General features: G+C 40.0%; 4 protein-coding genes across 4 annotated transcripts; 3 read left to right on the top strand and 1 right to left on the bottom strand.

Annotated features, from left to right (window-relative positions):
• Positions 1 to 20,899: 20,899 nt before the first annotated feature.
• ALS2 (alsin Rho guanine nucleotide exchange factor ALS2) lies at positions 20,900 to 60,604 on the top strand. The gene is made up of 33 exons (XM_009479816.2): positions 20,900 to 20,922; positions 23,374 to 23,528; positions 24,877 to 25,793; positions 28,168 to 28,528; positions 29,403 to 29,571; positions 30,009 to 30,105; positions 30,508 to 30,594; positions 31,537 to 31,713; positions 33,420 to 33,591; positions 33,984 to 34,164; positions 35,958 to 36,023; positions 40,011 to 40,173; positions 40,952 to 41,083; positions 41,324 to 41,452; positions 41,825 to 41,895; positions 42,271 to 42,337; positions 42,701 to 42,903; positions 43,025 to 43,090; positions 44,942 to 45,040; positions 45,649 to 45,813; positions 48,134 to 48,245; positions 48,543 to 48,620; positions 48,733 to 48,866; positions 50,995 to 51,162; positions 51,445 to 51,562; positions 52,123 to 52,280; positions 52,996 to 53,118; positions 54,194 to 54,370; positions 54,782 to 54,827; positions 57,196 to 57,257; positions 57,867 to 58,016; positions 58,324 to 58,420; positions 59,849 to 60,604. Exons 1-33 carry the CDS (start codon positions 20,903 to 20,905, stop codon positions 59,885 to 59,887), a joined length of 4,959 nt encoding a protein of 1,652 aa, XP_009478091.1. The 5' UTR covers positions 20,900 to 20,902; the 3' UTR covers positions 59,888 to 60,604.
• An 8,456-nt stretch (positions 60,605 to 69,060) lies between these two features.
• Positions 69,061 to 92,604, top strand: MPP4 (MAGUK p55 scaffold protein 4). Its single transcript, XM_075710966.1, has 21 exons — positions 69,061 to 69,115; positions 71,209 to 71,330; positions 72,282 to 72,359; positions 73,054 to 73,134; positions 73,686 to 73,817; positions 74,468 to 74,549; positions 75,713 to 75,798; positions 76,812 to 76,883; positions 77,335 to 77,531; positions 78,666 to 78,730; positions 79,513 to 79,530; positions 80,575 to 80,613; positions 81,364 to 81,384; positions 83,798 to 83,812; positions 85,343 to 85,384; positions 86,212 to 86,382; positions 87,258 to 87,338; positions 88,298 to 88,391; positions 89,219 to 89,327; positions 91,264 to 91,398; positions 92,396 to 92,604. The coding sequence occupies exons 1-21, from the start codon at positions 69,082 to 69,084 to the stop codon at positions 92,585 to 92,587; spliced, it is 1,866 nt and encodes a 621-aa protein (XP_075567081.1). The 5' UTR covers positions 69,061 to 69,081; the 3' UTR covers positions 92,588 to 92,604.
• Positions 92,605 to 93,858: 1,254 nt separating this feature from the next.
• Positions 93,859 to 109,825, top strand: TMEM237 (transmembrane protein 237). Its single transcript, XM_075711364.1, has 13 exons — positions 93,859 to 93,888; positions 96,391 to 96,422; positions 97,398 to 97,408; positions 97,950 to 98,006; positions 100,160 to 100,273; positions 100,771 to 100,885; positions 101,648 to 101,808; positions 102,455 to 102,578; positions 103,639 to 103,830; positions 105,845 to 105,918; positions 106,410 to 106,503; positions 107,751 to 107,872; positions 109,758 to 109,825. Exons 1-13 carry the CDS (start codon positions 93,859 to 93,861, stop codon positions 109,823 to 109,825), a joined length of 1,194 nt encoding a protein of 397 aa, XP_075567479.1.
• Positions 109,826 to 126,881: 17,056 nt separating this feature from the next.
• STRADB (STE20 related adaptor beta) lies at positions 126,882 to 132,830 on the bottom strand. The gene is given in 11 exon segments (XM_009484266.2): positions 126,882 to 127,109; positions 127,589 to 127,631; positions 128,196 to 128,425; positions 128,651 to 128,755; positions 129,169 to 129,340; positions 129,904 to 130,027; positions 130,538 to 130,646; positions 131,120 to 131,241; positions 131,869 to 131,968; positions 132,368 to 132,448; positions 132,789 to 132,830. Coding segments are annotated over 11 exon segments (1,281 nt in total). The 3' UTR covers positions 126,882 to 126,956.
• Positions 132,831 to 133,584: the final 754 nt, after the last annotated feature.

Below are 133,584 nucleotides of genomic sequence, written 5' to 3' on the forward strand. Positions count from 1 at the left end.
CTCCTATTCTACATGAATCTACCTGGGAAGATTCCTGTGATTTTTTTTTTTTTTTTTTTTTAAATGGAAGATTATACAAGGAAAGCCTGACTGAAAAGAAGACATGACTTAAGGCACTCATGATGTTAGCAGCTACTAGTGCTGCACGTGCATAAAGCATTTGGTGTTTAAAAAAAAGTCTTTCTGATATGCAGTGTAATCTCCCTGAAACATTAGTCTCCCTGAAATCCTTTAATTGAATCTTCTAAAGTCCTGAACAGATAGTGAGGGAGAAAGAGAGAGAGAAAAGATAGAGCGAGATTAAAGCGGCTTTTCTAGTTAGTCCAAGAGCGAGTGAGTCTCCTTCTATCTCTTTCTTCATCTATTCAAGGCCTCATTCACTTCCCATGTGCCTCCCACTGACAGTATTGCTGCTCAAGCACACTATGCATGAATTGCCATAATGTTTTATTTTGTTATAATTGGTTTCTTTAAACCAAGGCTTTAACACCCACTGTCTCATGCCATTACCAAGGGCATTCTGACCTGCCTTCATGTAAATTGCAGCATCCAAAAGACATAGGGTTTTTTTTTCTTTCTTGCCAATAGACAAGTAACATCTGTGTGAATTCACATTATTTCCTAATAGACAAAAATTGAACTTAAATGCAGTGTACATCAAGATAATAAATGACTCTTGTTAGAGGAAGTTACTGAATAGAGCTCACTGAAGTACTCTCTATTCTCTCAGCGTGACATCTTTCTTTAGAGCAAACACTTTGAATGTTGTTATTATAAGGAGGTGTTATAACAAAGGTGCCTATAGTGTGAATGTAGTTCAGTGGGACTGAGAGTACTGTGCTGTTAGAGCTGGTCAGAGTGCTGGATGGGAACTTTGTATACCACTCCCATGTTGCTATTCATTACACTAGAGCAGAGTTATGTAGTGGGGATGTTGGTTTTGCACAGGCAGAAATGCCAGGCTTTCTGTGCATAGCTGGGGCTTTGGACAGGGGTCAACTTTTAGGAAAAAAACAACAGGCTTATACCAGCATCTGCCTAATACAAACCCTCCAATCTGCTAGGCAGGCATCTTCTTCAAACTCAGCAGACGTTCCTGAGAGACTGTCTGGAGGGGAGACGTGACAGGTAATGGGGGAGAGAAGACAGGACTATTTAGACTGGCTTAGCAGCTGGAAGCCATTAGAATTTAGCAAGGTTTTTCTCCTTGGAGAAACCTTTAAGCAATTAAATTAGCAGCAGGCCTAGGGAAGTGAAAAAACTACAAACTCCTGTTTCCCCGAACCACCCTCCAGACTTAGGCCACTGGAGTCTCTGATGAGCCACAGATCTCTGGAGGGGGATACAGCCTGAAAAGACTGGGAGCTTTGCTGTTTGTAAGCTTACCCAGCACTCTTCTTGCACTTTCTCCAGCCTGCTCCCCTTTCCCAGCCTTTCACTCTGCAAAGCAGTTAAGAAAAGTCCTGGTGTGACAGGCACGGGCAGAAAATCAACTGGTCTGAAGAAAGGGTGAAGCAGCAATACTATCTACAGATGTAAAATTGCCCAGAATAAGAGTGGTCTCCTGCAACTTCATGAGCTGCACATTGTCCGTAAGTCAGGACTGTGTTCCTGGAAATGGGCTCAGGCTGGTGCAGAAGTGAGCCAGAAGCAGATGAACCCTAGGGCCTAGCTACATATCCAGGCCAGCCCAAAAGGAGCAGTGGGACCCCTGTGAAGTCCTCATCCTCTGCTGCTTCCTGCCTGCTCTCAGAGACCCCTCTCCCTTCAGCTTTTCTAATATGCGGCTTGTTTCCTGTGATTCACAGACATATCAAGACTTTGGGATAGAGCTCATAAGATAAGTCTTTAAGAGAACACAGCCCTTCTGTATGAAATGCACAGAGGATCTGAGACATGTTCTTTGAGAAGAAGAACAAGGTATCACAGAAATAATGAAAATCTCAGACACATTTCTATCTCCAGACCCATTCAGAAACCCTTTAATGCTACTTTTTATATTACCAAGGCCAAAGTCATTGCTGGTGCAGTTGTGACTGGATCCATTGTTTCTTCACAAAGCTATTGCTGTAGAGAGCTACCACTGACTCAGCTGACCACATAGATACAAAACACTAAGTGCTTTAAACAAAACTGTTCTGTTGCAAGACCTGAAAATGCTTCATAAATGTAACCAAATGAGATGTACGTATCTCATAAATATTATCAGATGAGGTTTATATAAATCCATAGCTGAGATGTAGTGACATCATTCCCAAAACCTTCTATGAACCCAGCAGTACAAAACTCCCCAATGCTTACACATTTTCTGCTCACAGGTGTTAATTCCTCTACTTACAACTGTATCTACTCTAACTTGGTTGACTTAATTTAATTCAGATAAAGATTATTTTTCCCAAGGGACCCCAGATGCTTTGAAATTGGTCAGTACCAGATATCTAGATCAGAAGAATAATCTGTAGCTCCAAGAAACACATCAAGGGGACAGTACCAGAGTGTCACCATTTCAGAGGAGTATGTCTGTCTGGGCAGGGACTTGGCATGAGCAAGGCCTGCAAAAAAAGAAAAAAAGACTGCTATGTCAGGACAGTCCTTCTACCTGTACAAGGCATAGATGATAATAATTGGAAACAGGACATTCTTTTCTCTTGGACCTTTAAACACAAGCAATCCCAATGCAGTTTACAAGCAATTGACAAAGAAAGTGTGTCTGGAATATACCTCTGGGCAGATCAGATCAAGCAATATGATGTGTTTTGCAGGGCTTTACCATTTGTGACTGAAGCAGCCATCCCCAAACCAATGGGTTCAGCACATTGCTGTGGACTCTACATGTTACATTATCTTCTGAAGAGAGAGGGGTTGATTCTCAATTCTCTTGAACCAGTTTTAGGTGGCAGTAATTGCTCTGACTTAAATGAGGTTACTCCCTGCACCTATCAGTATAAAGGCAAGAAAGGGCTGGACTGACCACAGAAATAGTTTCCTGAAGTTCAGTAAGAGGTTATGCTTCTATGCCTTAATTGGCTGTGGATAAAGATCTGTATGCATGCTAAAGCTTCAGTTTGAGCAGATACATTAGCAGTATCTAAACTGTGACTCACCAAAGTCACCTAATTTGAGCTCACCAAGGCAACTGATGAGCAAGTTCTGGGGTTTCAGATCACGGTGAAGAATGTGTTGTTGTTGGATGTAAGCCAAGCCATGCAAAAGCTGGAACATGAAGAGCTAGAAAAAGCCAACAAAAAACTGAAATGATTTTGTGTGACTTTGCATTGATACATTAACTTTGAACTTCAGTAGAACTCCTGGAACAAAGCAGAGACAAAGCAAGTAAGAAACCAGTAAAAAATTCAAAAAAATTAGTAGAGCTGGCTGAGGAAGAGAAAACTGCAGTAGGGCATGACTGCCCTGCAGCTTTCTGAGGCTTTCAGGATGCAGTATTTGGCCATGAGGGCAGTTATAGTGCAGTCCCTAAGTGCACATTTTGGAAATTCACCTTTTCTTTAGAAATGGACTATTGATTGCAGGAGCAAGCACACTTGCCAAAACACAGACCTGGCTTTGAGAACAGCACATATTCTGATTTCAGTGTTCAAGACAAAGACATACAGCCAAACAGTGTTCAAGACAAAGACATACAGCCAAACAAAATGGACTTGGTAATGTTAGGTTAATGGTTGGACTGGATGATCTTAAAGGTCTTTTCCAACCTAAACGATTCTATGATTCTATGAAAATGAAGGTTTAAGGAGCTGGAAGTTTTGCCCATTTGAGCCAGCTGACACCAGCAGAGGGAGTTCTGCGGCCGCTGTACACACCAGCTCTTCCCAGTATAAGCTGGACCAGTGAAATGACTGACTTCACAATGTGAACTGTTATCTTCAAGCTGGGAGAAAACACAAGGACCTGATTTGAACAGATATAGAAAATAAGGTATGATGAATGAAGCAAGAAAACAAGAAAGCAGAAAACAAGCAAGAAAGAAATACCTAACTCCTACCACCATTGCAATGTAAATAAACCTGGGGTAAAATAAGTTGGGCTGAAACAAGATATGAAATTGGAGAGTGGACAGAAACAAAACACAGCAAAATAAATTAGACATCACCAGAGAAAAGATATTTTTCACCAGAAGCTTAATCTGAAGAGGAGGAAAAACAGTGACACCCATCGGTCATTTTTGTACCAGAAAAGTGTCCCTGTAATATTCTGCATACTTGCATTGTATTCAATAGGAACCACTCAGAGAAAAAAACAAACATTTGCTAGCAAAAATGAAGCAAGCTGGATGACGCTCCTAAAGGAGCAGAAAATCATTTTGCAGTTCAGTTCCTGCTGACAGTGAGGATTTCGGACAGGAAAGCAGAGCAGCTGGCTAGCGTTTACTCACAGAAATGCCAGTAAGTACATGTTACAGCCATGTACTCCATGGGCTTTACAAGCCTGCCTGGTAGCAGAGCCCTTGGGATCTGTGCCAAAACTACAAAACTGCATCTTGGACATATCTGAGCTTTAAGGATGTTTAAAATCTGGGGCCCCAAGAAACTTTATTAGAATTGGTGTTGCTTAACAACTATCTGGAAAAAGATGTGAACAAGGTGGCAACATTTGAAGATGACAGAAGTATTTAGATTAGCTGTGATAAGAAGTGACAGTGAGGAACTTCAGAGAGATCTGACAAAGTCAGATGAATAGGCAGTTTGATAAGATACAAAGTTATTGTTGACAGCTATAATATAAATTAACTGAAGCTGCTCAAGAAAAGGACCCAGACATTCACTGAGGACATCTGCACTGAAACCTTAAGTCAGTGGGCAGCAAAAATCTTGAAAGTTAATTAAATGTGAAGATGCATACAAAGGAGAGTAGAGGACTATTATAACATCAGTCTATAAAGTAAGGGTACATCTTTACCTATGCTCAGGTCCAGTCAACCAATCCCAAAAAGCTGTAGTAGAAACAAAAAGGATTTAAATGACTGTAAATATGAAGAGAGTTCCAGATGAGGAGAGAGCGAGATTGAGAGATTTTAATTCAAGAGACTAATAATGTATTCTAATGATAAGAGAATACAAATTTGTGTAGAGACAGATTTGCTTGCCACAAGATGTCATTGTTCACAAAAGCTGAATGTCCTTTTGCAGGCTTAGAAAATGGGAAGAGGGGCTAACAGAAAAAACGCTTGGAAACTGAGAGGGAGGTTGTTACATCTTTATCAAAGGCAGATTTTCTCCAGAGTGTTTGTCACATATGGAACAAATAAATATTAGCAAGCAATTTACAGTGACCATATATAGTGGAAAATAACACTTCCTGATGCTTTAAGGGATACTAGTCTTTTAAGGAACTCACCATAACATTGCATGAATGAAGTCCTTCAGGATGCTGGCCCATGTACTGTGCTAGATCTGTGTGCTAAATAAAAGAGGAGAACTTGAGGCAAAGCTACTACTGTAAAATGTTTCTACCAACAATGCCTCTTCTGTAAATGCAAAAAATATGCAACCACTACAAAGGTGTTGCTTTCACCTTGGTGAACATCTGATCTGATGCAGCACTCAAGGATGTGCTTAAGTACTAGGTCAAATCAGGGACCCTAGCAGTTTATGACCTGAAGCTGATAGATAACAGAATTCATACTTGTGCCAGAATTAATCATAAAGCTGCAGTAAGAAGACATAGCCCCTGTATTTTCCTTATAATTTGGTTGATAGCTACCAGCAAAAGCAACAGAAGTAGCAAGACTCATGCTGAGAACTTTTTTACTGGCCTCCTGCCCTCCCCATGTGTCGTGATTTAACCCCAGCTGGCAACTAAGCACCACACAGCCACTTGTTCACTTCCTCCCGGTGGGATGGGGAAGAGAACTGGAAGAGTAAAAGTGGGAAAACTCATGGGTTGACATAAAGACAGTTCAGTAAGTAAAGCAAAAGCTATGCATGCAAGCAAAGCAAAACAAGGAATTCATTCACTACTTCCCATCAGCATGCAGGTGTTCAGCCATCTCCAGGAATGCAGGGCTCCATCACACATAACGGTTACTTGGGAAGACAAAACGCCCTAAGTCTGAATGTTCCCCCTTTCCTTCTCCTTCCCCCAGCTTTATATGCTGAGTATGACGTCATACAGTATGGAATATCCCTTTGGTCAGTTGGGGTCAGCTGTCCCAGCTGTGCCACCCTTCCAACTTCTTGTGCACCCCCAGCCTACTCGCTGGTGGGGTGGCGTGAGGAGCAGAAAAGGCCTTGACTTTGTGTAAGCACTGCTCAGCAGTAATGAAAACATCCCTGTGTTATCAACGCTGTGTTCGGCACAAATGCAAAACATAGCCCCATACTAGCTACTATGAAGAAAATTAACTCTACCCCAGCCAAAACCAGCACATTCTAATGTTAAACCATGACACCATGAGAGCAACCCAGAGCTTGGTCATGGTGAGCTGCTAGGGTCAGTGCCAAATCTGACCCCATCTGGGATACGAGCTCATATCATTATTTCCTATCCTTGCTGTGTCTCAAGAACAGTACTTTTATTGTATTGTAAAGGCAGAAATGGAGGTAAATAGTGTCTGCCACCCTAGTGGAGACAAGATGTGGAATAATTTTTTGTGTACAGCTGTGCACATATACAGAAAGAAAAGAGTAAGGCTATGTGGCTGGAAAGCAGGAGATCAAGAAGGAAAATCAATCATTGCACTAAAGAATTACAACTTGTCTCTTTGTAGATGTTTCATAATGCAGTAAATTCATTATGCAGCCACTTCCCAGTACTTCCCAGTACTAGCTCCACAGGAAGCTAGGAAAAGATCAACTCACCATGTACTCAGAGACAAATGTTGGTGTCTCCTTGGTCTGGATAGTGTCCTGAAGCATGCTGGCATGTTTCAAAAGCTTGAGAAGCTGGGGAAACACAAAAGGAAGATCAACTTAACCACTGCTGCTGGAAGCGGAAGGAGACAGTGCACACAGCAAGGCAGTGAAAATAAAAAATTGGGGAGAAATAGTCCAAAGTTGGCAGCTCTATAAGAAGCAGCAGCTACTGAGTCTGGAGGAGGATGGAACGGCTCCTTAGAGAAGCAAGCTTCAATGCTGTGGACTTGGCAGGAACCCGTCCATCTCTCAGAGGTGGGATCTTGCCTCTGTCAGAAATAGCAGTTCGCAGTTCCCAGCTGTCAGCTTCTCAGCTGAGGAGAAATAATTTCTTCAAGGCAAATGCCGAGAGGCAGGGGCTGGGAGCTCCCAGAGCCAGAAAGCAGCAGCCCCTGGCCTGTCACTGAGCTTCTCACCCTTCTCCCATCCGCCTCCTGGCATGTGCCCTCAGCAGGGCCCTTAGGAGACTTCTGGGGAAAGCTGAGTTTCTATCAGCTTCCAGCTTCACAATATCAGGGTGTAAAAATTTGCCAAAAGAAATCACTGTAGATACTAAGCTGAATTTAGCTGTGTGCTTTTAGCTTGGAGAAAGCATATTGGTTACTTTCTCCAGTTTAAAATTCAAAGAGCAGAGATGATGAAGTTACTGAGTGAACAGTAACTTGTTTGTATTTATACAACTTTGGCACATTTTTTCTTTTGGCCTAACCATCTAAAAGCATTATTGCAACTGTGTGGCCCTGGTCCTTAGGTGCTGGCATGCCTTTGCCAAGCCTCAGCACATCTAGGGTGTGGTGATGGAGAGGGTAGCACATGGAAGCATCTCTGCCTCCATACAGACCACAGAGCACTGACTGATGCTAAGACAAAAGCTACAGCCTTCTGAGCCTTTCAGCCTTGCATTAGGTTTCTCATGATAGAGCGGGCTCCAGCTGACATACTCATGAAGGCAGCTTCTCAGCAGAAAGTCTCAAGGATAGTCTTTATGGGGGAAGAGCATGCACAGCTTCATCATTTGCTACCATAGGTTTGAGACAATAGTTGCTGTAGCTCTGTACAGAGGGATGTGGGGAAGTGGTGGAGCTGGTATCACTCTGCCTGTGGATCGATCCCTGGCACTACTGAAGAATCCGAGCCAGCTGTTACACTGAGACTATGCACAGACAGAAGCCCCAAAGCTCAACAAAAACAGGGGTCCCTGACTCCACATTTTAGTTCAGCTTCTGACATAGCAGAATAGCCTCAAAACTGCTCTAGATTCACCGTTCCCTACGGACTAAAACCAAATTAGTTTACTCTCAGACCACACGGTGCTACAAAATTCATTCAGATAAGGCATGGGCATACAATCTCGTTTCTGCTGAATTAGCCGAAGCACACAATACAGAGCTTGGGTCGGCCGTGGGAGGCCAAATGAGTTTTGGTCCTGGATAAAAGCTGCTTTTTGTTTTTCAAACAATCTGCAAAAGATATTTGAAGAGTTTTGTGCTGGCAAAGCAAATTTATACTGGATTAGCACTTTGCCTTTTGTGACCATAACATTTTCACCTGGTTCTAAAAGCCCTACAGCCAGATATACTGTATTACACAGCTGTGGCCTAAGCATATGTCAATACTGAGGCTACTGAGCAGTAAGGGGTGCCTGATGCAGCACAACTTCTGGAAACAGCACAGAATGTAAATTAGTTCTTGCACAGAGCTGGGTGCTGCTGCAGCTAAACTGCCTCTAGTACTGATTCTAGTCCATTAAGCTACCACCAGTACCTTCCCAGGGCACAGCAGTATGAACCATAAACACACTTCACAGTGCACTGAATTGCCTATGAACCCAGTAAAGATACTCTGGCTAGATCCCATCTGCTACAGAAAGGGGCTGCTAACATGGCTCTGTGATACCTCAAAAATCCTATATGACCAGAGCTGTTGTTCCAGAAGAGCAGTACAGAGGGTCCACAGTAATATGGAGAATTCAGCTCCTGTGCCTGTATCAGGTCTCTGGGAACTGCTCCTCACTTGGTTGCTTCTACAGCCCCCAGCTGGGGTGTCAGGTGCTACAGCCAGAACTGAGCTTTAAACGCATTTTGTCTCTGTGGGGCTTCCTGGAGTAAAGTGGCTCTTTGTCAGAGGAGTGCCATTCCTCTAGGGTAGCAGAGAATGCACCACGTTAATAAATCTTGCGCTTTGTTTGTGCTGCTGACTTACGTTGTAAATTTGAGGTGTCAGATGCTGCAAAGCTCAGCAGTACACAAAAGATCTATTTAAAGTAGACCCTTCCTATATAGGATCACACTTGTTTTCTCCCATAATGAATGAAGTTAAGGCTCTCAGCCTGTCCAGTAGAGCATGTTAAAGGGTTGCTGATCTTTAGAGCATCATTAGTTCTATGTAGATAAAGCTTTTAAGGCTATTTTACTGGTGGGCTACAAGTGTAAACGCAGAGCAAAAGCACCACAGCAAATGTGTATAAGAAGCTGTAACACAAGCTATTCTGTAAAGAGGCATATTTAGGCATCTCTCTGCTTTCACCCAGAGTTGGACTAAGGACTTTGTAAACTTTTGTATCTTAATTACACTGTTATAAACCTGGAGTGGGTCCACCGACCTCTCTCATTATTCTCAGTTGACTGGTATGAGAGTCCTTCTCTGCTAGGGCAGCTCTGTGAAAGCTGGCACACCTGGTCCCAGACATTCCATCCCTGCGATGACAAAATCAACCCTGGTCTTGATCCGCAGTAAGAAGTAGAAAACAAAATATGTGTGACCTCTTACATTGATAGCTCTCACTAATACCAGACAACAGACTGGCACAAAGGTTGCTTATTTCTGTGTAAGGAAGAAACCAGATTATGATTCCTCTTGGGATTGTAGAGATGAAAATAGAAGCCTTAATCAACCAGGCAGTTTGTGAGCTTGGTCTGTAGGGACATGTAAATACATTCAGCCAAAATCAAGCACTTAAACAAAAGCATTTCTTTCTCAAAGAAATTGGGTAAGCTGCAGACATTTTGCCCAGTGCTCTACAAAGTCGACCGATAGAAAGAATTTCTCACTGGGCTGAAATGATAGATGTCATTAAACACCAGTTTTATTGAAAGCGTTTCTCTTCAGGCTGGGGTCTGTGATGCTCCAGGTATCAGCTGCCATCACACAGGAAAGTGGCACCATTTGCGATAACAGCAAGCAGAGACCCTGGTGCAAAGGGCATTTCCAGTCCAGAACTGCCCAATGCAACAGCAGCAAAAACTGCTGTGCAGTGCTAGTGTATAGAAATGGGAGTGAGAAAGCAACTACAGGAGCAGGTAGCAGGCAGGAGGTGTAAGAGGGCCCTACACTGCTAGAAAGGGCACGCTCTGGCTGCAGGCAGCCCTTATCACAAGCTTGGATGCATCTGTCATGAGGGAATACACTGGCCAGCAGGTTCCCCCTCCATCCATCACATGCTCACCCAGCCCAGCACAAAGACCTCCTTCGTGAGGGGATAAGGAAACCGACAGTTTTGGGAGAAGGATAGCCGGCATGTTGAGTAGGCAAGAAAGGACTTAGGAAGCGTGCCCAGGTGGCCAAGAAGGCCAACAGCATCCAGGCTTGTATCAGGAATAGTGTGGCCAGCAGGAGCAGGGAGGCGATTGTTCCCCTGTACTCAGCACTGGTGAGGCTGCACCTCCAATACCGTGTTCAGTTTTGGGCCCCTCAATACAAGAAGGACATTGAGGTGCTGGAGCGTGTCCAGAAAAGGGCAACAAGGCTGGTGAAGGGTCTGGAGCACAGGCCTTATGAGGAGCGGGTGAGGGAACTGGGGTTGTTTAGCCTGGAGAAGAGGAGGCTGAGGGGAGACCTTATCGCTCTCTACAACTACCTGAAAGGAGGTTGTAGTGAGGAGGGTGTTGGTCTCTTCTCCCAAGTAGTTAGCGATAGGACAAGAGGAAATGGGCTCAAGCTGCGCCAGGGGAGGTTTAGATTGGATATTAGGAAAAATTTCTTCATGGAAAGGGTAGTCAAGCATTGGAACAGGCTGCCCAGAGAGGTGGTGGAGTCACCATCCCTGGAAGTGTTCAAAAAATGGGTAGACATGGCACTTGGGGACATGGTTTAGCAGGCATGGTGGTGTTGGGTTGATGGTTGGACTGATGATCTTAGAGATCCTTTCCAATCTTAATGATTCCTAGTTTTTACTTTCATTAAAAAATAATCCAGCCACCAAGCCAGGAAACATGAAATTGCTACTCTACCCTTAATTGGTTTAGTGGAGGACTTGGTAATGTTAGGTTAATGGTTGGACTGGAAGATCTTAAAGGTCTTTTCCAACCTAAACGATTCTATGATTCTATGATTCCAAGACGTCACATAGAGTTTTTTCAGGTTAGAACAAATGCTCTTCAAGAATGATGTCCCCCACTCTTCACTGATGTTTGAAGAAGCTCTTTATGTCTTACCTTCCCAAATGGCTGTAAAGGGCACTCGCTCCTCTGCCTCGAGCCTCATCACGTTTCAACGCCACCAACTGGCCTTTGATCCTGTCAGCTCAGAGTGGAAGATCACACAAAGCACCTCAGTGCTCGGCATGACAACAACATCAGCAGTCTCCTGGGGTGCTCCACACTTACTCAAGCAAAATGTCTAGGGCTCACTGCCTCACCCAGGCCAAGCTCAGAAAGGAACTATAAACCACCTCCATCTTGTCTTCATTAGCAGCGAAACAGGAGCCAGCCCAACTGGCTACAGCAGCACTGTTCTGCTGACCTGGTATTGCTAGGGAATGGCTTTGGGCAGTGTTCCCATTCTGCTCTCTCACAGCTTTCCTGCACCTGCGTGATGGCAGCATGGCCTCACCCCCAATTTTTCCATCATGCAGGGATCCCTCATTCCAAGGAAAACCCTCTCCCTCCCTGGTGCAGCCAGTCAATCTCCTGGCATGCTGCTGCAGAGCAAAGTGTCTTTGTGGAGCCTCCATGGCTGTAGTGGAGGAGTTCCCTGAAAAACTGGAATGGCGCTTTGCAAATATTCTCATTAAATGCAAAGCTGGACTTCTGATTTGCCTTTATCTTCCTGCAAGTACTCTGAATTCCCCAGCTTCAAGCTCATTCTTATGGATTCTCATAACAGGTGTTTTCAGCAGGCATTGGGAAGGCAATAATGGCACCAGTGGTCTTTGCTCACCTGCCAATCCCCTTGTACAGAGTTGCACAGCATCCTTCACGCAGCTTCTCTAGATGTACATAGTATGTGGCAGCTCCAAATGGGATGCCTTGTCTCTGCTTCATGAAGAAATTGATATGTGTTTTAGATTGCTGGGTAAAACAAGAAGCTACTAGCATGTCATTCAGTAATTAAATACTGATTCATGGCTTGAATAATCATAGGATGAAATATCTCCTGTCTGGCTGTATGGATGCTGCACAATCACCCGTCTGAACCTCTCCACAACATCCTGCTCCTGGAAAGGATCAGGGTAACTCCAAGGCCTCTGCATCCTGCACCTCCAACTCTGGAGGGTGTAGAGCTGAGGGGGCTGCAGTGAGGGTAGAAGAAGGGGTGCTCTTGTTACATCTGACAGCTGGCACAGGAAAAGGAGGCAAACTATATCACTGGCAAACCACCATTTTACTGATGTGATTCTTTCCTTTCTTCTTGACTGCACTGGCTTTGAGCACTTAACATCATTTTCATCTCCCTCCCCACAAGTCACGGATCTCCAGTACAGTTTCTCAGCTCCATCTGTAAGGGGAGCAACTGTCTGTATGTTCCTGTTGTGGTAAATGGTAGCACTCAGTCTGAGAACACACAAAGATAAAACTGCCTTAACTGCAGAGGACGCTTCTGCGAGTATCATTCTAAATGCATGTTATTCTCTCTTACCCTTGATTTATTCATCTCTAGATAGCAATCTGTTAGAGCTGGGACTAAAAACCAAATGCAGGAGTGAAATTTCAGGAAGTTTAAATTTATGTCTTTTTCTCCTCCTTACCCCCCTGCCTCCCCACCCTCCACCATGTCGAGCCTTTCTCACCACTGTATAATTTACACAGCCTGTTAATTTGGCCCATACAGCATAACAGTGCCATAAACTATAAAAATACAAAAATAGTGGTAATGAATGGCAGGCAGCCTGCAAGCTCCTCCTGAGCAGCTACATTGGATGGATGCCTGCATTATCATTTGACTCAAATATATCAGGATTTGTAATCTATGGCATGCTGCCTGCTCCAGAACTGTAGGTTGTTGGCTCCCTCCCTGTTTTACAATCCCTCATTGGCATAGAGCTCACTGGAGTGCAATCTTCTCCCTGTCCATCACATCAAAGGCATTTATTGTCATCTAAGGCACGGAGTCCTCTTTCAGGAGCTTCACAGCCTGAAGCCGCAAAGTTTGACGCTGTCTGGTTAGAAGCAAATGTGAGTGGTTTGCACTCCCACAACCAGTGCAAGAACCCAGGCTTAACCTATATCAATGCACAAGTATCATGGTGTGCTACTAAATACCTCTGCTGTAAATGCTGCTTCCATGTGCTTGGCCCTGGATATGTTGGGAGCCCCTTTTCTGTGAACAGCAGCTGCAGCATCCTGGTCTGACAGCACTTACACACAACATGTCTCCCATGTTGTTGTCCTGATGCAATTAAAATGTATCTCTTTTTTTATCCTTTGCTCCTCCTCATCCCTCCATCTGTAATAACAGTTCATATGACTTGCATAAGATCTCTGCCTCAAGCGGTCTTGTGATTTCTGCAGTTTTTCTTTGAAAACCCAACATGCAGTGATCCAAGTTCACCCCTGGAGCAGCTCCATTGATTTCAGCTCATTTGGCACGTGCCCTCTAAAAACAGCCAAGAGTTTTTCATAACCAAAGATGGAGAATTAAGCAATAAATCCAAACTCTCTGCTCATACAAAGTTCTTTCAGTTAAGCAACTCTCAGTGTAATATGTTAGGTAATGAAGTGATAGGTTTCATACAGGAACAGACCTTGACTTCCCTCCATGTCTATAGCAGTTACTATTCTAGATGCCATTAGGCTTTAAGTTGAGCTATCTGAGCAGCATGGCTGAGTTGTGCTTGCTGCAGGAGCTGTACATTGACTCTCCTTGCTTTGGTATTTACGTTCTTAGCCATGATGTGGTGGCGATGTCAGCATGGGGAGCTGTCTGTCCCTGTTGGATCACTTGTCTAAGGGATGCAATGAGTTGTAGCTGACAGACAATAGTCTTGTCCACAGGTCAAAGCCAGAGCAAACTGATGAATCCAGCCCAAAATACATTTCATCAATTATGTATCAAGTAGGCAACGCACGGTGGACTTACGTTGGATGCGGACAGATAAAAGTCCCCTTCTTTCAGTCCCCCATGAGTGGGACTTGCTGTGCAGCTTCCTAGGACTAACACCCAACCCATACTAGTGTAAAGGTGAAAGGACTGAGAAAAATGCTGGCAAGGGGTGAGGGAGCAAGCGTTGTAGTGTGGAATTCTTATGCTGATCCCTGAGGTCCTTCAGTTTTCATTTCAATGCATGACATGAAATTTTCCCTTTGCTTCACTGTTTTGGTGTCTAAGAATAATGCTCTTTCCTTGAGCAAAACGATTTTTTAAGCAAAAATTTACTGGGAAGGCAGGAACAATTTCTGTGTCTCATTGCAACCAAACTACCCAGCCTTTACGTGGCAAGAAGGAGCTAACATACCTGGAAGGCTTGATTTCTTTCACATGATTTTATTTTGCAGTCCCGAGTTAGCCATAATTTGCTAAATATCTATCATCCTGGACTTCAGTCTTCTATTTATTTTCCACATCTTCTTTGAGCCATTAGGACACAGCAGTAACTTGGATGTGCGGTCCAGCCATGAGAAAGGTTGTCTAGATGCAACATACTGAGTAATAAACTGGTTATGCAAGCATCATTGGCACATCTGTACAAAGTTTCTTATTCTGGAAAATATTTTTTGTCATTCTGACCGTATTTATACAAATGGACTTTTAAAATATATTTAAGCAAAATAGTACTTGCATTTTAAAGGAATGGAAAGATAAATGCACAAGAAGCAGACAAATTATCTGTTTTAATTCATATGAAGATTATTATCTTAGGTACATTCTGTGTCAAGCAGAGGGGAATTACTCTGTTACGAAGAAAAAACATCCAACTTTTGCTAGTTAGCGAGAGCTGGTAAATGAAGAAAGCACGGTAATAGCAGTTGGTTCTGGGTATTGAAAAAAAAATGGAATATTCATTTCAGTTCAGCAATGTTTAATACTTACCCTTAGAAAATGTAAGAGTTTATAAAGGAGAGCCTATACCTGCCTTCAGAACCATAGTTTTTAAAGGAAAGCTTCAGGCAATGTAAGAAAGTCTACTCAGTCTACTCGTTGCTGACATAAAAAGTACATTTGTTCAAGTAGAAACACATACCTATAGTATATATATACACATATAGGTGTATCTATGTCTACATATTTTAAACATATTTTGTACAATTTATGCACGTATAAAAACACACATAAATGCGCGCGCGCAGTTTGTACATACGCATGCATACATGTACATATACGTCACTATTTAGAGAAGGCTCGTCCCGTAGGAAGGCTCTAGATGAGTGTATCAGAGAAATGTGGTGCAGGCCTGGTCCCATTTAAACCAGTAGCTAAACTCGGGAGGGTTTACGGAGCACGAAAGGACGGCTGGGTGCTATTGCTAGTTATTGATCAGGTTTCCTGTGTAGGTTACAGCTTCGTTCTTTATTTGTGCCTCTAACATTTTAAAATGCACCTGCAGGTGTCCCTCCTGTACTCCTGGTGCCAACGCCGTAAGGACGGCCTTGCACAACCAGCCTCACCGCTCTCCTGGTCACCGCTCTAAACGCGCTGCCAACAGCAACGCCGGCCCAGCCTGCTTTCGCTTAGCGCTGGGGCCTGCAGGAGGCCGGGCCGGGCCGGGCCGGGCCGCTCCCTTCGGGCGGGTCTCGGCCTCTTTTGTCCCGGGGAGGGACCCGTCGGCGCGGGCAGCGGAGCCCGCCCCCGGCCCGCGGCCTCTTTACCCAACGCCCCTGCGCGCGCGCCGCTCGCCGCTGGGCTCCGCCCCCTGCCCGGCGGAGGCCCCGCCCCGCGCCCCCGCGTGAATCAGCTGATCGGCGCCCCGGGAGCCGGCGGCCGGGCCGGCGGTGGGAGCGAGCGCGGCGCCGGGTGAGGCGGCGGTTGGCGCGCGGCGGCCAGGCGGGAGGTGCGGGGGCCGCGCGCGCCCTGCCGTGGGGAGGAGCGGAGCCCGAGTCACGTGGGGCGCTGACCCGCGCGTGTGCGGGGACGTGCCCCGGCCCCCGGCGGCTCGGCGCTGCCGCTGGCCACCCGCGCGCTCCCTCAGCCCGCCGGCGGCCTCGCGCACCTGGCTGCCCCGCCGCTCGGGCCCTGCGCGCGGCGTCGCCCCCCCCCCCCCCCCCCCCCCCAGGCCTCTCCCCTGGGGGCCGCTCTGGCGGGGCAGGCGCAGCCCTGGCTACTGGGCAACAGGTGGGGAAAGTTTGGGGGGGTTACGAGGAGCCGCGGGGGAAACGGCTGCCCCCCTCTGAAGGGAAATGGGGAGTGCAGCGGTGTGGCGGGAACCGGGCTGGCCGAAGGGCCCCGGGCCGGCTCGCCGCGCTCCCTGCGCCTCCCGCACCCGAGCTTTAGGGCAGGAGGCGGTGTGCTGTTGTGCTGCGCTGGGGGGCAGGGAACGGCCCCCTTCCCCCCTGGGCCTGGGCTTGGGAAGCTGGGGGAGAGGCTGAAGCTCTGGCTGGAAATGCTGGCTGTCCAACTCGTCTCGCTCTCCGAGAGGCTGCCAGAGCAGAGGTGTTGAGCTTTATTTCTGTACGTTCCTAAAGGACTCCTCCTTTTTTAATGGGAGGACGCTACCTAAACTTTAAATAGTGTGCCCTTTATCTTCTTCCATTTCCGTTCCAAAGTCCTTTCTCTTTGCATGACTTGGTTGCTCAGGCGTAAATGCTGTTTCAACTTTCAGAGTCTATTGAGTGATAGTCCTAGCATGGCTGCAGTATCGTTTACAGATGACGTAGCATGCTGTCACTCTCACAGACCTCCTCTTCCAGCACAAAAATATTTTGATGAGATGCTGCAGAGCAACTAGAGTAGTTGTAGATGATTGGTAGTTGATATCTGCTGTCAAGACTTTGCCACTGCTGTTGTAGTGCAGCAACTTATAAAAACTAACAGTACTTATCATCTTTCATTTTCTGCAGAGTTAACTGTTTTCAGAAGGGGAAGCACCTGAACATGTGCTAAATTAAGAAGATGTAATTTCAAAAGAAAAAGAGGAGGAGGGGATATTGAGAAATTTTTGATAAATTTGGTAAATTTTAAATTATTAATTACATGCTATAGCAGATAAGTTTTCAGCTGTGTTCTTTTAGCTGATACTAGGCCCCTTCTTTGTTGTGGTTCTTTTTTCCTGACTCCTTTACTGTTGCCTCTTGTTTGCTAGCATCACTCATTTGCTGGAACTGGCATTAAGAGCTTTGAGCCCTCATCTGAAGGGATCACTGCTGTCTTTTAGTAGCAAGTTGTTTTGTTTTGCTCTAGGCACATCTTAATCACACAAAGTTAAAAACAGTGGTTGTACCTAGTCAGTGCTGACCAAACACAAGGGCTTCTTGAACTGGTAACGCATTGTATGTGAGCCACAGTTAGCAGTAATAAATGATGATATATATGTAGACAAGACTAATGTTGACAACTCTGTTTTGAATTAGGAAGCTTGGAGGTAACCTCCTTCAGAACCTAAGTAGATGATTTTGTATAACAAACTTGCAGTCTTGGTAGTGCAAGTTATTGCTAAATACAGTGCAACAAATTTATTCAAAATGTGTTTGTAAATATGTGAGTAAACGTGTCTGAAAGTTGTAGAAGTATTTGTAGTATTTTAACTGTAGCAGGTGAATAAGCACAAGAGGCTGATGGGAGTTCTAGTGTTTCTGAAAGTCAGGGGCATACCAGTTGTTCCTGTTCAGCATTGAATGTAAGATTACTTTTATACCTATGATGCTTATTACTGAGTGGTCAATGTCTACTGAAGGATGCAGTCCCATAGTAATGAAAGTAATGTTTACTCCACGTCATTCCTGGCCATAGCAGTTGTTAGAGTGTGGTAGTATTTGATTTCTGAAGAATTTGAATTAGCATCCTACTCTGTAAGTGGAAAGTATGACATCAGTGTCATGCTAGTGACCATCTGTCTGTAACACAAATCCATTTCATAATTTGGCACTATTTGGCACTCTGCTTTTTTCCTCTTGCAGTGTTGAAGCAAAAATGTAGGAAGTAAATGTATGGGCAGAGCAGTGCAGGTGCTGGTATCATACCGATCTTCCATACCATGGGAATGATGTACTGTGCCTGGCTGTTCACTTCTATGAACGTTAAACCTAGTAACAATTCAGGTAATCTTAGTGGAAAAGAAATAATGGATATGTAATGCTACAACGTAATATTATATAAATGTGAAATCAGGTGAAAATCAGCAAGGAAAATTGTATATTCCTACTGGGAGGAAGAAACTTTATAAGTACTTTGTAGCTGTGACCAAATGACTTGTATTTTATATTAGCTGTGAAATGGGAATAATATTGTGCTGTCCTAGGAGTGAATGAAAGCTTGCACTGAACTTGAAAATTATTTTAAAATGTCTTAAAGATGTCTCACTTATGGAAAGAAAACAGTTTGACTGTCCTTTTCCCTAATATGCATAAATGCTTAGCAATGTAACCTTAAGTGTGATTTTGTAAAGAAAACAAAATGCATCACCACCATCATATCATACTCTTAATTTCTAGTCCATCAGTATTGCACAAATCATTTTTAAATTGGGCCTTGAAGAGAGATCTTGCAAAACAGCTAATCAGATGCCTGGCTTTAACTTTTGTTATAATCAGAAGTTTTCATGAGAATTACAATAAATTTTTGTGCAGTTGAAGCTCATGAAAATGAAAGAAATTCTGTAATAAAAATAATTTTAAAAAAATCCCTAAATTATAGGAGCCAAGAATTTTAAGCCTCACTTCCCTAATCTTAAATAAGTATCTGTGATGTAAATGATACAATTGTTGATACTTTGATGACTCTATCAAAGCTCCTATCTCTTCGTCTGATTCACTGATCCATTGGACATTTGTATATGAAGTTACAGTTCTTGGCAGAGAAGTGCCATCATTTTCAAGAAAATGAATTGCAGGGTTAGGTGGTTTTGAGTAGGCTAAAAAAAAACCCCGCAAATATACTTACTCTGAGCAAGAATACATCACAAAGTTAGAAGTTCCAAAAATATGCTTCTGTTTTCCTTTTTCATCAACACCTCTGTTACTGAAGTGTTGGATGACAGATTCCTTATCTTTGTGAGACTTCCTCTCTTAATATTTTAAAAGTTAACTTTTACAGTTGTGGGAGGTTTTTTTGGTTGTGTGGGGTTTTTTTTTTTCCCTTTTTCAGTTGAGGAAGGAGAGACAGAAGTGTCTTGAAAGCAGTATCTTTCTGGTGACAAGTGTGTCTTAGTGTGTATCTGTTCCTAGAAAGTATGCTCTGATTTTTTTTTTAAGAGCAAGGTGCATATGACTTGTCACAATAATATTCTATCATATTAATTCAATTTCATATTTTCATGGCGCGCTCTCTTTTTGTGGTATGTTCTTTGCCAACCCTGAAGCCCAAACCACTATTTTTAGTTTCCTGTAATTGGAAAACAAAACATTTGGTATGATGTGTCGCTGTTTCTGTCTCTAAAGGTCTGCTTGGTGCTTCATTATTCAGAGAAGTCTAGTGAAAGTGTTGGAATTTGTGTTAGTTATTTCAGTTATTTACCAACTTGATGATTACTATTTGCAAGTGTGAACTGAAACTTCTGTATGCAATTTACAGGTTTGCATATATTGTCTCTTGTAATCAAGACTGGCCGTATTTTATTTCTGTTTTCTGTATATAAGAACTTCAGACTACTCATTCTGGATCTTTTCTTGGAGACATATAGTCTTAAAAGAGCACTATATTAAATAATTTATTTTCTGGTTTTATTACAGTGGATATCAGACAGCAATTATAATAAAGCAAAAGGGTCTAAAGAATTTATGTATGAAAGTTATTGTATTTGAATAAATATGATTACACACGTGCATTAATGTAACTAAAATTTTTAATACTTTATCTAGTAAGGCAGTAGATCAAGAAAAATTGCAGTTCTTTGAACATTAAAAAGCCAAACAGATTACAAGAAACAAAGATTAACTGTAGCTTTGTTTTATTACAAGAAAAGTAATACAAAGGTATCTTCATGAAGATGGAAAGGTGTGAGGGTGAACTTGCAAAATTCAAAATCTGAAAGGTTAAAAGCATGAATAGAGCAGCCACTCTTTTCCCCTTGGCTTCCGTGGTCTTACTGTATCTTCATAGATACTCTGTTACCTGTTTGCATGACAAAACATTTTGAACTCTTAATTTGCTTTCTGCATTTCTGCACAGGCTTTAATAGAACTGTACCTTTTAATGGTAGTATGTGCTTTGGTTCAGGAATAGAGTTATGAATTCAACTCAACCATTTTCTGCTCATACAAATCCATTTACATTATAAATTTAGCTTGAGCGTAGAATGCTATCTTATCTTAGACTGAAAATGGGTCAGTTATCTTGCTTTGATGTTTCTTGAGTGGTATACTGAGAATTAGAGCGAGATTGATGTTAATTTCTGCCTTTGAACTAGGTTTTGTTCATTCTGTCCTTACAATAGACCTATTGTGAGATGAGTAGGTAGGACAAGTCTGGCTGTTTAGCTTTTGTCTGCCAACTCAGTGTGAGTGAACTAAGTACTTCAACCATGCTAGTGTTGTGGAAGTGCTTATTTATTTAAAATGGGATCTAAAGCTTTGCTTCTTGTTTATTGTGTGGCATTTTTTTTAATAGGCTTAACATTATTTGCAATTAAATAGCTGGTTTTTATGTTTTACAGTTTGTGGAAATTACACTGTTCCTTTTGAAAGAGGAATGATTTGGTGGTGATGGAGTGCTGCCACTGACAGATGGACTCACAGGAAAGAAGGTGAGAATGAGCAGCTAGGTGAAACCACAGAGGCTCCCTGAAATATGCCAGCTCATGATCATCCTGTAAAATTATTCAGTGGTGCCTCAGCGGTGTCAGCATACTCTTTATGTAACTTACACTAAAGGGAAGAAAAGGAGTAATGTAGCTTTAGTCTCAGTTATGTCTGGAACATTTCACTTGTTACAGCAGCAACTTCTTTTTGTAGTTGATTGTTGAAACTTTTGAAGGGATAGCCATAGGCTGAAAACTTGAAGGTAACATTCTCCGGTGAACAGTAAATCATATCTGTTACCTGCACTTGTGAATTTTGATTCTGGACCAGTAACCCTGCAGTAGACTATTCTTTTGCTCCTTGTTTCTTCCACTAAGATACCTGACAGAGGTCAGGTGGTTTTGGGATGGAAAATTAGTGTCTTGTAATAAATCCTCGTGTGTGACTATCCAAATTTGTCTTACAGTGTTCTCTGAAGACTTATTAAATGGATAAAAGCCCAAATATCAGGCTTTGGACTGAATTTAATGCACAGTATTTTGATGAAAACTATGTTACTGTGTTGTGTTCTTTGGTGTGCTTTGCCCATCTGAGTAAAATTTTTATTTTAGCTAAATGTCCTAACTATGATGTTGGATTTTTCTAAGTGTGTGGTTTTTTTTTTTTTTTTTTTACCCTGGTCTATATATTACTCAGTTGGCTCCTTCTTAATTTACTTCTTAATTTACTTCTATTCTAATCACAAGTCCTATGTATTTAAAAATGCAAGATGGATTCTGCATTTTAATACTGTGTATGTTTGGATTAAATTACTTACGTAAATTTTAGAAGAGTTCTTGACTCTCACCTTTTTGTTGATTTTTTTCTTTTTTTTTCTTTTTTTCTGTTATGTGGAAAAAGAAGAGAGATTGGGGATAGGCACAGGAGCTGAGAGAGACATAGTTCTATCTCTTAGTTATTCTCATCTTGAATGTTTCAGAGGCAGATTATGCAAAGGTGTTGTTCATCCTATGCACTACAAGTAGCAACATTTTTAGTTTAAAAATTTTAATCAGTAGTCTGCATGAATAGGGCCTTATGGCTTTTGAATGTGCTATTTGCATAAGTTGTCCACAGTGCAGCCTATCAGACTAGCTTTTTCTGGGTCTGCTTCAGTATTGGAATACATTTGGGGTTTTGTGCCCTTTCTTGTAGACAAAAATTGCCATTTCATCAAAACCCTTCTCGCTACCTTATATATTTAATTTCACAAGTTCATGTAAAGCTGTGAGAACTGATTTATGTGGGGAGTAAATGACTTGATTGTTGGCAAATAAGGAGCTAAACCTACTTTTTCATGCAGGGTGGATAACAATTCTATATAAAGTTTTAAATTAATTTAAAGAAAACTGTTTAACTTGAAATGCTGTCAGTCTATATTCATGTTTAAAATGAGGTTTTGTGTTTGTTTAAATCTAGTGATTCCACAAATTGTTAAAACAGTTTGCTTGTTGTCAAAGTTCTGAGGAATTTCTTTCTGCTGAATGGGAGAAGTTGCTGACTGAGTGTTCAAACCAGAGTGTGTTGAAGTGTTAAACCAGCTTTGGATAGTTCCAGTTACTCTTGCAAGGCCAGATACTTTCATTGTGTTTCAGGATTTTATTTTTTCTTGGTTCAATTGATTTGAGCGAGTGGCTCATTTGAATCTGAGAAACCCATTAAGAATTAAAAAAGGATAAGCTCTTATAGGTGTAATGTTTTGAAGACACTGGGAATGGGAGCAATTGGTTCATGGTAAAATCTGCACACAATACATCCTTTGCTTAATTACTTACTCTTAAAGCAAATGTTATTTGAGGCATTTATGTGTATTTCCAGCATACCTGATGTTCCATGTAACTGATAAAAACATGGTTACAAGGCTGTTTTTCTTGCATTTTTGATTTCCAAAAGCTGAATAATACAAAAGATGAATAAAACCTAATAAACCAGAGATGTTCCTTCTGCTTTCTAACACAGGAAGAGTTAACATAAATCTCAGTGTTCACATAGGAGTGGAGTTTGCTTACATGTAGGTAGAACTGATGCAATGATCTCCCTCAGCATACAATGACAGAATTGTGTATTAATTTGATCTCCTTGCTGTGAGCAACGAGTACAATATATAATACAAAGGCTATATCAGTTGTGAATAAATGCATCTTTAAGTTTGCTAGTGACAAGATCAGCTGCTTTTCAGGCAGTAAAGTACAAGTGAAAAAGAAAGGTAATGATTTCAAATAGAAGATACTTGGGTTTTATTTAAATAACATTTAAATTAAGATTACTAAATTGTACATGAAATATGTTGAATTTCTGAAATTAAGATTAATGCCTGAACTACTAAGCCTTTTCTACATGTATGAAAAGCAAACTGTGCATTACTGAACCACAGAAAACTTCAAGCTGATTCTGTATTTCCTCCAATCTTTTTGTAGCTCAGAAGAGGCAGAAGGAGCCAAAGAGAGAGGCCTGGTCTATGTTTGGAAGGCTGGTTCCTGCTCTGTAACTCCAGAAAGGCTTCCAGGGCTCAGTGGAAAGACTGTATTACAGGCAGCCCTTGGAATACATCATGGGTTACTTCTAACAGAAGGTCATAAACATCTTGATTGTAAAGATTTGAGGCAATAACAAACTTTACTGTCAAGTTTTCTTCTTTTAGATTTTTTTTTCATTCTATCTGTCTCATACACAGCTTTTAAACAGCTAGATTTTTAACTTTGCCAGTATTTCCTTCTTAGTGATAAGTTACTTAAAACTGTGTTGGAATAGAAATTATATGCATAGTGTGTTCTTTCATACTCCTTTTTTTTTTTTTAACAATGACTCTGGATTTCCTCTTTAAAGATGATAATGTAATCTGAACTGTGTTAACTCAAAATAACATTTCTTGTGATGTCTTTCATTCAGAAAGGACAGTACAGCAAGAGGTTCTCTTGATGTATAAGAGCTTTGGTTTCTGTGTGCTTCTGGAAGAATGTGTGTCTAATAGATGCATTAGAGTGAGTCTTGGTTTGTGAGCAGTTTGGCACTTTTAGTATTTCTAAAAGTCAGTCCCTTTAAGTGTTTGTGTAGCTTGGCCCTTACTTCTACTGATCAATGGGCATAGAGTTGTAAAGACTAAACTGGAAGTTGCTTCTTTGATTTTTCTCTCATGTTTTTGGAGGAAAGATTCCAGGTTATTGGTGAGTCTGCTTTAAGCATCTCTCCTCTATTGGAGTTGTTACGGAGCTCCAGTGGTTTTTTTTAGAACATATTTATTTCATAATTAAAAGGACTTTTTGCATGTGTGTTCTTGCCCCATGAAGCATGTTGTTTGCAGATATGATTTAACATTTTTCTATCATTGTGAAAACAACTGTTCATTTTAAAAATAGACTTCTGCAATTTAGAATTAGCAAAGTAACTTGACGTGGCATTGCTGCAGTCTTTTCAGGTAAAGGTAATGAAATTTTGGAGAGGCTGCAGTACAACACCAAACCAGTCCCACCTGACGGGGCAATCCTATCTTACTGTAAAGTGGTAAAACAGTACGGTTTGGTGATGCTAGATCTCTGTATGGAAAGATGAGCTCTGTAACTTTGTCATGCCCTTCAAGCATGGTTATATGTCCTTAGTATGTTGTATGGTCTTAAAATAAAAAGGACCAATAAATACACTTAACTTGGGTATAGTAGGATTTTTAGCAGAAAAGCATTACTTAGTTCAACAGTGCATGCATGTACAGGGTAACGTCAGCATAAGGTACAGAACCTAACAGCAGCAATAGCAGAGAGCAGCCAGCAGTCTTCATATATCAATAGCCGTAGTTTTGCTGAGCCTGGAGTAAGTTAATCTGAATCTCGCCTCACTTTTTTGTATTGGTTTAACTTTGTGCTAGGTTTTTAACTTTAACTCATGCTAGTTTTTTGGGTTTGTGTTTTTTTTTTTTTTTCTCCCAGGTGGAGAGGTCTACAGTTTCGGAAAACTGCCCTGGAGATCAGGACCGGAGGAGTTATGTGCTAATAGTCCTATCCTAGAAAATACTTTGCTTGGGCATCATGTTATTACAGTGGCAGCTGGCAGCTTCCATAACGGAGCCGTGACAGAAAGTGGTGTGGTGTACATGTGGGGGAACAATTCTGCTGGCCAGTGTGCAGTTGCCAATCAGGCATGCGTACCAGAGCCCCAACCCATCAGTATTTCTGATTCTGAAACCAGTCCTCTGTTATCAGTAAGGATTTTGCAGCTAGCATGTGGAGAAGAACACACGCTGGCACTATCGCTAAGCAGAGAGATATGGGCTTGGGGGAGTGGCTGCCAGCTCGGTCTCATAACAACAACTTTCCCAGTGACAAAGCCACAGAAAGTAGAGCACCTGGCAGGACGTGTCGTGCTCCAGATTGCTTGTGGAGCCTACCACAGCCTGGCTCTGGTACAATGTCTCCCTGTGCAGGAAATGAAGCCTATCCCAGAGAGGTGCAATCATTGCAGTCAACTCCTCATTACCATGACAGACAAGGAAGATCATGTAATCATTTCAGATAGTCATTGTTGCCCACTGGGTGTAGCACTGTCTGATAACCAACCAGAAAACCGTGTCTTCTGTTCCTCATTGGAGACCCTAGAAGGAAAAAGTGTAACAGGTAGCCAAAGTGAAGACTGTCAGAAACCACTTGTGGAAGAACATATGCTTGTTGCTTTAGAATCTGATGGAGCAAGTATGCTTTCTGGCAACGATGGACAGGAAGACAGTGGAATTTCTAGTCCTGGAAATATTCTGTTCCCAGACAAAAAAGGAGTGAAAGAGTACTTAAGTTTATCAGATCGCTCATTAAATGAGAGCCTGCAGAAAAACATCTGCACAGAACCTGAGCAGGTTGGTACCTAGTCAGTAGCTCTTAATTTGCTACAACTTCTCTTGTATACATGACAATGTTACTTCTTTCACAAATGAAAAATTGTTTGTTTAATGTAGCTGTGGGGTTCCTGTAGTTTCAGAGTTTCTTCTCTGTGATGGTTCTCAACTTCTAAGTGGAAGAGGTTTTTTTTGTCCTCCACCCTTGTTCAATTGTAAGGCTTTATTGTGAGCAGCCTTGGCAGCGCTATAGTCTCTCCTCTTTGTGGTCCACAGTACTAGAACCACATAAGCCAGTTTCCCATTCTCTAGCTATTTTATGATGCATGGTTTTCCCATTTGTGTGGGGCTGTAAGCTGGTACTTGTCTAATTTATCTTTAAGGTAAAACTTTCTTTTCTGTATGTGGAATGAATCCCTCACAAATCTGTCTAATTTCTCAATCAGTTAAAAATTCAAGATTGCAAGTAAAGATTGTAAAGGTAATGTTAAAGCATTGACCAAAAGGCTTCTAATGTTAATCATGTAGGGGTGGCATAAACTTATAAACAGGGATGGGAGATACATAAGTACTAATCTGTTTTGTGTGATGTGGAAAATGGTTCAACAACACTCTCTTGATGCTATGGCAGAACAGTAAAGTAGTAATTTCTTAATAAGGATCAGAAAATGCTTGATATAAAGGTTCAAGAGCTGTTCACTGTTCCCAGGTCCCTGACAAAATTGTTTTCCATTATTTTGAAAAAAATCTTGGGGCAGGAGGGGGGAAGAAGATACAACCCAAAAGCTATTAGACAGAAAACTAATCCAAAATCTTGCAGTGCAGTCTGGCAGTCCCTACATAAGTACTGTCCTCCTGGATGGTTTACGGTAAAGGTAATGTCTGTTAGAAAAACTGCCACTCTGTGGCCCAATATGCAAAATTCATAGCAGAACTCTGAAAATTTCTTTTGTCATTTCAAGTGTTGTGTAGATACCAATTTCTTAATTTTTTTTTTTGTAGTTAGAGTAAAAAATTTTTCACAGTGGCTCTGGGAGATAAATTTCACAGTGCCTGATAAGTAGTTGATTTTTGTTATCACCTCTGATTGGAGGGGAAAAAAAAAAGTAGTATTAAAACCAAAACAAACTGTCCAGTAACTTGGTGATTCAGGAAGTTATATTATTTTCCTATTCTGAAGGAAACTTTTATTTCAGAGAAGTTAACATTGTGCAAACACAGTTATCCTTCCTTTTGGTTTTTGCTTATACGAATACATTCTGCCAGTGTGGGCCTCCCAGACTCATGCGAGAACTCCTGCCATTAGGAGATGACTGGAACGTACAGTTTCATGCTCCCTTTTTCAACTCCTTGTTCCTGGAATATTTCCAGAGTACTGTTTCCCTTGCACAGTTCCAGGAATAAACAAGCCTGGAGTTGATTCACTGAATCTTAACACAATTGAGCATACATGTGAAGAGCAGAGATGAGGACTCTAATGTAATATTTCAGCGCTAGCAAAATCCTTTGTTTCTCTTTGCTTTCCTACACAAATGGAGTTTGCTTTTCTGTGTTGCTAGGCGTGCCTTTTATAAATAGGAATGAAGTACAAGTAAATAGGACCAATTTCAATCCTTTAGCTTAATTTTTCACAAAAAAGAGAAGTCAAAGATTGTTTTCCTTCTGGCAGGATAAAATGAGCTCTAATATTTATATTAATATTATTTCCCACCATGTATTAGGAAAATGGGACTTTGCTGTCTTTGTTTTGACATTCAAACTGTTTGGCAAATATAATCTTGTGCATTATTTCTTATTTGGTGGGTAAATTGATTGCTATTATAGGTAATCGTGTGCTGGTACTAATAATTGCCTTCAGTCAGTTTGTCCCTAGTGTGACTTGATGATTGTTAACTAAGCTTTATATGGATACAACAGTAGCATGAGGGGACACATAGGCTAGAATGGTCTTAAGATAGACCTTGCAAAATGAATCCATGAATCACTGTTTCCTTTTAACATATCAAAGGGAGAACTTATCTCTCTGTAAATACAGCACACTCACTGATACACTTTAACTGGTGGCAAAGAAGTGGGTAAGAAGCCTAAAATTAAATCCCTTTTTATATTTCTTTGCAAAGATTTTTTTTTTATTTTAAAAAAAACAGGCCCCCAGTCTCTTATGGATGAGCTACAAGACAAGTGCAACAGACAAAGCCCAGTCCATGTAGAAATGGTGCTTGGTCCTACCTTAAAAAATGTGATTCTGAGGAATAGATGTACACCTAAGTATAAAAAGCTTCCTCATAATGTCTTGTTCAGTATAGCACATAGTTTGAATAGTGAATGTGTATATCATCATCCTACTGTTATGTGCTGTCTGGTATGATAGTCTTCAATTTTTCTTTGGTTTTAGCCTTCTCAAGAAGAGCAACTTGGTGCTTGTATCCCTGGCCCTCCAGGTACCAGCACATCTGCCTTGAACAGCTTGGTGGCCTCTTGTGCATCAGCAGTTGGTGTGAGAGTAGTTGCTACATATGAAGCTGGAGCATTGTCTCTGAAGAAAGTAATGAACTTCTATGGCACACCTTCCAGTGAACCAGGATCTCAATCTGGCGGCGGTTCCCCAGGGCCTGAAGCTCTGAAAGACAGTCGAGAAGAGCAGGTCAGACTGGAATCCATGCAGGGGAAGAAGAGTTCCAGTTTGGTAGATATTAGAGAGGAGGAATCTGAAGGAGGGAGTCGAAGACTTTCCCTGCCTGGCTTGTTGTCCCAAGGTAAAAAAGCACACTGGGAAAACCAAGAGACTGGAAAATATATGATAATGTGGATGTTTATAACTGAAAATAAAACATATTTATTGAACATGAATCTAATCCTCTACCAAAGGTGTTTATGAATTATAAACTGTATTTTAGGACTTGAAGGCAGTTGGGGGAGTGAAGGATAGCAGATACTGCATGCTAAGAAAACCAAAAGCATAGTGGGTTTAGGAATGTTCTTTGTTGGTGAAGTACGGTAAAGTGGGCACATTGTAGTAGTCTGGGCATCTTACTGCAAAATGATGGCAAACTATCTTTCATATAGTTTGCATAGCAGATAAAAAAATCTGTGTGGCCTGTAATCCCTACTGCACTGAGCTGGTTTTAGGCCAGGGGACCTAGAAATATTCCAATTCCCACTGCCAAACTTCAAAGTTAATGACTTTCTTCCTTCATAGATTTTAGTGTTGTTAATTTCTCTGGGTGGGTACATGGTTTAGTTCTATATTGATCTTGCATCTGAGGGGAGATTTTAGGAAGTACTGAAATCTGTTGTTTGCTGCAAGGATATATTTTCTTTCAAACTGTACTTTTTTTTAATGTATAGTTTGTTTTGCTTCAGTATAACTGTATAGTTCTCATATGCCTGTTATCCTTCAATAGCTGGTGAAAATTAGTTGGGATCTGTCTCCTTTTATCACATACGTTACTTCTTTGTATCAGTAACCTATCTTCTTATGTCAGCCTTTGTTCTCAATCTTAATTAAGATCTCTTTAAGAAGTCTTGATCAGTTATCTCAAATGGTACTGTTACTGTGTAACACATGGTCTGAGTGATATATTTACTTAAAATGATGCGCAATTTTTCTATCTCTTGGCCTATTTTCAGTTTCTCCTAGGCTCTTACGGAAGGTAGGGCGGGCAAAAATGCGGACTGTAGCTCTGACTCCAACCTACAGTGGTGAGGCTGATGCTCTCTTACCCTCCCTAAGAACGGAGGTATGGAGCTGGGGAAAGGGGAAGGAAGGACAGCTAGGACATGGTGATGTTCTGCCAAGGTGAGATTTCTTTGATAAATGCTTTTTAGTAGGTCACTAGGAAATCTTGAGTATCCAGCATTCTCAAATTCAGTCAACTACCTTGCATTGTGTTCTTGTTCTTTTGTGTTGTGACCTAAGTTCCTCCAAGTAACATGTTTTATGCTGTATTGTTACTGAATGTCAATCAGTTATGACTTTTCCCCTTGTAATCACTACGAGTTTTGGTGATATTTTGACTTTGCCCAAACTGGGGGGAGGCTTATCATCATCTTTTGCCCTTCATGATGTTTTTGACTAAGCTGGTTTATTGCCAAAAGACTCCATGTATGTTTGTTTTCTCTAATTTGTTTGGGGGAAAAAATAAAACTTGGAATTTATTTTTGTCTTAAGAATACCTCTGATAATCTCTTTTTAACTCCCCTTCCCCCCACCCCTGCGGTTCTGGGGATTGACAGGCTTCAGCCACTATGTGTGAAAAGCCTTGATGGTAAAGAAGTGATTCACCTCTCTGCTGGTGGCCATCATTCCTTAGCACTCACTGCCAAATCCCAGGTACAAGTGATTGTTATCATTTATTGCTTATCTATGACATAATTGTCATGTTTGGTGTTTTCTAGGTTTTTGTTTCTTTCACTTCTAAACTTTTGTTTCCGTTTGTGGGAGGCAACTTGGAAGCAGTGTGGAATTTTAATTCTATTTCTGCCAAAGTTCTGCATGTACCATCAACATTACATTTAAAGATTGCAATGACTTGATATGGTGCATTCCATTTCTGTATGTGAGAAGACAATTTGAGAATATAGGAAGACTGGAAATTAGGGAATTGCTTCTTGGTACATGAATCTTATACCCTTGACTCGTGTGTTTGCACACTTGGTGTGTTGTACTACTACAGTTTGGTATGTGTCCATGTATATAAACTTACATTCTCATGTTTAGCTATGTTTCTTACAGGTGTATTCATGGGGCAGTAATATCTCTGGCCAGCTTGGTCACTTGAACTCCCCAACAACAGTCCCTCGTCTTGCAAAGGTACTTTCTGTTTTCTGTATTTTCCTTCTTTCAGTTTAGGGTCTCTTCTTATACAAATGAGTGCAAAGTAATTTCTAAAAACTGACCTTGTTTATGTATCTGCGTGCTATACACTAGTAGAGCCCTTGATTTCTTTGGCTTATACTGTGAATATGATCATTAGATGAGCTTGTGTAAATGATTTCTTGGGTAGATTTTCACAGACTTCCACTGGTTGTTTTTTTGACCACATTGAAGTTCTAAAACTGAGAAATGTGACTGGTTGTATCTTCTTAACAAATTTCACTTTTACCTTATATTTGGCTTCTCTAATACCGATGTTGTAGTGCTGAAACTTTTAAATAACTTGGAATACTGTTTTTATTCTAAACATTCTTCTACCATTTTTAGCTTTGCTAGACCATGACCATATTTGTTCACATCTGTATTTCCAGAGCTGTTTTGGCAGTGGGTTTTCTATTTGTTTTGAACTTTTCATCAAATTGAGTGAATAGCCAAATAATGATTTTGGGTTAGACCAGACCCTTGCCTCTGTTTTCTGGCGCTTGTCTTAGCGGAAAACTAGTGGCAGAGTTTTCCTGCTTAGGCCTTATGCAAATTAATGTACAGCATGTTAACTGTCCCAAATTTATAGATTTCCCAGTTAAATGTAGAGGAGAGCATAGTGTCCCAACTTTAATGAAGCTCACCTGATGCCCATTTAAAAATAAAACTGATTTAAAGGCAAAAAATGAGCCATCAGAAAGAAGACTGGAAAGAGATAATTTTCAGTATACATGCAAGAAATGTATTTGTTACGAGACACTGAATTTGAAAAATTACCAGTTATTGCAATACTTTTTCTTGGCAGGTGTATTATATGCATGTGTGACTAGAACAGTTCAGTACTTTTCTCTCCTTCCAGCTTCAGGTGATGATTTCTAATGTCTTTTTCTTCCTCGTGAATTTCAGATGTGTGGTGATGGTGTTTGGAGTACAGCAGCAGGACTAGATTATTCCCTCTTCTTAGCAGATGAGGAAGACTTCCAACCTGGATTATATTATAGTGGCCAGGAGACAACAACAGAAAACAATTTGTATGAAAATAGCTGCACTAAGAGTCCAGTTCTGTTACTGTCCTGTAGTAAGGTGAGTGGTAGTTCCTTTAAGTTAGTGCAAATCATACTGATGATTTTTGGAAATAGCACAGTGTTGTTCAACTAGCTTTAATGGTGTCAAGTCAAGTAACTGGTTCCTAGCAGTCAAATCAGGAGCACAGCTTATGGAGGGCAGAGAGGAGGCCTAATTAGTATTGGTCTCCTCCCTGTCTGTTTCTTGCTCTTCCCTTCTGTTTGAAGGACAGGGAGGTGTTTCTAGTGTGTCTAATGGATTTCCTTCCGTGTGTGTGTTGCAGAAGTGTGCCCTTATATTGTGCTCTGTTTTCACCACAGTCTTCATTCTTCACTGCTACTGCTCTTCATTTTCCTATTGTTTCTCAAGTGATTGAGGGCGCTGCCTGCTCTATTCCATTCCGCTTCCTATGCATCTTGTTTGGCAGTGGGCAGAAGGTCCCCCGGAGTTCTGCACCATCTCCTTCCCTCCCCCTTCCTTTCTCATGGGGAACTGAGCAAAGGCACAAAAATGTGCATTTGCATGTTTATGGGAGAGAGGAGGTGACCCTATGCAATTTTCTTCATGAAGCTGAATCTCATATCTGCCTTGAAGTTGGCATGAGGTGGGGGAGAGTGTACTCTGACTGCAAATCCTCTTCCAAGTTGTTTGTATGATTTCAGACCGACCTGAGTTTAGGGTAACAAAAAGGTGAGGGTAGAAAGCAGTTCTTTGTCTCAGCTCTTCTGGGTCTCATTGCTGCTTCCTTAGATTGAGCAGAATAGCAGTTGGAGAGGGGTTTTGAGGAGGGACAGCAATTTAGACACTGGGTCCATGCATATGCACGTGCATGTGTGTGCGTGTATGTGCACACATGTATGTGGGTGCAGACACACACACACTTACATTCCTTCTATAAGATTGTTTTTAGCCATTTGCTTCCCTTGTAGGGTGACTTATAGGCTCTTGCATATCAGAATTGGCCCGTGGGTTGAATGACACACATGGAATGTTGAATGACTCTGGCTCAAAGTTTCTAAGGAATCCTCTATTTAATGACAAAGGAAATAAAAGTAGAGATCAAACACTGAATTACTATATGGTATTGCATGTGAACCAGAATTAGTGAGGAGCCGCAATGTGTCAGTGGCACTTGTGCTGACCTTAGAGAAGAATTTTGCTTCCAATTGCTGTGGAAAGCAAATACCTACTAATACCTGGACTGGTATTAGTCCTGTAATATTACTCTTATCAATAAATTGTCATCTTACAGGTCCAGAAAGGACTATAGTTCACAGCATAGTCATAATATTAAAACCTTGTTATTCTCACTTCCTAATTAATAGGAGAAATAGCTGATGTAATGATACTATTTAATACCAACATTGTTGATATAAGCATGAAGTATACTGCAATTCTAAAAGTGACTGAACTTAACGTCACTATCTCTTAACTGTGGAATTGTTGTATGAGTCACCTTAAAAGACGGTCGATTTATTGTCTTTTAGGATCTGTCAGTACCAGGAAAATGAACAACATCGATTATAAATGTTTCTTCTAGTTTTATCATTCTTGTATTAAGCCAGTATTGAATCAATTGTTTGTCACTGTAGGTAATTAATACTTATTGTCACTTAGTGCTCCTAAAGATGTGCTTTTTTGCTGCATTGCCCTATTTTTAAATTGGAGCGTAAAAAGAAAAATACTAAAGCTGCCTTTTTTCTTTTCTCTTTTTCGTCTTTCAGATAGGGTACATAAGCAATGTGATAGCTGGTGGTGACAACTGTTTGGTCTTAGTAGACAAAAACGTAATGGGATATATCGCCAGTTTGCATGAGTTGGCTTCTACTGAGAGGAGGTTTTATTTCAAACTGAGTGAGATCAAATCTCAGGTTCTTAGACCTCTTTTAGGTTTAGGTAAGAACTTATTTTAATGTTTGCTTTGATATTATTTCCCCTACGTTCCACAACGAATTTCTTTATGCAAAAATTAAAAATAATTATATATTTTTAAGATAAAGCTAAGGTCTTACTCTTCTCCCCTGTTCAGATGAACTGATGAAATACAGCTGCATTTCAACATCTGCATTATGTTATTAGTATGTGCACTTTTCCTGACTCTTTCATCTGAAATAACCTAATTATTTGAGCTGTGTTTAGTCTAAAATTGTTGAATTCCTGATTCTGGAAAATGTAGCCATGAGGTGAAATTGCCGATAAAACATCTAAACTGCACCTTCTGGTAATTCTCTTTATTAATGGGTGCTGCTCTTGTAAGGTAAGCTAAATTGCTTTCTGGTCTGTTACAGATAACTTGGGCAGTGCAAATACAATCCAGTTGTTGCAGGAAATGGCAAGCAGGTTCAGCAAGCTATGCTATCTCATCGGTCAACATGGAGCTTCTTTAAGTAGCTTTCTTCATGGAGTAAAAGAAGCCAGGAGCTTGGCCATCCTGAAGCATTCCGGTCTCTTTTTGGATAGTTACACTGAGCAAGTATTCAATTCCCTCTCATTTTGAGTCTCCACAGGCTGAATCTACTGACCACAACAAGCCCTGAGTTAGGGGAAAGCAGATCATAAGGAAAGCTACATAAGTAACTGTTGTGCAAATTGATTTCTTGCAATTTAAATGTGAATTAGTTTGTGTAAAACTCTCCATACTTTGTAGTGAGCTATACAGTTCAAAGTCTTCACCAGTGGAGCACACTGGACAGCTTCAGCTTCCCTAATATAAAACTCTACGTATAAAATCCTCTTTGGTTGCTGCATATATATCTGTAAAAAAGCAACATGTTCGTTACTTAATAGTAAGGACCTTATAATATAATGTAATAGTTACCATGGCTAGGCTACTAAGTAAAGCTACCTTTAGGGATTTACTGTAGTTACAAAATGCCTTTTCAGTAGTCATTAAATAAAAATTGTCTCCCAGAAGAACAATTCTTCTGTCCTGGTATCTGCTAAATAGCTAGCATTACACCTTTCACCCAAAAGACAGAGCTGCTTTAGTGCTCAGAATTAACCCTGAATTGTCCTGGTTGTTATGTTTATTACCTTAATGCTTTTGGGAGAGTAAGTCTATGCGGTCACTCTGCTGTCTTTCTCCTCAATAACTTTTGTAGTTGCTGGATAATTTCATCCAAATGTAGCAGAAGTCTCATCATACTTAATAGCTACAGGCTTTTGTGAAAAATACTGGCTTGACAGAGGCAAGAGTCTAAAAATGTCCTCCCTGAATGTAGTCTTGGTTACCAGACATCTGAAAATCTCTAAGGGAACAAAATTTCAAGATCAGCAGCTCAGTTGTTATGCAGTACCATTTTGAATGTGCAGCTAGTTGCACTTTTTTCTAACACAAGCACAACAGTTACCACTGTTACTGGGTCAGTGATAAACTTATGCCATCTCACCCTAAAAGAAGCTTTCTTCTCTGTTTATCAAATGGGTTGCTCATAATTGTAAATATGTATTTTCTCCCTTTCTTACTTAGTCTTTGACTTCGTTTTTTCTTGTAATCTGGATTTCCAGAATTGGTTCTCATTACTCAGATTAGAAGTGTGTCTTAATTTCTTCTTCCTCCCTCTCAGACTGAAATACCTGATTTCTGTTCTCACTGTTACTGCCTGTCTTCTGCTCTCTCCCTTTGCTTTCTAATGCTTTACACATTTTTCTGTGTATGGCATCAGAATCTATGCATGCTCCTCAGCATAGTTCCTTGAGCATCTTCCAAGGATCCATCAGGCAACATAAGTGTTACCTGTTAATTGGGCTAAGCTGAGACCTCTTCCCTCGGGGAAAGGTGTGTGGGTTTGGTTTGGTTTTGTTTAAAAAAAAAAAAATGGTTTTCTTTTTTGGTAGGGGAGAACTGAAAGGTTGAATGTTGAATAGCAGGAAAAGAGAAATTCCCATCTTCAATTTTTTACTTTGAATAGAATTAGAAGCTAGCAGTATTAAACTGTTGAAACAGATGGCCTATTCTGTACATGCCCAAATTTGGGGGAAACAGAAAAAGAATTCAAGTTCTGTTTGCAAAGTAAGCCCTCTGCATTGTGGTAATGGCAGCAGAAATGTGGAATAGTAATGCATGTTCTATCCTCCATGTGGAAAGTGAATACTAAGTGTTCCAGCAACATTGAGTGTTTCACTGTTTAATATTTCCTCAAGTACTTGTATAGTAAAAGATACTACAGATCTCACTGGTAAACTGTTGGAAATTACAACAGCTGCTATTTCCAGGGATGTTCTCATTTTGTAACTGAAGCTCTTTTTCTTCCCCGTTTTAGGTATTGTACTTCAGTAACAAACTTCCTTGTAATGGGAGGATTTATGCTCCTTGCAAAGCCAGCAATGTAAGCAAAAATTTACCATTTTCTGGAGTTTTTGATCAACTAGAAAAGAACTGTACTTTAAAGAATTGTGTGTGTGTATGTGTACTAATGAGCATGCAGACACTTGGTCTCAGCTTGCTTGAGTACACTAATTCCTTCCATCAGATGAAGAAAAAGTTACTTCCTCTCCATGGTCATAAAAAAATTAGGTTAAAATGCTGCTGAATTAGTTTGGTTACTTTATCTTGAAGGTGGAGAAAGGAGGGAAAAAACATAAACTTGTAAATATCTTGAAAGAAATGTAGATAGATTTCAGATAACAATTTTTTTGCAGGCTTAGTCTTGAGGTTAAATTTTCATCATCTATTCAGTGTTTGTTAGTATCTTATTCTTTCAGATGTTGCTGTCAAGAAAATACAGAACAGCAAACTTTTCTTTAAGAATTAATCAGAGTAGATAATGTGAATTCACTTTCGGTTCTTTAGCTTTATGGAAGCGCTTTAAAATGGTGCAAAAAACCCATTTCTGCGCATGTATCTTCTCTGCCTCTCAAGGTTGCTTTACTCTATTTCATGCATAGATGCTCTTAAATGTGAGGAAGGAATTGTACCTTAAGGCCTGAGGCAGTATATTTGAAATTTAAAGATCATAAAGTAAAGCTTTTTTCTCAGTTCAATAGTATTTTTGTCTAGGAAATAAAGTAATGATAGAATCATAGAATCGTTTACGTTGGAAAAGACCTTTAAGATCATCCAGTCCAACCATTAACCTAACATTACCAAGTCCACACTAAACCAGTCAAGGGTAGACTAGACTAAACCATGTCCCCAGGTGCCACGTATACCCGTTTTTTGAACACTTCCAGGCATGGTGACTCCACCACCTCTCTGGGCAGCCTGTTCCAATGCTTGACCACCCTTTCCGTGAAGAAATTTTTCCTAATATCCAACCTAAACCTCCCCTGGTGCAGCTTGAGCCCATTTCCTCTTGTCCTATCGCTAACTACTTGGGAGAAGAGACCAACACCCACCTCACTACAATCTCCTTTCAGGTAGTTGTAGAGAGCGATAAGGTCTCCCCTCAGCCTCCTCTTCTCCAGGCTAAACAACCCCAGTTCCCTCATCCGCTCCTCATAAGGCCTGTGCTCCAGACCCTTCACCAGCTTCGTTGCCCTTCTCTGGACACGCTCCAGCACCTCCATGTCTTTCTTGTATTGAGGGTCCCAAAACTGGACACAGTATTCCAGGTGTGGCCTCACCAGCGCCGAGTACAGGGGAACAACCACTTCCCTGCTCCTGCTGGCCACACTATTCCTGAAACAAGCCCGGATGCTGTTGGCCTTCTTGGCCACCTGGGCACACTGCTGGCTCATGTTCAGCCAGCTGTCTACCAACACCCCCAGGTCCTTTTTGGCCAGGCAGCTTTCCATCCACTGTTCCCCAAGCCCATAGCGTTGCATGGGGTTGTTGTGACCGAAGTGTGGGACCAGGCACTTGGCCTTGTTAAACCTCATACAATTGGCCTTGGCCCATCGATCCAGCCTGTCCAGGTCCCTCTGCAGGGCCATCCTACCCTCGAGCAGATCGACACTCCCACCCAGTTTGGTGTCATCTGCGAACTTACTGAGGGTGCACTCAATCTCCTCATCAAGATCGTTGATAAAGATATTAAACAAGACTGGCTCCAAAATGGAGCCCTGGGGAACACCACTTGTGACCGGTCACCAACTGGACTTAACACCATTCACCACTACTCTCTGGGCTCAGCCACCCAACCAGTTTTTTACCAAGTGAAGAGTACACCTGTCCAAGCCATGAGCTGCCAGCTTCCCAAGGAGAATGCTATGGGAGACTGTGTCAAAGGCTTTGCTGAAGTCCAAGTAGATGACGTCTACAGCCTTTCCTTCATCCACTAGGCAGGTCACCAGGTCATAAAAGGAGATCAGGTTGGTCAAGCAGGACTTGCCTTTCATGAACCCATGCTGGCTGGGCCTGATCCCCCGGTTGATCTGCGCTTGCCTGTTGAGTTCACTCAGTATGAACTGCTCCATAATCTTTCCCGGCACCGAGGTCAGGCTGACAGGCCTGTAGTTTCCCGGGTCCTCCTTCTGGCCCTTCTTGTAGATGACACTGCATCTTTCACTCTACTGCTGTGAAGAAGTTGTTGCTATGAGGGTATGTTTTAATTTGTCTGAGGAATTGCCAGCTTTCCTTTCCTCCTAGATTCTGTAATCTGGGAGTAATTTTGTTACAGCTCTTTATGGAGCACTTTGCATGTAGTGTAAATGATGGTATTGGAAGTTCTTTGAAACACCAGGGTACCTAATGGAAAGAATCTTCTGCACCTGAGGACCAGTGCCAAAGGCTAAATACAAAATCTTGCTGCAGAGAGACACTGAGAATCTTTCTGTATTGGTCAAGATTTTTAGGGTGACATACAGGAAATCTTAGTTCAAGTATAAGCGTATTTATAGTTAGTACTGAAAAGTTCTGGATGCTGAAATTACTCTTACTGAATTCTTCACATCAGTTGTCGCTGTCAGGTGTCACAGCTTCTCCTACTGCAACTAGGGTCTAATTAGGGAGAGTAATACTTTTTCAGGTTCTGAAACTTCAGGGACGAGATGTCTTAGAAGTTTTGTCCTGCTACTTGCAAAGGGAAGTCAAGAATATCTTTGATAATGATGGATTTCTCCATCCCCCACCCCTTCCCCGAGGCATACTGTCTTAAGTCAATGGTTAATGATGTCAGCCTGTCTTTTATGGATATTCTGCAATATGAATGCATTAGAAGTAGTCACAACTTTAAAAAAGTGCTGGCTTCAGTAGAAGTCTCCATTGTTGGCAGGTTTTTGAGCATTTACCCTGAAAGAGTAGATGAGCTATACTCAGTGTTATGAATCTGTTGTTATTTGACACTTTTCTACAGACCTCCATACGAGGATCTTGAAGCACTTCAAAAATGCAAGCCATCCAGATAATTTTAAATTTAAAATTAAGAATATGGTCTCTCTAAAGAAGACTTTATTCCTAAGGCTTGTTAAACAAGACAGTTCTTCAATATCATTAGCAGATCTAGACAAGGTACATTATTTTGATGTGTGAAATGGCATCTTCCTTCCTAATCATGTAGAATTCTTAGGGACCCTGCTGTGCAATTCTCTCATCTGTTTTGCTGTCCCTGGGGCCTGCTTTCTCAGCCTCACCTGATTCTTGCAGCTTGTGGTTTAAATACTTCCCAGCTGGATGTGTTTTAATGCAGATGTGTCATGTGTGCCAGCATCCATGTGCACACAGATATGGTGAAGGAGAGGGCAAAGTAGGTTTGTTTTCCTTGTAATGAAGAAATCCTGGGTTTGTGTGCATTGTCTTCAGAATCATTTCCCTCTTCTTCTCTGAACTAGATTAGTTCTCCCTCTTGGATATCAGACTGAGGATTGAACAGATTTCCTGCCTTTCTTTGAGGTAGGATGTAATTTTTCTAGTTAGGGGAAAAACTGATCAGTTGCCTTGAACAGCAGGGGTGGGGAAGAGATTATTTGGAAGTATTTAAGGAAGTGCACTGGAGGAAAGTTAAGATTCTTTCAGGCCTTCTTGTATGAATCAACAGTGTTAGAAATTTATTACTCTAAGAGTAATGGGAAAGTCATTCCACCTTGTTAGCTCTTTCACTAATGAAGTGTTAAAGGGGGGGAAAAGGCAATTAGTTACTCTCCAAGTGGGGCAACTTAGTCAACTTTCTTCAACCAGTTTAATGACTGAGCAGGTGAGAGTAGAAGTAAAAGAAGTCCTGTGCTGCAGTTGTTAGAGAGCTACATGTCTGTATTACTGTACTTCTTTAAACTAAATTTGGAATAGATTAATAAGCAGCATGCATTTGCCTTTATAATTTGTGTTGGTTTATGATAATCCAAAAAGGGGCATTCTGAGCTCATTTATATAAAGCATCACTGATGTCTTGCTGTCTTTCTTCTCTCCTCCCCCGTTCCCCAATGGTCCCATCATTTAGAGACTTCTTGAGTAAAAACCAGGAGCTGTTACAGAAACTGTCTGAGAAGAATGAGGAAAACCTCCAGCTAGTGGAAGTTCTGAATGCTTTGTTTTTCATGCCATTTGGACGACTTCATAATTATGCTAGAACTTTGCTAAAGCTTGCCACATGTTTTGAAGTGGTAAGCTGGCTTTGTTATCTGTATCTGAATAAATATACACATGAAACTTCTGGCTTGGAAGTAACTGTGTGAAGCAAATGCTAGGTAATTAGAGATAGCTTAGTCCTCAGAGAAGCTACCTCAGACTTGTATTTGCTGCAGGGAAGATCATGCATGTTTATTTGTGCAATCTTACACCACACCTGCACAGATCACATGACAGGTAGAAACTTGTTACCCTGCCAGAACTTGTTTGTGTGCCCGAGTGCTTAATTGCAGACATATATTTTGATGTTTGCCTGTTGCTTTTCAGTTCCATCTGGCATCATTACTGTAGCTATCCTTGGCTGTAATACTCTACTAAAAATACTACATCTATATTTGGTAGACTTTTACCACCCATTTAGATGTATATAATTGCATTATTTTGAAATGAAAGATGACTAAACAGGAACAATAACTACTTGTAAGTTTATCCCAAAATGGTCATTTAAAGTGTTAGTCCTGCAATTATTAGCACTACTTGTGCTACAGCTTGTTAAGCTGCAAGATCATGTAATTGTGTCATTCTCCTCTTAACATTTATGGAACTTCTGTGACTTTAAAAAGTCCCAGCATACCAACAGAACATGTGACCAAGAAAGTAACTTAGCCTCCACTGTTCCTTTATCAACCAGACCAACTGTCATGCATTTGGTGCTGATTTAATAAAATGAGCAGTTGCATTGCAGCTTGGTTAGTGGTGTTGGCACAGGTGGTCAGAAACACTCTCAGGTCTGTCTTACCTTGTGCCCTATAGGCATCTCCAGAATACCAGAAGCTACAGGATTCTAGTTCTTGTTATGAGAGCCTTGCTGTCCATCTTAGCAGAAAAAGGAAAGAAGCAGAATATACACTTGGCTTCTGGAAGACCTTTCCTGGGAAAATGACGGTATAATGACAATTGTCAGTCCATTAGCAGCTTGGATCTCTTGCTGTTAGCGTTATACCCTGTGTCTGTTACTGATGCTACTGTCCCAGTTGCACTTCCCATTTTTCTAATTTGTGTTGGTGTAGCACTCTTAACTTTAGAAAGGTTGGGCCTTCACTATGAAAGATAAATAGCACTGACCTTAAGTCACAGTCAGTGAGAAGTAAGCTTGTGTAATTTTGGTTTTAACCCTACGTGTAGGATTCCTTGCGGAAGCCAGAGCGTCGCTTAATCTGTGAAAGCAGCAATCGGGGGTTGTCCCTACAGCATGCTGGAAGATTCTCTGTAAACTGGTTCATCCTTTTTAACGATGCTCTGGTACATGCTCAGGTAAGCCAGCTTGTATCCAGGAACAAAACCTTTTCTCTGCTTCAGAATAACATGACATTTTTCATATACTGAATATAAGCTTTTTGCATGGTTCACTGCACTGTTGCTTGAACACTTAAAAGTGGTATTTTTTTTTTCATGTTTATAAATAAATTTGAAACTATGTACTTTTTTTAACATTTGATTGCTGTTGGTCTGCGGCTGGCATGGTTTCTGTTGGCTGTTTCTTGGAGCAAGGTGCATGTAAGGAGCCTGTAATGCTCAGTTTTCCCTAGTTCTTGAAGAAAGGAAAAAAAACTGTTCAGAAAAAGCATGGGGCAGGGGTAATGGATCAGCACCTGGTGAAGTTTCCCTTCTTCTCTTTGGCTACAGTTCTCAACGCACCATATTTTTCCCTTGTCCACACTGTGGGTAGAAGCTCTTTCAGAAGAAGCTGGTAATGTGTGAGTATTTTTGCTTGTGATGCTGAAATAGTCAGATATCTTGGGAGGGAGGAAGAGCATTTTGTAAACAATTACTGTAAACTGGGGGTGGCATAGGCTGGATGAAATCATGTCTACCCCTCTTTATTGTTTCAGAAAACTTACTGTATTTCTAGATCTTAAAAAAAAAAGTTGTATAAACATCAGAAAGAAGTAAGGTAGTCAAGAGGAAAGCGAGTAGTCTGTCCTGCTGCTTCTTTTCACTGCTAACTTTAATATTAAAGTGAATGCTAGCTGGGGTGGGGGTGGGGAAGATACAATATTCATGCTCTAAGAAAACTTGCCTTTTTCAGGATGAAATTTCACTTGATTAAAATACTTCTCTCCCCCATGTAGGAATGGATTGAAGATTACAACACCAGAAGAACAGTTTGTTCTTGTTTCTTCAACACCACAGGAAAAGGTAGGCATATCTACAGATTTTGCATGGCTTCAGTGGTATGAATGACTTTGTCTCTCCTACTGTGAAACCAAGTAGGGAGAAGTATTGCCTAAGCATTCCTAGTCTTCCTAGAACTTGATAAGCAGGTTGACTGTACACTGTGCTTGACTGTAGCAGTGCTCCAATTTTAGAGTAGATTAGACATCGAATGGAATAATTAAATAGAATAGACTGTTTCAGTTGGAAGGGACCTGCAACAATCATCTAGTCCAACTGCCTGTACTGAGTATTGCAAAGGAGATTATTGTAGTAGCTGTAAAGGTGAGATTCAATGCAAAGACAAATGCTAAGTAAATTCTGTGATGAAACACTTTTCTGTTTCAGACCAAGTGGCTGAGGTCAATAAGCCAAGCAGTAGATCAGGCCCTTAAAGGGACTTCTGACTTAATTCTATATGGAGCTGGTGGGAATGTGCCAAGACAGGAACCTCCTATTTCTCGCAGTGCCAAATACACTTTCTATAAGGACCCTCGATTTAAGGATGCTGTTTATGATGGGAGATGGCTTTCAGGAAAACCCCATGGCAGGTAAAAGCATTTGGACATAACAGTTGAAAACAAAATGCGGTGGTTGCTCACAGACGTTATTTGGGAAGTGTGAAGTGAACTGATTATCTTATACACATGTATGGCTTTGTATTTTTTCCAGAGGGATCCTAAAGTGGGCAGATGGAAGAATGTACTCTGGGACTTTCCGGACTGGGCTGGAGGATGGGTAAGATCCTCTCACTACTTGTGGAGCCAGAGGGCAAGAAATATCTTCTGTTGTAGGAGATAACAACAAAAACCTTTTAATTAAAGGTTTTGCAGTGAATCTTACTGACTCAGGGTTATGTATGTTAACAAGATATATCTGTATGTTGATACACAGGTAATCTCATTTATCCAGAGGTATGCTAGTTGTCTTCACAACAGACTCTGCAACTGCATTGATGAAAAACTTGGTCTTTCATAAAAACTGAAACTAATTGGGGTAGTCAGATGGAGGATGGAGGAAGGAAATGGTAAAACAGCTGAGCAGAAAGAATTGGGTGGGTGGGTGTAAACTCCTAAGCAGAGGAAGCCAACTGAAAAGTCTGCAGTCAACTTTCTGCTATATAGGTAACTTAACTTTTTGTGTTGCAATGTTCTTTCAAAAGTTCTGGTATTGTGTGCGGGATGTTTTTATCCTTCTAGAAAATGCACTGCCTTTCATACAATGTAGTGATGAATCTTCTCTAATGTTTTCCTTGCTGTATTTCTGGTAGATCAGGGGTTTAATAATTCAGGAAGGAGAAAGCAAAATCTTGAATTGAGACTTCGGGGTTTGGGTGACCAAAGCAAAACTAATGAGAGTATGTGATCGATCCTGATGATTAAGATAACTAGTACAGAGGATTTTGAAAATAGGATGAATAGAAGTCTGAGATGTTACCAAGTTATCTGGTGATACAAATAAGACCACTTGAAAGTAACTTAATAATTTATTACACAGCTTTGAATTAATCTGTGAATTTTATGGCTGAGAATCTGCTTAGGGCACTACTGAGGCTAAGAGTTTAACTTCTTTTCAAAGGCATTTTTATATAAATCTTGTGAGCAGACATGTCTGTACTGGGCAGCATAAAAATATATGAGGAGTCCTGTTGACTTCCAGATGTACTTTCAAAGTATTGAGTTGGAGGGGAAATTGAAACGTGGTCTGGCTGCAGACAGCTTTTTAAAATGCACCTTAGCTATTGGTATAATATCAAACTGTAAAACCAGATTAGAGCTTTGGGCATTTGTAACTAATAGTAATAACTAATAATAATAAACTAATAACTAACCCTGGTGATTTTAGGGTTGTTGGAAATACTGCAAATAAATCCCCACCAGAAATAAATGGATTGGTATTTAGCTGTAATTGCTAGGATTATCAAATGCATATATTTGTATTTCAGCATGCATGCTATAGTCTTAACACTTAACAATAATAATGTCATGTTGGGGTAGACATGCTCTCAGGAGATCCTTCATAACTGGATTTTAATCTCAGAAAATTGAAATCAATAAATAAGTTGTGTGTCTCATTCTTTTCAGGAATACTGAAATTGTGAACAATTCTGTGCCACTGTTTGAGCATAATTGGAAGCTAGCATCTTTGTTAAAATATTCTCTGTAGCAATATATGTTCTCATCTTTTCCTGGAATAAAGATGTGCTTGAATTATCAAGACCTGAAGAAGACAACAAAGGTAGAAGCAGTCTTAGGATCTGAGAAGACTTGTGGCCTTTAGAAAGCTGAGAAAAATGCTGCAGTGTGGTAGAGAGGGGAATATTTACAACATACCACAATCTAACAGGAGAAAAGCAGTAAGGACTAAATTGACCTAGTGATGCTGGAATTCCTGCTTTCTCTTTAAAAAAACGAACAAACAAACAAAACCCAAAAAAACCCTCTGTAACCGCTGTAGTTGAAGAGATGCACTAAAAATTATATAGAGCATTCTGATTTTAGAATGGGTCTGTTATATGTATCTGTTCCTGTTTTTAATGAAGTATGTTAGCATTATAGCTGCTTGTGTTCCATTTCCATGCATTGACAGGTATGGTGAATACAGAGCGCCAAACAAAGCATTGAATAAGGATGACCATTACGTGGGGTACTGGAAGGAAGGCAAAATGTGTGGGCATGGAGTCTACAGGTAACGTGTAGCACTTGTGTTGCTGTCATTCCAGAAGGGAGAGCAGGGCTGATGCTCTGGCACACTGCTTACCAAGCCTCTATATGCAGCTTTCTTGTTACATTTCAGACTTGTGATTATAGTTAGCTTGGCTTATTTTCTGCTTTGCTTTTGGTAGATTGCTCGCAATGCATACTTGTACAGTGTTCTGTTATTAATATCTATTCTAATGTTGCTACCACCTTGCAATAGTAGAGGATTCTTTCTTCTGAGAAATAAATATAACCTCTAATGGCCTTGCTTGTTGGGGAGAGAGTGGCTTTAAAACAACGTAGCTTCAAAAGACTTGTATTAAAGTCTTGCTTTTATCCCAAATATACTTTTACTATAGTTGCTGCTGGGTGTGGCTGTAATGTAATTCCTAGAAAGAAGAAGAGAGGGTTGATCTGTTGGGGACGGGGGGGGTGCGATGTCTGTGACAAAAAAAACCCAAAAAACAACAACAAAAGCACCCCACCTCAAAAAACCTCCCCAAAACCCATCAACCAAAAAACCCCAAACCAACCAAAAAAAACCCCAACCCACGACAGAAAAGTAGATTATAGGGATCTTACTCTTTCTCATTATAGCTATGCTACTGGTGAGGTGTATGAAGGGTGTTTTCAGGATAACATGCGTCATGGGCATGGTCTGCTACGCAGTGGGAAGCTGACCTCTTCCTCTCCCAGTATGTTCATTGGACAGTGGACAATGGATAAGAAGAGTGGTTATGGAGTTTTTGATGATATCACAAGGTAATGAATGCTTCATTTCCACAAATCCTTAAACCCTGGTATGATGTCCAGTTGCAAAAAGAGTAGGAAAGGATTTGATCTGTTAATAGCAGTAGTAGTGCATGTCTGTGTTTTCTTTTTCTTTATACTAGACTTTCTGGCTTGATGATCTAAAGAATTGGGTCTAGAGACTGCTTTTTGGTGCTGCTTCTGGAGTAATGTGGGGTGTTTTTTGTTTTGCTTTGGTTTTTTTCTGTCTTGCTTTCCTATCATACTCCTGCCTGAAAACTAGCAGTGAATATGGTATCTTACTGAGGTATCTTGCTGTGCGAGTGCTGAAAGTTTTATGAATGTCATGTGAGGAGTATTCTTTCATCTCAGGCCTATAAGACTGGGTTGTGCTGTGATGTGTGGATATACAGGACTAGGTAAATTTCAGTTTGTGCTCAGGTTTTCCATTTACTTTGTCAATGCTGAGGAAGGAAGATGCTTTCTCTCAGGGCAGGTTAGTGAAATGACAGTCTCAGAAACAGAATTGCATTAAATATCTGCACTAAATGAATCTGTCTGAGCACAGATCAATATAGTCTGTTTTTTCAGTCACCAATGCATGTTTTGTTTTCCTGAAAAGAGACCTTTTGGTGAGAGGCCAAGAAAACTTGTTTTGGTTTAACTGCTTAAAAAGCAGAATAATAAAAAGTGGGAGTGTGCATATGGACATTTTTCTGAAACAGCTATTGTAGCATCTCTAGGTGTTCCAGTGGTGGTGGTTGTTCTTATACTCTACTGTCAAGATGTCTCAAGATACTTTATTTAGTCATTTATTTACCTAGGACAAACTAAAGAGATGGCAACTTTCCTCACAGATCCTCTCACCTCCAAAATCTGTAAATGCAGTGGCAGTTCATGGTGAGGGAGGAATGTGGCATTTGCTTTCTATTCCAGAGTTACTCAGTTATGAATAAGCTGCCTTCATGGTGGTTTTCTTTCTGGTCTCATGGAAGGATATGTGCATATGTTTGTGGCCTAAGGATTCATTCTCTTCAACTCTTACTCTTCAGCCCAGACAAGTAGCTGCAGGCACTCTATAACTTGCTGTTGTTACTGCACACCAGTCATTTGAGCAAGTGGGGCGTCTACTGTATTATGTTTCCATCCTGGTAACTGGATATGCTGCATGTCTCTTTGAGAAGCCTTCACCCAACAGAGACCCCGGTAGCTGGCATGATGAATCAGGCCAGCATCCTGCTAGGTTATGGGTCCAATCAGCTGGAAGAAACCCCTGACTTTAGATTAATGGCTGGGCTTGCTCTCTTTACTGTGACCATAATTTTTCCTGGATACTAGAAGGAAAATACTCTGTAATAAGCGGAGTTCTATTAAATCAGTCACTAGTTTCCCTCTAAAAGCAAACAAAAAAGTCCTTGACAAGTTAACTTTTTTCTTTATTGTGTGGTGAAAACATCATGTTCTTTTTCAGAACAACGGGAAAAATAGATTGTTTCAAAATATTTGGGGCTTGCACTTAGTTTCAAACACTGTAGCCTAACCTCTGTGGACTTATACTCACAAAAAAGTATTTTAAATAGTAGTCTGAAAGAGGCTGATGTTTACTTGTGAGCAATCTTTAGTTGTCTAATAATTTTTTTATGGCATGACCTTTGTTAGGCTATTATCCAGAAACTTTCTACAATGTGATCTGTTTCCTTACAATTTTTGCACTCTTAATATTTTCAAAATGTCATGAAAGATTTTGTAGGTCTCCCTCCTATCCCCCAAATAGAACAGCTTGGTTTCTTTCATTTATTATCCTTTCAATTTGAGTCATCTGAGCTTAGGTAAAGAAATCAAAAGCTCTGGCAAAAAAAGTGCCTAAAATAAGATTCTTGCATCTTTTTTAAATAACTGTTAAATACATCAGGTAAATGCCTGATGAAGCTGAAGATCCCCTTTCATATGCAACTTAAATCTTAGATAAAGCTGATCCAGGTCAGCTAATAAGTTTCCCTGTTTCTTATGTGCTGTAGTTACTGTTCAGGTTCCTTTGCATAGGAATTGGGCTTAACTGGGCTTCAGCATTGTTTCAGATCATCAGGAACAGTTTGCTTGGATGTGGCCAATTTGTAATGTGAACTGTGAAAGGCAGTTCATTATGGTTTATTTCTATCAAAAAGAGTCTTTATTTCCATGAAGCTAGTGAAACTAGATTGACAGACTGGAAGCAAGTGCTGTAAGACTCTTTTCTAGTGGTTTCTGTAATGGTCAAATATCGCAGTAAAGCCAAAGAAAGGATATAAATGTGCTACTCAGACTGTATTCTTCCTATTTCATTTTCCTTCAGAGGAGAAAAGTATATGGGAATGTGGCAAGATGATCTTTGCCAAGGCAATGGTGTTGTGGTTACTCAGTTTGGGCTGTACTATGAAGGAGCCTTCAGCACCAACAAAATGATGGTGAGTTGAACACCAGATTCTGTGGTTTAGTGACTTTTCTTCTAAGTGTGGTAGCTTTCTCGAGTAGATGAGTGTATGTTGGGCTGTGTAAACCTTCTGTTCTTCTAACATTCTGTTGTCCTGGCTTTTTAAACTGTCTTTATAATCCCTGCTCTGTTTCATCTAGGACTACTTCAGAAACTGCTTTTAAAATTATAATTTGCTAAGAATTAGTAACGGAAGTTTTTCAGTGTATCTTTAGATCTGTGGTATGGCCTGTTATAATTACTGCTTTGTGTTTTATGATTCTCTTTATAGGGGACTGGAATCCTGCTTTCTGAAGATGATACAGTCTATGAGGGGGAATTTTCAGATAACTGGACTCTGAGTGGAAAGGTTGGTATTAGTTGTCACTTGCAAACTGTTGCTATCTAAAAAAAGAAGTCCCTTTCCTTGTAATTCAGTTCCTAATGCATTTCAGTTACATTTTTTATTATCTTCTCTCAAGGGAACACTGACCTTGCCAAATGGAGATTATATTGAAGGTCTCTTCAGTGGAGAATGGGGATCTGGGATAAAAATCACAGGAACCTACTTCAAGCCTAGCTTGTATGAGAATGACAAGGACAAACCTAAAGCATTGTGAGTATTGAATAAGAAATAATTTCTCAAATGGTTCATTAATACTTTGGAACATAACTTGTCGCCAGTTAAAAATATTTTTTCAAAGAAACAATGAGATTTTGAAAACATTTTTCCTTTTTCATTCCTCTTCCCTCCTGCTTAGGAAATAAAGTAAGATAAAAATCTTCTTTATAGCTGTTCTTGCTTTAATTACTACTTGAATACGCAAGTAATGGCATGAAATTACAGGATGGCTGACTTGCTGCTACTGTCCTATGGCAGTCTCAGAATTTTTTTTATTTATATCTGAACTGACTATTAGAATCTGAGTTCACAGCTGCTGATGACTTTTGAGGTATTGGGAGAGACTAAGTTACATTTGAGCGATTAAGTCAATCACAGACGTCTCTGCCTTCTGCCAATTATTCTTTTGGTAAATCAATTCATTTAATGTGTTGTTTAATAAAGCTAGTGGATATACATTTGGACAGAATTAGCTAGTTACCACACCTCTTCCAAACAATGCATAAGAAAATAGTAGAAAAATCTGCTGAATTGCAAAAGAGAGCATTTTAACACCTTGGCAAAGGTAATTTTGAAAAGTATCCATATAACCCTATTTATAGCAGATGCATTAGGTCAATCTGCTTAATCATCTCTGGGAGAAAAAAAACACATTTGTTTTATTTAAGTCATAACTGAGATATCTTTGAATAGAAGAAATTTAAGTAAATTTAAAGAGTTGCTGGTGAAATGTCAGTATTTGGTAGCACTATATATTGGTTTATAATAGTAGTAATTGTTGTACAGGATTCAATGTCTTTGAAGCATACTCTCAAATTTCAGATTAAAATGGGAAACACAGCTCTAATGTTTTTACCTAGATTACTTCTCAGTATGCTTCCTGAAGCATTCACTGGTAATTTCTTTTGACAGTGCTGACACCTACAACAGGATGCAAAGTTAAGCAGGCCTCCCTGCTGAACTGAACACTTGCAACCTTAGCAGCTGTCTGCTTTTTACCCCAGTAGGGAGTCTATGAATAAATGTATGTACAGATTTGTGAAGATTGCTTGTGAAATAAGGGTTACATCTACCCTTTTCAGGATCTCTTGAAGTTGAAAATCTTCTGGTATAATTTGTGAAAAGGCTTAGAGCCTACCTTTTCTGTTTTGTGAAACTGGAAGCGTGGGGAAGTATCAGTGTTGCTAGTTCTCATCTCAAACGTGGTGGAAAAATATTTATGAAAGGTGTGACGATTTCTGACACTTGATTTAAATCAAGATAGACTTGTCAATCCTGACAGCATTTATTTGCTTTATGAAAGCTTTTCAAAGCCCTCAATTTAATTGTCTGTCTGAGATACCTAGATATAGATATATAGGGACAACAACAGTTCTTGGTTTTCCTTTTGCTATAGAGGATCCCTGAGCATTGGCTGTCAGTGAAAAGGTGCCTGAGCTGATTTTACTCTCTACCAGCACATCCCTAACATGTCATGCAACATCATATGTAGATACTACTTTAGGGGCAGAAGCCATGTATCTATTCTTGGTACTTTTCTGTGTAGCTATGCGATTTGTACATTCCAGGATAGTGAGATATTTGGGGCATTTTTGTACTATGTCTTTGGTATGTGAATGTGTCCTGAGCCTTCTGAATGAATACCAGTGGTGAAGATAAGCCCAGTTAAGTGCAGTATGTCCTGTTTTCTTGGAAATCAAACCAGTCCTTTTTGTGTTTAAACAAACCATTTCCTGGAATACTACAAGAAAAAGACTGACTTGTCTAATGTAATAAGGTTAATAGTTGTTACCACACATGGGTATTAAAAACATTTTAATCTTGTGATATTATAATATGTTACATGGATTGATGTATGTTAGTTAGCAAGGAAAAAAAATTAAGGATAAGTACGACTTTTTGTAAGTTCTTTTTAAAAGGTGTTGAAAGTCAAGACATTAAATAGTAGGTTCTAGGTTTATTCTGAGTGATAAACTTGGTTCACAATAGACACTGTCAAGCTTATCAGCTTTTAGTAAATTAGTATGAGAGATTAGATTGACATTAGCTATAGGTGGTTTTCATAGCTGAATGTGTTGTTTCACGACTTTGATTTTAACAGACTAACTGGTCATCTTATTAGGCGGAAACTTGGGATCCTGGCAGTCCCTCCCGATGAGAAATGGAAAGCAGTATTTGAAGAATGCTGGAACCAGCTTGGTTGTGAGAGCCCAGGCCAGGGGGACAGATGGAAGGCTTGGGACAACATTGCGGTGGCCCTGACCACCAACCGACGGCAACATAAAGACAGGTTGGTTCCTAGAGAACGTAGTCAGCAAGATGAAGAAAGTCTTGAGAAAGAAACTGGAATCACGCTCTATTCTAGACTAGAAACTCTAACTGTAAAGGTTCAGTTAAAACAACAACAACAAATCCTAAATAAAATCAGAACTCTTAATACTCTGCACTGTAAACCCTTTTGGGGACATACTGATGTTTAGAATTAGTTCAGTTGTTAGCTTCAGGGGTTTTTTTCCTACTGTGTGTCTAATAAATAATCTGTACAATGCCTTTGTCCTTTTTATAACTGCAGCCCTGAATTACTGAGCCGCTCACATACTCAGACACTGGAAAGTTTGGAGTTTATTCCACAACACATTGGTGCCTTCACCCTGGAAAAATATGAAAATATAAAAAAATACTTGATAAAGGTATTGTGACTCTCAAATGCTCACATAGCTTGTTGGTAAGGCATGATATCAAGCTCACTTTGTAATAGCTTTCCTTAATTCCTTCCATATTTGCACTCTTGTCATCCATGTTGTATTCATTCGTGTTTGCTCGTAACTTCCTAATTAATTGCATTAAAATCCACAACTAAGACTAAAATCATTATATACCTAATAGCTACTGTCTAGTCAGTTTCTGCTCAGTTACTGTTTTAATTCTTACACATTGGATCCCAGCAAAGCATCTTGAAATATTTGCCAATTATTACTTGTTAATTTTAATAGTACTGGACAGATGATTTGTCCAAGTAGTAGCACAAGGTCTTGTACTGTCTTGACTTCTCTGAGCTACATTGAGCTAATACATGAATTTTATAATCCAAATGGTAATTTGTTAAATATAGCTCACTTTTTGATGTATTTGTAATTTTTTTCCCCCAAAGCCTGTTGTTGGGTGTCTGACCCATCTCTCTTGAATTCCTGTTGGTTTTTTTTTTTATCTGGCATTGACCTATCTGGCCCATTAATATCTTTCACCTCAGGCCTGTGATACCCCTCTCCATCCATTGGGCAAGCTGGTGGAAACACTAGTAGCTGTCTACAGAATGACCTATGTTGGAGTAGGAGCTAATCGACGATTACTGCAGGAGGCTGTAAGGGAGATAAAGTCCTACCTCAAACGCATCTTCCAATTGGTTAGGTAATGAGGCTCTAATTTTCAAGTCAAACTACTGCTGAATTAAAGATGTCTCATGTACTGAAACTGTCTAGTGTTTATGCAGTCCAGGTGTGCCAGTATCTCTTCTGTTTTGGGGGTTGCTTCTATTTCCTTAACCTTTTTAAGGAGTCTTGAATATTCCGTCAAAATAGAAAAATTAAATTCTTCAACACAGTGTATTACATCCTACACTGTACTTTAAAATATGGCTGTAGGAAGCTCGTCTTGAACATGGATTTCCAATTTAGTGTCTCTGGATATCTGTGCTGTGAAAAGACAGTGTTCAAATGGTATGGAAGAATAGTGAGGACAGGGACTTGCAGCGTATTCCATTGAAGTTCTTACCAACATGGATGAGCAATGTTCCTATGAAGTGTTTGCTTATATTCTTGAGAGCGATTACAGCTTTAATTGGGTCCTGCCAATCTGAAAGCAAAAATATTCCAAATTATTAACCATTAGAAGCCTTGTCTGGAGGGAAGTGATGTCAAGGTAGGAAAGGTATCTTTGTCATTGGAGGGGTTGGCCTTCATAAGTTTTCTTCCAGGTAGATGGTACTTTATGTGTTAGCTGTGCTGTCTTAGTCCACCATGTATTATTTCAGCTGACTTTTCTCTCCAGTCTTGCCTTCTAATGCTGTGATTTGTAGAAACTTAATGAAATTAAATCATACATTATTATGTGTATTGCCATTTAGGTTCTTGTTTCCTGATCTTCCGGAAGAGGGCAGCACAATTCCATTTCTGGCAACAGAGACAAAGGGAAGACGCTCATTTTGCAGTGGGAAATCTGACTCCAGATCAGAGTCTCCAGAGCCAGGGTACATAAAGGGAAAAAAAAAAATTAACTAAGGAAGGCTTAATTTTATTTCTGTTCACAGTTATTTCTTGGGTGGGGGAAGAAAGATAAGCACATGTCTGTCTGTCTGGATATAAGCAGTTGTGGTTTTGGTTTTTTGGGGTTTTTTTTTCCGCTTTGGTTCTGATGGCAGATTCTGATAAGCAAAGTTCCACATGATGGCTGTAATAAGCATTTTGTCCCTGTTCGATGCAGTGATTCATTACTTAAGCCCAAACTTTTGTCTGTTGTGGGTAAACAAGTTGAGGCTTGGGCCTGGGCTTCAGAAAACTGTCTGGGATATGAGCACTAGGGGTAATGTGGGTCCAGTGTACATATACTGCATCACAAATAGCTAGTCACATGGAGCTCACCCTTGAGAGTCCATCATTGTCCTGTCCACAGCAGCCTCACATGTGGTCAAAACCTTCAAAAAGGAAGAGGGATCAGGAGAGATATAGAGCCTTGTGAGAAAGGCTCCAGTCACCTGTGCAGATGGTATTAGTAGGCACTTTGAGTTCAGCTTTCCCTATTAGGATTATAGCTTGATGCCAAGTAACTGCTGACTTTATGAAGCCTGGAGTGTGTGTGGAGCTAGGTCAGGTAACTTAATGGGTTTCAGCCTGTTTTCTAGCTTGTGCTTTGAAGGTAAAGTTCAGTGGAGTGGCTCAGAATGGGGGCTAAATGTTTACCATGAAGATACAGGTAAAACTTGAACTATAATATAGTACAGTATTCAGCTTTTACGTTATACAAGGAAGAAAGCCAATGTTCTGTTTAAAACACACAAACCACAAAAATCCTGCACCACAACCACTGCCCCTGCCCCAAACCCACCTGTATGTGGACTGTAAAGGAAGATTACTCCTAAGTATTTCTTAGCACAGGTACTATTTGATGGATTTGTACGTATTTTATTATTCATATCCCTCAGAGAATGGGTCATACTAAATGGAAGATTTGTTCCAATGGTTTCTTTTCACTCAATTTTTATACATAATTAGGTTTTTAAAATGTCTTCCTCTTCAAACCACCCCCCCTTTTTTTTTTTTTAATAGCTATGTGGTAACCAGTTTTGGCTTGCTGCTCCCTGTATTACTGCCACGACTCTATCCTCCTCTGTTTATGTTGTATGCCTTAGACAACGAGCGTGAGGAAGATATTTACTGGGAATGTGTTTTACGTCTAAACAAACAAACTGATATGGCTCTTCTAAGTTTTCTTGGAGTGCAGGCGTGAGTATGCTTCAACAATAAAACAGAACTTAGAAAAAGATTATGGCATGTAATGAGATAAAGCAACTAAAAAAACCCTATTGTCTGAACTGCTTTGCTTTGATTAAAATGCATCTAAACATATCTTCAAGCTAGTTAGTATGGCTGAGAGAGTGAATCAAAACTTCCCCCTTCCAAAAAGGGGCCGGGGGGGTGTGGGGGGGTGGAGAAGGAAAAAAAGATTGGCATCGCTACAAAACCAGGGCAAGGCATTTCAAATTAGGCTCTTTTCCAGCTATTTGTACTAGATGTAGTTGATCCTGTAGAAAGAGCTGTTGTATCTCATTGAAGAACATGATGATTTCATTTTCATAAGGTGAAAAATGCTTTAAGACTGTGCTCTCTCAATAGACTCTGCTGGGTTTCTTGCAGGAAATTTTGGCCAGGAACTGTATCCATCCTTGGAGAGAGTAGAAAGGTATGTTCATTGGGCCTTGACTTACAGTATGCTTTGCCCAGTGCTTCTTTCAAGAAGCTGAGACCATGAAGAAGCGGACAAAGAATTTTTGACCAGGCTTTTTCTTAATGATGCTGTGCTCTCTTGTTTCCTTAAAATGTCTGCTATTTGAAAGATGCATTAGTGATTTCTTACAATAGCTGTCAGTCCAGCTTTGTCACTTACTGTCTTACTCTGTAATGAATTCTAATTCAGGAAGACACTTGATTGGTCTCCAATTATGAAAGGGTGAGAATAAAAGTCTACCAAACATATTTTCAAGCTGCTTGATTGAGAGTTATACCATTGTATACTTTCTGATTATGAGAAGAATTATATAGTTTTTATACTACCATTATCTTGCTGAAGGTGGCCGAACACTTGTCTTAGATGGGTAATAGTGTAGTACTCGGTCTCTGTGCTCCAGTAGGAGTGGTTTAATAATCACACCTTTGAACACTTTAAATACTTTAAATCATGTCTGTTTATGAATCAGTATACTTTTATTTGAAATTTTCAATTTCTTATAATCATTTAGATACTCCTGCCTTCAGATCACCTCCTCCCTGTTTATAACTGTGGCTTGTGCCAAGTCTGTAATAATCAGAAGCATGGCTTTCATCATAGTAGTTGCTGCACACAGATGAGCTGATATTCTTTGATAGAGATTGAGTGTTACAAGTTTGTAATAATCACCAAAGCTACTGCTGAACCCCACCCCTGAGGCTATGGGTTCCCAGCAAGACAAGTCCCCTTTCTCCCAAATCACAAAGTTGAAGATTCACATGATTGACATGATGCAAACCTCTGCTCAGGCTTTTAATGTTACAAAATCCAGCAATAATACCTTTCTTGAGTTACTTCAGATATTCTGTATTTTTAGGTACTGGGCAAAATTCTTACCAGCTGTCTGAATCCTTTGCACTTCTGACTGGTTTTTGGGTTATAGAGTAGAGCCCCTCCACTGTGAAGTACTATGTGGCATGTGTCTTCTCTGAATTATGCAGTATATGATGCTCTGTGAAGCCATTGACTTTATTTGCTGGGTCATTCCTTCAATTAAACAGCATGTTTTTAGCCAAGACGAGAGGTTTATCGGCTTCTCTATCCAGTTTCTTCATTTCTGTGAATTTCTCTAGGTCTTTTTGCATCCATCATAGAATCATTTAGGTTGGAAAAGACCTTTAAGATCATCCAGTCCAACCATTAACCTAACATTACCAAGTCCACACTAAACCAATCAAGGGTAGACTAGACTAAACCATGTCCCCAAGTGCCACGTATACCCGTTTTTTGAACACTTCCAGGGACGGTGACTCCACCACCTCTGGGCAGCCTGTTCCAATGCTTGACTACCCTTTCCATGAAGAAATTTTTCCTAATATCCAATCTAAACCTTCCCTGGTGCAGCTTGAGCCCATTTCTTCTTGTCCTATCGCTAACTACTTGGGAGAAGAGACCAACACCCACCTCACTACAATCTCCTTTCAGGTAGTTGTAGAGAGCGATAAGGTCTCCCCTCAGCCTCCTCTTCTCCAGGCTAAACAACCCCAGTTCCCTCATCCGCTCCTCATAAGGCCTGTGCTCCAGACCCTTCACCAGCTTCGTTGCCCTTCTCTGGACACGCTCCAGCACCTCCATGTCTTTCTCGTATTGAGGGTCCCAAAACTGGACACAGTATTCCAGGTGTGGCCTCAGCAGTGCTGAGTACAGGGGAGCAATCACTTCCCTGCTCCTGCTGGCCACACTATTCCTGAAACAAGCCCGGATGCTGTTGGCCTTCTTGGCCACCTGGGCACACTGCTGGCTCATGTTCAGCCAGCTGTCTACCAACACCCCCAGGTCCTTTTTGGCCAGGCAGCTTTCCATCCATTCTCTACCTGCTCCATTCAGAAAGACTTAGGCTCAGTTGCATATTAAGTGCTAACATTTATATTTGTTCTTTTCTGTTTGCTCCAAACCTGAGTCTCTGACTATTGACTGCTATGACTTTTCTAGGTTTCAACTGTTCCAGTCTTACAGTTGCCTCTTGATTGTTAACCATTAACATTTAATGATTCTCAGTCTTACTTGACCTGGAAGATACCCAAAACTGTCACTGATTCTCATAACATACCAAAGAATTCAGTATAGGCTTTTCTGAATTTTAAATGAAACTCATACAAATTATACGCAGGCAGATTTCCTGGATGACTTTAGCGTCCAGGCACATTCCCCTTTCTTTACACTGGAAAACTGAAAAAAAAAAAAAAGTCTTTTATGCCGGTGTTGCACAATACACTGCTTTTCTTTTTCTGCTGAATAGTTGGGATGTTAAACCTGCATGATAATTCTTCCCATGATTACACAGGTGTCATCAAATACAAAGGATTACTGCTTTGCCTCTGCAGTTGAATGTTTACAGCAAATCAGGTAATTCTCTGACATTTGTCTTTTAGTGTTTCACTGTTCCTGCTATAGTAGTATCTAGTTCACCTGATATTGTAATCCTTTATCTGTCACTTTCGTAAGAGGTCACCAAGAAGTTCCAGAGTTCCTGCTAAAAATGTTAGCAAATTCTCCCAATGGGAAATGAAGTATAGCCTCACAAATGCGACTGAGAGATGTGTCCATAGGACACCATTTAGAATCAAAAGCGTGAGGATGTCTAATCAAATATACATGTGAATTTCTAAACAGTTACGGGAAAATGACCTGTGTATGACTGTCTTTTCTGTGTCTGTTAGCTGACATAAGGAATTCTACTGTAAGAATATAAGCAGAAATTAGAAGGGGTTTAGAAAGGAATTTTTCCCCCTTTACCAATATGTTAAAACATCTTAAGACTGTGTAGACAGTCTCACTTGGAGTAGTTAATAGCCTGGGGTACTACACAGCCTTGGCAGCTGTAGCTGTGGTGTGAATGATCTGGCTTACCTTCTTGGGCATGGGGGTATGCTAGCTAGAAAATGGTCTTCCTAATTTAGATGCAGATATATAACTTCTTTTTGTTACCATGTTTTGCTCTTGCTTGCCAAACAGTACTACTTTTACCCCAGCTGACAAGTTGAAGGTGATCCAGCAGACTTTTGAAGAGATTTCTCAGAATGTACTTGAGACTCTGCAGGAAGATTTTCTGTGGTCCATGGATGACTTATTTCCTGTTTTTCTCTATGTGGTGCTACGAGCCAGGTAGGCACTAAGAGTGGCATCAGTCATAAGTTGAGCGTAGGCAGTATGAGTACTTTCACCTGTACTAAACACTCCTGCTTCTCCTTATAGGACTACTTGCTAGCTTTTTGTAACTTAGTAATCCATTTAGGCTGTTTGCTTTGGCCTGAAAAAATTTTGTACAGTTAACTGTGAAATGGCTGTGACTTCAAAATGAGGTTTGGGAAAAGCGTGTTTCTTGCACAACACCATGTACAAAAAGTAAAAACATTATATCTAACGGTATCTTTCGTTCACCTATTCTCTTTTTCTCTCCCCCATGTGACAGGATAAGGAATTTGGGGTCTGAGGTGCACTTAATTGAAGACCTGATGGATCCTTATCTGCAGCATGGGGAGCAAGGCATCATGTTCACTACCTTGAAGGTATGAAAATTATTCAGGGTTATTAAAAGCTTTCTTTGGAAATTAATCAGCTTTAAGCAATGATGGTCAGCTTAGGACAATTGTATGAACATTAGGTTGTAACCTTTTTAACATTTCTGCTGAAGTTTTTAGCTAGAATGAGCAAGGAAGCTTAACTTAGAGGTTAGGATAACCTAACAGTTGCAGGTACTGCTAATAAAATGGTGCAATGTGCAAATGTACTTTATTAAAATGTAATATTGGTTGCTGCTGACTGTTCTGAATGCTCACCTGTAGTTTGTTGTTCCCATGCAACATAACAAACTTTATTCCCTTTATAAAAATTGGAATGAAGTGCTGCTTTGGAGATTAGCCATTCCAATAATGTTTAAGTCTAAAGTTACATCAAGATGCTTCAGGAATTCAATTTTGCAAAAAACAATTTAAAAAAAATCTTTTTACTGTGTCACTGTCCACATTCTATTTAGCATCTTTTCTTTTTAAGTATGGAAAAGGAGAGAGAATCTGTTTTTATGAATACCCTATTGTACACTAGGACCTCCATAATGGAGATAGGTTGTTTTGGTACCTCAAATCTGTTCAGACAAGTGGGTCTTGGGACAATTCAGCTGTGTGGAGCTTTTTTGTGGGGTTGTTTTGGAGGGAGGCTGTTAACCTGAAACTTAAATAAAGATCTTAAGGTGAGCTGCTAGGTGAACATGATTGTATTTTCTGTCTGTGCGAACTGGAAATAGTTGGGTGCAGAGGTTTTTTCATACCTGTTATTTTTATAGTGCTGCAAAAAGGGAAGGTTTGAGTTGGTTAAAATTTATCGAACAATCTATGTAGTAGCAGCAGAATCTTATTTACCACGAGTGCAAGGGTTGTCTGAGACATACTAAATTTCTGGTCATGGCTGACCCAATGCATATTTGAACCAGCATTAAGGAGCAAATAGCTATCAAGCAGTGGCTCAGGGTATTTATCCAGATGATAGAAACCTTTGCTTTTCAGTCTGAGTGCTTTTGAAACACTTAATCCCTGCGCTGAAACGCTTAATCCCTGCGCCCTTGTCCTGTAAGAAAATACTTTATTTTTTGGGTCCTTCTGTCAAAGGGCAAAGAAAGACTTATGAGCAAAAAAAAAAAATGTACTTCATCTTGGCAAAGCTGGGAGCTGTGGAAGTATTCGGAGTCCCAAATCATGCTATCTTGCTTCATTGAGTTGGACGTAATTTGTAACTTAAAAATCTCCTGTTGTTCTTTTTGCTAGTTTACATATCAAAAGGTTCTCATGTGTTGAGTGTCACTGTGTCATCACTACCTGTAGAAAGCCTAGTCCTCTGTTTTCTTGGATAGGGAAAAAAAAAGTCAACCTTTTTGTGTATGATGCTTTATCAGCTTACTGAGAACTGGTATGTATGCTAAACTGAACTTTGTTTTAATTCAGGCATGTTACTACCAGATTCAACATGAAAAGCTTACCTAGACCATCATTTACGACCTGGCTCTGTGGGATAATCTACTCGGTGGAGCTTCACTAATACCCACTTTCTTCCCTGAAATGGCACTTAGAAAATGCTCTTACAGTTCTGTTGTTACAGACGAAAATATTCAGTTGTTTCTTCTGAACTTTCAGTTTTAAGATTGGAAAACTGCAGCCAGAGGTTATTTGTGAAGTGATGATGAAGCTAGAGACTTGGTTTGTCAAGTACTTGCCAAGAAGAAATAATTTCTTATTCTAACAGAAAGATTATTTGCTCCTTTTCAATTAACAATGCTGCAAAAAGGCATGGCATCTACATAGAGTACATGTGAAAGTCTGGACTGCATGGCTTCTAAAGCAGTGGGTTTGTTTTTATTATTCCTGGTTTGTCAACAGAAGTGTTTTAAAGAGAATGAATTGCACCACAGAACTGTTCAGTCTTCCTGAATTAAGCTATTATGTTTGTTTGTTTATTTAAAAAATAGAAATATGTTAGTATTTAAAATGGGTAACCTATAGTGTGTTTGGCTGTATAGGTTTTGAGGCATCTGTGTTCAACAAAATTGCTGAATGCGGTATTAATGTGCTGTTGTGGACTTCCCTGATTATGAGAATTATAAAGGCATTCACCATTCTTTCTGTTTATGAAATAAATAAAAGGCACTGACCACTTCAAATTTTGGCACTGAATTAAATACCTGGAATCTATAGTGTTCGGTTTCATTACCCCAAGGTCTGAGGGCAAACACTGTCTCTGGAAGCCCGTGTGATACGAGAATGGGAACATGTTCTCGAACAAGCTGACAACGGACTAGGTTTGAGACTTTTGCCTGTTAACTTACATGTCAGAGTGAAAGCTAACCTTGTTGCATTTTTTGAACATGTAGAGAACAAGTAATTTCCCTGGGGGATCTTTTTGTGTGTGTGTGTGTGTGGTGTTCTGTAGTTTACGGTTAACTTTATTTGTACCAATAACACTCGTGGATAATTTGGGTATTGTAGGTGCTGTTCTTTACCAGGGCTGACTCAAAAAAGAGGGAGGGAGGAATAGATTATGGAATGTTATAATGGCTTAAGTTATGCCAAACTACCATAGATAAGGCTAATCATATTTTTGAAATAGTAATCATGACTTGTGTATTGGCACCTAAATGGAAAGAAACCGTATGTAAAAATACTGTTTTGAACAGTGACTGTAATGTAGCAATTTTCATAATAAAGTAAAAAATAATTGGTCTTTCTGAAATTATTTTTAGTTTTATCAGAGAAGGGGAAAGAGTAATTCTGGCAAGATGATGATTAAAACTTGTTATACTTGTTATATTCGCCATAGACTATAGAGATAATAGAAAATAGAGATAATAGATTTCCTCATGTTTGCAAACAATTTTTTGTAAGCTTAATCTTTTTAAATTCTACTGAATAATTGGAGGAGAGAGAAGCAATAATATGAATAAAAGGGAAGTTATAAAAAGAAAGTAGTTTGAGAAGGGGGAAAAAAAGATACACAACTAAGGGTGGGAAGTATAATGAAGTATAAGGCAGGAATTCAAACACTTAATCTTTTGTGCTAGATGCAGTCTTTCCATGCAGTCATCTCTTAGAACTCAATGTACAAAAAATATTTAACTGAAACCTGTAGGAGCAGAACTGCTCTTTGAAAAGGAGCTATGCTGAACAGCTGAGTAAATCAACAGCAATAATTTTCATCTGCAAAGATCTGAATTCAGGATTTATTTCACCTTTACTAGGAGTGTAATCATTAAAAACAAGTTTCAGGGTTTGGTTTTTTCCCCCATAACTGTTCAGGGTCAGTGTTTGTTGTCTTCAGATGTTTCAGAAGAAAGGAACGATTTTAATCTTCAGCTTTGACATGCAAAAATGTTTCATATGACCTTACTCCCACACTGATTTCTGTGCCTTAAACTGAGGATGTAACTAGAGATGGGAAGTTTTTCCATAATTTTTCTGCCTTTCAAGAAGGAGATGTATCTACCAAATATGTAGCAATTTCAAATGTTTAATTTCATTTACTGTGAATGATGCAAAGTTGAGAACTGAAAAACCAAAGAATACATCTGCCTTTACACATATGTGTGTGTGTATATATATACACACAACCACTTATAAAAAGTAGTGATATCGCATATGAATTAGCTTGCTGATTAATGGAAGCAGACAGCCTGGGCTGGATTATTTTTGGTCTTTCTGATATATTGCTCAGTTATTAGCTGAAGAGAATCCTAGGATTAAATGTGCTTCTGACACAGATTCTGCTTTACAGCCTACGTGGGCTGTGATGCATTAGGAAATTGCTACAGACCAGCTTTCATTTGTGTATTTCTGCAGCTAACAAAGAAATGAGTTAACCTGCAGGACTTCTCTTGCTATATTGCTTCGTGGTAAATACTTTTTCTTATCTTTTTTTTTTTTCCCTGAAATTGAAAGCCAGATATTTCTTGTGCTGCAGCAGAAATCCTGTAACCAGCAACAGAAGATCAATGTTACAGTATTACAGATTCTTATTGTAATTGCAGGCACGGTAGCTGAAGACAGGCCCTAAGAGATGAGTGCCCTCCTGACTGGGAAAGTTGCTGAGAATAAGAAACTACTTAAGTGAGAGACAACTTAAAGTAAGCTTTTTATGCAAGAAAAGGGTTAAGGGGATTTGTTCTCTTCTCCCTCGTAATGAGTAGTTCTAAGGTTAGGTTTCTGCGGATTAGAAAGGAGAGGATGTCCATAGATTAGCTAGGGTAGTGAGGTTACTTGCTCTACTAACATCCAGCAAATACTCTTTCTCTCTGGAAATTCTGCATGAGCTGAACATGGTGCGTTCTGCAGTGTTTGCAGGTAAGAAAATATGCACTGTACTGAAACCATTGTACTGCAGATGCGTTTCCCCTATGCAACTGTGAAATTAGTTTCTTCTCATAGCTACAGCAAAGCTAATTAAACTTGTGATATCTGCATTTAATTGCCCTTAATTAAATGTTCGAGAGATGTATGAATGGGGAGTAGGAGCTCAAAAGAGAATTCTTTTTTTTTTCCTCACTCCTAATCTTCACAAAGTATTCTTTATTATTGACTATGCATTATTGACCTATTTTGCCGGAAGTACTTGTTGTTGGAAGCAGATGGAGAACTATCTTTTCTGGTATGGTGAGAGATAATGTAGAGGAAAGATATGTGACTGATACAGGACGGTAAAACAAATTCTTTCTTTGAACCTAGCCATGTACTTCTAAGCTGATTTAGTATCAATGTGTTGTTGTCAGGTGGTGGTTGTTTGGTTTGTTGTTTTGGGATTTTTGTTTTGGTTTGGTTTTGTTTATTTAGTAAACAGCTGGGAGTAAAGCTGGCTGCCTCATGTGACTACAGTGCGCTGCACCCAAGTATTTTTCTCTGAATGCACTGCTCTTTCAGGAAGTGATGCTTTAGTGGCATTTGCCCCCATGTAAACAAGATAGTCGCACCACCACTGGAGCTGTACGCTTTTGTTTTAGAAGGAGGCAGAACGAATCATGACTGAATATATCTGATTACAAAGAGTAATAGTGTAATTTGTTCCATCAGCAACCTTACATATGGAGGTGTGACTATCTAAATCTCACAGAATGCCTTACATGAACATAAAATGTATTCAGTCTTTTTTTTAACCTGTACCACCTCAGACTTGCAATAAGTGGTTCTTGGGTCAAGATAAGGATACATGGTTTCAAGGGACAGGTCTTCAACCTTTGCTTAAAACGTGTCGATTTATTCCACCAATACTTAGGGTTGCTTTTTTAGTTAAAACACTTTCAAGTCTCAAAGTGTACAAAAAGCAAGATGGTTTTTTGCACTGACTAGAAAAAGAAGCTGACAGACTTCAGCGATGAGACTAGCCTAATTAAGTTTATTTAATGCAGAACAAAAAAAATCCTGAATTAGGGCATGTCATTTGAGAGGTGCTGAGTGTTTCTTTACTACCACTTTTTGCCTACTCGGTTTGCTGATTTATAGTGGCTTATTTGCAACAAAAGCTTTCTCGGAGTGTTCCCCGCCCTCAAGCTAAGTTGCGGTCTTCAATGGCAAATCATTAATTCTGACAAATTTAAAGATATGAGTAGTTTTCCTTGTTAAAAGTGCTCAGTAACCTTGTCAAGCATATTAACCAAAGAAGCTTATAAGAGCAGAGGGGTTGATGTTTCTGAATGTCAGGTTCTCTGGTGTTGTCCCCTTTAGAGGCTTGACAGCATCCAAAATTGTCCATTTAAAGACAATTCTGAAAACTGTATTAAAAGCAGGGCTTGGGTTCCCTTGCAACTCTAGCCTTGTATCAATAAGACCTTCTGGTCTATCTGACAAATAGGGTCAAGAAATTTCATATTCTGCTGCTGAAGGAAGTAAGCCCTGTAGCCCAAATTTGGGATAACTGATGTTTGTAGACATGAAGTGACGGACTCATTTTGACTCTAAATTCTGTCACGCTCAGCATGGATATCCAGTTCTGTCCCTAATAACAGGCAAAGAGAAATGTCTTCTATTAATGAGCATCTGTAATTGTGTGCAATACATGTGAATGGGAATGACCTTACACTGGCTGGGAGATTAGTCAGGTAAGCCTTTTAGTAAGAACTTCCATCTAATTTATTTAGATCCCTGGGATGAGGAGACCCTGAGCTCTGGCCTTTATAGTCTGCATAGATATAAGTCTCAGGAAATGAAGGCACAGTAGTAGTTATGTTTGTTTGAACTCTGACCTTTCCCCTTAAGCAAGTAATTTAGTAGGTCTTTTTCTAAAGAACTGCACAGAAGCAAGATATTATTCTTCCTCTCTTCTGGTAACGACTTATTCATCATCTATTGGTACTGACAGCTGCTGAAACCAGGCTGCACAGTTGGAAGCTGCTTTCCTTCTGTTGTGTGAAAATATGAAACAGCTACTGCTTTATGAATGAGGTGAGCTGTGTTGTTAAGAACTTGACAGATTTTGATGTTTAAATGCTTCTTCTGTCTGTGTGAGCATAAACTCTGTAGTTTAAAAAGGCAACAGTGGATGGAAGCATTACTAACTCCATTATTATTAACCCTAGCAGCTCTCTGATAGCTATATCCAAGGATTTCACCCAAAAAGGCAAGCAATCAGCATTCAGTAGCTTTCCCAGTTTTTCTTGGAAATCCGAGGTCAACCTTCAAGAAAAACAGTATGTCTAAAACTTCTAAACACACTCAAGTTAATCCCACATCTGTTCTCTATGGAGGCACTAGTGATACCAGAAGCTACAAGGCTTGGGGAGGGGGGGGAATAATCTCTCAAGTATTTTAAAGGGGTAACAATACTAGTTAGTATTTTAGCAGAATCGGAAGTGTTTTGGCATCTGCAGAAATGTTCTTCTTTGTTTGCAGGATGATTCTCAGTGCTGTATTTAAAAATGAAATAACTGTTCAGTAGAAGATTGTAGAATATTCTTTCTTTGACAGCCACAGGGTAACTTGCTTGCTTTGGTTTAGTTCTTTCCCATTCTGAGTCACTGTGCTGTGCAAGATCTATCGTAGCTAAGAAGAAATAAATACAGTCCAGCTCCCAAAGGCTAAAAGGAACCTTGATTAAGGTATTCTTAAGACTATATTGAAGAGAGTTGTGGGCCTTTTTTTCCTCTCTTCCTTTAAACTTCTTTGTTTTTCAATAGAACATAAGCAATGCTAATTGTCAGTATGGTGACATGCTGGTTTGGTAGACAACAGTACTTGAACAAAGCAGGTCTTAAGATTACGGTAATTTTACTACAGTTAATCACAAGAGAAAAGATTAGTTTTTCAGTATGCATCTGAAGAGTCTTCTACAAAAAAATTGAGGGGTTTTGATCATCTATTTTGAGATCAAGGGGTCTTCTAAACCTTCTTTTAACTAGTTAAACCAAAAAGCTTCTGGAAATATTTCTTGTCTTTCACATGTTTCTCTATATGTGTTTGCAGGGTCCTGCCCTACTTAAAAGGGCATGCAGCCTGATGCTTCATAGCTAAATAGGACAAAACATAGGAAAAGCCAGATCTAGACTTGAAATAACAAGTTTTATTCTGGAGACAACTGCACTGCTTTGAATGGGAAGCTACTGTAAGCATGATGTGATGAGTATCTTTATGGATAAAAGTTGTATATGCTTTGAGTGAACCAACTGCTGTAAAATCATACATCTGGTAACATGCATAGTAATAAGTAACGTTGATCACAGTTGACAACCAGAACATATTTGTAGATGTGAGTTGGCCAAACAAATTCAGCTAGGGTTAGGGGAGTTGTCCCAGAAAGCCCAGCTATATTATAACAGGGATTTTACTCTTTTATTCTTTTTTGAGGGTGAAAAAATTGGGTTGGTTTGGGGGTTTTTTTTGAGGGAGGTATGTCATCAGATTTTTTAATCTGGACTTTCAGTATGTGAAATATAACATATAGATCAGGAGCTGGCTCCCTTGTAGTACATCTGAAATGTCTGGACATGCTCTTTTGTCTTCAAACATCCTTTACCACAAAACTGCAATCGGGATTTTGAATTGGGAGTATGCTGTTGGATGTCTGTTGTAGACAAAAACAAACTAAAGAGCCATTGTACATGGGAACCAACAGATGTCAGGAGGGTCTGTCTTTAGTTCTTGAAAAATCTGAAAAAAACATAGTTATAAAAGCTAGAGAAGCTTTAGAATTAGTAAATAGTAGGAAATAGGGCTTCTGAAATGCAGTTTATGGGATAAGCTGTCAGAAGAAGTTTCCTTTTAGGACATAACTTGCAGATTGAGTACCATCTCTTTGTAAATGCTTCTGCAACTGAATTTGGAGCTATAGACTCTTAGTTTCCAAAAGGGGGGGGTGGGCAGAGATCAACCAATCCGAGGGTTACTTGTGTTTTCATACTGCTGTTCTTCAGTGAAAACCAGGAGTGCCACTGTCCTGAATGTACTTTGCAACATAGGGATTCTTCTTCCCATGTCTATATCATCCCACAGTAAAGATTTCTGCCCTACTCCTAATGTCTTCAGTAATTAAGAAACAGGTATTCATGACTAGATTTATATGGCCTGCTTTGTTAAATCCATCATTAGGCAGATCATCTAAGCTTAACAAAGGGGAAGGCAAACTCTTAAAGGAACAGAACTCAGACTATTGAGAAAAAAAAAATTCATTTCAGTTCAAAATTCAGTTCCCAGTGGATGTGTGGTAGAAGGATTCAGTGTTACATTCATAAAATATGAAAAGTAGTTGTTCCCAATGGAAAAATGATTATGCAGTATAATCTAACACTGAAATGGAAATGTTGCATTGGGTATTAGGGGAGGAGCAAACTACATTTTTGTTAGTCTTTGAAAGAAGAAACCATATTTTTAAAAGCAATCTTTGGATTAGAATTTCAATAACATGTATCACTGAGTATCCTGTAGAGATAACTTGAAATGAATTACCAATATTCAGTAATAAAATGTTTGAATCATGACCTCATAACTTCTGATTTTCTTTCTCCCTTAATTGCCACTGCCTTTTGAAGGCAGTTTTATGATTTATCAGGAGAGGGGAAGCATGTTCTAAAAATAAGTATTAACAACTGCAGTAAAAGTGATAGTAATGTGTTCTGCTTTTATAAGCAGATCAAGATAATCCTTTTCCTGCTTGTACCTTTGATGTTTTCTGTCCACAGAACAATCTAGAGGAAAATGGCTGCCTTTTTGCTCTCCTAATCCAGGAGATAAACTACAAAATATAGTAGAATTTGGTAAGGCATTCACTGTGCATACAGTGGTTCACTATTGACTGAGGTGCTCAGATATGTTACAGGTTTTTTTAGCTTGTACTCTGATCTGAATCATCTCTTGATTGACTAGCTTAAATATTTAACTCTTTAAGAGTAACCTTACAATACTGGTAATCGTGACAATATCTTCAAACTTGTATCAAATGTGATTTGAAGTTAGATCAACTAGGATGTAATGAAGATTCTGAATTCAGGTCTTTCATATATAGATTCCTGATGCTTTGGGGTATAAATGCACCATACAGTGTTCCCTGGGGAATTTCCATACTTGTTTGCAAAGAAGAGTTCTGAGAATTCTCTGAAGCAATCTTGTACTGCATTTTTTCCTATTAGCAACAGATTGGAGAGCTTCCTCCATTTTTAGTCTAAGGGAACATTATAGGTCAGTGATAGGTTGTCACAGAAGTTTAAGGGAGGGAAGGAATTTGGAATAAAATTTTAGAATGCTTATTTTTTATATGCCAAAAGCTCAGTGTAACATGGATACAGGTTAATTAGCCTAAGTGTTGGCTTCCTCCATTACTTAAAAATTCCTATTTTAAAATTTAAAGAAAAAAATAATAAGTTAGCATATGCTGCTTTTTATAATGAAAAATAATATAGGATTTTTTTTTAGATTAGCAGATAACTTCTTTGACTCTATCTCTAAAAGTAGCAACCAATTATAAATTGCCTGAGAGAGATGATGATAACCAGTAAGGTGAGGTGTGGGGTTTTTCATTTGGGTTTGGGGGGGTTCTGTGTTTTAATTTACTGTGAGGAAATAGAGGAAAATACAAAATCTTTGTAGAACAAATTCTTCAAAGACCTTAAATTCTAACAGTGATAGAAACAGGGATCCCTTTTTTGCAAAATCATGTCCTTGCTCAATGAAAATTCAGTAGAAACTCCAGAATTCTTAAATTTTAATATTGTGTCAATGACAAGAGGAATTAAATGCAGTAAGTTCTTGAGTATGACTATTTTCCAAGGTATCTTTACATAAAACAAGCTTTAAAAGTCTGGAAAAAAATGTAAATTCCCATGGTAGTGCACTTAAAAAGCTGGGGAACACAAGATGTACAAAATAGCTTGTTATTTTAGATGGCTTAATGAAGCAAGCTAATGACAGTTCCATTAAGGAAGTAAAATGTCATACTGCAGTGATGTTTGTCTGCATTTTGGATGCTGGTGGGTAACTGAATTTACAGGTGGGACTTGTGTATTTAATTCATGTTTGCAACCTGTTCTGCACTTCAAATATGAATGGTTTGCCCCCCTTATTTTAAATTCTGTTTTCTTATCAATCTAAAATACCTGACAGTATTCTGATATGAGTGTACTCTTTTCCCTAGTTCAGCATGTATCTTTCTGAAACCTACTTGGCGTGAATGCAGTACTCAGAGGGTGGAATCTACTTGAATAAAGGAAAAGATGGAGGTGCCAACAGTCTGCAGTCAAGATAACGGTACTCATAACTTTTCCATCTCTTTTTTCAAAGAGGAAGAAAGCTGAGAAAAAGTTTTATTCGTTGCTCCCTGTAACTCTTCTTCTATTGAGTTGAGAGAGATGAACATGTCTAGAAGTATTACTACTTAATAACTGGAATGATTCTTGATGTTTAATGGTGGTATGAAGTTAATTTAGAGAGCATCAGAAGAGCATACCTGGTGTTTGTTTCTGTCTTATAAAGTCAAGGGTCTCTGCAGCTGTATCAAGAACTACTAATAACTGCAAGAGGGGTTTTTTTGCTTAAGGAAATGATTCTCTGTTTGGAGGTTTGTGCTTCTGTATGAAACATCTTGGTTTATTTGAGCCCAGTTTAATGTAGGGGTAGTATTCTAGGAGATAGTTACTACAAGTCCTCTCAAAAAGAGGCAACCAGTAATGAAGAAAAGATCTTAAAAGCTGTCTCCACCAAAGGCAATGTTCTGTTAGGCACTAACAGAATTCCTGTAGAAGAGAATCCTTTTAAGTTAACTGTGTTTAGGAGATATTTCCCTGTGGGGCTCACAATCAGGGTTCACTGAGTTTATCATTTTTGTAAGTGCTTAGATGTCTGCTTTCCAGAAACAGATGCGGTGCATTTCCAGGTTTTCCCCGTTTGGATACTCATTAATTCTGCCTGATGATTGAGGCAAAAGTCCTATCTGCAGAAACTTAGCAGGCAAGTGCCTGTATAAATTCATGCATAAGGAAAATACCTCAGAGAAACTACAGTTGAAGATAGATCTCACCTAAGTGTTGGTAACATCGAGGTCTAGAGCTGATACAGGAAACAATTAACTGTCAATGGCTATAAACATTGTGCTCAGGAGAGAAATAACTAAAGAAGGGCTTCCATGTTTAGGCTAGCTGTGGTGACTGGATGATAGCAGCTGATGATACTGTCTGCAGTAGCAAGTACTCAGCTATTCTGGGTCCACTGGATGAGCTTTAGTTTCAAGCAATTATTATTATTTTGACTTTGGCTGATGTAACTTTAGCAGCTCCTAGAGTCTTAGGTTTATTTCAACATTTTTCTTGTAATACAACATTACTTATTGAAACATGCCAAGTTTAATGTTGTAAACAAATAAATACAAAGGAAAGTCTCCAGCTGCAATTGTATTGTATGATTACTTTGGTACTAAAAACCAAAGAGATAGCTTGTGCTTACCAAAATACACAAGAGTTGAGAACTTACTTTTCTTTGACATACAGTGGGAGTCAGGCATCCAACTCTTATGGTCTCTTTAAGAACCCTTGTAGCTTAATAAATCTAACTCCTAGCATTTGGTATGGCATTGTATTAGTGCTGTTATAAACATTGTGTTTCTTGGGAAGTGTCACATACCAGAAATTATTTGTTGTCATTTCTGAGGTAAAATTAAATTCCATGCACTCACAAAAATCCAGTCTGTATCTAGACCTGACTTTATGTAACATCTATTTGTCACCTCTTAGTTTCTGCTTCCTTGAGATTTTAGAAAGACACTAGATTTTTCCATTTTCCACTGTATTAGAATACCGTTCCTAACAGATCAAGCATTGCTTCTAATAGTAATAACATTTCTCCCCTTTTCCTGGGATGTGTTGTGGGTGTCTGTGACAATGGTATGTATTTGGCAGAAATTTGCATCTTCGTTAGTGATACTCTCCAAAATGTCTGCACTTCTCAAGAGTGGAGAAAAACAGATGGTTCCTGGCTCAAACAGTGGATCATCCGAAAGAAAAGCCTATAGAATGAACAAAGCAATTTTTTGTGTTTACCTCTCCTCGGTAGGAGGTACGAGCTTGAGCCCAGATTGATGTGTGTGAGATTCCCTGCATGTTTTTTCTCACAGGTCAGTTGAAAATTGCTAGTGTTGGCCTAACCCTGCTGGTTAATAACGTAATAAAATAAAGCTCTTATGCAACAGTTGATCACAGAAAACAAGCAAAGCAGACAGGAAATAGGTGCATTTCTTGGAAGTACAAACAGAGGAAAGGTGCTTTTCAGAGGCTTGGGTCGCTGTTTGGTTTTGGTTGGTCTTCTGTTTGAAATGAAATGTTTTGCGCTTTTCTGTTTCTTGGGCTCAGGTATATCTCATGTTCTGACTCTAGTGCTACAAGAACTGAGTTTGCTCTGTAAAAGAGATGTCAATGGTGTTGGCATGTTATATGACCTGCTCAGATCCCGCTGGCTGCAAGCACTTTTAAAGGTAAAGTAATATTCAGCTGTGAAAGCAAAAGTTTCCTAGAGAACAATCTCTAGGGGATAGCTACTTTATTTTGCCGTATCAGGACAATAAATGCTCATTTACACTAAGTGCTGATAGTCCTAATGTCAGTCCTAACATCAGCGGTCAAGGTGAACAAAACCACTTTTGCTTTAAAGAAAAAAAAAAAATGTATTCTCTTTCATAATGTCCTAGACATTAAAGCTCTTCTACTTTACATGTCCGTATTAAGGCCAGGGAGATGGAGACATAGGCTGAACACAGCACTGCTCAGCTGTCTTTTCTATTCTTAAATCTCTCTATGGCTGTGCATCCCACTTTTTGGCATGGATGCTTGTGAAATTGTTTTGTTTTGCTCACACTGATCTGATATGTAGTTGAAGATTTTATGTTATAGAATAGAGTTTTGGCTGGTGTTTCTTGAGCAGAATTATATCTCTGAGACAAATTCTGTACAAAGTCTGAGCAAATTCTGCTTTTCTTCTAACAAGGATTTTTAAAATCTTTCCATTTTAATGAAGAAAAACTTGCAGTGGATAAGAATGTCCATATGGTCATTTTAAATACAGCAATTTTGTTTTAAGTTAAATTTACTTTGATCACGCCTGCAGCTAGGGGAAGGAAGCAAGTTACAAGTCAGAGAATTGATGTTTCAGGCTATTGTCCTGTGTAATCAGCCTTTCTTATTGGAAAATTCAAAACCACAGCATAACTGGTTAGCTGGATGATAATATGGAAAGACAATGAATGATAGACTCAATTCCAGATGCATTAGAGATTAAGGATTGAGATTGCAAGCTCTTCGGCTCTAGCTGGACTGAGAAATTCCTAGAAATACAATATTGTTCTTTGTGTGTTGTGTATGATCTGTTCACATGATTATATAGATACATATCGTCATTGCATTGTCTTGTCTATCATGGCATGCGATAGATTTATGAATGCCTCCAACAGTACCTCGGAAAAAGACCAGTTCCTGTCACGCTGCAGGCACGTGCATTGACTCATGAGGTAAGGCTGTGTATTGCTTTACTTACACCAAATTAGTCAACTTAGCTGCAGATAACAGTGTTCCAGTATTTGTTTTGTGTCTCAGGTCTGCGTACACTATATAAACTTGAAAGATTCTCTCCTCGCATATCTGTCAAACTACTTGATAACTTACTGTGTTAAGGGGGGGGTGAAAAATGCATACAGCTGTGATCACTAGACTGCATGAGCCCTGGCCAGTGTAATGAACACATAAATTATCTGTTTTAATCACTGGCCATATATTTTTCTTCTAATGTGACTGTGGTTCAGTGTTATGGCTATAATCAAGCAGTCTGACATGAGGATTTTGATAAGCTTTTTTGATTTTTCTAATCATAATAGCTGATTAATTCTTAAATTTCTGAGTTAGAGGGGAAGTTAATGACTAAGTGGAGAAACTGACACTAGTGATGAAATTCGTTTTTTCTCCTGTGTCTCAACCAACTTAGAGTATATGGCACTGTGCCTGAACTAAATTAAGCCTGGCTGAGTGTTGTGCAGCTGTGGTTCGTATTGTCCAATTCTAGAGCAAACCGTATGGATATGTTCCAAGTGATGTAGCATGGGGGGCTGAACACTCTTACCATACCATATTCCTCTAAGTTCAATTTAGAGCTTTCTAAATTAATTGTCCACCAGAACTGGTCTCTGCTTTCCCTCTTATATTTATCAGGTGGTAGAGTTACTGCGTGAAGCCCCTCAGTCTGGAGAGATCAAAGAACTAAGACGACTACTGCGAGCTCCACACTTAAAGGCAAGTCCCGCTTAAGGAAAGAAAAGGTTTGCTCATAGAGCTGTCTGCAGTGGGAAAGGAAACAGATGGCCAGCTGTTCACAAGAATTGGCAAAAGAGCCAGAAGAGATAGTTTCCTAGTCATGAACTAACCTAGTTGTGAAATCAGATGTGGACTGTGTATCTGAAGTACTTGCAGTGAGCTGCATTTTATTTAAGGGCTATGTTTGAGAGGTGTTTCTTACAAAGTTAAATTCTGAGCAGTTGATGCAGATGTAAACCCAAACTTTCCTTGTAATTGTAAAACCTGCATTCTTTACCCTAGAGTTCCAAATAGAAATGTTTCATCTTTTGTAAGTTTTCCAGAAGAAGCAGAGAGGAACTGTTCTTAAAACTTTATTTCACAGTTTGAATTTCCAGGTGGAAAGAAGAAAATGTCAATGTGTGAAAGGGATCTATGTTCACATAGGAACTTATTTGCTGATTTCTGTTTTCTGACTAGTCACTGTTTAAAGCTGTTCTATTGTATGATCTTTGCTTATGGGTTGGTTGGTTTGCTTGTTTTTGTAACAGGCCTTGCTATCTGCTCATGATACTGTGGCCCAGAAAGATTTTGAACCAACCCTTCCACCACTGCCAGACAACATACCTGAAAATGAGGAAGCTATGAGGATTGTCTGCTTAGTGAAGAACAACCAGCCTCTGGTGAGGGAGCTTTCTGATGTCTGTCAAATTATTTTAACTTACACAAATGTTGATAATGCATACTGGTTTCTTTCCAGGAGAGTCACAGAGATTGTGTGCATTCTTGTCCCGTTTTCACAGAATCAGAAGAATTGTTGAGGTTGGAAAGGGCCTTAGGAGACCATCAGTATGGGTATAACTAGAGCAGGTTGTTCAGTGCCTTGTCTGCTCAGGGGCTGAACATCTGGTAGATGTTTTTATCTCATATAATGAAAATGCAAATAGGATTGAGAGCTATTGCTTTGGCCAAAGTAGTAAAGAAGAGAGGAGAGAGTCTGAAAGGTTCTTTAGAAATAATTTGTGCTTATAAGAAGAAAACATTGTATAGCTTAACTAATATGTTTTAGGAAAAGACAGCTGTAATATTTGATACAGAAAAGATTTCTTACAATGACCTCAGTCAATGAGGTCATTTTAGTATGATGGAAGTTGAAAACATTGAAGGACTTAGTACTAATAATGTTATGTTATTGCTAGATCTGTGCAGTGTTAAAAACGCTGTATCTTTTTAATGCCTTTTTGTCATTGCGAAGATCAGACTTGTGATGTGAAAGGAAATTACAGGGGTTCTTCAGTGATCAGTGTGTTTTTTCTTTGTTTTTATTTGCCAGGGTGCAACGATTAAACGCCATGAGATAACAGGTGACATAACAGTTGCCCGTGTGATCCATGGTGGGCTAGCAGACAGAAGTGGTATGTGTAATTTGAAACAGTAATACAAAACCTCAAACTTGAAATAAGATATTTGAAGTAAGATAATAGCTTAGCTTCTACAATTAGTCTTCCATTATAGAGGAAGAAGATGTGTACATTGGACAGCACTGGAAATAGTGATATATTGTGGCAACTTTGATTCTGGTTTCATTAATTTTCATATGAATGTGCTATGCTTGAGGCTGACTTGAGGTACATACCCAGTTTTCATTAGGTATTCTTGGCACCAATACCTGGATAAATCTGTCATGAGATTGATCAGGAATGTCCCAAACTGCAGGGTAGTATGAATACCAGTAGCGCATTCTTTAATGGAGAAATGGAAATCATGAGTAGTCTGTGATTCTATAAGATAATGAGCTTTAAGGAATATGTAGTAATACTTCTTGTCACTAGTCTACTAAACACTGTGGTAGCATTAGTTGCTAAGCAATCTTTCAAGTAGTTTCCTTGGAAATGTTACTACTTTGTCATCCTAGAATTGAATGTGTTCTGTGTTCCTTGGGAAATGTAACGTAACTAAAATGTAAAACATCAGAAGTAAAATTGAACTGTAATCATTATAAAATAGTTCCTTTTAGTATTTTCTGGCTTTTGTATAGAGAAGAAAACCCAAACTATAGACAATAGGTGATTAAGTTCCTAGTTTGATTAATGTTTTAACTGAGCTGAAGGAAAATGTAAAACTAAAAAATTTCGTGAAGACTTTGTAAAGGGCAGAGGGGAGTCCCAAGGCCTCCCACTGCACCTGGAATTTTTAAGGGTCTGATTCCAAGTCTCGTGGACTATTAATTTAATGGGTTTAGCTAGAATGGGTTCAGAAATTACCTTAAGAAATGGAGCGATATTAAAATGTTTCTACTACTTTTAAGGCAGATCATCAAACATGTTGTATGGGGGAGGTGGGAGGAAATAAGAATACTGCAGTATACAAGCTTCTTGTGGCCCACAGAAGTCTGCAGTCCTATGCAGGGGCAATATAGCCTAAATCCAAAATGTCTTCCTGCATACTTGGTGTATCGAAACTTTTAATGTTGAATTCAAATCTGTGGTATATCTGTGTGTCCCTGCCTCACCTACCCAAGATAATCCATGCTGTGATAAAACTTCTGTGGCTGCCTTAATCCTTGTTTTCACTGTAGGGTTGCTGTATGCTGGAGACAAACTGGTGGAAGTAAATGGAGTTCCCGTTGAGGGACTTGAGCCTGAGCAAGTTATTAATATTCTGGTATTGAATCTTTTTTTTCTACTTTGTACCTTAAGAGTAACTGTATGCTGTTTCCTTTATGCACACACACTCTCTTAGAGGAGAAAGTCTGAAATTTTTAACAGAAAATTCAGATTGTTTCTTTACTGTGGCTGAAGTTCACAACTGCTCATGAAATCAGAATATATGAAACCAGAATTAAATCTAACCCTTGTTCTGGACAGAAATCAACTTAATTGTGGCTATTCCACCTGCAGCTTCTGGGAAAAATATTAATTTATTCAGACTTTACTGATTCACAGTTTTTCTGGAAGTTCTACTCAGTTAATATTCTTCAAGAAAGTAGTGGCAAGGTGCTGTTCTAATAAGAGTCCATGATACAAAATGCACTAAAGCAGAGTGAATGAGCTTGTAAGCTGCATACCTTGCCACGCAAAAAAACCGCAGTGCTAACTAAAGTTGTCAAAATTCTCATGGAGAAATGTCGTGAGCTGTCCCTGTTACTTACTCATCATTTTGCCCACAATCTTTCAGGGTTCTTCACTGCAAAGTGTTAGTGCCAGTCAGTAAGGTATTGCTGTATGTAATCAGTATCAAGTCTTTCTATGTGTTATTTCCCTGGTTGTACTATTTCTAGGTAGAAGAAATACAAACTCTATTGGAATGCTTAATTCTTAAATAGATTTTTTTTTTCCTACCCCCTTTACACCACTTGTCTAACCAGGCCCTGCTGCTAATTTAAATTAGATTTCAGTAGAAAAGTTTGGTATCAATTAATGTTGAAACTGTATATATTTCTAATGAAACACAGATTTCATTGAATTAAAAATATTCAGCAAGACTTTGAAGTTTCATTCTTGAGTTTCCTTTTGAAAAATAATACAGTATTGTCATATTGACTCTGCCTGCCTAAATTCTATTTGTAATGTAGTCATTATAGTAACCTTAAAGCCATGCTGTGTTACCTTTATGCTGCCAATGTTTGGATATTTGTGTTGAATACAAGTCATTTTAATCCTTTTTTAATCATTTAGGCCTTGTCTCAGGGGACAATTATGTTCAAATTAATTCCAGTTTCTGATCGGCCTGTCAGCAACCAAACAACAGTAAGAGACATTCTTTTTTCCGGATTGTTACTGCGAACAGTTATCCCAATAACATTTAATGGTGTGATGCAAAGAACAGTGTTGCTTAGAAGTTTATTGCAATCCTTAGTGTTACTTGCCTTTATGGCTACCTCTCAGCTGACATCAATATACTGTTGCTGAAGCAGTAAAGATAGTAAGCTGAAATACAGTTGTGTTAAAGGTAATGAAGACATTTTCAGATTGATCTACAGGTTGAAGGTCAATTCTTTTCACAATGGATGAGACTTTTTTTTTTTTCCCCCCTCTCTTAATGAACAGATAGGGTTTGGGGCTTGATCTTGTTTTTAAAACTTGACTTCATCATGAATTGACTTAAGTAGCAGCAATATCTGGCCCTATGATTATAAAGCTCATGTTGTATCTTTTCTGAACATGGCTTCCACTTGCTCTTGTGTATTTTCTTTACCAGCTCTATGTGCGAGCAATGGCAGATTACTGGCCCTTGCAAGATCCTGCCATACCATGCGCTGATGCAGGTTTGCCTTTCAAGAAGGGTGAGATACTCCAGATTGTGGACCAGAATGATGCTCTCTGGTGGCAGGCCAGGAAGGTTTCAGATCTCAGTGCCTGTGCTGGACTTATACCCTCCAATCATCTTCTTAAAAGGTAAAGTCGTCTTAATTTTTCTGATTTCCAGTTCAAAAATTAGCCAGTTATTCAGACTTTCCTATTTCAAATTTTTGTAAGTTATCTAGCAGTATGATTCAGAGTGACATCTGACAAACACCTGTCCTCTTTCTGTTCTCTGACTTCTTGCTCTCCTTCCCTTAAGAGTACCTATGTGAGAATAAGCTGTTGAAAGCATCTATATCATCTTAAATTGACATCTAAGAAGTTCACAGCAGTTTCCTAGGCTCTGTGCTAGTTGCTAAGACATCTAGTGGAGGGTAGTAGCTGAAAGATGTGTGGAAATTAAGGGCCCTGACTGTTTAGGACCATCATCTATGATTTGAAAAAAAAAAAGGGGGGGGGGGGGCGGGCAGGGGGAAGAGTGGGATACTAAACATATAGTATGGGCATAGCTGTATCTAGAAACAGTATTTGAGGCATGAGTGACCTCTTCAGCTTTGGTCAAAACTGAGTAGACCAGATTAAAAGGGGGGGGGGGGGGGGGGGAACAAAACAAAACAAAAAAAATGCTCAAGGAAGAACAAGGGTCCCTTGCCTATTATCTTCTGCATAAATAGCCCACTATTTTTACACTACATGCTTTCAGAACCAGAGTAGTTAAACTGCTGTAGCACACTTTTCTGTTTGATCCCCTAACCACACGTCCCATCTGTGTTACCCTCAGGAAAACACTTATAATTGTAGATTATAAGCTTTACTATATGTAAACCTAACTGTGGTCTGTATAATGAAAGTTAAAATCAAACTAGGTTGTGATTGAGGCTGCAAGCAAGAGGCTCTGTGTAGTAACAGAGACAGTAACACACTCTCCTACTTCCAGGAGCCTGTACCACAGTATGCTTATCTTCCTGTCCTTATATATAAACTCAAAATACTCTAAATACTGCTGGGCTGCTGATTTGGAAATTGCCTTTAAATAGTTCTGATAGCATGTCAGCTTTCTTTCAGGACTCTGCAGTGGGCTAAAACATCAGTAACGTTTCCATTCTTGGTGTCTGCTGTCATCTCAGTACTGATTGATTTTATGTGTAAGCAGTGAATCTGACTGGAGCATAATGTGCTTGTGGGCTGTTTTGTTTCTTTAACTGTGATAAATTTATTTCTATGTAGGAAGCAGCGAGAATTCTGGTGGTCTCAGCCTTTCCAGACTCATCTCTGTCTCAAATCATCAATGTGTGAGTGAAAAGTTATTTGAATGGTAGAGTAGGAAAGAAAGGTCTTGTCTGTGTTTCCAGGGGTACTGAAATAGAAGCTCACACAATTCAGTTTAATTCAAAGACATTGTTTCTGGGGCTATATTGTAACCTCAGAAGTGTGTTAACTACCCCCAGGAAAATAAATACTTAATGGTAGTTGTACCTGGAGTACTGATGGTGGAGGTTGTTGTCTCCAGTCTACTTGGGATCTGACTGTGAGAGAAGCAACTCCTTCTGAAGTGTGTAAGATCTAGGAGCTCTCTAGGAGAGCCAGATCTCTCTAGGAGAATTGGGTGTGAATAAGTCTGAGGTGACAATTGTACTAGCCTGGCTTTTCAGGGGGGCAGATAATAGTTCTGCACTGGAAGATGCCATGCAGTATGTTTAGAATGTTTCTTTGTCATCAAAACTATTGAGAGAAAGAACTTTTTTCCTTGAGGTGTAAGATAAGCTATGCTGCCCATGACTTTATTCATGGTGACAATCCAGAAACGCTGTCCTCTACCAACTATAACTTTCTGTAAACATGCAGTTGTTCCCAGAGAAAGAACATGCTTCCTGTTTTCTATCTCCCCATTTTCTTCTATGGTTCTTTATACTAGTATAAAATTAATCTTTCTCTTCTGGTAACTCCCAGATTGAGTGTGTTTCATTGCCTAGGATTCTTCTCGCACTGATTGTTTTGTCCGTTAGAGCTGGAGCTCTCTTTCACCATAATTTTAATTGCATTTTAACTGCTTCAATGGATATGCTGTGGGCAGTAAGCACTGTGGAAGAAGGTAGGAGATCGTATGTGGACAGCATTGCATTCCTGTACCTGGAATCAGTATAGCACATGGTTTTACAGGCTTTTTAAAAAGTTGTCAGAAATGAGGCAGTTCGGTAAATACATGCAAAAGAAACCCAAGTTCTTGTCATTTTGTATGTTTAGCATAATTGAAATCAAGTCTTTTTTTCACTTGAAATAGTAGAAGCTTACATAGCTTAAGTTTCCACTTTAAGGCAATGCATTATCTGGTAGGGGACTGACAGTTTGGATGGGTTGCTCTGAGGAAGGAAAGACTATTTTTTTTCCTTTTTCTCTTCCTCTCCCTCTCTCTCTCCCATCTTCAGCAGCTGATGTGAGCAGCTCTGAGAGAGTATTTCTTTAAATGATGCATATGGGCAGAACACAGTTGACAATTGCCCTGTAACTGGAAAATAGCTCCTAGTGAGCCGATCTGGAGGAGCATGCAAGAACAGAACACACCAACAGTGCAGTATTGTGAGCCCACGAGATCGCATTTCGGGGACATGAATGGATGTGCTCTCGGATGGAGAGGGAGCAGAATCAATCTCTTCTTTTCCTTTTCTTCCTTGTAAAAAATAATCATAAAGTCAACCCAACAAAACACCTTCCTTGAGTGAAGCATATTGGAAAGAAACACTCTTGTAACAGCTACAGGAGAGAAGGGAGTGGGTAGGAAAATTATATTCTGTCATGGTAATACTTAATAAATAGATATCTACAGGATAAACAGAGCAACAGCCATGTTAAACCTTTTATTATTTCAAAAGGAGAATTCATTAGACATGTTTGCCTCTCTGCCACAAGCCCTTCAGAGCGCTAGCTTAAGAAGAGCCTTTTGCTCACTAAAGACAGGGAACATCAGGAAGTTGGAATTAACAGTGTTAAAATCCTTAAAGATGTCTAAAATTGATCTGAGCTTCAAATATTTTCTTTCTGATGTCTTGAGTTCAGTCTTGTAAGATCTGTAAGGTTGTTTTTCTCCCCAGTGTTTTACTGATTCAGATGATTTTTTTTTCCTTGTGTTGATCTGTAGAGGATGACATGCAGATTGATGAGAAGTGTGTGGAAACAGGTAACTGAATTCACTTGAGATTATTCTATTTGCTTCAAGGTAGTAGCTAGTTAAAGCCTGGTTTTGTTTCCCAGATAAAAATGCTCATTCTTCTAGTGAACTTAATGGTAGAAAACTATTTTTCATACTCTGGAAACCTCATCCTATATGAGTGTATTAAAATGAGCTGTTTGCAGTTATGGTGTACAGGGCTTATAGAGAAGTGTTGTGCCAAAAAGAGGGATCACCTCAAAAATATCTGCCTGAGTGAGATCCAACCTCTTTGATTCAGGTTTTGGACTGTGGCTGTAATGTTACCATAGATTTTGCCTGTTGTAGTTTTAATGCCACAGATAATTGTAGTCTTGGAGAAGCCACACAACTCACTGGCAAGAAACTGATCTCAGGAGAATACGTTTTTAGGCACTGAGCAAGAATAGGTTTTTACATGTAAATAGTACATGTGAGGACTGTTAGCTTGACTTGCTCCCTGAAGCAGCACAGCTCATTCTTCCTTCTCCTGAGGTAACTCAGAAAGCTCTCATGGAGAGATGTGATCCTGTAGGACTGGGTGGAGAGAGACCAGACAGTTAATTCAAGCACGGCGAGCTGTATTTTGCCACCTCATTGTAGAGGGAAGTGGGGAAAGTATGTGTGAGACAGACTGATAGGAGCTGGAAAATTGATTTCTGATTCTGAAATTCTGTAGGTGGAAAACAATTAAATTTTGAATTTATTTTAATATTTTTGCTATCTGGATTACTAAACAAGATGAAGAAACATTTGAGTCTGGTAAGTTCCCCTCCTGACCTAAGTCCAAATTCCTTGCTATAGTTCTGCTGGGAGAAGGGTGTCCAGGGACAAGCAAGTGTCTTAAAAACAAGCAGGTGACAAAACCCAGAATGCCATTTTAACTTTAGAAGCCATTCTGGCTTGAAAAGCCATTATGTAAAATCCTGTTGCCTTAAGTCTTCCTCTTGCTCTCTGATTACCTTAGCAGTCAGGTTTTTGTCCTGTTATCCCACAAGTGTGAGTGTTCAGTAGTGCATCAGTACCAGATCTGTTTATCAAATCCTAATCAGTTATACCTGTGCAAGCTGTGACAGCAGGGGCTGCACTGATGTCAGTGGATAATTGGATTATCTTAGGGTAACAGAGGCCTGAATCCCCTGTGCCTGTAGGAGTTGATGTGGTAAAGAGGAGAGCTGTCCTGGACTCCTGATTGTGTGCATGGCTGGCATACAAGAAACAAAAATGCTTTTATAAAAGTAATGATTTATGTATAAGACATACAATCAATCAGTGCTTTTTTTTTTTTTAAACCAGACCCTTTTTGGGGGTTGTGTGGTGGGGTTTTTTTTTGTTTTTTCTTTTTGGGAACAGCTACCTATTTACAGCATATTCAGAGTTCTGTAAAACTTAAGTCTTCTAAAATAAAACATTTTCCACTAAAATAAATCTACTACTGCTAAACAACTTGTTTGAGATATTTGGTAATCTTGTGCAAAAAATGTCATTCCACCTTACACTTGCTATTCTCCACAAGGTTCCTACTTGCCAGTCAGATTTTCTCCTCTTACCACAGGTGGTTTGCTCTCTTCCACCTCTCAAGCAATGCCCAAAGCTTTTAAGACAGAACCAGCAGGCCTACAGGGCAGTCTTTTGTTTTCAGGTTAGGATGTTTCTGATAACTGCACTTGGGGATTACTCTTGCAAATCCTATTCACTACTCAGTGCTGAGTCAGCTCACTGCTGTATCCAGACAGTCAGAGGAACAAAGGCGCAAATATTTGCTATCCTACATTTTACTTTAAATTAACCAGTAGCTGAACGTATGTGATATATTTTGCAAGTACAGTACTGACATAGATGCTGTAGCTGAGTCTCTCATTCTTTGGGAACTGAGTGTTCATGCTCAAACAGGTATATTTTAGATTTAAAGCCTGCAGTACCTGTGTGGTGGGTTGGGTTGGTCCTGGCTGGATGCCAGGTGTCCACCAAAGGTGCTCTATCACTCCCCTCATCAGCTGGACAGGGGAGAGAAAATATAATGGAAGGCTCATGGGTCGAGATAAGGGCAGGGAGAGATCACTCACATCACAGGCAAAGCAGACCTGACTTGGGGAAAACATTTTAATTTATTGCCAATCAAATCAGAGTAGGGTAATGAGAAAATAAAAACTAAATATTAAAACACCCTTCTCCCACCCCTCCTTTCTTCCCAGGCTCAACTTCACTCCCAATTTCTCTACCTCCTCCCCGAGCGGTGCAGGGGGATGGGGAATGGGGGTTGCAGTCAGTTCATCATGTGTTGACTCTGCTGCTCCTTCCTTCTCAGGAAGAGGACTCCTCACACTCTTCCCCTGCTCCAGTGTGGGGTCTCTCCCATGGGAGACAGTCCTCCACAAACTTCTCCAACGTGGGTCCTTCCCACAGGCTACAGTTCTTCACAAACTGCTCCAGCGTGGGTCCCTTCCACCGGGTGCAGTCCTTCAGGAGCAGACTGCTCCAGGGTGGGTCCCCTACAGGGTCCCAAGTCCTGCCAGCAAACCTGCTCCAGCATGGGCTTCCCATGGGGTCACAGTCTCCTTTGGGCACATCCACCTGCTCTGGCATGGGGTCCTTCCTGGGCTGCAGGTGGATATCTGCTCCACCGTGGACCTCCATGGGCTGCAGTGGATATCGGCTCCGCCATGGGCTGCAGGGGCACAGCCCGCCTCACTGTGCGCTTTACCACGGGCTGCAGGGGAATCTCTGCTCCGGCGCCTGGAGCACCTCCTCCTGCTCCTTCTTCACTGACCTTGCTGTCTGCAGAGTCGTTCCTCTCGCATATTCTCACTCCTCTCTCCAGCTGCAGTTGTGCAGGTTCCACCCCCCCACCCCCCACCCCCCTTAAATATGTTCTCACAGAGGTGCTACCACCACTGCTGATGGGCTTGGCCTTGGCCAGCAGCAGGTCCATCTTGGAGCCAGCTGGTATTGGCTCTATCGGACATAGGGGAAGCTTCTAGCAGCTTCTCGCAGAAGCCACCTCTGTAGACCCCCCTGGTACCAAAACGTTGCCACACAAACCCAATACAGCCTGTTTCCTAAATTTCTGAAATGCACTGGACAATGCTGGTTGCGTTTTTTTTTTTTTAAATCTTAGTATAGACCGTCTTCTCAAAACTAATTGTTTTATGTCTGTCTCTATCTGAACTTGCAGAGGAGCTTAAAGAAGGTAACACTAACCTTTTTCTCCCTGTCTCCTGTAAGCAGTAATCTATTAGAATTTATCTGTGTTTATTGTATTACCAGGAACTACGACTCCTCTTGCAATACCCAGTAGCTGAATTGCTTGTTCCCTGTAGGATTCCACACTGCGCTCCATACCATAGAACAGAGGGTAGATAAAGTAGAAATGCTCAAAAAGATTTGAATGATGGCTCAAAAGACCCGAAGATAGAAATGATACAGGCATGTCAGCTGATCAGTACTCTGAACTTTGCCCTGAATGAGCAGTTTTGTGCCAAGCAGTTTTTTCTACAATCGTAAACAAGGAGTTGTTAGTACATATAGAAATGTAGGAATAAAACTGTTTTTTAAAGGTACAAGTAGTGAAGAGTGTATAGATGTGAAAGGAGAGTAGCGAAGATGCATCTAATTTGTTTTGGTACTTGCATGCTCATGAGATAACTGGCAATCAAAGAATCTGGCGCTAAAAGAGGATACATTTCATGCTTTGTAAATGAAAATAATGTTCTTGCCTCGGAACAATACTACCTTTAAAGATATGCTTATGTCTTTTGTATCTTATTCTTGGCTTTAACAAGGCCTAAATAAAGGGAATACATAGCTTGGATAACTGCATGCATGATTAGGGGAAAATCAGGAGTCCTTTTTGAAGAGAAATCTAAACACCACTGACACCATGTTTTTCCTTAGTTATTTGCTTATCAAATCATCTTTATAAATTAGTTTCTAAACTGTTAGAGCATTGATCTATGGGGAAATTGAAATTTTTGAGCCTTACAGGAGGGATTGCATTTAAAAAATTAAATGTAGAGATTTAGAAGACTCACATGAATGGTTAAGCCTTCACAAGGAACAGCATGAGAATGGGGACAAAAAGAATTGGAAGAAACAGATTAGTCTGGGATGTTGGAGTGTAGATATTATCGATCCAAAGAGGATTACAAAGAAATAATAAAATCACGTCTTCATTCTGCCTGAAAGATCTGAGCAGATGCATGTTGCATTTTCCAAGCATGCTATTGGGCAGAAACTGAGTTATAAATTTTTTTTATTTCTGATTTTGAGCTACTGACTCATTGGTTATTGTAATGTTATAACTAAAGAATTCTTGTAAGCTAGGTTTCACCTGAAAAAGCTTAAATTATGGGGAGGTTTTTTTTCACTATAAGTATTTCGAAACCTTGTCTGGGACCTAGTTATCTTAGGAATAAAACAAATAAAATGTTGAGTTTCAAATCTAATTTAGAAAATACCAAGACTTTCTAATTTTAATTTTTCTCTTACAGAAATACTGGTCCTTTGAGTTGGTCATTGGTCATGTGAAATATTTGAATATTTCATATTATGGAGTGTTGTGCTTTGTTTTTTATTAGATTAGGCATGGTACTTCCATATGTTTACTGAAACACTGTTTTTCATTTGGGATCAGCAATAATTGTTAGCCATCTAGCTCTTAAGCTTTCACTGTTGGGTTTTTTTTTTTTTATTTCATTAGTATTTGTTCTTTGTATTCTAGAAGAAGAAGAATTTGGTGAATTTGGTCAGCGAGTCTTTATTGGTACGCGATGACTAAAGATAAGTAAGATATTTGGGGCTTGATCTAGATGAAGTGCTTGTCTGAAGTTAAATGAAATGCTTTGTTCTTTATTTTACCTAAAGACTTACTGAATTGAATTCTACTGGCTCTGTTTTCCAGATATCCAGAAATTGCTTTCCTCCTACTAGTTCTCTCCATTTAAATCTCTGTTAGGTCCCTACTGAGACCTGGCCACCACTATTTTAACTTGACTGGCTGTTAAGATTTCCCTTACTGTATGATTAATTTTGCTAGCGTGTAATGTTGTTCTGTTGTCTGTCATTCGTTGAGAATAATCATGAGGGCTTTCATTAGACAAGTAGACCTAAAAGTGAAGTTTTCAGAGTTGGATGGTAAGGTGGAGCAACAAACCTATCCCTGTTGCTAAACCATAGTGACCTTTAAAATATTTGGATTCATTCTGGAGGCTGGAGCAAATGTTGCAGATTTGTTTTAGGAGAGGGAACCAGCTACACTATCAAAAACAGTTGACCTGCTCCCTAGTGATGCTTTAAGTGGCTAGAAACTTCTCCTTCAGCTTGTTTTGGGGATCTTTTGGGGGGGTCTTTAATTCTGGGCTAATTTTCAGCTGACTTTCAGTGAGATTTGACCTCTTCAGCTGTCTTTTAATGCTCAGAGGTTCTACCAAGCTAACATACCAAGTGCAGCAATGAAATTCACTGACTTTCACCCTGCAAAAAGCTTAAAAAACCCACTATGTTGTGTGGCTTAGAAAGAGACACTCGAGACTAAAGCACTAGTTGCATCTCGGGTGTATTTTCCAGTCCTGATGTTTTTGCCATTTACAGCTGGTTTCCGTAGAAGTATGCGCCTGTGTCGCAGGAAATCCCGGACCACCCAGCAGTCATGTTATGCTTGGTGCCCCAGCAGCTGTTACAGCACCCTTGCAGCTCCATATGAAGAGGTGGTTAGGTACCAGCGGCACCCAGCAGACCGGAACAGACTGATTATACTAGTGGGTAAGAGATTAATTACTTTCTTATGTAAATTTCACAACCTGTAACAGAGGGGAGGAAACAGTCAGTCATGGGCTGATGCACTGAGGTTGCAGACTGTGCAGGCAGCTCTCCAAGCAACATTTCAAGAGTGATTGTCTGTAATTTGACCCCATTGTTGGTTTTAAAGTTTAATGATGTATTGTCTTGTTTGCTTGAGACAGTGAATGTTTAAAAAAAAAACCAGCAAAGTCCTCAGAAGAAGCCACACAGTTACGAATGCTGGTTGATAATGGATTTTATTAGGGAAATGGTTCAGCTTTATATTCATTTGGGACTGGTACAGAAAGTGATGAGAAAACATTTGTAACTTACTAGAAAACATGTTTACATGGAGGCATTCCTACAGACAGTGTTAAATGCATGGATATGGCATGGGTAAGCAGAATGTTTAAAATTCAACTCCAGACAAGAAAAATCTGAATCATGGGCAGCAGGGGAAGCTAAATGATGCCTTTAATAATGCTTGTTATAGGAAATACAGTATTAAGTGGGCTGCAGGCTCTCAAGTAGTCTTTAATGATAGCAACTGAAGGAAGCTGTTGTTCTGCAGTGTTCCATGATCCTGATAAAGCAAACTGGGTAAAGGCAAATCTGTTGTCCTTTCTAAGTCTTGGAAGTCTTTGATGGTAATATTTTCTTTTAAAATGAGTTGCCTCCTGGATATGACTATATTGCTGGGAGGTGATTTGTACCCTGAATCCATCAAGATGCTTCAGTCACTTCTGGTACATTTTTGGGGAACTTATTTGCATTTCATTTGTGTGTGTACAACGTGTTTAGAAAATGGGGGATATGCATGTGAAAAGTGCCTCTGTCAGTAATATCCAACTTTTCAGGTCCTGCAGGAGTTGGTGTGAATGAGCTAAGGCGAAGGCTTATCGCAAGTAACCCACGAGAGTTTCAAAGTGCCGTACCTCGTATGTAATGTTCTGCCTCGCCACCCCCTTCAAATGTAATTAGGAAATGCCAAGTACCTCACTCTTGCCTTTGTGTATTCATACACTTGTTGCTATATGGCTGTTTTTTCAGCTCTACTGCAAGCCAGAGGCATTTGCTTTTATAAGGGTTTGTTTAAAATACTATCTTTCTCCTTATTTTGGCAAATCAGCCAAAGGTATTTTCAAGTTACAGCTCCTGAAACCCTTAAAGCTTTACGTAGCAGTAGATTGTCTGCATGATTTTGTTTAATCTTGATGTTTGCTTGTCCTAGATTTAAAAGAAAGAATGTTTCATAGGGATATTTTAAGTTCATAGTGTTTAAGTGATCAGATATGAGAATGAAGGCAACAGAAGTTGGTGCTTAATAAGCTTTGCAGCTTTCCTTATTAGCCTTCTAGTCTCAGATGAGACTTACACAGCTTAATTTCTGATGTAATAATTGAAATTGTTTCTACCTATGCTTATTTGGCTCTTGTGATTTGGATATCCAAACAGGAAACGTATGAATCTGAAGCTGGTTGAAAAGTCAGGAATTCTTTTGTGCCTAAGATCCTAGATATGGGGAAGGTGCAAGTGTGGGAAGGCTTGTGGGATGTTTCCAAATGAACTTTAATAAATTTTACCTCAGAGGAGTAAAAACAGTTGTGCAAACAGTTCCAAAGCACTTCCTGATTGGTTTGAGTCACAGATATTTGGATTAAACCACTCTCCTTCCGTTCCAAGAAATACAGATGTGCTTTGCTAATTTTCAAGGACTTGCCACTGGGCAACCAGTACAATAGACAAGGCTTTTGCTCTGGACTAACAAATGGAAACAGCTCAATTTATTACTTATGAAAATACTTTATGAAAGCTGTCTCATTTTCATTTATAAAATTACAAGAATTTACTTGCAGTTGAATTTATTTTGTGTGTGTGTGTATATATCTCCTTTCAGACACCACTCGTGTTCAGAAGAGTTATGAAATGAATGGTCGTGAATATCACTACGTATCAAAGGAAACTTTTGAAAACATGGTGTATAGCCACAGGTAAGTAGGAGAGACAATACACTTGTAACTTTAATATGTAACATGATCCAAGAAAAGACGGTTTTGTAGTTAGCTCCCAAGTCTGGGCTCCTCCACTCATACTTACTATGCATGTTTGGTGTAAATTTTGGTCAAACTACTTGAGCCCGTTGCTTCAAAAACTGTGTTTGTGCAGTTGCAAATAGCTTCTCTACAATTAATCTCAGAATCCTTCTAAAGGGAAGTGGGGTGTCCAGGCCTGAGCTCATTTGATGTGCTTTTAAGTTACGAGTTTAACCCTTCTAGAAACTGGACTGCTTTCAAAAATTGAGCAGTGAGTCAGACCTGTTCCTGATCTACATCTCCATTGCAAAACCTCTGCGGTGATGACATCTCCAGCACCTGAACTGTAAGGGCCAAACTTTCAAAAGTGTCTGCCCCTTCAACGCATCAGTAATCCCTCTGCTAAGCCAGACCCGCTCAACACCAGAAGCTACACTCCTTGAGCTCTGCCAAGTCCTTTGAGATCTTCTGATTTATGAAGTTATTAGTACTACATAAATGACAAGCATTTTATCATTAGAATCACAACCTCTAAATACATAATTTGTAACAACAAGGTGAGTAAAAAATGCGTGCTTTGGAGATGTCGAACTGTGTAATGGTTCTGATTTTGTGCCCAGCGTAGCAGGGAAGAGCAAAGGTGGAGGTTGTTCATCAGTGTTCACATCATGTTTTATGATCATTCAGTCTTGATCACTGGATTACATTTGAAGATTTCACCCTTAAATAGAACTTTTGAGACTCAAGTGCTCTTTCATTTTCCTTCTTCCTCACCACTATTGCAGGATGCTGGAATATGGGGAATACAAAGGGTACCTCTATGGTACCAGTATAGATGCAGTGCGAACAGTCCTCGATGAAGGCAAGATCTGTGTAATAGATTTAGAACCACAGGTGAGTTATAAAGGGGCAGGGACTCTACAGTTCGTATCTCCTGGGAGGAAAAATAATTCTCTGTACGTTCTTGAGCTATTGGAATAGTGTTAGTTGCTTTGTCTTGTTTTTCACTTCAGCTCATGGTGCTTATTCATAATAGATTAATCTTTGCATCGGTCTTGGAGGGGGAATACTACAGTGACCAGTATGTACAGATTGGTACAGTTCATCTGTTTCCAAGTCAGCAGCTGCATTATTAGGTGGAATGGTACAGAAATGAGTTTTCATACTTGCTTAAAGCAAGGGTTATTCTTTCATGTGGAGACTGTTGCATGGGATTTCTTCCTCCTCCAAGACCTGTTAGCTGAGAGTTCTGTCCTTCCGTTAGCAATCTCTGAACACCCTTTGGTAAAAGCAGCAACTATTAAAGCAATCAAGCAAAAGCAGGGAATTATATCATGTATTTACTTCTCTTCAGAAGTAACTTAACAGCTGGGAGTGAGCTGCTGGTGCACATGACCAAACAGCCCTACAGGAACATGCAGCCAGTGCTTGCTGTGTAGACCACCACTCACCTAGGGACCACAGTTTGCAAATGTTTACTATGTGAGAAAGGACAGCTTGCACAGCTTCCACATATGCCCTAGTAGATATTAGCAAGAGGTGCTTCAAATCTTGGGGTGATTACCAGATGTTTCTATGCTAGGCATTGCAAAAAAAACTTCAAATGCAATCTTTGCATTCTTCTGTGTTTTTTTTTCTTTTATTACCTCTAACACTTTCAGAACTACTTACCATGCTAATCTTTTCACTTAGACACTATTCACTTATTTTTTATCTTCTATTTTTGCATTGAATTTGCTGATGAAGATAAGGCTAATAAAGGCCTGAGCTTCTAAATAGTTAAGAGACTTAAAGCTGTGTCCAGCAAAATCCTACTAAACCTCTCTGAATTACTTGCATATTTAGGTCTTAGGAGCTGTTTAGGCTACTGGGTTTCAGCATCTCTTCTAACTGGATGTAAAGAGAGACACCCTAACTCAGGAACTTTGACACTTCCCTCTAATTACGCAAAGCCAGTGTAGTCAGAGCCTTAGGTTAGCAGTGGTTTGTGCTGTTTGAAATAGAAGTTAAGTTACATGACCTGTGGGGTACTACTCAAAATCCAAACTGCTATAAGGGGCAGATTAGGCCACACTTTGGTCTTCATTTCACATCTAAAAATGTCCTTGGGTTTCTTGTGTTACTCTTCTAAACGAGGGAAAAGAGGGAGAACAAATATAATCTTGCTGCTTGAACAGATGTGCCACTATCAGTTTTCTAGGGTGTGAGTTTAAAGGACAAGTTTTGGGAAGGGTATGAAGTAATAGCACATAGCTGTTTTTCAGTAGCTGCCATGAGGTAGAAGAATTACTGCTGAGTTGCATACTTGTATTTTAAATCTGGTGGCTTAGTCAACTTTACATGTTGTGCTTTTTTTTTTTCTTCTTTTTTCTGGTTCCCTCTAGTAATTTAAATTTAATTTAAAAATGCTTATTAGCATCAGGGAATGTTATACAGCACAAAGATTTCCAAAAGCAGGATACTTTCTTCTTGTATGGAGCAATAAAGGTGTATCTTTTCCAAAGGTAGCTCCCCAGCAGTTAAAAAAAAAAGGATTTCAGATTAATCTTTAATGTTGTTGATTTGTACAGGTCTGTTAATAACAATGTGCAGTCACTCACTGGAGCTGAAAGCATCTCCTAATAAGGTTACCAACCAGAATTAAGTGATTGGGATGCTACAGTTGCTTAACAACGTCTGGTCCAGGGATTATTAGTGAGGTCATTTTAAAGTAGGTGTTCCTGAGAGATTACCGCTAGGTCTGGAGATGACAGCACATTGTAAACGTGGGAGTAAAACTGGGATGAACACACTTGAAATACTTTAACTTCTTTTTACTCTTAATTTGCAGGGCATACAGGTAGCCCGGACTCATGAATTAAAGCCCTACATTATATTCATCAAGCCATCCAGCATAAGCTGCATGAGGCAGACTCGTAAAAATGCCAGGATCATTACAGATTATTATGTGAACATGAAATTCAAGGTGAGATTTGGGAATTGAAGAGACTCGGCTTACTATTCTGGAATTCTGTGTTTTAGAACATAATGCATTCTACTGTGTTACTGTGTTAACTCTTTAAAAGATTATTGTGTCTTTAGGATGAAATCTAAGTAATTCTTGTCTTTTTCCATTTGGTTTGTTGGGATTTTTTCCCCCTCCAGATTTGCTTTGACGCAGAAGGGTTGTAATTTGTACCTAGGGGATTGACGCATTTTGCTTCAAAATTTCTTTAAAGGAGAGGCTGTTTTGTGTATTTTTGTTTTTATTAACTGCCTTGTGACAAGATTTGAGTCAACACATCTACTGTTTGCACTGAAATATCTGGAATGTGCTTCATTCAGTAATTTAATCAAATATTTTTTCATGCAGTTATAAGAATGTTATTGTTACTTCATGTATGCTTAATGACAGTATCAGTATCAATTCTGTACTAAGTTCTATAGATAAAACACAAATCCTGCTTGTAGGAAATGTGTATCTTGTGTTTACAATGTGTCTAGTGCATTGTCACAATTGTTTCCATGCAAATGATAATCAAGTTTAGCATCTTAAAATTTTGGAGACCTCAGTTCATAACTGCATATGGAAATGAATCATGATTGCTATGGCAGAAATAAACATGGACACTGAGGAAATAAACTAAAATGTGGGATGAGAACACAAATGTTAGTGGATTTGCCTTCCAGTCCCTAACATCCTCTGCCAGTGCTTGTCAGCAGAATAACTTTTTTGGGGCAAATGGAGCATGCTGAGACACAAGGCATTTCCTCAGGGAGGATGCAGCAGTCAGCTCTGTTTCAGAGACTTGGGACTGACTGTAGCACGTGTACTGTACTACAGCAAACCGTAAATGACATGAAGTACACTGGCACTGACTAGTCACCTCTTGTTTACAAGCCCAAGGTGTTCTGCAGATGCTATGCAGGTATGTTTTTCTTGACAACACTAAAGCTTGACAGACTTACTCTGTGTCTCGCAGGAAGAAGATTTACAGGAGATGGAAGATTCGGCTAAGAAAATGGAAGCTCAGTTTGGTCAGTTCTTTGATCAAGTGATTGTGAATGACAATTTACAAGAAGCATCTGCGCAGCTGCTGTCTGCAGTCCATCGTGCACAGGACGAGCCCCAGTGGGTCCCTGCAATATGGATATGCTCAGACACTCAGCCCTAATCCTGAGCAGCAGGCAGCTTCAGAAAGATTACAGCTTATGTTTTACTTCAAGAATAATCCTAACGTCAGGATTGCAAGAATTTATCTTTGTATGTGAGAGATTTGGAAGAGGATTAGGAAAGAAGCTACTACAGGAGATATAATCATACTACGTTCTGTGTAGCTCTTCAGCTTTTTATCTTAGTTGCATCCACTTTTGTACAAAAAAGGAAACATTGTGAGCTCTCAATTACAGGAATAAAGAAAAATCTATTTTGTTGCATGTATCTGCATAATTTACTTGTACATAGCTACGGAAAATTCCTTTCCTTTTCTTTTTATTATGGTCATTCTAGTACCGGGGTACCTGTACATTCTGGAAGCCTTACTGACAAATGGTAAGTCAGTGTGCAGTCCAGAGCATGCTCTTCTAGCATGCTGTCTTTGAGCAAAGAGTGTTATTTATGAAGGTACCGGTTTGCTGCTTAGCCTTTTTATCTTTTAAGGCAGGAGCGGAGTGGTGGTGTCACAACAAAAATTACTCTAGAAACTAGAGTTATCTTCACAATACATGTAGCCCGTCTTTTCTTTCGTTCCATCAACTCAAGTGAGCAAAAACTGACAGAACGTGGATTTACCAGAGAGGGAAGTACAGTCTGAAGCCCCTTTTCGTATTGGTTTGCTCTACGGTAGCGTGCTCCTCGCCATCAAATGGTGCAATGCTAGTGGCAAAAGCAATCTAAACAGTCTAGAAGGAGATTATTCAAATTATTCAAGTATTACATTGCAGCTACCACCCTGCCTGCTTGTTCTAGAGTCAGGCCTAGTATTCCTTGTCTCTCCCGTGCTACCTCTAAACCAGAGCCCCAACATGTCACTGGTGGGGGGTATGTGCGGGTGGAGGGTGACACTGGTGCCAGTTCTGCGCTGCTGGTCCATGACCAGCTCCCCGCTTCTGCTGCCTAGTCCAGCCTTGGTCCACTCTCTGTTCTTGCCTAGTTTTCATTTATTTCCTACTTTTTTTTTTTTTTTTTCCCCCGCCTTTCCATTTACCGCGTATAGCTTCATTTTGCAAGCTGTGTCCGTGGCTACAAGCTGAAGCAGGCTGGGAGCCGCCTCTTCCCGCCACTTTTTCCCGCTTGCTTTTCCTCAAGCCGCTGCCGGAGCCGCCGGCGGGGGGGGGGGGGGGGGGGGGGAGGGGGGAGGTGGCCGCTCCCCCCCGGGGGCGGAAGCGAGCGCCGGCTCCTCCCCGCGCCGCCCGGGAGACCGGTGGCGGCGGCGGCGGGCGCGGCATGGCGGAGCCGCGGGCGGGCCCCGGCGGGGTGAGGGCGCGGCGGTGCCGGGGCGGGCGGGGGCGGCTCTGGCGGGGGGCGGGCGGCAAGGTGCCGGCGGCCGCGGCAGCTGCGAGCACCGGCGGCGGCGGGAGCTTGGTCGGCCCCGAGCGGCGTTGCTGAAGGGCTGTACCGGGGCTGTCGGCGGCAGCAGGACGCGGGAGCGGGGCGCCCTGGCAGCGCGGCTCCTGCGCCCCCGCTCCGGCGGGGAGGCGGCGGCGCCCGCCCTGCTGCTGCCCGGGGTCGGCGGGGGTACGGGCCGCTGCGCCGCCCCTTCTGCTCATCCTTTGCTGGGGGCGCCAGCAAGGATTTCCTCCGTTGTTTTCATGTTTTCATCGACGTGTATCCTCTCAGGAAAAGATGTGCGCGAAGCTTTAAATCTGTAAAGACTGGTTAAGTGTTCTTAAACCTTCGAGCTCGTGCGTGACTGCCCCCTCAGTGCCACACCCGAGGTCTGGTGTGGCAGCTTCATTCACCGCGCTCGGGGAGTGAATTCATCCACTTGCGGCTGCTTCGTCCGGGGCCCGCGTACGAGCGAAGGCATTTTCTGCTCTGCATCCCTGAATGGACACCCAGGGGGCTGGGGTTTGGTTTTTTACCCCGCGTGAGAGTTGCCGGCGGTGTCCCACCGCCCCGCGGCCTGGCTCACGCGTGCGACCGGGGGGGGGGGGGGGGGGGGTTCACTGGGGCAGCGGCTGCCTGGTTTGTGGGGGTCCCTTGGCTGCGGGGGCACCCAGCAGCTCTTCTGTCAGAAACGAAATGTCCCTGGCAGCCTGTGCCCGAACTCACCCTTTCTGCGGAGTTTGGAGTGAGGTCCTTCAGGCTCTGAGAAATTGGAAACTAGTAAGAGTAAAGCTCGTATTTGTATGGCAGAGTTGGGGAGCTCGTACAGATGGGACAGATGAGTATTCACTGCCTGCTTGCATGTGATTTCCTTTGTTGCAAGGAATAAATGATACAGAAATTAATTTGCTTTTCAGTAGTTTCGTTGAAGGCAACAAAATAGGTACTACAGAACACAGACATGCTACTGCACGGGCAGTGAATGCTGTATAAAAGCTTTTTTTTTCAGTTTTTAGGGTTTTTTAGGGTTTTGTTTTTTAGAGTATCAACTATCCACTATGCTAAATAATTACTGCCACAGGAATGTACGAAAAAGTAAAAGTAATGAGCTCTGACCTTTATCAATACTTTTTTCTCCCTTACGGTGCACCTGTATGGTGTCACCTGTCCTGACCCGTTTTCTGGATGCAGCTCAGGGTGTGCTGTTCTCTACCTGTGTAAATGACATTTGCTGTCAGTCTTCAGTATGGCCAAAATCCAGGTGAGAGATGTGAGGCCTAATCCTGCAAACCCTTCCCTGGTTCCTCAGTTTCTCTCTGTTTGAGGTAAACCAAACTAAGTAAAACTTGCTCACTGGAGCCTGTACCAGCTATATGGAGTTAACAGGTTTTTCGGTGCAGGTAACATTTGCTGCCACAGAACAAAGTGCCGTTGTTTCAAACGGGAGTAGTGCTGGGTCCTAACCCAGGGGCAGCAAGGTTCACGTCCAGCTAATCCTGGCTGCTGGAAGCTTATTTTTAGTTCAGAATTAGCTGAGGTTCAGCATGAGCAGCGCGAGGGAGTGGAGAACGGTTCACAGTGCCTCTTTCAGGGAACAGCTTCAAATGATATGGGAAAGAAACAAGTGGTAAGTTTGTGGATCCTTGAGTCTTACCAGTCTTACAGCCTTTCTTATTTCTGATACCAGCTGAATTTTTGCAGAGTGGGAAATATTTATTCCTGTATACTTTTCCAATGTAATTATATAATACAAAATCTGAAAGTAAACTGCCTTTCTTTGTCTAGATGAGAGAAAGTGCAAGAGCTCAGTTTCAGATTGTTAACGGGAGATACTTATTTTTAGATTTTAGTTGTGTTTGACCTGCTGGTAAATATTTTCAAAATTATACAAAAATTAATGTTTTATCATATTTTAAAGTACTTTTCATAAATGAGCTTATTTCCTTTTTATTGCTTTTACTTAATATTGTTCTGAATTTACAGTTTCATTAGTAGAAAATACTCAGCTCATGCTATATACTGTGCAACCATACTGAACGGATGAATTATTGCAGCATTTTGATATTTAACTAGGACGACTGGTAAGCTTTCCAAGCAAAGCAGTACCTTATGTGAAAAGTAAAAATTATTGAAGTGAAGTTGAAATGCAAGCTGCGCCTCGCACACAGCTGTTAGGCATGTGTCCCTAATGCAGCGCCCGTCAGAAGTCTGGCAAAAGCACGTTATTCCTGTGTCGTGCCGAGCACTTTGATGTAACTTCTCCATCAGGAGTCTCTCGCTATCTAAGAGGCATATGAAGCAAAACATACCCAGCGTGGTCTGACCATATGTGGAAATAGCTGTTCTCTGTGAAGTGGTTTAACAGGCCCTCAGAAGAGACGTGGTTTCAGACTTACAGAGGTTGACTTTTGTCCCTGTCTTGTCTTTCAGTGCCCACCTCGTGCCCTCCCTCCAGTGCCAAGGTAAGATCAGTTCATTCCATAGAATTGATCATGATTCTGCACTGCAGTGTTCTTAAAAGTAACGAAATTGAGAGAAATAAGTTTAATAAGCATCTGAATAGTTATAAGAGCTTTAAAAATATTTGCTTTTCATGCTAATTTATTGTCCCAGAACCCCTTACAAGGAATGCAGAGCATTTTGAAGTTTTACAGAGGCCAAGAAATTTTACATTACCTCAGTTTTAATACTCGGAGAGAGAAACCCTTTAAAAAGTTTCAGACAAACAGTTACTTTGGTTTTATTAACGTCTACTTTAGTTTTATGGATGTCCCTCTTTTCAGTCTCTTCTTCTTCCCTCTTTGTTTTTTTCCAGTTCTTTAGTCTATTTGAACCACAAATCCTTCTGAATTCAGGAATTTCTGAAATTAGACCAGATATTCTTGAATAGGGATATAGGTGTGTACCAGTTTGACATAATGTGGGGTGAAATTTGGGCTTTTTTTTTCAGTGCCCTAGTGAGCAGTGTGGGAGGAAGGGCAATTATATAGTTCTTATTACATGGTACTTCAGAATTCCTTCAAAGTACCTAAAAGCAAACGTGACGGTCATGATTGATGACATAATGATAGTGTGTTTTTAATAACATGTGTGCTCAAATGTTTCGTAACTTTTGTTGGTTCGTTACATATCAGGCAGTAAGACAAGTTTTAATTAGCCAGGTGATTAAAGCTTTTAATCTCATCCACAGCTAGCCAATCGAGAAACTGTGCGTAGTCACTAAGAAATTGTTCGGTCTGGATGATTGCTTCGTACCCTTAACCCTGTTGTACACAACTGCTCGTAAAGAGAACTAGGAGTGGGGATAAGGAAATGAATCACAAAAGCAGCAGTGTGAATTTCAGTGTTGTGAATTGTGATTGATTGAAAACTAACTTTCTTCTCATCTTTGTTCCTTGTACACTGCTCTTCAACACCTTTTCTCCTTAAATGTGAAGTGGACACCAAGGTGAGTTATTCTGGCATTATGGAGAATTATAAACATTGGTAGTTCCTTTTGGTGTCACTCTATCCTCTCTTTAAAGATAGGGCCTTATGCTTTTCCTGAATGCAGGCTGATTATTTAAACTGCATGGATACCTGTGCTGCTGTTGCTAGAACTGTCTGTTGTTTTCCTTTGTTCTCTTTACTGTTTGCTATTTCCGTATCGAATCAGGGTAACGGGAATGTTGTCACTGTGCTCTAAACAAAAAGTTTATTCTTCAGAGCATTATTCAGAGTATTTCAGTTTTTCACCTAACACATGTGCATGTGCGTATTTAGCCCCTGTTGCACTTAAGACAGATTTCCTATCCTGTTTTCCTGCCGTCTCCTGTACTCCTTCTGCTTGTGTGAATTGGTGAATTGTCATCTTACCTGTAACAGGTGGAGGATGTCTTCACTTGGAAAAAGGAATCCCTTTCTTAACTAACAAGTCGAGTGGCTGTTGAAAAAGGGAAATGGAGGTTTCTCCATGCTGTGCACTTATACTTCTGTTTTATGTCCTGCAGATGAAATTCCACTCAGTCGTCCCAAAAAAAGGAAGCCCAAAGGAAAGACTCCGTTAGGTAAGGTCCTGCCAAGACTGGACACTGTGTTTGTAATCCTGGGTGAGACCTGTGCTGTAGCCAAGCTCCTGACAGATACACGGTTTTCAGTCTTGTACTCTATTTTTTAATAGTGTTCTCAGCTCATTTATTACAACTGATTTTGTTTTGAAGGACTGCAATCTTTTTCCCCACAGTGGTGTCGTTTTAGAGCAAGTCTGTAATGCTAACTGAAGTAACTTGTTCCATCCTCTGCTTTTTCTCCCTAGATCCATTCCTGGTACTGCTAATACAGCATGTCTTGATACTTGTCCTGGTTTCGGCTGGGATAGAGTTAATTTTCTTCCTAGTAGCAGGCACAGTGCTGTGTTTTGGATTTAGGATGAGAAGAATGTTGATAACACGCTGATGTTTTTAGTTGTTGCTAGGTACTGCTTATGCTAGTCAAGGACTTTTCAGCTTCCCATGCTCTGCCAGGTGCACAACAAACTGGGAGGGGGCACAGCCAGAATAGTTGATCCAAACTGGCCAAAGGGCTATTCCATACCATATGACGTCATGCTCAGTACATAAACTGGGGGGGGTTGGCCGGGGAGCAGCGATCGCTGCTCGGGAACTGTCTGGGTATCGGTCGGTGAGTGGTGAGCAATTGCATTGTGCATCACTTGCTTTGTATATTATTATTATTATTATCATCATTATTATATTGTTATTATTATCATTACTATTTTACTTTATTTCAATTATTAAACTGTTCTTATCTCACCCCAGGAGTTTTTCTCACTCCTCCAATTCTCTCCCCCATCCCATCGGGGTAGGGGGAGTGAGTGAGCGGCTGTGTGGTGCTTAGTTGTTGGCTGGGGCTAAACCACGACAATACTGAACATTATTATGTTGAATGTGTTCAGTGCTTGAATTTTTGAATGAACTAGGATAAAACACATTTAACAAATTGGCTCAATTTCAGTCCTTGGCCAAATAAAGTCACAAGTTAATCATTCCATTACCATCAAAGAGTTAAGAGCCTAAAGTATGACTAACACCAGAGCTTTGTATTTTTACAAGAAGTGGATCTGCAGAACAAACATGTCACTTTAAGCAAGATTACAAGTCTGATCTATTTTGATAAAGCAGAATGTGTTGATAGAATCTAGTGGATTTCTGTAAACCAGTTGACTTGGGACTGTATGATGCTTTGATAAGTAAGCGTCCTTTGTTTGCTTAAAAGAGTGTATAATTGAGGGCTCACTGAAAGACCTTTAAATGCAACAAGTAGAGCTGTTGCTAGCAGGGTTTCCCAAGGATCAAGTTTTGTTTACTGTTGTTTTCAGTGAGCTGAATGAAGGTGCAAAGTACACCTTGGCTTTGGCCATTACTTTGTTGGTTAATTTTGCATTTTAGCACAGAAAACCTTTCTAAAAGGTGGGAAAACCTGTGCTTGAGCTGAAAACAAGGATAGATTCAGTTGTTAGCATAAAAATTGCAGTACCTGAAAGAGCTATAAAAAGGCAGATGTGATGTAAAATGGAGAAGTAGCTTTGTCTTTCTACTTTCATGCAAATTGATGCTACTGCTGCTAGAATATTTGATGAATTCATCTTAACTTCTCATGGAAATGTAGTTCTTCTGAAGTGTCGTTATTAATCTCTCAGACTGGAGTAAGCATCCTTCAGTGTTGTTTTATTCTGCTCCTCCTTTATTCTTGTGTTTGTTTAGCATTTCAATTTCCTTTTGATATTACACGATTTTGCCTTAGCACGTATCTGTGTGAATCAACTTGTAACAAACCGTTAATTTTTCTTGTCCCTTGCATTATGATCTTCGCATGTAGAAAGGAAAAATACAGAGGTATAGTTGTTTCCTGTGGTAGATTCCTTTCAGTCAGTCCTCTGTTGTATGCCCAAATGGGAATTGTGCTGCTGCTTGGATACTTAAATTTCCTCCTGGGCATGAACCTGTCAGGGTGAAAGGCGTATTGTTAGTTATCACCTTGTATACTCTTACTTACCACATCTGTTTCCTAGTTCTTAATTTCCTAGCCAATATGTTTTCATCTCAGCTGTAAGCTGGGCAAATACAGACGTTCTGTACAATGTGGCAAATGGCAGCTTTTTCTTGCCTGTTTCTCAGCGGCTCTGAATTAAGGTTGCTGGATCTTTTCATCTGGTTTTCAGATGGCATTGTCCAAGCAGCTGTTCGTCGGCAGTCTGAAAGCAGTGAGCCCCTAACTCCTGAACTTCATGATGTCCCTCCTCAGAGGAAACGCAAGAAGAAGAAAATACCTACCGGTATGTGAAATGTAGCTTGGAAAGAGCACTGAACAAAACACAGAAATATGATTGGCCAACTTGTATTTTGGCTTAAAACATTTCAAATCATGTGCTTTTGTACTTAAAACAGCTGAAAGTAATCTCTGAGTGAATGGTAGCTTAGAGTTTCAGTTTCTGGTTTCAGATTCCATAGAGTACAAACCCTCGTGCAAATAATGGCAATACAGTTTTGGAAGTGATAAAATAGATCCTTTATATCATTCAAAGCTCAGAAGAGCATCACTTTTTTGTCACTGTGTTTATATAATAACTATTCATATATTTAAGTGAATCATAGAATGCTTTGGGCTGGAAGGGACCTTGAGAGGTCATCTAGCCCAACCCCCCTGCAGTGAGCAGGGATTGAACCCGTGACCTGGGCATTATTAATACCACGCTCTAACCTACTGAGCTGAATGTATTTCCATTTTTATGAAAGCTGTGAAACTTTCATGTGGTTTATTTTAAATCTTCAGATTCTGAGACGTCTTTTACCCAGCAAAATGTTGCATCCTTATTTCAGAATGGAAGTGGCATGGATATCCCTGAAGCTGAAGAAACAGTGATCCGCAAACAGAGAAAAAGAACAAAGTGAGACAAAACTAGTATAGCTCATAATTTGGAATAACTCTGATAGTGAATGTGGCTGAGTAGCATTTTACATTGTCACATTAGAAGCATGTAAGATCTTGAAGCCCACGATACCATTCAGCCTGTGCAATAAATAGTATGTGTGCAGTTCTTTCCAGGGTTAAGATCTAGCTTTCTTCACTTGTTTGTTTTATGCATACCTGCATGCGTTACAGTTCTGAATACATTGACATGAGCTTAATATTTCAGTCACATGCATGAAAAAATTAGAATGTGTAACTGCTTTCTTTCATTCTTACTACCTTTTTTTTAATTTTATGAGAAACTTCACTGCTTTCTCATCCTTTTTATTTGCCTTTTCTTCAAGAACTATGCCTTTAAATCATTTTAGTCACCTTTCTACCAAAAGCATCCACTTTCTTGGCCTTGTATTTAGTTTCTATGTTTTTTTTCTAATTGTTAATCTCTTGATATGTATTTCTTCCCACCTTATTCTTTTGACACAAGAATATGACTTTAAATAGAATGACTTTAAATAGAAAGAGAAAACGCAAAATCAACATTAGCCTTATGGTTTTAGTTAACTAACTCCATTAGAACTTTAGTCCTTAAAATTATAAATGGAGGTAATATTATACAGGTCAGTAGCCTCATCGGTTCTTATCAGTCAAGTTAGACATGTTAAATGTTCATAGGAGCCTTCAGCTTTTACATTTTACTTCCTGTTCTTTGTCTGCCCCATTGTATGTTCTGTGCTTGTAGGAAACCTCGGCCAGCTGAAACACACTGTTCCAATGAGCTGGAAGTGGAGGAGGAAGACATCATTGAAGATGAGCACAGAAAGAGCCCAGATCAGCAGCCTGTGTTTGCTGCTCCCACTGGAATTAGCCAGCCTGTTAGCAAAGTGTTTGTTGAAAAAAATCGTAAGTACATCTAGTGATTTAAGTAATGGAAGGACAGTTTTGCAACTAAAGGAAGCATTATTGTATTGAAAATCCAAATACTGCACTATTGGGAAGAATTAAAGAAAAATAAGTTTTCCGGCACAAAAATTGTTTGGAAATGAATATATGTTACAATTTTCCAACCATGAATGTTAGTGTTGCTGTGCTGGCATGCTTGGTTGAATTTTTGAATTCCGTGGTGTGGATGAAAAAGGCTGTTTGGTAGTACCCAACTGAGCTTATTTGACCTAATACTGTCACAGTACCTTGAGAAGAAAGTATCATTTACTATATTGCAAAAAATCTTTCAAGTGAAGTTTTTTGTGAGTTGGTCTTTTGTTGGTGGTTTGTTTTTTGGTTGTTTTTTTTTTAACCAGGGGACACTGAGTAATTACCCCAAGTGCTTTGCACATTCTTAAATCCATAGCCTGACCCACCAGGGTGCATCACACTGACAGAGGCATCCTGATATGAATGCAGGCTGACAAAGGGCAGGAAGTGGGGAGAAAAAATTTTCTGATGGAACTTCTGACACTTACAGCTTTTTAACACTAATAAGTATTTATGTAGAAAAGATGATGGAAGGTAACAGTACTCTCTAAAACTAATTTCCTCATCCTTTCAGGGCGTTTTCAGGCAGCTGACCGTGCAGAATTGATTAAAACCACTGAAAATATCAATGTACTTATGGATGTGAAAGCTTCGTGGACTACCAGAGATGTCGCCCTCTCAGTCCACCGAAGTTTCAGGTGAAAGATAAACGTTTCAATAAGCAGAATTAATAAGCAGAAACGAATTAATAAGCAGAAACATTTAAATAAGCAGAAATCAGGGTTGGGTTTTTTTCTTCCTGAAAGTTAACACCTTTTCTCTATCATTGTGATGTATCTTTATTTCTTTTGGATATTCCTAATAAATAGTGGTTCGGGATGCAACAGGTATAAAGTTCCTCAGTCCTCTAGCTTTGGGTATTTGTTGTCAAGAATATCTATTTCTAGTCTAGACATCACGTCTGAAATGCAACTTAAAAAAAGAATAACTAAGGAAGTCATATTGCAAATATTCAGACAAAATCTGAATAGCAAGACATTGATCTGATAACAAAAATACTGAAGACCTACAGAAAAAATGTGTTACAAAATGAGATTCACCCATCAGCTATAATATGACCACAGTGAAAATACCTGAATTCAGATAATTCTCAAAGAAAAATCCTGGTTGGTGGAAAAAAAGGGAGGAGTGAAATTGGACTGGGGCATAAGCTTGCACACAATAGCAAAATATTTATTTATTTTTAATATGTGGCCACGTTGTGATACAGAATGGGGAGATGACAGACATTTTCTTCCCTGGTGTGTTGTATCTGGAAGCCTGTGCTTCCTTCTCAGCTTTTTCTTAGCAAGGAAGATAATGAAAAGACTGACTCAAGGACAAGCTTAAGAGCGTTGTGTAAGTGTAAGGGGTAGTGGTCTTGGGAAGCAACAGGCAAAATGGGAGAATGCACCAAGTGAAATTATTTGATTCTGGTAGCAGTAATAAAGTGAAGTAGCGATAGGATCAGGCAAAACATCTAATTTTTCTTTGGTGAGTGTTCAGGTACTGATGCAGTCCATCAAAGGAGGAAGCAGAAGTCCCATTGCTTAGAATTTTTAAAACTAGATCAGAAAAAGCATTCAGAAACAATCTGTGGAAGGCTGGGATCCTCTCATGGCAGCAGGGTTGAACAGATGGATTCATAGGCCTTTTCTGTCTGTAGTGCTTCGCTAATTCAAGGTGTTAAACTTGTCCAATGTTCTTTTCTCCATTCAGGGTGATCGGACTGTTTACCCATGGCTTCCTTGCTGGGTATGCTGTATGGAACATCATTGTTATCTACATTTTGGCAGGAAATCAACTTTCCACGGTTTCTAACCTGCTCCAGCAGTATAAGACACTAGCATACCCAGCTCAAAGTTTGTTCTATTTGTTGCTGTCTATCAGTACGGTCTCAGCCTTTGACAGGTAAAATATGTATTTGAAAGGTGTACATAATTTGTGTGCAGTAATTTGTGTCCTTTCTCCTTCTTCCAGCATGTTTTGATCTGCTGTTGATGATTTAATGTGATATACTTAAGAGAATGATTTTTACACATGGCTGGCTATACAGATCAAGGGTGTACTTGCGCATTCAGACCTTTGTTACTCATTTCTGTCCGTTGCCTGCAGCCTTGCTTCAATGTGCTGGTGCTGTTTGTGTGATCATGAGGTGAACCAGATAGGAGACTTGACCTGTTTTTTTGGGTGGAGAGGGGTGGTGGAGAGTAACCAGTGTTTCTATCAGGTTACGTTTCATGTGAATCCATTCCCCAGTCAGGTTTGCAACATGGCTGTGTAAGCAGTTTTCCCATCTTAGCTGGTGTTTCTGTATTACAGCTTAATAGAATCATAGAATCATAGAATCATTCAGGTTGGAAAAGACCTTTAAGATCATCCAGTCAAACCGTTAACCTAACATTACCAAGTCCACCACTAAACCAATTAAGGGTAGAGTAGCAATTTCATGTTTTCTGGCTTGGTGGCTGGATTGTTTTTTAATGAAAGTAAAACCTAGAAATCATTAAGGTTGGAAAGGATCTCTAAGATCATCACTCCAGCCATCAATCCAACATCACCATGCCCACTAAACCATGTCCCAAAGTGCCATGTCCACCTGTGTTTTGAACACTTCCAGGAATGGTGACTCCACCACCTCTCTGGGCAGCCTGTTCCAATGCTTGACTACCCTTTCCATGACGTTTTTCCTGATATCCAATCTAAACCTCCTCTGATGCAGCTTGAGCCCATTTCCTCTTGTCGTATCGCTAACTACTTGGGAGAAGAGACCAACACCCTCCTCACTACAACCTCCTTTCAGGTAGTTGTAGAGAGCGATAAGGTCTCCCCTCAGCCTCCTCTTCTCCAGGCTAAACAATCCCAGTTCCCTCAGCCACTCCTCATAAGGCCTGTGCTCTAGACCCTTCACCTGCTTTGTTGCCCTTCTCTGAACACGCTCCAGCACCTCCATGTCTTTCTTGTACTGAGGGGCCCAAAGCTGGACACAGTATTCCAGGTGTGGCCTCAGCAGTGCTGAGTACAGGGGAGCAATCACTTCCCTGCTCCTGCTGGCCACACTATTCCTGAAACAAGCCCGGATGCTGTTGGCCTTCTTGGCCACCTGGGCACACTGCTGGCTCATGTTCAGACAGCACCCCCAGGTCCTTTTTGGCCAGGCACCTTTCCAGCCACTCTTCCCCAAGCCTGTAGCATTGCATGGGGTTGTTGTGACCGAAGTGCAGGACCCAGCACTTGGCCTTGTTGAACCTCATACAATTGGCCTCAGCCCATCAATCCAGCCTGTCCAGATCCCTCTGCAGGGCCATCCTACCCTTGAGTAGATTGACACTCCCACCCAGTTTGGTGTCATCTGCAAGCAAGATGTGGGATTGAACAGAAAGAGGAGCAAAAAAGACCGTAAATGGAGCAGATCCATAGATGTTTCTTTTAGTAACAGGTAATTTCCACGGCAGCATGGTAAGCCAGGGGAGAAGTCTGTTCTATGGAAAAAATAGTGACTTTTTTTTTTTTTTTTTTCAGTGAGTGGTGGCAGGGAGGAGGCCCAAGTTATTCTTAATTCCTTCTGTTAGTGTAAGCCATGTGAGCCGTTATATTAGCATAACTTGGTTGGTTGCTGTGGACACTGAAATGAATGGTAAGGATTAGAGAGGGGACAGATGTCTCCACATTTTCCCCGTTCCAGAAGGGACTGCAGTGTGAAAGCTACAAACTTCATGGAACATCCTCCTTAGTTTCAATCTTTCTTGGATTTGGCATAATGAGGATCATTGCCTGTGTGTGGAATATAGTTGTGTATTAAGGCACTGTAACAGAGGCAGCAAAAAGGTACCTTGCAAAAAGTAAGAGAACAAAAGAATACTGGTAGAGAAACAATAATATTATCTTATTGGGCTGTGTTAATGACTCTTGTTTTTGTAATCAGGATTGATTTGGCGAAAGCATCTGTTGCACTGAGGGGCTTTCTTACCCTAGACCCAGCGGCAGTAGCCTCTTTCCGTAAGTATTCTGAAGCGGATAGGAAGTTGTCCAGAAAAGGCAGTAAATGGAGAAATCATACATACTGTTTTCACTGAAATCTTCCTCCCTGGTTATTTTCTGCTTTAGAATAAGTGGCTTGCTAAGTAGTTGAAAATAGCATTCAAAGGTTATGAACATTTTGCTACGTATTTTTTAAAAAGCATTTGCAATAATGCAGTAAAGCATTAGTGGGGCTATTAGTGAGATAGTTCTTTTCCCACTTCTGAATACAGAACCTAGCAAAAACCAGAATCACAAGATGACACCTTTGATGTAGCTGATCAGTTGCAAAAGTGCAGAAATTGCATTTTGATGGGTCGGGAATGTTGGAGAAGAGAGAATGAATTAAAGGAAATTATCATGGGTGGTAGTGGAGTGAAAGGGAAGAAAAAGTAGTGATAATAATCATGTCACAATGAGACAGCATTTTTGGGGTTTATATCTGACACTACAAATTCCATGTCTTCCAGTGTACTTTGCTGCTCTTATCCTATCCTTAAGCCAGCAGATGACATGTGACAGAATTAATCTCTACACACCACCTTCGGAAAATGGCAGCATCTGGTAGGAAACTTAAGAAATCAGTTCTGCAAATTATAACATAGTCCACTTAGGAACCTTAGTCAAAACTGGTGGATTGAAAAGGTCATACAGCACACATAAGAAGGTATTAATGAAGGATTTCATTACTAAACCTGCCTTTGTCTGAGCTTGTCCTGAATCTTTGATAATTTCACTGAAAAATGAGAACTCAAGGATGGGTTCAGTCATGTTGGTCGCAAATCCATTATACCTCAAAGAAGAGCCTCTTGGAATGATGCTGAAGATGTCATCTGGCAGGAACCTTAAGAATCTCTTTTACTGGAGAAATGAGATCGTACTGCGCTAACCCCTTTGTGTTCAAGGGCAGAACATTCTGTAGAGATTCAAGACTGTTTTTGAAGGAGATGGTCTAGTCTGTCCAAGAAATTAATGTCATGGTATTACGAAGAAGTGGTATGTCTGCCACAGGGTGCAAGGGCTTAGCAGACACAGCTGGCATTAAATACAAAGCATTGTTTCAGGCTAGGAGATCCCATCCAAAACTGTTACTTTCTGAAGTAGATATTGAATGGACTTAAACTCTAGTAGCACGAGTTTTTAAAGTAGACCAGGAGAAGTAGAACAAAAGCATTTACATGAAAATTTGCTGGTTTGGGCAGTTAGATTTTTTTTTTTCCCTCTTTTTTTAGGGCTTCTATAAATGTTTGTTGTTTATTAAAAAGCCTAGATTCTAGTAACAAAACCACAACCTGCTGCTGTTATGACAGTAAGAAAAGTGTCAGCTAACTTAAATCATAACCTTCTTAAAGCCCTATCTCATGCACCCCACAGCATCTGTACACAAGTCCTTGCACTGGCTTCCAGACAGACTTCACTGACTTGCTGTTCACTTGCCTTGCTGCCTCATGAGGAAGTGCTCAAAAATAAGATTGACTGATGACATTGTGCAGTGTCTTTCACCACAGTAAAATTTGACCGTGCGTTTTGATTTTTATTTTCCATCTCTTGGCCTAGAAAAGGGATTTGCTGTTGAAATCTAGAAGTGGACATTCTCTATGGGATAATGGGGTTTCTTAGCCGAGTTGCTGTCTTTGGTAGTCGCCCTCTTTACCAGGCCTTTGCAAGCCAAGACCATTAGGATGGTACAAGTAGTTCTGTTTTCACATCTGGCTTAGCAAGCTTGTTTTTATGATACTCTGTTGAAATTATTATTGTAACCTGTATGTACCAGTGAACCCCTGACCGATGGGTTGATGTGCTTTTCCCAGGACGGCAGGTACAGAGGAAGAAATTGTCCAGCCATGGATTGTGGTGAATCTGGTAGTGTCTATTCTAGTTGGGGCAAGCTGGATCTTCTTGTCTTACCGACCAGAGCTAGACCACAGTGAAGGTAGGAAACATTAATAGGCAGAATGTTGTTTGTTCAGGCTTTTATCTGCTGTGCTCTGTGTTTGGTGTTCAAGAGTAGTCCTGAGAAATTTTGTGGCTGAGGAAGAAACAAGTATCTCCTAGCAACTTTGCAAAACAAGTGCTTCTTAGGATGCTGGTGTCTGGTTTTGGACTTGTAAAGAAAAAACAGTAATTTAAAAAGGAGAGAAAAGCCTTGTTTTTCCTGGCTGAAGCAATGTGAATTTTGAAACACGAGAGAGTGTGTGTCTTTTCTTCATTGAAGGGAAAAATAATTTTTACTTTAACAGCATTTTGAATATTTTAAATGTATTTATTCTGTTTGTGTTTTAGAAAATTTCCTGTGGTTATCAACGTTCCTTTTGCAAATGCTGAATGTGTTTCGAATTCAGTATTATTTTCAATAGAACATTGCAGTAGTTTTGGCAACTCCTGAGCTTTGAAAAGTCGTATTTCAGGACAGGACTTCAAATGAGGACTGCTTGTGTTGTTGCAGGCTGGAGGAGGGGGCAAGCAAGTCATCCCCTTTTCTTAGGAGAAGCTTTGCTAGAGACTGTCCTTTTGTTGTTCCACCTGGGATCCAAAAGGTGTATCATAACTCAGCTTTCCTATCAAGTGCATGCAGCCTGTGACTTGAAGCTATGCTGTACATAAAACTCATATAACTTTCAACTTACAAGTCAACAGGTATCCAAAGAGCATCATGAGTCGAAGCACAGATTTGTGTGTGGGAGGCTGAAGAAGAGTTAACATGCTTCTTCAGAGTCCTTCAGAATTTTAATGTACAGATTTCTGTATTACAGCTGGCCCCAGTTACTCTGCTTATTTCTAATAACTCAGTGAGTTGAAAAAAAAAGCTAGGTGGCAGCCTTTACAATCTCTGAAAGTAAAATTTATAATAGATGTTTAAATTGCATTTAAAAGCCATTTTTTACACAATAAAGACTTATTCGAGGAAGCCAGTGGTAGGATTTAAATTGGATTTTGATGAGCTTTTTTGATATTTATATGTGCCTACTGAGATTAGAAAACCTGCTTCAGAAATGTCAAGAGAGAAATTCTGTTACGACTTATTCCAAATAGTTGAGAAAGTTTAGTCTACTAAGGATGAGGTAGCAAAAACACGTGCATCTCAAACTTGAGTGGATAAACCACGTTGCTGCATGTACAGATTGTGTAACTTTACTATGTTGAGAAATTGTTGGCAAACGCAGCCTGGTCTATATGCTGAATGTGCTGTTAGCAAGACTGAAAGTATACCTACGCTGAGGGTGCAGTATAGATACATAAGGGAACCCAGATATGAGAAGCAGCACAGAGCTCCACAGGGGCTACCTCATCATTAGAGTGCACAGCCGAATTTCTCTGCAGGGAGCTCTTCACTGCTGACCTTAGGCTGTCTCCGGTGCCTGAGCTGCCGTGGTGATAGCTAGCTGTGAGCAGTATCATTCATGATTCTTTCTGTCCCAGGTTCTGGTGTTGCTAACTTACACTGTGATACATAGAGCGGATATATCCATAAATGAACAGGTCTCTAAACAGAAATCTTTCTTCTTGAGTCTGACACTCTCAGAACTTTAATAATCCCTCAATCTACTTTCAGATTTCTCCTTCAGTGTCCAGGTTGAATGCAGGATGATACTATATGTGATCAGCTGCTAACATCATCGCTAATTCTGTTAATTTGGGGGGGCAACAATAGTTTTCTCAAGACAGTGGTGGCCTTTGACATTGCTAAGTTGTTGATATTATGATTGGGAAGAAAAGCAGGAGGCTTGGGGAAATGCCAGAGCACTTTTCAGGAATAATGAAATCATATTCAGGTGAAACTTTTAAAAGAAAACATAATTCGTTTCTTTCTCTTTTAGAAATGATGTTTCATGCTGAAATTGAGGAATTTCCTCAGGGAGATATCATACCCAGAGTCCAGCCATAGTGTGGAACGAGCATCTGCAAATACTGTAGCTGTGACTGATGGCTCAACATGTTGTGTATTATAGCCATGTATTATAACTGTCTTAAAGAAAAAAAAGTATTTTTATATTGTATATATTTGATTTTCATCTTTTTATGTATGCTACAATTTCCAAATGTGATTGAAAACTTTTATACTTTTGCTTTTTATTTTACAAAGTAGATTAATACATAAAGGCAAGCTGGTTTTGTAAACATTGCTACCTATGTAGCCAAAGAAACTAGATGGATGCAGAAGATGAGGTATTCAGTGCTTTTTTGACTGCTGTACAACAGCCTGCTTTTGTTACTGATGCTGATAGCAGTTGGCTTACCTGATTTGGCTGAAACTCTCTAGAGATTAAAACTAATCTTATGAAGAAAGTAGTCTAAGGAAGATTATAACAAAACAGAGTTAGGAAACATAAAAATGTCAAGGTTAGCAAGCATAAAACAATCTGGGTTTAGTTGTCATAAAAAGTATTTGCTAGAATAAGGAATTGGATTGTCAAGGATTTTGTTTGATAATTCCTTAGAAGAGGACGCTTCATTTTTCTTCATCTTCATTTAGTTCTCTTGACAAAGTCCTTGATGATAACAAATTCTTTCAAGTTGATGTAGACACAAGAAACAGAAGTTCTAATGTTGCAACAGTTTGGTCAGCCAATGAATACCTAAATACATCTTTTAATCAAGCAGGGTGGTTTTGGGTTGCCAACAGGACATATGTACATCCTGTAATTTCTCAACATTCAGGACGCATAAGTATTACAAAGCCATTCACAGGAAGTGTTCAGATTTCTCCTTATCTTGTATGGCAAGAGCAATATTGTTATTAACTGTTCTTTCTAAAGAAACTTGGATTTCACAGATGTTAAAAATGTTCCTACTTCTGCCTATTTTGATGAAGAATGATTTCCCCCAAAAGGATGCTTACTGTTTTGTGTTAGGATGGAATGGGAAACTTCTTTCTAAAATTACAAGAAAATGTTTACTACAGCAAAACAAAAATCCTGTAGCAACCCACCTTCTGTGTAGTGATGTAGTACTAATATTGGCAGTTGGTGGTTCTTGATGATGAAAGCCAACATTCTTTCTCTTTTATATTAAAGTGGCAAAATGAAAGCATTGCAGATGTGGATAAATACAGATGTCTTGCAGGATGAAACAGTCTCCTTAGCAGACATAGACTAGCTAGTTTGAAATCTGTTTCTCAAGAAAGTATCACCTAATGCCCCAAAACTACTTGTATATGTTATTTAATATGTATTGATTTTGCATTGTTTTATTTAATGTGTGTGTCTAAATGTGGTTGTAAAGGTTGTGCAGTTGTCAAAGTTCCCTGGAGAATTACTGTACTTTCTAGTAGTGAAGATAAGACTTGAAGGGGGATGTTAAAGAGCCAGTAACTTTCTACGCTGTTGCCTGAGTTGCTTTAAAACAAGGGTGGGAATATGAGTAACTAGGGCTGCTGCTGCCCTGTTGAGGACTTAAGTTCTGTTACGGTTATCCAGCAAATTTAAGTAATTCAGAAATTCAGTGTTCACGATATTTTCAAAATGCTGTGGTAATCCTGGGGGGGAAAAAAAAAAAAGAGTTCTACCAGAATTAAAAGACTTTCCACAGCTGTTGGCTGTGTTCTGGGGCATTCACTTCATTGTGGGAAGGAGCCGTTAACCTTTTTTGTAAATTGGTTTGGTTCTTGTGTATGTTTTTTTGCAAAACTGTAGAGCTAAATTATGGCGGGCACTCCATTGTACATTAAAATGGAGAGATTCAGGGTGCTGCTCCCCTTCAGTGTTACACTGGAGGTTCTTGTCATAATTTGGCTATAGGAGATCGGAGATGAGGCACTACATAGTGTTCCTATGCAAGTTGCCACCATGCTTTGTCCAGATGTGATGTGTTTGATTTATAGAATTGTTGAGCTCTTGAAGATGAGATTAATAATGGCTTCTCTTTGCTGTTTGTCATTTCTGTCATCTTGGCATGGTAAGAAGTACAATTTTGCCCATCAAGTATGGAGCTCAGGTACAATAGCACTAAGGCATCAAATCAGTACAGGAAAAACTTGAATAACATAATTGCTTGATCGCTGATATTACTACTAGGAATTGGCCTTCCAAGTATCCCTTGGACAAAGTGATGCTAGCCAAGAGCCAGATTCATTCTTGTTGTGAAATACAGTACTTTGTTTAGATGTCTGAGCAGGGATTAAGTTAATGAACTTAATGGGATCAATACTTCAAACCAGGCTTGCCTTTCCAGTTTTTATTTTTGGGAGGGTCTAAGTGTATGCATACTTGAATTAGTAAAGTTTGAAGTTTGCCACTTAAAATCACACTTAATGAACAATTTGATGGCTAATTATCTGTTCTACAAAGTACTTTTCATTCCATTACGCCTCACAATGGAATATGAGTTGAACTGCGATTTTTTGTTTAGTTACTTGGGAACTTTTAGAACAAGTTTACAAAATAGATGTTTAATTACAGAACATGCAATATCTGTAGAAGCCTTAACTGAAATGCCTTTGTGCGTTTCCATACCATTGTCTTTAATGCAGTATTTTTGTGTTAATGAAAAAATTACAACTATGTTAGTGCCAATTTCTTGGTTTTACATATATGAAACAATTAAACAACTGCTCTAAACTAGTTAGAAATTATTGTACTACTTTGTCCTGTTTCCAGATGATTAGTTTGTTTATTACATATAATATACAAGCTCTGAACTGGTGACTACAGGAGAACATTTTTTCTTTATTTGTGGTAGTGTTGTAAATAATGGCTTTGCTTTCTCTCCATCAGATTCCTGCTGCTGTACTGATCTTTTGCACAATTAGAAATGGTACTGTAAGCAAGTAAAGTGTATTTAATCAGTTAATGGGGTTTGTTTAGCCTAAAAAGAATATTAAGTGGGGAATCTAATTGCTGCCTTTAACCACTTAATGGGTGGTTACAAAGAAGAGGAGAGTCAGACTCTTTTCAGGCTGCACAGTGAAAGGAGGAGCAGAAACAGTTGCAGGCAGCATCAGGAAAATTCCCGTTAGCTGCCACAGGAATTTTTGCAAGAACTTGGATCATGGGGGCTGTGGGAGCTCCATCCCTGGAGCTGCTCCGGACTTGGGTGGACAGAGCCCCATGCCACTTGAGCAAGGGTTGGACCAGATGGGCCTCCAGTGTCCCTTCTAAGCTAAATTGCTCTTACTTTGCTTCTTAACAGGCAGTCATTTAAAATTTGGTTAAATTCTAGTTGTTTGGTTTTTTAAATGTTAATCTCTCAACTCAGCTTTCTCAACGTGAAGCCAGGTAGCATTAATTTGAAAAGCAAGTGTCTTTTAAAATTTTTTTTGGTATTGCTGAGGTAAACTTCAGGAGGGTTATGGTCAGGTCAGAATTACGCACTTGCCTATTTGCAGCAGAATTAATTTAAATGACTGAAGGCTTTGGGAGAATAGAATAAATCGTCAGGTACGTATTTATTGCTAAGCCTTGCCTTTCTCTTCCTTTTTCCTTATAATGATGTGGAAGTTACTGTTGTATTCCTCAGTGTCGCTGCACTTGAAATCGCGCTGTAAGTCCACAGAGACTTGGAGAAAGTCTCTTTTTTTCCCTGGGTTTAATGTTCTGTCGCCTCCCCCGGGGCTGCTCGCTCTCTTCATGGAGGACAGGGAGAGCTCCCAGCTGGCCGGCGCCCGTTGCTCTGCCGCATGAAAGCCGCCGGCTGCCGCTTCTCGGACAGGTGCTTTTGGGGCTGGTCTTTCTTCTCCCTGATCCCCCCTCTCGAGTTGCGTGTCCTCGTCCCCTCCCCGGTCCATTTATTTACCGATCAAGCCTGACCATTTCGTACCCGCCCTCCACCTCAGCCCCGGGCCGTTGCCCGCCGCCCCCTCGCGCCGCGCCGGCAGGGGGCGCGCGGAGCGCGTAACGGCCGTGGGGGGGCGGTGCGGGGCCGCCATGTCAGGCTCGGCCTGAAGGAGGCGGCGGGGCCGGCCGCGCCCCCGGGCCTCCGCTGCTCGCCGCCTTTTCCCGCCTGTGCGCCGGGGAGCCGTCGTTGCAGTCCCCCGAACTCAAGCAGGAGGGGGCCGAGCAGAAGGCGGCACGCTGGCCTTCGAGGTGCGGGCGGCGCCGCGGGACATTTGGAGCCGGGCGATGGGCAGCTGCGCCGGGCCCGTCAGCCCCGACGGCCGCAGCTGAATCGGCGGAAGGGAGCCGCTTAATCCTGCGCCGCCGTGCTTGGGCACGGTCTTTCCTTTTCCTGGGTGTCATTGCAGGCTGGTGTGCCTGTGGAAGAGACGCAAGGAGAGAAGCCTGGCTGCTTAGTAGACTAGCTTCCATCCCTGCCTCATCGGGGGATGAAAAGAACTTCTTAATGGGAACAGAGCTGAGTTCCTCTGCCTCTTCCATCCCCCTTTATTTGGTAGTAGCAGCCAATGCATGCCTGTGTAGTAGCTGCAATCGAAACAGGAAACCCAGTCAAAAAGAAAAAAATACCGTATGTTTCTACACACGAAACAACTGTTTGCTTTAATTCTGTATTTTAAATATATGCAGTCTTTATTTCAAACGTAAAAAATTCCAGAGTCCTCCCTAGCTAAGGCACTTTCCTGTACCGATTTCCTGTAGTGTGTCCAATAAAAGGGAAGAGAGCATGGCTTTTCAGATTGATACAGACAGGCCTCAGACAGATAATGATACAGAGACAAGAAAAAAAGTGCAAGATACTCTTGTGGATAAATTTCCACACCCACTGATAGATGTAGTAGTTAACCTACACAGTGAAAAGTTGTTTAATGTACTTTTGGGGAAACCCCCCCAAAAAACCCACCCCAACAAACAAACCCCAAAACAAACCCCACAAAAGACAAACAGAACCACCCCAAAACAACCAACAACCACTTTTGAAAAAAAGGGGAAAAAAAAGAAATAGCACAGTCAAAAGATTTTTAACTTGTTAAAGTGTCATGATAAAAGAGCAAGAAGAAGTATCTGAAACAGTAAATTATTCTTTCATTTTAAATGCTTGTGATGCTATTAATCAAGCAGAATAGCCTTGTAGGCTGTGGCTCTCCTTTCCAGCAAATTGCCCAGAATGTATCTTTTTTACAAGCTGAGCGTGAGGAAAAAGAAAAGTCATTAAGAAATCCTGACGGGAAGTCAAAGACAAGCAATGTAGTAAGGCTCCGAAGAAATGTGCTGTGCCATGCTACCAACATCTGGGTCAAATATTAGCAAGTACACACTTTAAGAAGGAAAAACAAACTAGTTTGAGGAAATTTAGTGATGTTGTAAAGAAAAAACATGGAAAGTATGCTGAACCAGCTTTTTCAACATTACACGCTGTGGGGTCCAAGGATTCAAAATCATTTGTGCTCTCCCATAATAAGGAAAACTTCAAGAAGAAAGCGGAGTAGGGAAAAGAGCACGACAGTAAGCCAAGTAAATCATTCAACAAGTCTGTGATGGCTCCATTAGCTACTGCAGAACAACATCTACCTCAAACTATGAAAGAGTTTAAAGAAAACTCATTGACAAGTGGCTTTCTGGATTTCACATGGGCAAAAGGAAATCTGCCTGTAAGAATATTTTTCTTTTAATTGACCACATCAAAAGTACGAGAACTAGGAAGATAATTGATGTCAGAATGTAGAATAAACAAACTTTTTTAATAAACTGTAGTAGATAAACTCAGCACTGATAATCTTGACCCATATGTCATGTAGAGTAAATTTTGACAAAAGAGGAAAACCTATGCATCTTGCCATCAATCCCTCTGTTTCTTGCTTTCTGCTTACAGTATCCTTATTATGTGTATCAGGAAATTCCACTAGCAAAGATGAACTTGTCTGAAAACATGCCTAAGGTTTTTGGACTACAGCATTTCACTTGAATTGTGAATGCCACTTTCAGTTTTTTGTTTCATGACTGTTACTGCTGCTAACCATAGTTTGCAATTTTTTCTTGATTCAAATACTGCTTCCATGTTGCTGGTGCAATTAGCCTTTTTTCCTCCCTCCTCATTGTAAACATCATAGATTACACTTTTGAAGGGATGAGATACCAGTCTCGTTCAGGACAAATTGTTTAGTTGCTGCTCCTGTGGATTTTCCCTGTAATTTTCATCCCATATGATGCTTTCTGCTCGAAACTATCATGTTAGAATTGTTTGTCGTCCCTTTACATTCCAGAGGTAAGTTGAATTAAGTGGATAAAAGAGTAGCTAAAGTCATGGGCAGCGGTGACTGAGATCCTTGAACAAAATGTGCTTTTTCCTCTTGTTGTGTGTAGCCGTGATAAATATTCTAATGGTTTTACAGGAATCCTGTAAAATCTGTTAATAATATATTTCCTATCCTTATTGTGTGTTAGTACATTACATTTTATTACTACTACTAACAATAGACTAAACCTGATTAGTAAGTTATGAGATACATCAAGAAGGGGAGAGATAGAGGGCAATAGGTTCTAGATAAAGTATTTTAGAGCCAATGTGTTTGGGCATACATACATTGTCACTGAATGTGAAGTCTGAATATTCTTTTTTATTGATAAAAATCAAGAAAAAATGTTATCTCTTTGATGTTGGCTGCCATCTTTTAAAAATCTTTAAAGAATCAAATTAGCTTAACATACCTTCAGAATTATGCAAGCAAAGAAGTTACAAACATGGACATGTATCGGAATCTTGCAAAAGCAAGAGACTGCTCTACATGATTTAGGAGGAGCTCCAGGAGAATGAGTCAGCCACTGCCTTCTACAAGACCCTATACTGGTTCCTCATATTTGTAGGTCAGCTAAAGAGACCTTCAGAGTACAGTCTGTAAATTCTTACATTGCATAGCTAGATTCCTCTTAGTAAAGTTACAGGAAATACTGCCAGCTTGAAGTTTAAGAATCAAAGCATTCAAGCAGAGCAAATAGAAATCAATCATAACAAAAGGGCAAATTCTGTTAAATTCTTGAAGATTTATTACTGGAAATTGTGACACCCCAAAATGACAAGTGAATCCAGAATGCCCTTCCAAAGGAAAGTGAGAGGGCAAGGAAAATCTTACATAGAATCACACATGAGAAGAAAATGTTCCCAGGTTGTGATGAAAAAAAAATACAATGAAGCAGAAGAAGAAGCAGAAGATGCAGAAGCAGCAGAAGGAGAAGCAGGAGAAGCAGAAGAAGCAGAAGAATAAGAAGAAGCAGAAGAACAAGAAGCAGAAGTAGCAGCAGCAGAAGACAAAGCAGAAGCAGCAAAAGAAAAGAAGAATCGGAAGGAGAAGAAGCAGCAGCAGAAGAATAAGAAGCAGCAGAAGAACAAGAAGCAGAAGCAGTAGAAACAGGCTGAGAAAGCAGAAGCAGAAGATGAAGAAGCAGAAGCAGAAGAAGCAGTAGAAGAGGCAGAAAAAGAAGCAGAACAGTAAGCGGAAGAAGCAGAAGCAGGACAAGAAGCAGAAGAAGCAGAAGCAGAAAATGAAGATGAAGCAGAAGAGTAAGAAGCAGAACAGAAGCAGCAGAAGAAGCAGAACCAGAAGAATAAGAAGAAGCAGAAGAGGCAGAAGCAGCAGCAAAAGAGGCAGAAGCAGCACAAAAACACGCAGAAGCAGAAGAAGGTGCAGAAGAAGCAGACACACAAGAAGAAGAAGAAGCAGCAGCAGCAGAGGACGAAACAGAAGAAGCCGAAACAGAAGAAGGAGAAGCAGCAGAGGCAGAAGCAGAAGAAGCAGCAGCAAAATAATAAGAATCAGAAGAAGAAGCACAAGAGGCAGAAGAAGCAGAAAAACAAGCAGAAGAAGCAGAAGAAGAAGAAGCAGAAGAAGAAGCGGAAGAAGCAGAATTGGAATCAGAAGCAGATGCAGAAGCAGACACAGAACCAGAAGAAGCAGCAGAAGATCCAGAAGTACAATCAGAACCAGAAGAAGCAGCAGAAACAGAAAAAGAAGAAGAATAAACAGAAGAAGCAGAAGCAGCAGAAGAAGGTGAAGCAGGAGAAGTAGCAGCAGCAGAAGAACCAGAAGAAGAATAAGAAGCATAATCAGACGCAAAAGATGCAGAAGCAGCAGAAGGAGAAGCAGAAGCATAAGATGCAGAAGAAGCAGAAGCATAAGATGCAGAAGCAGAAGACGACGACAAAGAAGTAGAAGTAGCAGCACAAGTAGAAGCAGAATCAGAATATGAAGATGAAGCAGAAGAAGGGTAAGAAGCAGAACAAGTATCAGAAGGAGAAGTGGAAGAAGCAGAAGAAGCAGAAGAAGCAGAGGCAGTAGAAAAATAGCAGAAGGAGCAGAATTAGAAGATGAAGCAGAGGAAGAAGCAGAAGAGGCAGAAAAAGCAGCAGCAGAAGAAGCAGAAGTAGAAAAAGAAGGGAAGAAGAAGCAGCTAAAGAAGAATCAGAAGAAGAAGCAGCAGAAGAATAAGCAGAAGAAAAAAGCAGTAAAAGCAGAAGAAGCAGTACAATAAGAAGCAAGAGGCAGAAAAAGCAGCAGCAGAAGAAGCAGAAGTAGAAAAAGAAGGGAAGAAGAAGCAGCTAAAGAAGAATCAGAAGAAGAAGCAGCAGAAGAATAAGCAGAAGAATAAAGCAGTAAAAGCAGAAGAAGCAGCACAATAAGAAGCAGAAGAAGCGGAAAAACAAGCAGAAGAAGCAGAAGCAAAAGAAGAAGCCGAAGCGGAAACAGAAGAGCAGAAGAAGCAGAGGCAGAAGCAGAGGGAGAACAAGCAGAAACAGAAGAAGCAGAAGAGGAAGAAGCAGAAGAAAAAGCAGAAGAAGCAAAAGCGGAAGGAGAACAAGCAGAAGCAGAAGAAGCAGCAGAAAAAGAAGCAGAAGAAGCAGAAGCAGAAAATGAAGATTAAGCAGAAGACTAAGAAGCAGTAGAAGAAGAAGCAGAAGAAGCAGAGGCAGAAGCAGAAGACACAGAACCAGAAGAAGCAGCAGAACATCCAGAAGCACAGCCAGAACCAGAAGAAGCAGAAGCCAAAGTGGAAGCAGAGGAAGCAGAAAAGCAGAAGCAAGAAAAAGCAGCAGAAAAAGAAGCAGAAGAAGCACGAGCAGAAGAAGCAGAAGCAGAAAATGAAGATTAAGCAGAAGCAGAAAATGAAGATTAAGCAGAAGACTAAGAAGCAGAAGCAGGAACAGAAGAAGCAGCAGAAGCAGTGGAAGAAGCAGCAACAGAAGTAGAAGCAGAAGCAGAACCAGAAGCAGAAGAAGCAGAAGAAAAAGCAAAGGCAGAAGCAGAAGACGCAGAACCAGAAGAAGCAGCAGAATATCCAGAAGCACAGCCAGAACCAGAAGAAGCAGAAGCCACAGTGGAAGCAGAGGAAGCAGAAAAGCAGAAGCAAGAAAAAGCAGCAGAAAAAGAAGCAGAAGAAGCAGAAGCAGAAAATGAAGATTAAGCAGAAGCAGAAAATGAAGATTAAGCAGAAGACTAAGAAGCAGAAGCAGGAACAGAAGAAGCAGCAGAAGCAGTGGAAGAAGCAGCAACAGAAGTAGAAGCAGAAGCAGAACCAGAAGCAGAAGAAGCAGAAGAAAAAGCAAAGGCAGAAGCAGAAGACACAGAACCAGAAGAAGCAGAAGCCGAAATGGAAGCAGAAGCAGCAGAAAAAGAAGCAGAAGAAGCACGAGCAGATGAAGCAGAAGCAGAAAATGAAGATTAAGCAGAAGCCTAAGAAGCAGAAACAGAAGCAGCAGAAGCAGTAGAAGAAGCAGAAGCAGAGGCAGAAGCAGAGGCAGAAGCAGAAGACACCAAACCAGAAGAAGCAGCAGAACATCCAGAAGCACAGCCAGAACCAGAAGAAGCAGAAGCCGAAGTGGAAGCAGCAGAAAAAGAAGCAGAAAAAGCAGAAGCAGAAAATGAAGATTAAGCAGAAGACTAAGAAGCAGAAGCAGAAACAGAAGCAGAAGAAGAAGCAGAAGCAGATGAAGCAGCAGAGGCAGAAGCAGAAGACACCAAACCAGAAGAAGCAGCAGAACATCCAGAAGCACAGCCAGAACCAGAAGAAGCAGAAGCCGAAGTGGAAGCAGAAGAAGCAGAAAAAGAAGCAGAAGAAGCATGAGCAGAAGAAGCAGAAGCAGAAAATTAAGATTAAGCAGAAGCCTAAGAAGCAGAAACAGAAGAAGAAGAAGCAGAAACAGAAGAAGCAGAGGCAGAAGCAGAAGAAGCAGAAGCAGAAGCAGAAGACACCAAACCAGAAGAAGCAGCAGAACATCCAGAAGCACAGCCAGAACCAGAAGAAGCAGAAAACCAGAAGCAAGAAAAAGCAGCAGAGGCAGAAGCAGAAGAAGCACGAGCAGAAGAAGCAGAAGCAGAAAATGAAGATTAAGCAGAAGACTAAGAAGCAGAAGCAGTAGAAGAAGAAGCAGCAGAAGTAGAAGCAGAAGCAGAACCAGAAGCAGATGAAGCAGCAGAGGCAGAAGCAGAAGACACAGAACCAGAAGAAGCAGCAGAACATCCAGAAGCACAGCCAGAACCAGAAGAAGCAGAAAACCAGAAGCAAGAAAAAGCAGCAGAGGCAGAAGCAGAAGAAGCATGAGCAGAAGCAGAAAATGAAGATTAAGCAGAAGACTAAGAAGCAGAAGCAGTAGAAGAAGAAGCAGCAGAAGTAGAAGCAGAAGCAGAACCAGGAGCAGATGAAGCAGCAGAGGCACAAGCAGAAGACACAGAACCAGAAGAAGCAGCAGAACATCCAGAAGCACAGCGAGAACCAGAAGAAGCAGAAGCCGAAGTGGAAGCAGCAGCAGAAGAAGCAGAAAATGAAGATTAAGCAGAAGACTAAGAAGCAGAAGCAGTAGAAGAAGAAGCAGCAGAAGTAGAAGCAGAAGCAGAACCAGAAGCAGATGAAGCAGCAGAGGCAGAAGCAGAAGACACAGAACCAGAAGAAGCAGCAGAACATCCAGAAGCACAGCCAGAACCAGAAGAAGCAGAAAACCAGAAGCAAGAAAAAGCAGCAGAGGCAGAAGCAGAAGAAGCATGAGCAGAAGCAGAAAATGAAGATTAAGCAGAAGACTAAGAAGCAGAAGCAGTAGAAGAAGAAGCAGCAGAAGTAGAAGCAGAAGCAGAACCAGGAGCAGATGAAGCAGCAGAGGCACAAGCAGAAGACACAGAACCAGAAGAAGCAGCAGAACATCCAGAAGCACAGCGAGAACCAGAAGAAGCAGAAGCCGAAGTGGAAGCAGCAGCAGAAGAAGCAGAAAATGAAGATTAAGTAGAAGACTAAGAAGCAGAAGCAGTAGAAGAAGAAGCAGCAGAAGTAGAAGCAGAAGCAGATGAAGGAGCAGAGGCAGAAGCAGAAGACACAGAACCAGAAGAAGCAGAAGCCGAAGTGGAAGCAGAAGCAGAAACAGAAGAAGCAGAAGAAGCAGCGGAAAAAGGAGCAGAAGAAGCAGAAGCAGAAAATGAAGATTAAGCAGAAGACTAAGAAGCAGAAGCAGTGGAAGAAGCAGCAGCAGAAGTAGAAGCAGAAGCAGAACCAGAAGCAGAAGAAGCAGCAGAAAAAGCAGAGGCAGAAGCAGAAACAGACACAGAACCAGAAGAAGCAGCAGAACATTCAGAAGCACAGCCAGAACCAGAAGAAGCAGCAGCCGAAGTGGAAGCAGAAGAAGCAGAAACAGAAGAAGCGGGAGAAGAAGCAGCAGAATAAGAAGAAACAGAAGTGGAAGCAGAAGAAGCAGAAGTAGAAAATGCAGAAGCAGAAGAAGCAGCAGCAGGAGAATAAGAAGCAGAAGACGACAAAGAAGTAGTAGAAGAAGAAGAAGCACAAGTAGAAGCAGAAGAATAAGCAGAAGAAGCAGAAGATTTTTTTTTTTTTTTTTTAGGTTGGAAAAGACCTTTAAGATCATCCAGTCCAACGATTAACCTACACTACCAAGTCCACTCTAAACCAATCAAGGGTAGACTAGACTAAACCATGTCCCGAAGTGCCACATCTACCCATTTTTTGAACACTTCCAGGGATGGTGACTCCACCACCTCTCTGGGCAGCCTGTTCCAATTCTTGACCACCCTTTCCGTAAAGAAATTTTTCCTAATATCCAATCTAAACCTCCCCTGGCGCAGCTTGAGCCCATTTCCTCTTGTCCTATCGCTAACTACTTGGGAGAAGAGACCAACACCCTCCTCACTACAACCTCCTTTCAGGTAGTTGTAGAGAGCGATAAGGTCTCCCCTCAGCCTCCTCTTCTCCAGGCTAAACAATCCCAGTTCCCTCAGCCGCTCCTCATAAGGCCTGTGCTCCAGACCCTTCACCAGCCTTGTTGCCCGTCTCTGAACACGCTCCAGCACCTCCATGTCTTTCTTGTATTGAGGGTCCCAAAACTGGACACAGTATTCCAGGTGCGGCCTCAGCAGTGCTGAGTACAGGGGGACAATCACCTCCCTGCTCCTGCTGGCCACACTATTCCTGATACAAGCCAGGATGCTGTTGGCCTTCTTGGCTACCGGGGCACACTGCTGGCTCGTGTTCAGCCAGCTGTCTACCAACACCCCCAGGTCCTTTTTGGCCAGGCACCTTTCCAGCCACTCTTCCCCAAGCATGTCACATTGCATGGGGTTGTTGTGACCGAAGTGCAGGACCCAGCACTTGGCCTTGTTAAACCTCATACAGTTGGCCTCGGCCCATTGGTCCAGCCTGTCCAGGTCCCTCTGCAGGGCCAGCCTACCCTCCAGCAGATCGACACTCCCACCCAGTTTGGTGTCATCTGCAAACTTACTGAGGGTGCACGCCATCCCCTCATCCAGATCATCGATAAAGATATTAAACAAGGCTGGCCCCAGAACTGAGCCCTGGGGAACACCGCTCGTGACTGGCCGCCAACTGGACTTAACTCCATTCACCACAACTCTCTGGGCTCGGCCACCCAACCAGTTTTTTACCCAGCGAAGACTATGCCCGTCCAAGCCATGAGCTGCCAGCTTCCCAAGGCGAATATTGTGGGAGATGGTGTCAAAAGGTTTGCTAAAGTCCAGGTAAATTACATCCACAGCCTTTCCATCATCTACCAGGCTGGTCACCAGGTCATAAAAGGAGATCAGGTTGGTCAAGCAGGACCTGCCTTTCATGAACCCATGCTGGCTGGTCCTGATCCCCTGGTTGACCTGCACTTGTCTGTGAGGCAGAAGAACCAGAAGCAGAAGAACCAGCACCAGAAGCAGAAAATGAAGCAGAAGCAGAAGAAGCAGCAGAAGAATGACTCTGTATTTGTGAGTAAATCCAGTAGTAATGGCATATTCTGTAATCGTACATAAAAATAGACCCATCACTCAATTACAGCTAATTTCCCATGGGCTTTTCTTGAACATTTTCAGGAACTTCATGGGACTTCTGGATAAGTAACCATACATTTACGTAACTAATTTATAGAGTAGAATCAGTTGTTTTCATTTGGGAATGACAGAGGTTTCCACAGGAACCTGTTTAAACCCAATAGTCTTTTCTTCATCCTGTCTTAAGTTTCTGGCTAGGTTTAATTATGTTAAATACCAAAAGTTATTCTGCTTGCTGGTTATTAGTAGACCACCTCAATTTTTCAGAGCTTTCTTTTTAAAATCCTTAAGTATTTACTGGTCTGTTACATCAAATAGCTTTATTTCATATGGTTCATACTCAATAGTTTTTTGAGGTCTGTCTCACTGGATGTGTAGTATCTCTGAATTTCAGTAGGTTTTTTTTCCTCATTCATACAGGATAGGGATGAGCATCACCAAGACAGGTCATTACAGCTAGCTTAGTTGTTTTAGAGGTTTATTAGACAACCTAATATACTTTAGCAAAGCTACTTACTAGCATTAAAGACAGGCTACGTAAGTCACCTATGTAGGTATCATCTGCTTCGTGTCACAGACATTCAGAACAATAGTTTTTCAAATGCTTTTCCTATTATTTCGCCCATCCTCTATGCTAAAAACTGCTTTCATAGCACTTGAGGAGAAGAAGGGAGTGAGGAAAACAGAGAGGCAAGGTAAAACTCAGTAATTATTTTTTTTTTAATATTTACTTTTGTTCCTTAATAGCATCAAGTGGAAGAACTTGTTATCTCTTCAGTGGATATTTATTGCATGGACACTCTTTAAAGGTAGTTCATGTAGCAGATTAAGTTGATTCTGAGTAAATCACACTTTTTCCTGTGTTGATCCATTCATTCGCACACTGCTGTGGTATCAGACCATACAGTAAGAAACTCAACAGCATTGAGCATATATTCAGGATAATGTTAATTTACATACGTTTTCTATTGTTACAGGTATTTCATTATTTTATATAGTGTTAAATGCTAGCAGAAGCACAGGTGGCAGCAATACCAACTCAAGTTGTTTTCACAGTATTGCAAAAGTAACCAAACTATAAATTTCTGTTTCAGTGGCCATGAGATTTTGCAAATGTAGTTTTATAAGCCCCTTTGAAAATACCCCACAATGAGCCTAAATGTAAGATACTTCAAAATTTCAAGTCCAAAAGTTCAGTTCTAGTTCATATGCTAGTAACACACATCATCGGTATGAGTAAAAGTGAGTAAACAAGTGCTCCAACAAGAAAAGAAAAAAAATTATTGTGCTTAGAACTATGTCAGTTTGGAATAGAAAGTCTCTGCAACTTGAATCTTAAGAATACACATCATGAATCTCAGATTTTGAAAACACTAACTGTATGCAAAAACTTCAGATTTTCAATAGAACACAGCTGTTTCCAAGAACTTCTTTTCAGTGACAGGTAGTTGAAACCTCCTTAACAATATGATGATTAATACATTTTTTTTGGTTAACAGATATTTCTTATTTTGCATTATTCCTTAATAGAATGTATCACAGTTAATGAACAAAACTGCAGCAAACCCTTCAGCAAACATAATCCAGGGACTAGTTTCTCAAGTATTTCTGGTTAAGAATTACTAGAAGTCACAGTGCCTTTTAATTGCTTTTATTTGAAAATCCTGTAGTTGTTGAAAAGCAATAGTTCTAACAGTAAAGCCTTGTGAGCTTTTCAACTTACAAAGCTGTATTTCATTTTCTTCTTAAAAGTTATGTCAGTACAGAAGCTGGACCAGTATTTAGAAAAAAGCAATTTTAGTATTTTCCACAGAAGGAGACAGCAGCAAAGTAACTCCACTGGAACACATGGTTGTTTAAATAATTTATACTGACTTTGTTATTAGTATCCAAGTTCATTTTTACAGAGAAGGTGCACAGCCCTGGTGTTTCAAGAGAAGCAAATACTAGCAGTTAAGCTGCCCGAAATTTTCTGCATTTTTTTTTAAAGAGTATTAATGTTTGTTCAGAGGTCTGTAATTAAAATAAGTGCAACTTCATGTGTGTTCTCACTTATTTGACTTAGTTTTTACATGTACTGTTAGTCAAAAGTTACTTGTAGGCGTTACGTAATGTATTTGATTTGAAAAGTGTCAAAATTTGTAGTGGTTAAGAATTAAGAGTGTGGGGTTCACGTGAAAATAGTATCTTCTCTAAGTTATTAATTATATTGTTATTAACATTTTTTATGATCAGAGTAATTTTCTAGTTTAGACAACTATTTTCTTACCTAATGACTGACATAAATATGAAACTTCTTTCCTGCAGTAACAAGAAGCCGTTAGTTTGACTGGAGTATGGTGAAAAAGTACAAGAATTACAGAAATAAATGGAGACAGATAGGGTAAGTTTATTGAAAGGTTTTTAAACTTGTTTCATGTATTAGGTTTTGAAATATAGAACTCTCTTCACAGCATAATGAGTAGAATCAACTTTTTTGTTAATACTTTACTGTGGTCATTTAGAATTTTATGTCTGTCTCGGGCTTGTATTTTGGTCATTTGGTCTTCAAGGCTTTGTAGTGAAGCTGCTGGCAAAGTAGTATTCTCAAGGTTGGAAGACTTGTAAAACAATGTGGAATGTTCTCTACGTTGAAAATTTAAAATATATCCATTCGATATCTATTTATACACTTTTACTACAGTCAGAACTTACATCAGTAAAGTACTAGTGGCTTTAGGACACAACTTTTGCTAAAACACAGTGAGAATATGCGGCTTTTTTAAAGCTGCTTTTGTTCAGCTTGAGTTGCCTGGTACAGTATGAGAGATGAGAACTTACTAAATTGTAGGGAGAAAAAAGGCAGTTTTTCATCTTAGTTAAATTCACTAGGATCCTATGGGGGTTTATTAGGTTCTTATTATGGCTGAATCTATCCATGGGAATTTAACTGTGGCTTGCAGAAGAGGCTCGTTTGCCAGTAGCAGTGCCAGTGAAGCTTAATGCATGTTGCCTGTTTTTTTAAGAAAACAGTATTAGGTTCTGGTAAATTCTGGTGATGAACAGGAATACAGCATAAATAAAAATATGTACAGTAACTTTAGATTATTTAATATTATTCTTCAAAATTAACCCGTACCTGTTATAACTTGAGACTTACTTTGCGTAGTAAGAGGTGCTCAGATTAATTGCTAAAATGACACATCAATAAATGGAGATGCAAAAGAACAAATTTGAACTGCAGTTGTAGACAAATGCAAGAGCATGAGTCACATTTTCAAGTAGCTAAACTTCTTTGGGAAACACGCAGTATTAAAACTGCATGAAAAATGATGCACAGCTAACTTGTGGCAAGTATGACAGCACATCAAGTGAGAAAAATCCCTTTTGGGATGTGTGAAAAGAAAAACATTTATTTGCATAAGCAACTAATTTGTGCAGTTTCAAATTTAGACTTGGAAGTGGAGGATCCCTCCTTACCAAAATAATTTGGGTGATAATGAAAAGACAAATAGATTGTTTAAGTAAGGTCACAGACAAAAACCAAGCCTGAATTCAGAAAGGCACGTGGACTGCAGCAATACGAGCTGAAAATACAGTATAGGGTAAGATTACAGCAGGAACTCTCTTGTTAAGAAATATTTTGAAAGAAGGAGATAAGCATTCAGACATTCTCTATACGCAGTTTTCCTTATGGTCAGAAGGTGAGGCACGCTGCACTTCATGATGCCAACAGAGGAAGCAGTTAATGAAATATGGCCACTTCAATGGCATTTTCAAGTATACCTTGTCTAATTGGATTTTAACCATACAAACTAAAGCAGCAAATACGAATCACATCTTCCTTCTTTGAAGCACAGGAGAGGTATGATTGTTTGGTATTTATTTAGAATTCCCAGTCTGTATCATCATGATTTGCAGTAATATGTCCAAGTTCAGTCCCAACTGCTGTTGAGGGCAGTGCTGAGAACTCCGATCTGTTATTTTGAATAGGAGGTGGTAATAGAGATAGTAGTGAATTCTGTGTTTGTTCTTTTATCTAGAAGGAAGAAAAGTTAAAACAGGGCTGCACATCAAAGTCTACATAACCTTGCATCTGACTTCACTGAAAGCATGTGAAATGAGCGCCATGTTTTTGCATGTTACAATACTGAAAACAACAGGATGAGGGTTTAGCTTTCCTCACTCTAGAGTAAGTTGAATTAGTCTTTCAAGACGGATTCCATTAGCTATGCCGTTCTTCTGCTTTAAATTATGAATATTAACCATTATTAGTTAGGCTGATTTTAGTTAAGTTAAATCAACTTTATCAAAGGGGAAATGGATTACCCTTATGATTCCTATACTCTTATCAATACCATTTTGTTAAAAAAAAAAAAAAAAGTAGTCCGAAGCAGGTATGCTGTTACAGGATGGTTTTTGGCTCCAGCTAACTTAATTATTTTGTAATCCAACTCTAGTATTTTGTGGCTTAGTTAGGTTATAGCTGTGTCATTTAACAAAATGTAGTAAACTCACCTGTTTGAAGAACGTATGCGAAAGCAAACTGCTTGCTGATGGCCTGGATTATAAAATGAACAATATAATTACATTTTGGAAAGTAAAATACTGCTTTTGGAAAATGGGCCAGACTGACAAATCAATTTAAGCCCTGAGGTTTTTCATCCACAGAACAAATGTGAAGCATGAAAAAAGCAGCCCAGAATTCCTACATTCTATGCCTCAATTTGTAGTGAAGGCACTACTAAAGAAATCTATTTTTAAAGGCTTTTTTACTTTTCCGTTTAACAAGGAATTTAATGTCTCGTTAAGAAGAGACATAGTACTGAAAACTTATACTTCAGATTTCTGGTTTTTCATGTTTAAAAATTAATTTTCACTTGTTACAAAGTACATTCACAGGACAAGAAATTCAGAAGTCAAACGACTTTAAAAGCATGGTTCCTTTATCAGACAAGATAATTCTTAAACTACAAAACCAAAAGTAAGTGTAGTATTTTGCATAGTACTTCTGGTCTGAAATTCTGACTTTAACAGTATTTAACTAATTACTGTATCCTAAATTGTTGTCTATACTTCATTTTAGATTGAAGTGACAGAAAATCAGTTTTCACCACAAGGTTACCTTTTCTCAGGGTCCTGTTGCAAGCAAAGTTCTACCAAGTTGTGGAAAGCAGGTGAAAACGTTTTGGAAAAGGGAATTTGTAGTCTTTCACTGGTCATTGTGCGTGTCATGCTCTCACCAATTCCAGAATCAACACCTGATCGGGAATTCTTCATCCTGGATTCCCCACGGGGAAACGTATTTATATCCCAAGGACAATATGTGGGACCTTTCAGCTTTTGTAGCAGCATCTAGTGGAAAGGAACAGCAGTATAAGAGTTCAACAGCTATCCAGACCTATTCAGTCTAAGCTGTGAAACTCCAGGAATGGAAGGATTAGTTGATCTAGAAAGAAGGATGTATGTTTTAAATAACAAAAAGCAGCCACCATTTAAGCAGTAATAGCATTGGTTTCTCTGAGTAAAACAAAAAAAAGTTCAGTGTTTTGACGTAGAAATAAGAGTTTAGCATCATACCTGAGTGCGAGGCATATCTTGAAAAGGAACATGTCCATTGGCTAATTCACATGCTGTAATTCCCACACTGTAAATGTCAGACTTCATGTTATACCCAGACAAATCCTGTGAGAAAAAGAAAACTACTGAATTACTGATGCCATTGAGCAGTGCCAACAAAAATACACATGTCTGTTTCAGGTCAAGATTCTAATACCCTGTAATCTACACAGGATTGAGGTAATTAAATTGTGAAACCTCAGACTTTGTTCAGAAATCTGATGGTTGTATTGAAGACAAGTTTTAGGATCTGCAGTCATTTCCAGGAAGGTCAGGTAAAGAGACTTAGTACAGCACCACCTTACCAACAGCTTTAAAACCAGTTCTCTTTAGGAAAATTACAAATTCAATACATCTATGTCTTTTTAAAAGTTGCAGTTCAACAGCTTCCATTGCACTTCTACAAGCATACTTTAAGTTAGAAGTTGAGTATTTCCAGTGACTTTGAATAGGAAAAATTAAGTGTAATTTATACTAACCTGTCTCAGTAGTTCAGGACTCAGCCAAGGGAGCACGGATGTACTAAACTGGGGGAAATCATATACCACCTTTGACTTTTGTCCATTGTTAACTAAACTGCAGAGGTTGTTTAAGCCAGAGAGAGAAACCAGCCCATCCCCTGAAATCAGAATGTGGCTAGCTTTAATATTCCTGCAACATAAAGTGGTAAATTTTAGTTATAAGAATTACTCAAAGCTCTACTAGAGTAGAAAGATTTTCATATTTCATTAACTTATAGTGAGATGTTACCATGCCGTTCTATTTAGTAGATTATTTTCATGGAAGTTCTTCACTCTGTATGAGTTGTCTTTTTAATACGCCAAGAGAGAGGAGAGATGATAAGCAAGAAAAAACTGCCAGAAACAGAAATTGGAGAAAAGCCCTCCTTCCCTGCAAAGGGCGTAAAGTAAGGAAGCCCTTTCTACAACTCTGATTCTCCCGCTTCAAAGAGACAAAGACAGACAGATGTATAATCCCTGTAACAATTGGCTTTAAATAATGTATGAATACCATTTTTGTTAAGCTTCTACAAACTTGGTTCTGCTGTATTACTAAAAAAAAAAAAAACCACGCTTCTGCACTGTCTGACATAAGAAGGTATATAGAAAAAGGAAGGAGACAACACTTAAGCTGAAAATGAGTTTTGAAGTGAAACTAAATTCTTAATAAACTGGATGCTGTAATCTGATTCTTACCTATTGACATTCTCCTACCTGTGAATGTAGCCGTTCTGGTGCATGTAATTTAATCCTCTGATTGCACCAAACAGAATGTTCCCTATCAAAGCTTCACTCATTCCTTCAGGAAAGTAAGTCTTCAGCAGGTGTCTAGCCGAACCTGAAAGTGGAAAAAACCCCTAGCTAAGCCTAACAAGTCTTATTAAAACTACTTGTCTATGCTTGCTTCACTGTATACATTCATCAAGAGCAGCATTCTCATCTTTATATTGACTATGGTACATCAAGAACAGTTACATGGATGCAAGCGGTGCATCCATCAGGCAAAGATCACACTCAAGTCATGCTTCTGTTAACTGAAAGTCTATGCCAAACCTGTATTCAATCCAGACAAGTTTTCTGTTGGCAAAATACAAACTTGTGTTAAGTCAAATACATCTCCCAATTATCATTCCTCACATGGTGGGTGTTAGGACTAAGGGCAATTTAATGCTATTCAAATACCAGTCTTCACTGGGGAGGAAGATCATGTACAGAAGACTTTCTAAACAAAAGGTGTGGGAAAGTTTGTTTTTTCTACAAGACAGCAGATGCTTAAAGAAAAACCTCTCGTGGACCAAATTGTACCAGCCCTTTTTCCAATTCCAAAATTGCAGTTAACAGTTCTTACCATAGGCCATGAATGGGGAGATGACCCAAAGCCAACTACCAGCTGTAAACACTGTCCAAAGCGTCATTATGTTGGGATGCTGGAAAAAGTGGGATAAAACCACCTCATTCTATGGAATTAAATGAAAGTGGATGTGTTAACCACAAGACAACAGTCTTACTAAGAGCATTAACTACATCAGTAATCAGTAGAAGAACTGTTCCCTGTGTGTATTTATACAAAGCTCCAGGTGATGCGCACAGCCTGCAACAGAAATGTAAATAACTTGCCTATAATTGCATGTATCTGAAGTAAATGTAGTTTGCTCATTGTCTGAAGTTTTGGTGTTAAATAGAGAGTACAGAGCATGTTTCAAAGAAAAAGCTGTACAATTACAGAAATATTTCCAAAACACTTGTCAGCTGCTCTCTTCAGAAAGCAACTCTCAAATTTACACATGCCTTGTGTTCATATTCTACTCCTTCGAAGGAAAAACTTGACTGAAATGACTGACTAGAAACACAAAGGCTACCTCTGTTTAGTAACCTCATATGTGTTCACCACTGTCTTCACCAGACTTGTGCAGAAGTGCTGTTGCTTTACCTGTAAGGCTTTCAAATGCTCTTCAGAGCAGTTTTCTAAGTCTGTGATCCTTACAGCAACTTGCGTGCCTGTAGGTGTATGCTGTGCAAGGTAGACTGAAGTTAAGTTGTTGAACCTCCTTCCTGAAACCAGAAGTGGCTACCTTAACATTGGAAAATACAATAATTCACACCACATAATTTCCTTTAATTTTACAGTTCTAAAATTGCAATTGATAGCAGCATGACCTTTTCTTTAAGAATGTCAAGAACTTAAGTAGTTGCAGCAAAATATAGCCAGCAAATTAGTTAAAGCATGGCTCTGCTATTTTTAGAACAACTAAGACTGTTTAAACATTTATCCATTCCAGTTATACATCTAAATGAACACCACTTCTAGTATGCATATTCATAAACATATGCACGCATAGCAGGATTCACGGCAGCCATCCTTACAACAATGAACTCTGGTAGCCAAGTGACAACATGTTAACACGATGCTACTTAATGCTGTATTGTCCACATACCACAGATTTAGAAAACTGACATGCACAAACATCAAGAAAATTCACCTAATTGATTTGTCTTGTATCTTAAAATGAGTGATTACTGAAACATGACCAATGTTCTGCACTTTTCCCAACTAAGAATAATTCTAGTCAGCTGATAATACATTTTCCAAACTCAGTATTTACTGCAGTTAGCAATAACCTATTGAGAGCATGCAACTGCAGGAACAAGAAATATTTTAAGGTAAGTGACTTATGTTACCTATTTCCAGCTGGAGTTCATAATGAGAGACATTAGAAGAGCAAAATACCATTTCATTCCTTCCTGTAGATGGGGGAATCCAGGCAAGATCGGAATCAGCCTAACAGTGAGGAAAAACAGTTCTCAAAATTACTATGTAATTTTTAAATATTTACATGTTTAAAATTAACACAGAAATATCATTAATTAGAATGCTAAGATCAAGTAGTCAAGTCAGAACATTCAAGCTGGTGCTTTTACCATTACACTGAGATTTAGTTTTATGAGCTACTGAGGGGGTGCCCCCCCCATGTGCATGTGTATGTTTTGTTTTTAAACTGGTACAAGATTAAGAGTAACACTTAGCCACCTATAGTCTTTTTCCAAAGTGGAAGCCCCGAAGTACTCCGGTTATTTTTGCTGTTAACATTTTAAAGAAGCACCCCCTAATGAGATTATTTTTAATATGTACCAGCTTTGTATTTAACATTGCCGGTTAATGTTTCTATTTCTTTCTTACCAGGCATTCATGGACGCTGCTCTGAGATAGCTCTTCTGGCCTGATTGATTCAACTGGTGTACGGAGAATACAGGAACAGTCCTTGAGAACAGAAACACGAAGTGAGTGTTAGTGGAGTTGCTGCAATTTATTAAATGTGGCAGTGGGACAACATCAAAAGTAGCCCCTATAAAGCAGTTCAGAAAGTTTTCTGCTACAAGTCAATCAAGCAAGAGGTTAGGAAACAGCATAGAGCACTGGCAGACCTAGAGAGAACAGATACTAAACAGTGTCCTTCACCAAAAGGTTAATACAACAAAGTTTAAACATCTCAGCACTATGGAAATCCCCTCAAGCAAAACATTTCAACAGAACTTTTTCACATTAAGGTATGACTGGATAACAAGGTACAACTGCCAAAGATATTTAAATACAAACTTACCAAACAAGACATGGAACCACTTTAGATCAGGGGAAAAGTCATACACACCCATTTATCCTAGAAAAATTAAAGTAGCAATTTAAGATCGTACGTAAACCTGTATGTCTCTCTAATCACAACTGTGAGCCATTCCTCTAACACACACACACACACACAAAACAGAAACCAAAACTATAGCTCTGGGAAAGCCTGCTTCTACTGAGCCTTTAAGCAGCATATGGATCTTAAGCAGCATATGGATCTTTCAAACGCCATACTGAGGATATGCAATATACATTCAAACTGACGTTTTCCTTCTTGATTCATGGGTTTAGGGATCTTATTACCACTTCTGAACAAACTAATTCCAAGTTAACTGCGTAAGTGCAGAAAGTAAAACGGTACGGATTAATGAATTCCTGGCAGTTTGTAAGAAAAAAAAAAAAAAATTATCTGTTGTTTTAAAGGAACACAGCTGTGCTAGTCAGATCTCAGCTCAGCTGTGTGCAGCTGAACTGGCTCACAAAAAAGCAAGCCAGAAGCAATTGCACTTTATATTTCACAAGTGACAGAGGAAATACTATTGTAAGGGACTTGAATAAAAAAAAAAAAACCCCACAAAAACAAAAAAGGATGGGAACCCACTCAGGTAATTTTCACTTTACTTAGGCTACAGAATCAGCATTCAAACTCCCTCTCAGATCAGAGTAGCCACTCTGAAAGTCTTCCAGCAGACTTATTTTCTGTCTGATCCTTTGAAAGCTTAGGCAGTGAGGCGACAGAGATGACTATAACTAATAAGCATATCAAAGTTTCT

Source organism: Pelecanus crispus, chromosome 5, assembly GCF_030463565.1.
Source record: "Pelecanus crispus isolate bPelCri1 chromosome 5, bPelCri1.pri, whole genome shotgun sequence".
In the NCBI taxonomy this organism is placed as follows: domain Eukaryota; kingdom Metazoa; phylum Chordata; class Aves; order Pelecaniformes; family Pelecanidae; genus Pelecanus; species Pelecanus crispus.

What these genes read in the sequence shown, in the direction of transcription:
- ALS2 (XM_009479816.2), top strand. Translation starts at nt 20,903, where the DNA reads ATGGACTCACAGGAAAGAAG. An exon ending in TCCTTGGAGAGAGTAGAAAG is followed by an intron (nt 54,828 to 57,195) that starts GTATGTTCATTG and finishes ATGATTACACAG; the next exon opens with GTGTCATCAAATACAAAGGA. An exon ending in GAATGTTTACAGCAAATCAG is followed by an intron (nt 57,258 to 57,866) that starts GTAATTCTCTGA and finishes CTTGCCAAACAG; the next exon opens with TACTACTTTTACCCCAGCTG.
- MPP4 (XM_075710966.1), top strand. Translation starts at nt 69,082, where the DNA reads ATGGAGGTGCCAACAGTCTGCAGTCAAGATAACG. An exon ending in TGAAGAACAACCAGCCTCTG is followed by an intron (nt 73,818 to 74,467) that starts GTGAGGGAGCTT and finishes TTTATTTGCCAG; the next exon opens with GGTGCAACGATTAAACGCCA. An exon ending in AGCAAGTTATTAATATTCTG is followed by an intron (nt 75,799 to 76,811) that starts GTATTGAATCTT and finishes TTAATCATTTAG; the next exon opens with GCCTTGTCTCAGGGGACAAT.
- TMEM237 (XM_075711364.1), top strand. Translation starts at nt 93,859, where the DNA reads ATGGCGGAGCCGCGGGCGGGCCCCGGCGGG. An exon ending in CGCGGGCGGGCCCCGGCGGG is followed by an intron (nt 93,889 to 96,390) that starts GTGAGGGCGCGG and finishes CTTGTCTTTCAG; the next exon opens with TGCCCACCTCGTGCCCTCCC. An exon ending in AAACAGAGAAAAAGAACAAA is followed by an intron (nt 100,886 to 101,647) that starts GTGAGACAAAAC and finishes CTGTGCTTGTAG; the next exon opens with GAAACCTCGGCCAGCTGAAA.